The 144,179-nt window shown below is 42.5% G+C and overlaps 4 protein-coding genes and 1 long non-coding RNA gene across 5 annotated transcripts in view; 3 read left to right on the top strand and 2 right to left on the bottom strand.

Moving 5' to 3' along the window:
- Positions 1 to 5,377, top strand: part of LOC141424758 (uncharacterized) — an 11,181-nt gene extending 5,804 nt beyond the window's left edge. The window contains exons 2-3 of the long non-coding RNA XR_012449655.1: positions 1,344 to 1,488; positions 5,142 to 5,377. This is a non-coding gene — a long non-coding RNA (uncharacterized lncRNA). The remainder of the gene's footprint in view (positions 1 to 1,343; positions 1,489 to 5,141) is intronic.
- A 26,682-nt stretch (positions 5,378 to 32,059) lies between these two features.
- Wnt8b (Wnt family member 8B) lies at positions 32,060 to 38,667 on the top strand. Its single transcript, XM_020182151.2, has 6 exons — positions 32,060 to 32,076; positions 34,667 to 34,700; positions 35,685 to 35,823; positions 36,865 to 36,990; positions 37,761 to 37,903; positions 38,064 to 38,667. Exons 1-6 carry the CDS (start codon positions 32,060 to 32,062, stop codon positions 38,607 to 38,609), a joined length of 1,005 nt encoding a protein of 334 aa, XP_020037740.2. The 3' UTR covers positions 38,610 to 38,667.
- A 3,769-nt stretch (positions 38,668 to 42,436) lies between these two features.
- Positions 42,437 to 85,863, bottom strand: Sec31b (SEC31 homolog B, COPII coat complex component). The gene is given in 30 exon segments (XM_074078521.1): positions 42,437 to 43,481; positions 43,697 to 43,768; positions 44,199 to 44,318; positions 44,594 to 44,740; positions 45,017 to 45,075; positions 45,340 to 45,654; positions 46,257 to 46,431; positions 58,562 to 58,723; positions 59,221 to 59,394; positions 60,107 to 60,252; positions 60,614 to 60,740; positions 60,977 to 61,155; positions 61,666 to 61,765; positions 62,113 to 62,211; positions 62,395 to 62,469; positions 64,324 to 64,446; positions 64,448 to 64,555; positions 67,637 to 67,671; positions 67,674 to 67,770; positions 68,299 to 68,460; positions 68,599 to 68,698; positions 69,900 to 70,042; positions 70,408 to 70,551; positions 71,467 to 71,502; positions 71,504 to 71,563; positions 71,777 to 71,972; positions 78,813 to 78,936; positions 79,369 to 79,455; positions 80,498 to 80,580; positions 81,208 to 85,863. Coding segments are annotated over 28 exon segments (3,678 nt in total). The 5' UTR covers positions 79,448 to 79,455; positions 80,498 to 80,580; positions 81,208 to 85,863; the 3' UTR covers positions 42,437 to 43,160.
- A 138-nt stretch (positions 85,864 to 86,001) lies between these two features.
- On the bottom strand, positions 86,002 to 91,045 carry Ndufb8 (NADH:ubiquinone oxidoreductase subunit B8). Its single transcript, XM_020163040.2, has 5 exons — positions 90,895 to 91,045; positions 90,556 to 90,682; positions 89,237 to 89,336; positions 88,798 to 88,953; positions 86,002 to 86,191 (listed from the first exon to the last, which is right to left on the bottom strand). The coding sequence occupies exons 1-5, from the start codon at positions 90,977 to 90,979 to the stop codon at positions 86,099 to 86,101; spliced, it is 561 nt and encodes a 186-aa protein (XP_020018629.1). The 5' UTR covers positions 90,980 to 91,045; the 3' UTR covers positions 86,002 to 86,098.
- On the top strand, positions 91,034 to 113,601 carry Hif1an (hypoxia inducible factor 1 subunit alpha inhibitor). Its single transcript, XM_020163051.2, has 9 exons — positions 91,034 to 91,160; positions 95,999 to 96,226; positions 96,503 to 96,753; positions 99,680 to 99,828; positions 101,947 to 102,092; positions 103,081 to 103,187; positions 103,587 to 103,650; positions 103,897 to 104,007; positions 104,739 to 113,601. The coding sequence occupies exons 1-9, from the start codon at positions 91,122 to 91,124 to the stop codon at positions 104,781 to 104,783; spliced, it is 1,140 nt and encodes a 379-aa protein (XP_020018640.2). The 5' UTR covers positions 91,034 to 91,121; the 3' UTR covers positions 104,784 to 113,601.
- Positions 113,602 to 144,179: the final 30,578 nt, after the last annotated feature.

Here is a 144,179-nt window from a genome sequence, read left to right as displayed (position 1 = left end):
AGCCCTCATCTTGTTGGACAAGCCCTAACCAAGACTTATTAGATTGGCACTACCCAGAGGCCACCTTTTTTCAATATGTTGATGACTTTCTTCTGTGCAGAGCCATGGAGCCCCTCATCTGCAAGGTGACTGAGTCCCTTTTAAACTTTCTGGCCTTCCAGGGATACAGAATCTCTAAGGAAAAAGCTCAACTATGCCTCTTGAGTCATCTACCTAGGTGTGGTCTTAAAGGGAAAAGCTCACTCCCTGAGTCATGAGTGAATCCACCCAATCCTCCATTCCCACTCCCCCATACCATAAAGCAGCTTAGAGCTTTCTTGGGAGTTATAGGATTTTGCAGAATCTGGATCTCTAGATATGCAGCCCTTGCCAGACCATTTTTTATGCTCCTGCTAATACTCCTATTTGGGCCTTGTATAATAAATGATCTCTCCAGATTCATATCTCAACAGGTCCAATGAATCAAACTCCAGCTCTTGGTCAAGAAATACCTCTGCCTACACATAAGCCCTCCATCCCATTCTATTGGGGGCCCCTGGAGACTACACAGGTCAACCCCTGAGACAAGTACCCCGTCCCCTATCCCCTCGTTGCCCCATTGTCAGCACAAAGCAGCTAGATGAGTCATTGCCCCTCTCCCCAACAGCAATTGGGTGCTTGTCTCAGAGGGGGGATTTGTTGGGTCTGGAGACCTAAGGCAGATGAATGGGTATCCCATCCCCCCGGAGAGCCATATCATTCCTGAATCCTGAGGAGTTATAGCCCTGCATTCCTGCACCCTGAGAGGGAGTTATAAACTGCATTTCTGCGTCCTAAAGGTAGAGGGTTTGATAGATCTGCCACAGGGCTGATGAGCAAAGTGCCCTCTAGATTGTTTCCCCTCCCCCAATAAAGGTACAAACCAAACTAGTTCACCTAAGACAACCCATGAATCCACAGTCAATGAGAAAAACCCACCTAACTCAGAGCTGGGACGTCCATAAAAACCCCAATCTTCACCTAAGCAGGGAGCTACCAATTTCAAGGCTCCACTACTCTTTCCTAGCTGTAGCCTTTCCTTTCTCTCTTATAAATCCTACTTCATTTACAAAAAAAAAAACAAAAAACAAAAAACAGGCATCATTAAGGTGTCAAGCATCTTTCCAATGGATATGCATTACCTCTAAACCTTACAATGATTCTCTATCCAAAATAGCAAACTGCCCATATCCACCCAGGGGAAGTAGCAAATAGAATGCTGGGTACATTACAAGGATTTAATCCCTTTAACATTTTAAGACACTCTTTCTGGATATTGATGGGGATCTTTATTTGTTTACTCATTGTATTCTGTTTGTTCCCAGTCTTCTGCAGGTTTGGAATTCCCAGATCTTCCAGCTCAGAGTGGAGTTCCACCAGGTCCTCTTAAAATATAAGAAAGAGGGAGATGTTGGGAGCCATGAGCCTCAATCTGACAAGGTCATTACAGCTTAGCAGGATCCTGACAAGGTCAGAGACTGCAAGTGCACCTTGTCTCTCACTGAGGTTTTGAGGGGACATGGAGTGGCTCCCTTTGTCTGGAGAAAAGAAACATTAACCTGAAGGTATTTGTTTATGAAAGGTTAGGAACAGGTGACATGTCCTTAGCAACCAGGCCCGGTTTTTGTGTATGTGAAACTAGGCAAAACTAGGTGAAAACAGGGAGGTCTGGATTTCGTTAGTGAAACTAGGAGGGTCCAGGTTTCATTTATGAAACCTAGGAGACTGGAGCAAGAATATTGTTTTTCAAGTAGAGGGCATTGTTTCCCAGGCATAGAAACTCCCCTTGCATTGTATAACTTCTTACTTTGTACTGCTTATAAGCCTGATGCAAAAATAAAAAATTTGCCAGTTTAGTCATCAGCCTTCTGGCCCTCTCAATATGTGTCTTTTCTGTTTATTCCTTCCCTGAGCCCTTTCGGGTCAAGGACCTCTGCAATCCCGGCAAACATTTGCATAGAAATTTAGTAAATATGGCCAGGCATGGTGAGGCACACATGTAATCCCAGTTAGAGAGTGGCAGGATCATGGTTCAAGGCCAGCCCTGGCAAAAAAAAAGTTAGCTCAAGACCCCATAGCAACAAAAAACAAGCCAGGAATGGTGGTATACAACTGTAGTCTCAACTCCACAAGAAATCATAGGTAGGACAATCACTGTCTGAGGCTGGCCCTGAGAAAAAACAAGAGACTCTAACTGAAAAAAATAACTAAAAGCAAAAAAGTTCTGGCGGCATGGCTCAAGTGGTAGAGCACCTGCTTAGCAAGCGCATGGCCCCAAGTTTAATCCCTGGTGTGCCAAAAAGAAAAAGAAAACTAAATAAATACGAATAACCTGTGGAACTTTGTTAATAATAATGTATTGTTATTGGTTAGTTTATTGTAATAAATGTATCATGTTAACATCAAATGATAGCAGGTAATAATGAACGTAGGGTATATGAGTGCTCTCTAAACAATCTTCCCATTTTTTGTATAAATCTAAAACTGTTCTAAGAATAAAATCTATTTTAAAAAGAAAAGGAATAATCAAAATTTACACATAATACATATAAGAACAAAAAGTTAATAATACATTTAAGATGCTTGATCCAGAACCTTCGTTTCTAGTAGTACAGAAGACTATCAACTTAAGCAACTCTCATTGAAAGCATCTAAAAGGCTGGTGGAGTGGCCCAAGTGGTAGAGTGCCTGCCTAGCAAGTATGAGGCCCTAGTAAGTGTGAGTTCAGACCCCAGTGCTGCCAAAACAGAGCAAAACAAAAAAGAAAACATCTCAAATTCTGGATGAAATATTCATAAACATTTCTACAATGAATTCAATGAATTAAGAATATTCTGGGGTCAAATAAATAATTAAATAAGTGAAAGCAGTAATCTGAAGAAGGTAAGTTGAATATACAACCAACTTTTGGCCTAAAGTCATTTGCTAAACTTAGAAAAACCTGAGTTGTTTTTTTGTCAGGACTTAATGGTTATTGAGAAAGGTTTTAAAGCCAAGGCCTTCCTAAGGTGGAAGGTCTAGTAAGGGAGCTCTCCTTCCTTTCTAAAGCCAGGGCTACCAAAGGATTACACCCTAAGTGTAAAAGTAAACTAGAAACAAAAATTAATCCCCCTCTTCACACTGAAAGAAAAGTTTCCTGTCTGAAATCACACAAATGGATGTTTTTCCCGGACAAGTCCATGGATTTATTGTCTGAATTCGCACTCTTCAGCTAGTCCAACAAACCCAAAGTCAAAAAATTTAAAGTATCTCTGAGTTGAAACTGATCTATCTCAGGTGCCTGGGAGAAACAAGTCATTTTATGGAAGACTCACTTTTAATAAGGCCTCAAAGAATTCTCTTATTTTTCCAAGAAAAATAAGCTGTTACAGTTAGACTGTGAAATCTCCCCAAAAGCTCATTTGTTCAAGGCTTGATTCCCAATGCCACAGTGTTCAGAGGTAGGACCTTGAGAGCTCCTAACTGGATCACGAGGGCTCTGACCTCCTCAATGGATTAATCCGCTGACAACTTCATAGCTGAATGGGTCTAGTTGAGGAGGTGGGGCCTAGTTGGAGGAAGCACACCAGTGGGGTGGGCCCTTGAAGAGTAGTTTGTCCCCAAATCCTGCCTCTTCTTCCAAGTCACCATGAGCTGAGCAGCTCTGCTCCAGGATGAATTCTCCACCTCAGGCCAACAGTGATGGGACCAAGTGACCATGGACTGAAATCTCTGAAACCATGAGCCAAATATCTTTTCATCCATTAAGTTGATTTTTCTTAGAAAGCTAACACATAGCTCACATAAAAAACTCACAAACACATAAGAAAATAAAGTGTCAAGAGTGAGAACTAGAAAGAAAAAAACAGAATGAGAAACTGACTTATAAAGAGTTTAGGTATTTGAATTATCTGATACAGAATTTGAAATAAACAAAAAATCAAAGAGAAAGTTGCTACTTTCAAAGGAAAGATTATTATACTTACAGCTAACATTTTTTAGGCTTAGGGTTTTTGTTTTTTGTTTTGGTGGGCATGGGGTTTGAATTCAGGGCCTTACACTTGCTAGGCCAGGCATCCTCTACCACTTGGGCCACTCACCAGCCCTTACAGCTAACATTTTAATAGGAATGATGAAAATCATTAAACAGTAGCATAATAGCTCTAAAATGCTCAAATAGAACAACTACAAATCTACAGTTGTAAATTCAGTGAAACTATCTTTCAAAAACAGGAATGAAATGAAAACATTTTCAAAGAAAACTGTCACCAATGTTTGCTACAGAAATTCTAAAGGATGTCCTTCAGGTAGAAGGAAAATGATCTTTTTAGAGAAAAAATAAAATAATTAATACAGTAAGTGGTAAATATGTGGGTGGACCTAAAAAAAGCAATGAAACAATGATATAGTGTTGTTCAGCTTAAATAAAACAGGATAGAACTAAAGTGCCTACTAATAAAACCATATAAACTGGGCAGCAGATTAATGGAATTAAAAGTTTTCTACATTCTTATTGTCAGGAGTGTAGTAAAGATGATAATTAATTTTGGACTTTGAAAACTTGAATATGGATAATAATTTCAGCAATAAACACTAAAAGAATAGAGTATATAACTTCCAAATTACTAGAGGGAAATCAGAAATGAAAAAATAATCAATTCAAAATAAGGTAAAATAAGAAAATACATGGGCCAGGGAAGACAGCACTAATAAAAATTACACACACAAAAAGTTGGGCAGAAATCCAATATGTCTGTGATCACAACAGATATAAAGGATTAAGTAGTCCCACTTAAAGCAAAAATAGAGTGATTAGCTTTGCGCGCGCAGAGCCAGGGAGAAAATACTGCTGGTTTAAATGCCAAGTTCACGAACTTGCCAAAATGGCTGGCTTCCTTTTTAATGATGAAGAAATGGAAACACAGATGGGTTAAATAATTTACTCAGGATAATACAACCAGAGCTGAGACTTGAACCCAGGGAGCCTGGTTCTAGTATCATGCCCTAAGTTATATTTTATCATCATCATTCTGCTAGATGTGAGACCAGAGCTTGCTCTTTGCCAGCAACTTCTGCTCCTCAAACAACCTAAGAAAGCTCTTCACTATGGAGTTCTTTATTAATGACTTCTTTTCCTCACTCAGGTTTCAGTCATGGAAAACCATCCGAGAAGTGGCTGGAGATGAACATTTGAGGAGGAACTAAGGTTTTCTACTGACTGAGACATCTTGTAAGCTAACCCTTGAGCATCCTTCCAAGGATGACATTTGACTGACATTCTGTCTACAAACTCGAGAGAGACCCTTGACTAGAATCACCTGTTCACTGTTCAGATGCTTCTGAATTTCTGACTCACAGAAGTGATCATCTCCCCAGAGGCCCACAGAAATTGTGAAATAATAAAAGTGTTGTTTGAAGTAAAAAAAAAAAATAGAGTGATTAAAAGTCAGTCTACCTTTGGAGGTTTACAATAAAGACATAAGAACACAGAAAGTTCGGAAGTAAAAGAATGAGAAAAGATATACCAGCTCAATACCAATAACAAAAACTGGGCTTGGTAAAATAGACTTTAAGTTCAAAAGCCTTACCAGAGATAGAAAGATCAATTCATTAAGAGGGTTTAACAACTCTAAACATAATTTTCAACATGGTATAATGGAAATATCTAGAAAATACTCAGTTGCAAAGTGTGCATTCTCTTAGAATTAAAAAGTACTTAGAACTGAATAACACAACTATACCACATATGTGATGGAGCTAAAGCAGTTCTATAAAAACATTTTTAACCACAAGTGCTTTTCTATCAAGAGAAGATGGTCATGACAGTGTGCTGGAGCCTCCTTCCAAAATGGCAGTTGGCTTCCCCTGGAGCAAGGGGTCCAAGAGGGAGGAGAAAATGCTGTATAACTTAAGAAGTTAGAAAGGAAAAGCTAACAAAGCCACAGAGGTTAACTAAAAAGAAGGAAATAATGAAGACAAAAATCAGAAAATGACACTTTACATAACTTTCTGTGTGTCACACAATGTTCTAAATTCTTAACATTTATTAACCTAAGAGAATCATGCCACAGACAAAATCAACACAACCAAAGTTTTATTTTTAGGAAAAAATCTGTTAAAATTTACAAATCTATGGCACTATTGATCAAGAGTAATAGGTACAAAAATGAGGAAAGTATGGCTATGGCAGAGATGAAATAAAAAATATAAGTTGTGAATAACTGTATGCCAACAAATTTGAAAACTTGCATCAAATGAACCACTTTCCAAGAAAAAAAAAATAACACACTAAGACTGAGTCAAGAAGAAATTAAAACTCTGATGAACCCTACAACCATTGAGGCATTAAAACAAGAGTTAAAACTCTGCCTACAAATAGCCTATGTCTAGGTGGTTTCAGCAGTAATTTCTGACATACATTTAAAGGAAAACGATATAAACATACATTCACAAATGGATAAATCACCCTCCCCCACAACTAATTTTCTGAAGCTAGAAAGTTCTGGTAACCAAAACTTGACAAGGCCTTTGACAAAGGAAAATACAGGTCATTCTCACTCAATAGATAAATAATACTAATAAAAGTGTTAGAAAACTGAATCCAATAGTTTGTAAAATAATAATATCATGCTAAGAGTGTTATAAGATGACATCTAAAATCTCTAGGAAAGATTTCCCCACCGACCTAAGGCCCCACTAACGAATTGATTTTTTACTTTCTTTATTCTTTGACTATAAAAGTTGGTGTCACTTCTTCCACTGCAGCATATCTCATTCTGTGAAATGCTCTTGAATCTATGTTCCCAGACCTTGGTCACTTGTATTTGGTTCAGAATAAACTATTCTTATTTCCTTTTTAAAAATGACAATACTTAGGTGGACATGGTGGTACATGCCTGCAATCCCAGTACTTGGAGGCTGAAGAAGGAGGATCACAATTCAAGGCCAGCCTGGGCTACATAGTGAGACTCTGTCTCATAACAAAATAAAACATAAATAACAATACCTTATGATCAAGTTGAATGTATCCTAGGAATGCAAGCTTGGTTTAACATCAAGAAAATCAACTCATCTTTGCATATTAAAGAAAAATTACATGCTTATCCACTACATGGATAAACTGCGCATGACAAAATTTAACATCAATTCATTAAAGATCTCTTATAAAACTAGGCATAAATGTGAACTTTCTTACTTTGAAAAACTCTACAAAAACTCTTACATTAGTTATCCATTTATGCAAAACAAATTACCTCAAATCTTAATAGTTTAACCCAATAATAACATATATGTTTGCCCCCAGTTCTGTGGCTAGGAATTAGGGCAGCTAAGCTGGGTGGTTTCTGGCTCAGGGTTTCTCACGAGATGATAATTTTTTTTTTTTTTTTAGAGGTCAGAAAGATTTTATTTGTAGGGAAGAGAAGAGAAAGACTGCATAGTAGGGAATGCAGAGGGACCCGGAAACCAGTGATCCATGAGATGATAATTAAGAATCTGAGCAAAGGGCACCAATGGTTCAAGCTACTTGGAAGGCTGAGATCAGGAGGATCAAGGCCAACCTGGGCAAATAGTTCATGAGACTCCATCTCCAAAATAACCAGAGGAATATGGACCAGAGGGATGGCTCAAGTGGTAGGGTGTCTGCTTTGCAAGTGTGAACCCCTAAGTTCAAATCCCAGACCCACTAAAAATCAATCAGTAAATAAAAAAAATATGCTGGCCAGTACTGCAGTCAGTTGAAGGCTTGACAGGGCTGGAAGATCCTTTTCAAGGTGGCTCACTCACAGTGCTGGTACATTAATGCTGGCTGCTGGCAAGAGGCCTCCTTGCTGTACTGACATTTCCATGGGGCTGTCTGAGTATCCTCCTGAGACAGGAGTTGACCTCCCTCAGAGTAAGAATCCAAGAAAGGACAAGGTGGACACAGCAATATCTTTTATAACCTACCCTCAGAAGTCACAGGCCGTCATTTCCATAATATCCCATCACACAGGTTAGCCTTATTCTGGTTTAGGTGTGAGTATCATTAAGCAAAGACCATCTGGAGCCACTTTGGAGGCTGGGGATCATAGTGTTGGATCAAATGTCCTATTTCATGGTGAAATATTAAATTCTAACCTTTAACTTTGTGAACAAAACCGAAGTACCACTATTACTACTTCTATCCAACACAGAACTAGAGGTCTTAACTGACACACCGAAACATGAAAAACGCAATAAGGAACAAATAACCAGTATTTTCTGACCACATGTATAAATACAGAAAATGCAAAAGAAGATACCACAAATATGAGAATTGAGGTGAATAATATTTCTGGATGCAAAACCAATATCAAAACCTTGCCCCAACAACAGTTACAAACCACAATTTAAAAAATGCCGTAATTTACAGTACCATAAAATATGAAGAACATAGGAGTATAAACCTAACACAATACATCTAAGGCCTTGATAGAGAATATTATAATGTTTTTCAGTTTTATAATGATCTCTATCAAGGTCTTAGATGCTAACATTTCCTTGTTCTTATAGGAAAGTGTCAAAAGGATATTTTCACACAGTAATCAAGACTTACTGCCCTTTGTCACAGAGTCCTTAAATAATTTGTTGTTTGAAGTGCCAAGGGATCTCCATTGTCCAGTAATGAGATGAGGAGTAACAATCAAGTTCCTCTTTGTACAGGTAATAACAACGACATCATGACATATTACCTGGCTGGCAGGGACTGTAAGGCCATCAATTATAAGAAATGCTATGTTGGATTCCTATGGCTGCAGTAACAAATAATCACGAACATGGTGGCTTAAAACAACACGTATTTATTCTTTTACAGTTCTGGAGCTCAGTTTCAATGAACCAAATTAAAGCATTAGCAGAGCCGCAATCCCCACCCCCCTTCAGGTTCTAGGGGAGAATGTTTCCTTGCCTTGCCAGTTTCTACAGCTGTAATCCCTGGCACACAGTCCTGTCCCCCATCTTCAAATTCAGTGGTATTACATCTCCAGATTTCTCTCTGCTTCCATTGTCACATCACTTTCTGCCTCTGCAGTCAAACTTGCCTTTGTTTCTAAGGACAATTTCACATTTGATAGGTTGAAAAAGAGTTAAATGTAAATGAAGATGTAGAGGAAAGTTGGAAGTGGTGGCTCATGCCTGTAATTCTAGCACTCAGGAGGCAGAAGCAGGAGGACGGCAAGTTTGAGGCCAGAATGGGTTACATATTAAGACCCTGTCTCAAAAAACAAAACAAAAAACCAAGAAAACAAAAAGTGAAGGAACAAGAACTCTCATATAACCTGTGGGAAAATTAACTGGTGTGAACACTTTGGAAAAAAATTCAGCTGAATCTGGTAAAGTTCAGCACATTTTGGGGTCCAAGAATTCCATTTCTAGTTGTGTTTTCTATAGGAATTCTGATGCATGAGTTCCAGAGACAAGACTAGTTGGGTAAAAGAAAACCAAAATAGTCACCAAAAGACATATACATAAGTTCACAGAAGGAATGTGAACTACTGTGCATGTGAATGTGAGCTACTGTGCAGCATGCACAGCAGGAAGAAGCTAAGGTATAGGTAATATATGAGTAAGTGTCTAAAGAAGAAAGAAAGGAAGATGCAGCACTATATAAGACAAAGGTTGCATTTGTATACATTTTGCAAACATGCAAAACTGTGCTCTATATTGGCTATAAATACATTGGCTATATATGTAAAGTATAATACGTGTGAGAATTTAAGCACCAAATTCAGGATAGTGACACAGTAGTATGGGGAAATAATGACAAAAATAAAATTGGGAGTTAGAATTCCAGGAACTTCAAATATATCTGGAATGTTTTATTTATTTATGTTCTTTTTTTTGGTGATGCTAGTGTTTGAACTCAGGGCTTTGTATTTGCAAAGCAGTGCTCTACCTCTTGAGCCACACTTCCAGTTCATTTTACTCTGATTATTTTGAAGATGGGGAGGGGAGTCTCTTGATCTTTTTGCCAGGACTGGCCTCCAGCCGTGATCCTCTCAATCTCAGCCTCCCAAGTATCTAGGATTACAGGCCTGAGCCACAGGCACCTGGCTTTTATTCCTTTTTTTTTTTTTTTTTTAAAGTTAATCAATGAGCCAGGTGTGGTGGTACACACCAGTAATGCCAGCACTTGGGAGGCAGAGGCAGGAGGATTTTGAATTTGAAACCAGCCTGGGCTACATAATGAGACATTGTCTCAAAAAAAAGAAGACAACAGCACAACAAATTAAGTAAGTACCACAAAATGTTGTATTTGATAGAACTGGGTAATGGGTACAGATGATTGTCTTAGTTCTGAATGATAAATTATATAATATTTTACAATGCTTTTAAATTACCTAAGAATATGTAAAAACCCTGAAAAGACTGATATTTACAGAGGTAATGGGCTGGGTAGCCAAAGCCCTCCCATCCAAACAATGGCACCTGCCTCAGTTAATTTTAGGTGTAAGTCCTTACGAATCTTGAAAGAGATGATAATTTCTAAGTTATATAATGTGTATCAAGGTTCAGAAAAAGATGAAGTACTCTAGTTTATTCCAAGAAGTCTAGCACAGTCCTGCTACCAACACAAAACAGGACATTTTTAAAGCTTACACCAACTCTACTTGTGCTTATAGATAAAACAGCTGAGATTACATGTTAGCAAATCCACCCAGAAATGTAGTAAAACAGTGATAATCATAACTGAGAAAATTTCACGATTTATCCCTGAATAGCTTTAAATTAGGTACCATATTAATTTAACTCATTAAATTAACATAAGACCCATTATCATCTCAATAGATACTCCAAAATAATTTAATAAGATTTAAAAATGTTTTTTTTAAACTCAGCAGAAATATTAAGAAACTTTATCAGCCTCATAAAGGATATTGATTCACAATAAACTTTTCATTTAATACTGCAATACTAGAAACATTTCCACTAAAACAGGATAAGATTAGGGGGCTCACTGTAACTGCTAACATTATATTCAAGCTTAGCCAATGCAACAAAAGCAAAAAAACCTGAGAAATACAAATATTGAAAAGAAAAGGCAATTTGGTGATATTTTAAAATTTGTAAGTTTATATATTCACAAGTTTTAGATGGCTAATTGAACACATGCAGTTTTCCCCTCCTGCTGTAGAAACCTTTTAAGTTGGTGTAGCAGGGAGGAAGATCAGAAGAAAACAGACTAGGCCTGAGTCCTGAGAAAGTAGCGGGGAGGTAGGGATGGCATAGCAAAGAGATAAAACCTGAGAAATCTGAACATGAGGAAGGTCACGTAGCACTGAGGAGGGGAAAAGTCATATAGCACTAGGGTAAAGTAGCCAATAAAATTAAATATAACCATATATGGATTAGACCTTGCATTTTGCTTCTGTAACCTGCTTGCAAGGGTGTATAAGGTGAGACCCCTTTGTTCTTGGGGCTCAGCCTTTGAACACCAGTCTGCTGCATCTGTGCTGGCACAATAAATGTTGCTTCCTGCTAATTGCCTCAAGAGTCAGCTAGCAAACTCCCGCAACAGTGGTAACAAATAAGTAACATACAAATAAATAAAACTTACAGTGGTGAAAATAATAAGGGAGCCCATCAGCAAATTTCAACTGACCTTTTGAACTTAGAGTATAGATAAAGAAAGAGTAATTAATGAAGCCAGGAAAAGAAAGAGACTCTAAATTACAGGTGGACAGTGATACAGCCAAGGGCACTGGTCAGTCAGATAGGCTCCAAGAGAAGCTTCTAACAGGGAAATATCAGGTTGAACAGAGGGGTGAGTGAGAGTGAAGCACACACTTATTATTTTAAAGTCTGTACACAGAACAGCTGATGCATCAGTTTCACTCTTCCTTCTTCTGTCAATCATTGGCAAATTTTCAAAGAGTTCTCCAAATAAACTAAATGGCTCAATGAGAAAAGATCAAGATTCAAATCACAGAACTTTCTATCATCTGACGTCTAAGATTTGACTACCCACGTGACAGGGTCTAAAAAGGGGTAAAATCCAAAATTATGCATCTGAATAAGAGAACAAGGGTTGTTGGCATTAAATGTTTAAACTTATATATGCCATATGTTATGGGTTGAATTGTGCCTCTCCTTCCCCCAAAAAGATGTATGAAAGTCCTAACCTCTGGTATCTCATGTGACTTTACCTGGAGCTAGAGTTGTTGTGATTGTAATTAACCAAGTTAAGATGAAGTCATGCTAAAGTAGAGTAGGCTCTTATTCAAAATAACTAGTGTTCTTATTTTGTTTTATTCAGCCTTATTTTATTCCATCCTATTCTATTTCTATTTTTGAATCAGGGTCTCACTATGTAGCCTAGGTTGGCCTTGATCCTCTTGCCTCAGCCTCCTGAGTGCTAAGATTATGGGCATGAACTACCATACCTGGCTGACTGATGTCCTTATAAGACAGAAATAGCTGCTGGGTATGGTGGCACAGTAACCCTAGCTACTTGGTAGGTGGAGATAGGAGGATCAAAGAGAGAGGCTGACCTGGACAAAAGTTGGCAAGACCCCTGTCTCAAAAACAGGCCAGGTGTGGTAGCACACACCTGTGGTCCCAGCTACTTAGGAGGAGGTAGGACAGCTGCAGTCAAAGCCCAGCCAGGGCAAAGTTAGTCCAAGATCCTATCTGAAAAATAAACTATAAGGTTTGGAGCATGACTCAAGTGGTAAAAAGCATTTGCCAGCAAGCATGAGACCCTGGGTTCAATCCCAAAAAAAGGAAAAAAAGCAAAGAATGAAGGGAAAGAGGGAGGAAAGGAGGAAGGGAGGGAGGGAGAGAGGGAGGAAGGAGGAAAAAAGAAAAAAGAAAAGAAACAGACACACAGAAGGGAATGCCATGTGATAGCAGTGGCAGAGACCAGGGCAATCTGTCTACAAGGCACAGAATGCCATGGATTACTAGCAACAGCAGAAGCTAGAGAAAGGTTTGGGACAGATTCTTCTGAGCCCCAAGGAGGACCCAGTCTTGCCAATACTTAGTTTTGGACTTCTGCCTCCTAAACTGTGAGAGAATACATTCTGACATTTTAAGTTTCCCAGGTTGTGGCTATAACAGCCCTAGGAAACTAACAGACCACACAAATTAGTTGTCTATAACCATTTTTCTTCTTCAGTCTTGGCATCTTTCTTCCAATCTTAGCATCCTTGAAATGCCAATGGGAATGGAACAGCAAAGTTTAAAAGAATGGGTCACCAGGATCCTTTAGCCACGGATTAGTCCTTGTCCAGACTTTCCTTACAGAGAGAGGGAATTCTGAATAGAAGTCATTCAGTGGGAAAGAAGATCCTGTTATTCAATAGTAACCTGTCTCAGGCAGGTGCCACTTATTGAAGTTGATGCTTTCCTTTTTGGTTGACTTATGCTCAGCTTTAACCCTTTGCGCCTACTATCATAAGGCTTCTAGATGCTCTAAGTCTTTCTCTCCTTTGTTTCTATTTAAGAAAGCATTTTTGCCATCTCATACATCTCATTTCTACTCTTAGCACTCTTCTCCTTTGGAAGAGAAATTTGGAATATTTGGGAGACACTGATAAAACACATCTCAGGAGAGATACTATTATTCACTCTGCCATTCTCTCTCATCCAAATTCTCAGGGAAGGAAACTGATTGGCTTAGCTGTAGTGAGTCCCCATTTAGTTATAACCTTTTGTGGAGGAAGAGGGAGGCTGTCGTGTGGAGGAAAATCACTGCTGGAGACTCCCTACTAGAGGTAGGACAGCCCCTAAAGGGGGTCATAATGATTAGGGTAGATACTCCAAAAGTGCTCTCCTAACGTTATTACTTATAATGATTCAGTGGATAACCTTGTATGTACATTGATAAACATTATTCCTAACAGTGGAATCAGGCCAGGCCAGGGATCAAATTCAGGGCCTCCTGCATGCTAGACAAGTGCTTTACCACTGAACTCTACCCAGCCCATAATTTAGTATCTCATACAGGACCAGACACATCATAGGGCATTAAGTTTTCACCAATTAAATATACACACAAATTAATATTTCCCTGTTTTGTCAGGAAAAAGTACAAAAAAACCCAAAACTATAAAAGTTATAAATAAAGAATAAACTATCCAGCTCAGTGTCAGGGAATTGATAAAAATTTAGAAGTGTTACCACTAGGGGTACTTGGTATATTGCTTTTTTTAAGCCTCTGCCTTAATTTCCACATTTTGGGGTTTAAAAAAATATTTTAAAGCAAATACCTTCAGAAGATAAACTAGGATGAAAGATTAAGAAATTTGGAGTAGGGTATGGTTGCTCATGTCTATAATCTCTGGAGGCAGAGATGAAAGGATCATAGTTCAAAGGCAGCCTGGGCAAAAAGTTCACAAGACCCCCATATCAGTCAATAAAAAATGTAGACATAGTGGTACACACCTGCCATCCTAGCTATGTGGAAAGTCTAAATAGGAGGATCACGGTGCAGGCTGACTCAGGCATAGACACAAGACCCTATTTGAACAATTAGAACAAAAGCACTGGAGACACGGTTCAAGTGGTAAAGTATCTGCTGAGTTCCACCAAAAAAGAAAAGAAAAGGAATTTAGTTGTAAAATGTTTCAATATATCAGTTGCTAGTATAAAACCCTAAGAGATCTGTAACTGACTCATTTTGAAGTGTGTATAATTCTAACTTATTTAATAATAGAATGTAGCTCATTTTTAGAGGAATAATGCAAGTGGTTCATTGCTACATGGAACCTCTAATTTGAGGGCTCAAAGAAGAAATTCCTCACTCGGAATTTGGAGGTGATTAGAAGATACTAAGAGGGTTACAAAATTGGGAACAAAGACAAAGTGTGGTAGAACTCATAAATTCACTTATAATTCTAGATAGAACTTCTATCTCAGTGAGTCTATTTTTTATTTTCCAGTCTCAAACTGATTGAAGTAGCAATACTTAAATCAAAATTGAAATAAATTTAAAAGTTTCCAATTCCTTTGTTAGACTGAAAATGACCCAAATATTCACCAAAATATGATTATTCACACACTTGAAAATTTATACTGTCCCAATCTTCAAAACAAACAAAAGACACAGATCTTTAGGCCATAATATGGAAAGCTACATAGTATATAATTAAATAATAAAAACAATTGGAAAAATATACTGCTTAATCTCATTTTTGTGAAAAATGCTATATACATATTTATATTTATATGTGCATATTAAAAAAAAACCCTGAAAGACCCCCCCAAACCTAACAGTTGCTGTTCTGTTGGGGAGAAAGGATGGTCATCAAAGGGAATTAGTGTGCTTTATATATTTCTGTCATGTTTAAGATTTTGTAATGAGAATTATTAATTTTGTACAAAACAATAAAATAATTTTTTTCTTTTGTTAGGAAATTCCAAGGGGCTAGGACAGTGCATCAAGGAACTTGTTTTAAATTAGCTCCCTCCTAACTGTCCACTCTGCTCTGCCTCCTACAAGCTTGTCCACCCTCTTGGAAATTTCTGGTCAAGTAAATGGCAAGAATCTGCCCCCTGTAGAAGTCAGGGGGGAATTCACTGCTCCTTCCCTTCCTAGTACTTGACTCTTGGATGAAGAGAGAAAGACCTAAAGTTGTTAGTGTGGGTATCAAAACTGGCCAAGCTCATCTCACACTAAGATTTGGAATCCCAAATGAAGACCTAGTCTGGAAGATTCCAAGTGGACAACAAACTTATCCAAGCGAAATATTGAGGGCAAAACACTTAAATCATCTGACCTAAAAACAATTCTAGGTAATGAATAAGTTCAACGATTCTTTGTTTCCCACTTTAGTTTGCCAGGGTAGATATGAACAGAGAGTTCTGAAGCAGGAAGAAGAAGGACAAAGGAAGAGAACCAAGATGGACTGCCATCTCTATAGAGACACTGAAAAGGATGATGTGATCTGGGTGTGGCAGTGCTGCCTGCACAATCCCAGCTACTTGGGAGGCATAGGGAGAAGGATCACAATCTGAGGCCAGCCCCTGGGCAAAAACATGAGACCCCACCTAAAAAATAACTAAAGCAAAAAAAAAAAAAAGAACTGGAGGTGTGGCTCAAGTGCCTAGCAAGCACAAGACCCTAAGTTCAAACCCCATTACCACCAAAAAAAAAAATGTTTTTTTAAAAAGGTTATGTGGATGCTAAAATAGAAGATGTGGACAATGGAAGTGACCTTGGAACTCTCAGAAAAGCACCTGCTTGTGGCTGAGGTGACCCTTCCTCTCTTGGGCAAACACAAGAGATGGTCACTCAGAGAGGAAGGGGCTTGGGTACCCTCCTGGCTCCACCACTTGAATTTAAGAGGGCTGGGATTTTGAAGTCACTTTTGTCTGCCTCTTGAAATCTCTTCTGTTCTTTGAAACCCAAATTTTACCTTCTTCAGAAAACTTTCCCTACAAAAGCCTATATGATTTGTAAGCAGTTTGTAGCAATTTAATACCTTATTAAATCACATCATTTTATTGTCACCTTACTAGACTATAAATGTCTTTAGGACAGAAAACATGGTTTGTTTTGTTTTGTTTTGTTTTGTTTTAAATCTACAATGCTTAGTGTTGGGCTGCACATGTAACAGGTGTTCAATAAGTAATTGTTTGATGGAAAAGCTGAAAGGAAGAAACCATCAGGCTTCCTGAACTTCCCAAACTTTCTTTTCAACTTAGAGGACACATACTTGCATTCTCAAACCAGAGAGCCTTAGGCTCACCCAGACATGGTATATTTTTTTTCTTAGGAAAGCTATCCTGAATGCAAATTCAGTCTGAAAGCGCTACAAAGAGCAACCAGGAGACTCAGTTCCCTCTAAATCCCTTCTGGAGACCTGTCTCTCACTGTGTGGATACGTCTGTGTGGATGTGTGCGTGGGTACAGGGACCATTGTAGTGTGTCGTGGTGGGCGGAGAAAAGCAAGAGGGAGGAAAGAGACTCCACGCAGTGATTATGTGGAGGGGATTTGCCATGTCTCTCTTCTCCCCCCTCCCCTTCTTTGTCCTCTTTCTCCTCGTCCCCTTCTGCATTTGTCTGGGAGGATCCTGGAGTGTTCTTTTGATCGACTCAATCTTTCTCTGGCACTTGAGTTCTGATTGGCTGAAGGACTTAGAGGGGGAAAAACTTTAATTAAGTAGATAATCTCTTCTTTGGACGTTTGGCAGCTCCATTTCACCTCCCCTTAACTCTGTTTGGGATCGCTTACACACCAAGGAAGTTGGACTTTGAGGAGAATTCCATCCCACTCCACTGAGGAGAATACTTCCCCATTTTACATCTCTGTCTCCAAAAACTTCTCTCTCTGCTCCTCGGACGATTATGTTTCTCACGAAGCCTCCTGTATGCATCCTTCTTTTCACCTGTGTTCTCCAACTCAGTCACACCTGGTAAGTAACCAGGACTCCAACCTGGAATTGGGAATATGTAAGTGTGTGTGAGATACTGGAGTAAGCTCATGTTCATTTCCAGAAATGCAGGAGGCCTTGAGATCTCTCCTGGAAAACCCATTCTATGGAGTAGAGCTCCTCCTAAATTTATGGCTGATTTCAGTAACTCTTTAGAACCCCTACTAATAAAGAAATGAATTAAAAGATGGGAGTGTTCCTATTTTTATAAATTGCTATGCCACAAAATATTTCAAACGATTGGGGGAGAAATGGACAGTAGCCTGGTGTACTAAATCTTGATGTCAGCATTGTGGACAAGAGGAAGTGCTTCAAAGCAAGTTCTCCTGTGTTCAAGCTGATCTTGAGGTGAAGGCTGAAGATACAATTCAACAGGATCTGAATTTGTGCTTTCTGACTTAACTTCAGTTTCTTCAGAATATTCTAAATAACTGCTCATATTGTTATTTCCCAGACATAAAAGTTTATTTGAACTATTGAATTGGTATTGGTGGAACAAACATGTTAGAAATCAAATAGTTTAGAAATCTAAACTTCTCTACAAATGTATTTAATTTACTCAATTTACAAAATTCCTAAGGTGCTCAGAAAAAAAGGTAATGTATGTGAAAGTGCTTTGCAAACTCTAAATCACTGCACAAATGATAAATAATATTATCCTCTTTCTCATTCGGCTCTTGGGAACAACACAAGGTATTTATTAATAGCAAGTATACAATAACATACAGAAGAAACCCAGCCTGGGGAGTACATGTTGCTAAGGTGTTTGGAGTTTCTCCCCAATTTATATAATTTATATATAATCTCCTCTCTCTCTCTCTCTCTCTCTCTCTCTATTTCTCCATCAATTCTCATTTTGACCATCTATTTAACCAACATACAAATACATTTGCTACATAAACTTTCCAGGAAGCTAGAATAGAAATGTTTTTGCGGAGCTAAGCTTCCTGTGTTCATTGGGAGTGAGTTCTTATCATAAAATGAGTCCAGCCATCTTTATTAGAGTACTGATTTCAAAATATGCCAACTTAGTACAACTATTTGTAAGTAAATGTGACAGTTTGCAACATTTCTGACTACAGAACCACCAAATAATTGGTCAATTTTAATTGGCATTTTAATTGAATATTTTAACATTCCAAAACACATCTCTCTTCTCTTTGCCTCATAAGAACAAAAAGACAAAAGGGAGAGGAGCCTATTTCAGAGTGTTTTTACTGGTGTTCATGGTATTCTTCAGCTGATTCAGTATCAGCAAAAGAGAAACACGAGATTCCTTTCCCTAGACACCAGGGCAGTGTGAAGAATTGTTCTATAAAAAATACCTTTACTGTGTGTTCCCTTCCCTGCTGGAGGGGGTCATGTTCATTTCATTCCGATACTGACACAGCCCCACTGAAAGGTGGCTGGGTTGCTTGTCTGTCCAAATTCAAGTGTCTGGATTCAAAAAGAAAAAAGAAAAAAAGAGATGTGAAAGAAAGTTCTAATTTAAAAACAGGATTTAAGAACCCCTTCTTGCCTTGCCCAACTTGGAGGAGGAAATGTACAAATATCCTCTGTCAGGCAATTAGATTTGAATTGCTTTTTCCTGTAAGTCTCTATTTGAATTAAATATTTTTACTTTGCCAAGATTCTGGGTTTGGGTAGCATTTGAAAAGTGTTTTTTAAATTTAACATTGAATCTCGATTATTCTTATAATGAAAAGATCAGGGTCATCATCCCTTTTGTGCCAGGCAGAGAAATTTAACCAACCACAGCCTTTGAGATGTTTCTCTTAATACTTCATTATCAACCTTTTATGTAAGGACCTCAAAAGCATTTAACAAATAGACAACCACAATTTCTGCTTGGCTGTTCAATTGTAGGGCTGCCTGAAATTACTGTCTAAAAGAGTCCCGCAACAGAAATTCCTAGGCTTGAAAAGGGGAGAATAATGATGGCATTTACCTACAATCTGCAGTTTCATTGATAAATCAGTGTAAGCTAATGTTTTTAAAAATAATTTGCTACAGTTTCTTAATGGCGAGACATTTCTGAGGAGAATTATCCTTTAGAAACTTGAGGAAAATCTTTTCATTTGTTTTTCTTATTCCTTATGGCTCCTATAAAAGGAGAATGGGAATGCATGAAATAGCCAAACAGATGGTGACGATTATAACGGTGGCCAGAGATAAGCCAATGTCATTTTTCTCTTCCAATACACTTACTCATCGGAAAGTCCTTTAAGAGTTTTTTCCTTAACCGTGGAGGCCATTTTTGTCCAAAGAAGAATGGGTCTTATAATATCTCCCCTCACCCCTCTAAAACTTGATCACCAAATAGGACAGATGCACTGGGACACACAGAATCTGTGGCTCACTCTCATTCCTCAACTCCTTTCTGAAGATCTTCAGTATGGATTTAAACAGGGTCAGTTTATCTTCTGCAATAGGGCAAGACTTTATCTGCAATCTTTGGATTTTAATGCAACATTTGAAAAACATCACCCCTTGGTTCTTCACATTTAGGTTTTTAGAGTAACCTTTCTATGGCTATTGAAATTTCATCTAATAATAACATGCAAGCACCCTGATTAGGGAAGGAATCAATTTTTGGTTTTGTTTGTTTTGTGGCTCTGCAGATTGAATTCAAGGCCTTGTGCATGCTCAGAAAGCACTCTTCCACTGAGCTATATCCTCAGTCTAGGAATCCAGTTATTATGGAGGGTTGATATAGCCATAGTCTCAACAAACATTGTATATAGCTAAAAGTATTGTTCTCTATATACATCTGCTACTGTTTTCAAATGTATATTATGAACAATAGAAAACAAATTCATTTAAAATTATCAAATTCATGATAGTTTTTGTTATACTAAGTTATTATCAAGTTAAGCTTTTCCCACTAACATACAAAAAGAGCAAGTTCAATCAAGGGAGGGTCTGCTAACTGGTCACAGTAGAAAGATATGCTTCTCCTCAGAGAGGGTGAGGAGCTCTGAAGTTAGAGAAGTGAAAAGATGTGAGCAGCTGCTTTGGAACCTGGGAAAGAACATGCAATGTAAAGATGCTGTCACCCAAGAGCTTCCCTGGCCCATTCAAAAAGTATATGATCCAAGCAACAGCAAAACAAAAAAGCCTGGGAATGGTGGAGTAGCTCTGAGGTGGCCCAGGAGAGCAACTGCAATGCTGCAGCCTAGGGCCCGAGACAGGACCAGAGTTTTCAGCTCCAAGTTTATTCTTGGTTTCCTCAACAACTGGAGCCATGTTTGTGTTCACAGTCTCTATTTCTATGTCATGAGAGACAATAATGGCTTACTATTATAATTATTAACAACAAAACTTAGAGGTTCTGGGAAGAGGCACTTCATTGCAGCTTTCTTATGATACCAGATGATGTAGTGATGAGGACACTCAGTGTGTCCATGTGTGTGTGTGTGTGTGTGTGTGTGTGTGTGTGTGTGTGTGTAGGACAATATTACACAAAGAGAGATCTCCATTTTGAGATATTACATAGAAATAAAGAGGACATAAGAGGGGGCAAAGGAAAGGAGTTTTCATCCAAACCCTCTCTCTTCCATGGCATGAGATTTTTTTTCTTTTTTCCCAACTGGACAATTGATTTGATGCTGCTCTATATTGGGTAATGCTATTATCTCTTAGGATTATTAATAAAAGTCATTTTTTCCTGGTCTCCAAGGACTCATCTCTATTTCCATCATATGACTTACAGAGTGAGGTCAGGACAATTTTTCTTAGGCTAAGTCCTTATTTTTCTGAAAGCAGGTTTTCTTAGTAAGTAAAGGATCAAGCCAGTTAAACAGTTGAGGGAAACTTTGAACTTGGTTCACCTCAATAACATTCCCCATTGCCTCACATTTGAAATATATCTGGACTCTGAGGCCCTTTCCAAAGATATGACCATCCACTGTGGACAGACTCTGCAGTCTCATTATGAGCCAAACTTTTATGGTTTGTTTTTCTCAATCTTTATGGTAAGCCTGTTATTGATCATACCATTTCTCCTTGTGCTTCTTAGGTTAGAGTTTTCTCCTGACCAAGAGAAAGTCAGACCATAAGGGGGTCATTTAAATTCCCCATTATCTGACCACACCAAGTTCATTGTTTTGAATAGGTTGTGTTCCCAATTTCAGCATCCGCTATCCCAATAAGACCCCATCAGAAGGTTAGTAGCTCAGTCTTTCTTTTGTCCAACTCCATTTACTAAATTCATGTCTTCCCCTAGCCAAACTTAAACTATCCTGCATAAGGGGGAATTTCCCCTTTATTCAAAATGAAGATTACCCTTTACTCTCCTAAATCTCAGTCCTTTTCCTACATTCATCCTCCTCATATTCATCCTATCAGACTCTGAAGGCTCCATTCCATACCAACATCCGTGATAACAGACTGCAAACACATTATCTTGCTTGGCATCTCTTCACCTTTATCCAAGGTGTCTGAGGAGCTCAGATTTCATAGGTTTTCATTTTAGAACATTCCATTTAGTTTTAAAATTTATATTATGGAAATTTTCATTTTTTACATAGGGAGAGTGAGCAGACATACAATGGACCCCATGATTCAACTTCACTGTTATCAACTCCTGGCCAGTCATGCTGCAGTACAGGTTTCATGTACACTTTCTGTATGTAACATTTTTATTTGCACATATTTCTCTTATTCTAAATCTTCCAAATGGTTCAAAATGAGAAGAAGAGGGAAAGGAAGTAGAATCTCCCCTCCTGTGTCTGAGACCTAAAGCCAGTAAGTAGAATGAATCTTGGGGAACAGTATACAGATATAATTGCTTTTATGAGACAATCCAGAATACAAATTAGCAAAAGGAGGTAAATCATTCAAACACAAGTTTAGCTGTATTTCTGTTTAAGCAGTGATTGGTTATCAAAGGCAACAGATATTGATGGTTGCAGCAGAATAAGAGACAATTTTTTTACTAACCACTTGAATTTAGTTCATTAGTACTGAAAAGCCTATTGATTTTGCTGCCTTGAATGGCTCACTGGTTTTACCAGATAATTCCTAGGGTTACCATGTAACACACTTTCTTGATATGGAAATAACTGGTTTTGCATCAACCACTATAATGGAGAACATGAACATTTGCAAAAGTCTAAACCACAGGGACCAAGGTGACTAGATCAGAAAACAAAACAAAACTCTCTGCCTCCACAGTGACTGTGCAAGAAGCTCCTGTGACACCAGGCTTCTGGGGACAGTGGCCAGTGGCCTGGGCTGCTCCTCAGCAGCTCTCACTTAGAGACCAGAGAGAGAGCAGTGAGCAGCCCTGGTTCCCTCAGTGTCCTCATTTAAATGCCAAGTGCCTAGGGCTTTTCTGTGGTTCAGTGTTTCTCAGCAGAGCTTGTTGCAATACAAAGAAGGACGAAATGGGGACAAGGAAGGACAGCCTGTGGCTCTATAAAATATCCTGGATTACAGATGACATGAAATTTCCCATTTCCTGGGGAAGCAATCTGCCTCAGGTTACTTTGCAGACTTGCAGAGCTCCACGGTACACTGTTGTCCTGGGGGCTAGTCCTTGGCCTTTGCCAATAATTATTTGGCAAGTGTGGGATTTGAGATAATGTGGAATTTTAGTACACATTTCATGTACAGATTTAATGTAAGTTGTATTACTAAAATGAAGAAGCTTTTTGTTCCTGAGTTTTCCTGCTTTACCCATCTTGAAAAACCTTCCCTCTTTCCCAGTCTCCACTGGAGTCATGTCTCCCTTCTCTTGTCCCTATCAGTGCCACACCTCTCCTATGTGGGGGAGAGAAAAAGTTAATCCTCTAGCTGTTTAGTTAGTGAGCCTAACTCTTCAGCCTCTGAAATCAAGCTTTCCATTCTTGGCCTCCTGAAAGTGATGTCTCTACTGATATTGGCTAGCTCTCTCTTGAAACATTTAGAAGTAGAAGGAAATTGGTCTTTGAAATTCTGGATATTTCTTTTTCCCTTCAGTATCTCAGATGTCTGTGTCTTCTACTTCTTAGTCCTTTTCTTCCAGCTATAGTGGGGTCAGTTTTAATTATTTATACTTTACAATGAATAAGAATCATCTCCCTTGGAAAAAAAATCGTCTTTAAATAACTTAGCTCCCTCAGCAAATCGTTCCTAGTTTAAATACCTCTGGGTATTATCAAGGGGTAGTAAAGAAGACTTTTGGACTCTTGGGGTTCTATTTCACAGTTATTAGTCAACTTGCCATCTGAGTAGTTGTGTGTGTACATATCTGTCTGGGCTTCTGCATGTGTGCTCATGTGTGTGAAGGGCAGAAAGTTTCAAGGAACAATTCACAGGCACTAACTCTGGGCTGTCCCCAGCCCAAGGAAGTCTGTGAATTCTTGGAGTAAAAAGCTGCTATTGGAGATTCAGTCTGAGAGAAAGTTGCTGTGAAAGCCCCTTCTAGTTGGAACCCTGGCAGCTTCCTACACTGTTCCCCCAGGCCTTTCTGCCTCCTCATCCCCTGACTCTGTCAATCTTCAGACATGCAACCTGAACTCAGTCACCACCACATCTCCTCTCCCTGGGCCATCATCACCCAATTATAGTAGCCCTGTGGTCTTACCTGAGGGAGGCCAGTGGAGCCTCATGACCCTCAGACTTTTGTGGACATTGAGAGATGTGATTAAAGGCTAGAGAGACACCAAAAATGTCAAAGACTTGTGGGAAAGGTGAAGAGAGGTAGAATGAAAGGAGAGCGTGTGTGAGGGAGTAAGGGGGTATTTGGCATCTGGGTGTTGAGAAGAAAGCATCAAATTCTGGATATTCGTACTAAAAACCTTTGCTTTAAGAAAGTAGGAGTAGGGCAGAGATAAAAGTGGGTCCTAATCCCAGTCTAAGCTGCACCAACCATAGGATTCAAAGGCATCCAGGCTCACCAACTTGCCTCTCCACTTGGGAGGCTGGCCTGCAGTGAGCTTGCTGTGTGAATGAGACCGAGTGGCCTCCTGGGAAGGAGCCCGGCACCCCAAATTGGCCCAGTAAAAAAGACTCTCATCATGCACAGAGACAAGTGTGAACAGAGAACGTGCTTGGAGTTCCTGGTCCAGCGCCATCTGGACACCAGTGCCAGAGTGAGACACTATCCTCATCGCAGCCAATAATCTGCTGACCACAAACTAATGTGGTGCAAACCATCTCGTGTAATTTGCAAGTCTGGAGAAGTAGCCAAAAAATAGGGAGAAATGATTGAAACTAATTGGATAGTGACTTAAACCCCTGTCCACTATTAGCTATCACTGCTAGAGAATAGGAAATTGTGATCATCTGTGAACTCCCAAGGTAGTAAAGTGTGTGAAGTGTGTATGTGTGTGTGTGTGTATCTGGGTAATGAATGTTAGGAAAAAATAAAGCATACGAATAAAAGAAACTTAGAAGATGTTCCAAGTGGTGAAAGAGAAGCAGTAGCATTTATACTTGTCCCAGTATACTTGTTTCATAGTCCCTCTCCTATTGTCCCAGCTCCCTGGGAAAAATGTTTCCTGGGAATCAGGCTGATTGTTGAATAGAGATTCCAGAAGGTGACACAGCCCACGAGAAAGGCCACATGATGCTAGAGACATGAGTGTCTGAGTTGCTGCAATGCCCCCTTTGGCGAAACTCTGACAAGATTACAGCCACTGAGTTGTTATCAGGTGAGAAGGTCCTGGAGCAGAGTAGCAATGGGAAATGAGGTAAAGTCCACAGGGCTCTGCTGTGGGGATCACCTGCAGCCTCAAACTACTAGTGCATCTGGGTCCTGGATGGTCCTTTAATAGCAGTTGAAAAGATACTTAGCAAGGGAGAACATGATCAAAGTGAGGTCTCACACACACACATTAAACGGGAGAACTTCCTTTTTGCAAAGAACTTCCATGCAGACTGGAGGTGTGTGCTCAAGTGATAGAGTGCCTGCTTTGCAAGCACAAACCCCTGAGTTCAAACGCCAGACCCACCAAAAACAAACAAAAGAAAAACAAAAAATTCCTTGCAAGTGTTGATGTTAGAGGAGCTGTGGCTGAAGGTGGTGAAGTCAAGAACAAGAAGACAGAGTTTAAGCAGCCTGAATAGTTAGCAGGTGACAACAGAACTAGTTATAGGAATCATCATTGTGAGAGCTTAGCTCAGCATAAATATGGAGAGAGAGAGACAAGAGTGATTGCTCTCCCAAATTCTCACTTTTGGTGAATTAACTTGGGTAAGAACAAGGTGACATTAGAAGCTTATAGGAAAACATAGACCAAATTATGAGTTGAAGACTCACTCCAGGATTTATGACAAGATGGGCATAAATCAGCCATAATTGCTAGGAAACTACTTTGTGCAACAAAGGAGAACTGCAAGGAAAGAGTGAGATCCCAACTTTGGATGTGAATGAAGGCAGAGACACGCCCCACAGGGCAGCTGCCTAACCAGGAGTTGCTCCCTCATTACAAAAGAAAAGAACAACTCCCAGTTTGTTGCTGTTGCAATGGAGAAGCTTTTCCAGAAGCCTGAAGAAATAATTAGAATCTCCCAGGCCCTCAAATGATTTCTTAGATATCAGCTGCTTGTAGGCCCCTCCCTGTCTCCTTCAGGTCCTGTGCTTACCAAATGGAGTCTGAAGGTGGCTTGTAATGCAGTCACCTCAAGAAAGTGTAATGCAGATTCCTGTCACACACTTCCTCTACTCCCTGTCTCCACCACTGACCAAGAGTCTCTAGGGGTGAGGCCTAGGAAACTTCATGATGAGATCTGTCCCCAGGCAAGTCTCATGAACTCTACAGGGTGCACTGCTCTGTCCTAGATTAAGAAACACCTCTCAAAACTCCTGAAAGCAAGAGACTCCAGGATCAGAACAGGACAGTAAAAGGGTCCAGTCTGATCCTGGCCACACACCACAGCCACCTGCCAGCTCATATCCTCCCCAGCAGGGACTCAGGAGCATGTCTTGGGAGAGATGCTGTCACCAAAGCTACTTTCCCAGGCACCTGAGAACAGCAGCAGGGCTGGAGCTTCAGAGTCTGCCTGAGGAATTATCCTGCTGTCTGGAACACCTGAGTGCTCATGGGTTTGCTTTGGAGTCAGTGGAAATTACCAGCTCCCAAGGTAATAATGAGTTTTACAGTCTTCCCTAAAATCAGTAAGTGCTCTGAAGCTTCTCAAGAGAGTCAGTCAGTGTAGGATTGGAATAGGCCTGGGGCAAGCAAGTCAATAATAGCTGATGTGCACTGCCCATGGGGGAGCAGACACACTTAGTGAAGTCCTGAAGACTGAGCTCCAAAGGGCTGCAATAGAACACTCCATTTCTAATCCCCTTTTCTTGGCAAGAATGACTGTTTTTGAAAGGATCACACTTTGCAGGCACTCTGAGGTGGGCCACCACTTGAATTTAGAAGATCTGGGCATATCAGAATTGACTGGACTGCAGGCAGCAGGAGGTTATCAAAACAAGTGACTGTGGAATCTTCCCTAGCATGTATTTGCTCTAAAGGAAGAGAATTGAGAAGATCCAGTCATGAAACTGGTCACTTAGCTTTGTTAGCAGTCCCTAAGGCAATAGAGAGGTTGGAGGATTACTAGAAGGAAGTGTTGAAAACCATGTTAGCAAAACTCTATAAAACCCTTGCACACAAATGACAGTTTTGATGGAAAATAAAACTCTAAGGACGAAGAGAAATTTGTCCTTACTTTTTAAAAAAACCAATAGACTTATTTTTAGAGCAGTTCTAGACTTATAGAAAAGTTGCACAAAATGTAGAGTTCCCATATATCCCCTCCCTGACTCCTGCACACAGTGTCCCCTATATTTGTTTATCCCAACTTGATATATACAAAAGACATCAGTCCCCAGAAAACATGCCCAGGGATGTGGTGGTTCCCAGATAAAGCAGAGCCTTTTCTGGGCAGATGTAGTTGTCCTGTGGAAATGGAATCTTCTAGAAGGGGAGAGCTGGAGTAGCAAAAGAATAAAAATACAGTAGATATGATGTGATCATTACCTGGACTTCCTTATGAATGTGGGCAATCTCCTGGCAGTACTCGTCACAACTTTTTCAGGAGTCCTGGATCAGCAGAGGGAAACAGGGTAGCAGAAAAGCATAGCTGTGGGTGAGTACATGTTCTAGAATCTGACAGCTTAGGTTCCAGTACTGGTAGGACCACTTACCCAGTGTGTGATGCTGGCTTGCCATTCCATGCTCCAGTTTCTCTATCTACGAAATGGAAGAATCTTTTCTACCTCAGACAGCTGTGATAATTACAGGAGCTTCAACATGTGAAACAGTTAAAATATATTTGCTGTGCACAGAATAAATACTCAATAAAAAGTATAGTACCTACCACACTGAAAATTTTCATTATGAAAATTTTAAAACATGGTACAGGTAAAGCACTACAAGAATCCCTGACATACGCGGCTATAATTATGTGACTTGAATTACGTGGCATTAGTCTTATATAAACATATATTTGTCATATATAAGACGAACATGCCCAGGTGCATGCCTTTGATCCCAGCTACTCAGGAGGTGGAGGTAGAAAGATCAGGATTGGAGGTCAGCCAGGCAAAAGTGTGAGACCCTATCCAAAAAACAAACTAATAAAAGCAAAAGGGCTGGAGGCATGGTGCAAGTGGTAGAGCCCAGAATGAAAAAACGAAATAAACAAACAAGAAAACCAAATCAAGTGGTAGAGCCCTTGCTTAGCAAGTTCAGTTCCACCCCCCAAGTACCAAAATAAATAAATAAATAAAAATAAAAACAAGAACAAAAAAGAAGAAACAATAATAACATCTTTACTTGACAGTATAAAAGCAAGTGTAACATCAGTTATTTATTGCCTACCATGCATATCCATACTGCGAAGCACAATGACAATTACAGATGGTATGATGTGGGTCAGACTGACTTTGTTGAAGGAATGATTATAGCACTAACCTTTGTGTGCCTATGCTCAGTGCTCATTGCTGCTACCCTTCTACCCTTACAGTACCCATCTGCCAACTCAGCCCAGTCATCTGCTCACGCCATTAACAAATTAGCGTGAGCTCTGCTTGCCCCGGACTTCCTTCTCAGGTCTGCCGAAATCTTTTCCTTTTTCTGTAAAACATTCCTTTATTAAAAGAACAAATGCTGTTTACAAACTGCCCTTTGTACAAAATAGCATTCATTATACAAAGATACAAGGTCCAGGTTATGTATAATTTTAGGCTTGGAGGTAGCTGGGAAGCATTGTCTTTGGTTTGAGGTTAGGAAAGAATGAAAAGGAGCCTCTGGGTTTGCAATTTCTGGTTTCCCCTCCCTGCCCTCCTAGGAAGGGTCTGGTCTGCTACATGGCAACAGGCTGGGATGTAGGGGATGGGGAGCCAGGGTTTTCCCCTAAAATCTTTTTGCAGTTCTTTTTCTCCTCAAATTTTCTGTTGGATCTGATAGTCCTTTCATTCTTTTTTTCTAAAAAAAACCCAAAAAACCTTTATTCAATTCAATTGTGTAGAGCACTTCCTATGTTCAAGATAGTATATTAGGAGTTTGAGGGTAAACAAAGATTCAGGCAACCCATACTTACAGTCAGGGATAAAGGAGTAAAGAGAAACCTTAGAAAAAAAAAAAAGGAAAAAGTTGCTGTGAAGCCAGTCATGGTGGTGTTCCTGTAATCTTGGCACTTAGGAGGCTAAGGCAGGAGGCTCACAAGTTCAAAGCTAGCCTGGGGTTACATAGCAAGACCATGTCTAAAAAAAAAAACAAAACAAAAACCTCAAGGCCTGGGTGATAGAGCACTTGCCTTGTCTAATAAGCAAAAGACCCTGGGTTCAATCCCCAGCACCACAAGAAAAAAAATTGCTATGAGAAATCAAGAAATACTGGTTATGGCTTTTGAACTAGATATTTACTCCAGCATAAATAAGATTTTAAATAACAGCCTTTTTGAGAAATAATCCACATACTCTTAAAAAAAGAGTGTAAGTCAGTGGTTTTAGGTTTCTGCAATCCTCACCACAATCAATTTTAGACATTTTCATCACCCTCAAAATAAGCTTCTTATCCACTTGTAGTCACTCCCATTCCCCCTCCCCTCAGCCCTGACAACTGCTAATCTTCACTTTCTGTGCAATTGCCTATTCCGGACATTTTACATGGCAGAGAAATCATACAACCGTATGGCCTTTTGTGTCTGGATTCTTTCACTTACAGAGATATTCTAGCATGTGTCAGTACACTTATTTTTATGCCCAAATAATAGCCCATTATTAATGTACCATATTTTATCGATTCATTCATCAATTGACAAACATTTGGGTTGTTTTGCTTTTGAGTTTATATATATTTCTACCAAAGTAAGCACATGCTTTTGAGCTATTATAAATCCTGCCGCTGCTGCTCTGAACACTAACATCCATTTTTATTGGGATATGATTATTGAGGGGCAGAACTGGTGGGTCATATGGTACCACGATATTTACCCTATTGAGGACTTGCCAGACTATTATGGAAAGTGTCTGCAGCATTTTATAATCTCACCATCAATGTCTGAGGATCCTGATTTCTCCACATTTTCATCAGCACTTGTCTTTTTTGTCTATCTTAGAGGGTACGAATTATTGTGTTTTTCTGATGGCTAAAGATGTGCTTATTGTTCACGTGTATATCTTCTTTGGAGATATGTCTACTCAGGTCCTTTGCCTATTTTTTAATTGCATTGTTTGTTAAATTTTAGGACTTTTCTCCTTATTTCAGATAGTAATTCCTTATCAGATATATGCTTTGAAAATATTTTCTCCATTTCTGCATATTTTCTTCACTTTCTTGATGGTATCTTTTGAAGTGCAAAAGTTTTTAATTTGAAGGAGGTCCAATTTATCTGTGCTTTCTTTGGTCACTTGTGCTTTTGGTATCCTATCTATAAAACCATTGCCTAACCTCAGGTCACAAAAGCTTAGATCTATGATTCATTTTGAGGTGATTTTTATGTAAAGTGTGAGGTAAGGATCCAACTTCATTACTTTTGCATGTGAATATCCAGTTGTCACAGCACTATTGGTTGGAAATACTAAGAATAGTTAAGATTTCATAGAACAGCATGTGCAAAGGCATGGAGGCATGAATGCATGAATGCCCAGGAATAGTGACTACTTCGTCTTGACTGTAGGATTGGACAAGTAGGGTTATTTCATAATGAGTGAGACTGGAAAGGCAAATAAGGTTAGATTATAAAGGGCCTTGAGTGCCACAAGGTGGAGAGCTATGGAAACTTCTTAGACAGAAGGATATCATCAGAATCAGTCTTTCAGAAGATTGATCCAGCTGCAGACTATATACTGGATGAATTCGGGGAACGGCTGTAAGAAGAGAAGTCAGGTAGTGGAGTTTCTATAGTGATCTACATCAGAGGCTGTAAGTAAGGATGTGCTAGTGAATGAAAAAGGAGAACTGGTGTGTGAAAATATAATAGAGGTTTCACACACACAGGTCTTGGTAACTGATTGGATGATGGGAACAGATTGGCAGAGACCTGGGAAAATAGTTCCATTCCCAAAATACAGTACAGTCAGGAGTGAATTCACACACTGGAGCAACCAGTGTGGCTAGAGTGACAGGGATGATAGGTTAGCTTTTAGACATACTCTCTTGACAATTTGAAATATTCTTAGTAGTGCATTCTAGAAATCATTTGGAAATGCACCTCTGAGGTAGAAGTCCAAGTTCAAGGGAAAGATTTGGGAAACATAACTTCTGAATGGCACTCAAGCTGAGTAGCAGGGTTAGGAGCTATACATTCTTGTGAGGAATGGGAAGCTTGTACTTCCGTCTAAGAGTATGCAGGATGTATAATGTTTTGTCTGTAGAAGAGTCATCATTTAAACAAAGTTTATACATCCCATATTTGCTAGTATATTTCCTTCAATCGTGTGATTATCTGTAGGAGGCACCCATGCAAACACTTAAATTCTTTTCTTTTTGGTTCTCTTTGTGTCTTCTCACAACACACATTTTACTATGCTTTCTGAAATCTGTATTTTACCACCCCCAAAAAAATATCATGTCATTTTCTCATTAATCAAGAACAAGATTGGGTAGGATGGTATGTACCTGTGATCCCAGCACTCAGGAGGCTGAGGCAGAAGTTTTGTGAGTTCAAGGCCAGCCTGGGCTACATAGGGAGATGGAGGCCAGCTTCAATCTACACAACAAGACCCTGTCTCAAAAAACCAAGGATAGGCGGTATAGGTCAGTGGTAGAATACTTGCATATGCAGGGCCCTGGGTTCAATCCACATGTGCATGCGAGTATACACACACACACACACACACACACATGCACAAACACACAAAGTTATTAACAGAACCCTCTTCCTTTGGTACTCACCATAAAGACACATAGTCTGTTTTGTTTTGTTTTGTTTTGCAGTACTGGGGCTTGAACTCAAAGCCTTCACCTTGAGCCACTCCACCAGTCCTATTTTTATGATGGGCTTTTTTGAGATAGGGTCTCATGGAACTATTTGCCTGGGCTGGCTTCAAGCCGTGATCCTCCTGATCTCTGCCTCCTGAGTAGCTGGGATACAGACATGAGCCACCAGTGTCCGCATCTTTTCTTAATGGTCAATATTTTGGATATAAGTAAGCCAGTCATATGGTTTAAATAAGTCTGCAAATAACACAGGAGTTAACAACACAAGTTGTGGGAATGCTGTCCAAATAAGGCCTATAATGTTGACCTACGACAGGTACTCAATTAAATTTGATTCATTAAATGACTTGGCTAGACCAGTATATCCTACAAATCTTTACATATTGTAGGCAAGGAGAATTCTCTAGAACCACTGCTCCTCACTCCCTGTGTGCCAACATAGAATCCTCTCATAAGAGAATCTTCACCCAGGCTTATGACAAACCTTTGTCCTTTGACACTCAACTTTTGTTTTGTTGTTCTGTTTTCTTTCCCAATAATGCCTGTTCTGTGGAATAGGAACCAGTCTCTGTCTGGCCTTGTAATGTCCAAAAAGTTATTTCTAATACAGAGCTGGAGGTGTGGCTCAAGTGGTAGAAGAATGCCTGCCTAGGAAGTGCAAAGCCCTGAGTTCAAACCACAGTACCACCAAAAAAAAAGTTAATAAAGTTATTCATAAAAAAAAGATTATCCATCTGACTTCTTAGAGCTATTCAGAATCAATCATTTTTACCTGCACTTCTAGGAACATGTATTTGTGTCTCTGTGTTTGTATGTAGCTTGATGCATCAATCTTTAAGGATCAGAAATTTATCTCCAAATCTATTATGGCTTTGGCAATTGTGAGTTCATTTTAATCATCTTGAATTTCTTTTTGTCATTTGCCAGTACTACCACCCCCAACACAATAGTGCTTCTTTTCAGTTGACTTGGTTCTACCTGCCAAGCTTTAAAAGGTAGGCCTTAGTTTTGTTGGATTTTATAGTCTTCTATTATTTTCTATGGATTTTCTCTTTCAAAATATTTTCTGAATTCTTATATGGAAGCCTCCCAGTTTGCTAATACCGTTTTTTAAAAACTACCCACATTTTAGGTGTTGTGTGTATTTTATATAAAAAGAGAGTTGGCCAAGCCCTTTTGGCTTCCACCAAGAGAACCAACAGACTTTTTCAGTCTATTTCATTTCCAGTCCCCTTTCTGGTGATGTGTCCAGCATCTTATCAGGTTTCAGAATTGCAAGGGTATAATAGGTAATGACTTCCTTGTTACTTTCTTATATTATAATAGAAAAAAGAATGATAATAGGTAATATATATTTAGATTAATTTGAAATGCCTATTCTGAAACCATTTTCCAAATGTCTATCACTGCAGATCATGTATGCACATAACTATGTATTTAACTTTTCATTGTTATAACAATAAATTTGCAAAAGTTGCAAAGTCCCATACACCCTTCCACAACCTCCCCTGGTGTCAGCATCTTCCAGTTGTTACACAATATCCTTATAGCTTATTCAGACTTCATCATTTTTACCTGTATTTCTAGGTAGGTGTATTTGTGTGTGTGTGTGTGTGTGTGTGTGTGTGTGTGTGTGTATCTTGATGCAATCTTGCCACATGTGTAGTCTTATGTAGTCACTATCACAGTGAAAACACTTAACCTTACCATCACTCCAGGACTCATTCAGTTACTTTTAATAGCCACACTCATCTCCCCATCTCTGGTTGCATTATTTCACTATTATTACATTCTATGTAATATACTATTAGTATATGTAATGTATGATTATACTATTAAAATCATGTAGTATGCATCCTTTTGAGATTGACTTTAGTCACTTATTCTAACTTCCTTGAGGCTCATTCAAGTTGTGTTTCTTAATAGTTAATTCCTTTTCATTGCAGTATAGTACTTCTCTGGTAGGGATGTGCCACAGGTGTGGAGTTTTGTTGTTGTTTTATAGTTGGCAATTTGCTTTTGTTGTTACTATTGTTGAGGTTTGGAGGGTTGCTATTAGGTTTTTTTTTTTTCAGAGCTGGTAATTAAACACAGGGTCCTTGTGCATGGTAAGCAGAGCCACAGTTTTTAAAACTATTCCCCCTTAGAAGGACATTTGGAAAGCTTATAGTTTGGAACTTTAAGAAATAAAGCAGTTAGGTGCACTGGAATACAAAGTCCTGAGTAAAAATAAGTCTTATCTTGGGATAAGTACCCAAGAATATGACTGATGGGTCATATGGCAAATCCATTTTTAGTTTGAAAAGGAAAAACCAAACTATTTTCCAGAGTTAGGTTTTTTATTTTTGGAATTTAATTATGACTCAACCCCTAGATAGATATTCTACTGTTTACCTGTTCCTGATGAGAGAAGTATCCTAAAGTCCATGGAGTCAGATGAACCTGGATTCAAATCCTGATTCACTCACTTGTTAGCTGGGTGAACTTGAACATATATCTAACTTTTCTGAGTCTCAGATTCCCAATTTGCAAAATAGAGACAATAATGCTTGAGACAGGAAGGACTTAACCACATCAACATCTAAAATGCTGAGATTAGAGTGTTTGGTGCACAGTCATGAGTTAGTGCTAGCTCTTTCTTCTCCCCATGGCAAAATAATAATCAAACATTACTTTTAGTTTTTACGGTATTAGAAATTACAACTAACTTTAAAAATCCAAAGATATTATACTACTTTTACTCATATTCCTTTTTACCAAATAAATTATCTTGAGTAGGTTTATTATGCATATTTCCTTGGTAAAACTAGTTTCCCTTTCTTCCTATCAGTGATACTTCCTGCAATTTTTGGAAGCAAAAACTAGTTGGTGTCTCTCCATTGTACTCTGTCTTTTCTTTTTTCTAGGTCAGTGAACAATTTCCTGATGACTGGCCCAAAGGTAAGAAAACATTTCTTTGATTCGGATGTCACTAATCTTAACTTTCTGACTAAAGATGATCCATGGCAGTTTCTTTTCACCAAATCCACATCTTTCACTATGTTATAATATGTACTACAAATAGAAAAACTGAGGCACAGAGAGTACCTCAGTTTGGGACATACCCAAAACCACATGGCAAACTAATGTCAGATCCCAGATAAGAGCTGAAGAGTACTGATTCTGAACCAGGCACTGTGGCTCACGCCTGAAATCCTAGCTACTTGGGAGTCTGAGATCAGGATGATGGAGGTCTGAGGCCAGCCAAGGCAAATAGTTCACAAGACCCCATCTCCAAAAGAACCAGAGCAAAATGGCCTAGAGGTGTGGCTCAATTAGTAGAGCACCTGCTTTGCAAGCACAAAGTCCTGAATTCAAATTCTAGTCCCACCAAAAAAAAAAAAAAAGAGTACTGATTCTGACTACGGCCAGAATTTCCAGAACCAGAAAAGTGGCCAGGTGTCAGGATGCAAAGTCACACATACTTCTCCCGCAGAGGTGGGATCAGGTCCTATGTAGTGCTGGAATTACACTACATGATCACTTCGTGGAAAGGCATTCCTAGATCCAAAAACAGCATTTTCCAAGAAAGTAATGGGATGAGATCTGCTGAAAATTCATGAATTATGTAATTGGAGTTCATTTTGGAGAGACAGCTTAATATATTGAATAAAAGCTAGTGAGAACTAGAGTCTGATAAAACTGACTTTCAGTCCTAGTTCTGCCATTTGCAAAGTACTTTATTTCCCCTCTCTTAGCCTCACTTTCCTAATCTATAAAATGGTCCCCGTTTCACAAGGTTACTTGCAATACTAAATGAGACAGCGTAGTAAAGTACTTATTCAGTCATTATTTTGGAGGGATGGACAGGAACAGAGGTGCATGGCCAGTTTGGGGCAAATGCCTCCTAAGCTTGGACTAAATTTTGACCCCATATTTCTGTAGGCTTACCTGATCTACTCCAGCAGTGTGGCAGCTGGTGCCCAGAGTGGTATTGAAGAATGCAAATACCAGTTTGCCTGGGACCGCTGGAATTGCCCTGAGAGAGCCTTGCAGCTGTCCAGCCATGGTGGACTCCGCAGCGGTAAGGAAAATCTTGGCTACAGCAATCTGGACCCCCAGGTCACAGATTTGGAGCCCTGGGCATGATCCCCTTCCTCTTCTACACACTTGATTTTCATCTGGTCTCTTCTCTCAGGACATCTTCCTCTTCTGAGATCTCTCTCTCCTTCTCCACCTCCTTTTTCCTATTTATAGTTTTGTTCTTCCTTCCAAAACACCCTCACCACTCAATTAATGAACCTTACCTCCCTCCAATACTATAGCATGCTCAGTCACCCATTGGCTAAAGGTTTCTTCACAATATAAGTTACATCAGGAGATAGGTCAGGAACCGAATTCCTCATGTCTGTTGGCTCCTGTCTTTAGCAGGCCCTGCAGAGAGGACTGGGCAAGAGGAAACTTGGAGAATGGATTCCTATACAGAAGCTAAATAGTGATCATGCCACTAAATAAAAGAACTGCAAATCTGAGTTTCTTTTCTTTTCTTTTGCAGTACTGGAGATTGAACTCAGGGCCTTCACCTTGACCCACTCCACCAGCCCTTTTTTGTGATGGGTTTTTTTTTTTTTTTTTAGATAGGGTCTCACAAATCCAGGCTGGCTTTGAACAGTGATCTTCCTGATCTCTGGCTCCTGAGTAGCTAGGATTACAGGTGTGAGACACCAACACCCGGCAGAGGTTCTTTAAAAGTCTAATGGTGCATGCCTCTTAGATGCCAATGTTCCAGGAGGAACATTTTACAACCTGCCCTTTACATTCATATCCATCCCCATTTCTTCCTCAGGCTCTTTCCCACCTAAATCCTTTAAAATCAATATGTCAATAATGGTCTAGCCACCTATCATCAAATGTATGATCTGAAAAGATGGGAGAGAAGAGAAGGGCTGAGGCCAGGGATGGAACAGACCATGGAAGAAAGCAAGCTCTATTATGAAGAAAGGGAAATAGGACAGAGTTGGGGAAAGGCGAGTATAAGCATAGCATTAAAGGAAAATAGTATGACTGGCATGTCTTTGGATGGCAACCTCTCACTCTCACTCTTGGGATCTTTGATTTCTGCCAGCTAATCGGGAGACTGCGTTTGTTCATGCCATCAGTTCTGCTGGAGTCATGTACACCCTGACTAGAAACTGCAGCCTTGGAGATTTTGACAACTGTGGCTGTGATGACTCCCGCAATGGGCAACTGGGTGAGTAGAGGTGTGGGAATGAGGAACACAGGCCAGGTAAGTTCACTTACAAGAAAGAAAAACTTGGTGAGATAAAGTTGTGTTCTAAATATGAGGAAAATCATGTTGAAGTTGGGTGAACCAGTCTGAGCCCAAACTCTATAGTGACAATTCAGGCTAAATGTAATTTGGTGCCCTCTTCTCTCATTGAGTGATTTCCTTAAACATCATTATGACCATCATTATAATAATAACTGAACAACATGTCTTGCCGGCTCAATCATCTGTTCTTCCTCTCAAACACAGCATCTTTTCTAGCTATCCCCTTGTACTCCCACTCTTTACCTCCACTGAGTTCTCTGTGCCCTCCCGCTCAATTTCCAACTTCTTTATTCCACATTGTCTCAGTTGCGCCCCTCTTCCTCTTTCCACGCTTGGGTTAGCCTTCTTTTTTGCACCACGTGGCCGCTTCTGGACCTCAATCACCCCCAGGACACGTGCAGCTCTTTTACCACTAAGCCGAAGCGCTGGCCGAGAACCCACTCAGCAACTAAATACGTCATGAAACCTTGAGCAGGGGATTGGCTGAAGCTGGATCTCAGCTGGTCCCAGCCTCAAAGGCGGCAAAAACAAATCTTCTAGACTGAAACTAATCCGGAAACAGGGCACTCGCCCAACCTAATCCTTTCCTATTCCAGACCACCACCACCCCCAACCCAATTAGAAACAGCAGCCCAGGAAGCTCCGTGCCCGCCTGCTTAATGACCTTTCCCGCCCCTGCACTTTTCCAGGGGGGCAAGGCTGGCTGTGGGGAGGCTGCAGTGACAATGTGGGCTTCGGAGAGGCAATTTCCAAACAGTTTGTCGATGCCCTGGAGACAGGACAGGATGCCCGGGCAGCCATGAATCTGCACAACAACGAGGCCGGCCGCAAGGTGAGTCCCTGAGATTAGTCAGCGGGCTGCTCCATCAACTACCACCAGCTCGAGGTGCGGGCAACTCTTGGGTTCATTTAACAGACTGCCAACGGGCTGGCCACGCAGACTAGCCATGCGCCTCGGGAGGCAGGCCTCTTACTCCTAGCTCTCTCCCCAGGCGGTGAAGGGCACCATGAAACGCACGTGTAAGTGCCACGGCGTGTCCGGCAGCTGCACCACACAGACCTGTTGGCTGCAGCTGCCCGAGTTCCGCGAGGTGGGCGCGCACCTGAAGGAGAAGTATCACGCAGCTCTCAAGGTGGACCTGCTGCAGGGTGCGGGCAACAGCGCGGCCGGCCGCGGCGCCATCGCCGACACCTTCCGCTCCATCTCCACCCGGGAGCTGGTGCACCTGGAGGACTCCCCGGACTACTGCCTGGAGAACAAGACTCTAGGGCTGCTGGGCACCGAAGGCCGAGAGTGCCTGCGGCGCGGGCGGGCCCTGGGCCGCTGGGAGCGCCGCAGCTGCCGCCGGTTGTGCGGGGACTGCGGCCTAGCTGTGGAGGAACGCCGCGCAGAGACCGTGTCCAGCTGCAACTGCAAGTTCCACTGGTGCTGCGCTGTCCGCTGTGAGCAGTGCCGCCGGCGCGTCACCAAGTATTTTTGCAGCCGCGCGGAGCGGCCGCGGGGAGGCGCAGTGCACAAGCCAGGGAAGAAAGCCTAAGAGTCGCCTCTCCTGCCTCCTTCCCCCATCTGTCCTTGACTTCTTTTAGAGACCCCAGTAATAGAGGAACCTAGGGAATGGGGACCCCACATTCCCAAGCCCAGAGATCCTGAGAGAAAGAGACTGCAATCTCTCCAGAGCTTGCCATTTTCCAGATTTCTCTGCTCTCTCCTAGAGCTGGCTCAGCATGGTATTTGCAGTCCACACTTAGGTCTGAGAACTGTTCTAAGATCCAGTACTGTTGATGGGCCTTGGACTAGAATGAAAATAGGCGTTCTTCTCCCTTCCCGCTTCCCCGCCCCCAGCTGCCCTAATGCCTGACCTAGTCTACCAAGCCCTAGGAACTGAAGGACCTTCTCAGATCACAGAGGCCAGGGATGGCCTTTCTCTTTTACCCACTGTCTGCTACCAGCTCTCTACCACAGCTACATGTCCCTTTTGCAGAGCCCCTCCTGTACTTCTGATTTCCTGCTGTTGACACAGACTCTTCAGGAATCTCTAACACTTTCTCTTCTTTTCCCCTTCCCCTTTCCCTGAAAAGACACAGTGAGAAAACTAACCTGGGAACTTGCATGAGGTGGGTTCCTAGAGGCAGAGGTTGAATATGGGGGAAGAAGGAACCCTAGAACCCTGACTTGCTGAACACCAAGTCTGCTACTCTTCTTTATGCCACACCATGGTGTCATTACCAGTGGGACAATGACCTTCCTAAACAATCACCTAGAGTACTCCCGAGAGGTCTAGGAACTATGTGGCAGATTACCATTAATTTCCTATTCTTCAAAGTTACCTTCCCCCTGCTCCTGGCAATTTCTACTTCCCTAAAGGAGCTTTGTTCCTCTGAGCCAAGACTGAGGTAAACAAAGCCATCTTCCCACTCAGATCCTGATCAGCACCTCTAAAGGCAAGCCATAGGAAAAGAGAAGGTGGGTCCTTTTCTTTCACTCACCTGATTCTCAAACAGGCAGGAATCAGGGCATTGGATGCCTTCCTTCAATAAGTAAACTTCCTTCAATGAAAGTGTTGCTAATAGGAAATTGAGCACCTTGAACTTTAATTTATTGAGGTCATTGTGATATGTGCCGCTTTTTCCAGGCACTGAACTTATTCCTGGGGATGTAGGGGTAGGCTGAGGTAGAAGATATAACTTCTAGACTCTCTTCTTCCTCATACCTTGGCAGGATACCTTCGTCCCTAAGTAGTTAGTCATCAGGCTAACTACTTCCCTGGTGACCTAAGTAGTTAGCCTGACTTGACTGAAGCTAATCTGCTAAGGGTTAGTAAAGCAACCACATAAATCTTTCACTAATACAGTCACTTGGAAGCCAAGAGCTTGCTGCTTATAGTGTTTCAATTTCTGGTTCCATTCTCAGAGAGAAGCAGTTTTGCAGGGACTTCTTTATGAAAAGGGCCCTGGGGCAGGGAGGACCAAACCCTGACAGACCCTCTGCAGTTTCCCAGCCTATTTTCTTGCCACAGGCCAGTCCTGGGTACAGACAAGAGCTGCTAGACCCCTCATCTCTCTGCTCCCCAAGTAAGAGGAAGTACAGAGATCACTGGGGGCCAACCTGAGTATTGGGACGCTCCAATTGTCCCAATTGCTCCAAACAAAGACAATGGCCAAGTCAGACCCCAGACCCCTGGCCTCACTTCTACACATCTTCTGGTCCTACTAACACTCTCCCAAGAGAAGTCCCCCTTCCTTACCAGAGGATACACTTCCCTTTAGAATCTCTTAAAGCTTCACTTCCAGGTCTGTCAGCAAAAGGCCCTTGCTGTTGCCCTCAGCTCTTATCTATGCCTCCTGAGTCTACCATGTCTAATCAGTTAGCCAGCTGTCCCACTTGGCAGAGTTTACTTGACAGTGTACAGGAAGAAAATCTAGTAAGCGACCTACAAAATATGTATGTATAATGTTGGAAAGTAAAGCTGCATTCTCCAGGTAGTCTCTCAGCACAAAGGAGAGCTACTCTGCTTCAAATGAAAACTCTAAAAAATAAGTCAGGGGCTCACAGAGTGGCTCAAGAGTGCCTGCCTAGAAAGCATGAGGCCCTGAGTTCAAACTCTAGTGCCACCAAAAAAAAAAATTATGAAAACCCCAAGTCAGTACTTTAAACAGGTCATGCTGCTGGGAAGCTCTTTCATAGGTTACATTTTTGGATAATGATTGACACCAGATTTATTCAAGATTGATAAAGAAAATAATGCTGAGCTACCTTGGATCTGTATTGCTTTTTTGCATTACCCATTCATTCATTCATTCATTTGTTCACTCAGTGAACACTAGAGTGAACAACACACTAACATCCCTGCATTCATGGGTTCTCACTTTATACTCAGTCACCAGGGCTGTTTTCCTTCATAGACACGGACAACTCCAAAGCTGTTAACTGGGAAGGCACCTTTGAGGTCAGCTAGTCAAACGTTTTGTTTTACAGATTTGAACTGATGCTGAGAAAGATGACTGGCTAGCAGTTACCTCGGGGTGAGTACTGGAACCCAGGCCCCTTCCCTCTTGTGTGCTCTTTAGGAGCCCATCTGTCTCAGCCTGAGGATACAAATAGAGGGAGGTCCTGAGAAGTGACAAGAACACTGGGTGGGATGGGCAAAACACTGTCTCCTTCCTGTCCCTGGCCTGTGAGCCTACACACAGGCAGGGCTTTCTTTTTTCTGAAAAGAATCCCAGCCTCAACTGGCCTTAGCAGCAGGTCAGGGCAAAGACAGAGGCAGGGTCGTCCTGGGTGCACCGGTGGTGCGGATGGTGGTGGGAGGGGAGGGCAAGCCAGGGCACTCGCCTATTGTGGGTCTGGATTGGATGCTTCCACTCATTCATTTCCTTTTAATTAACCTGCATTCCTCAAGGAGAAATATTTATGTTGGCTCCCATAGAGGCAGTCCTCAGACTGCAAAAAAGGGGGAAGAAAGCCTGTCTTAGCAAAACAATATCTCTAAAGAGCTCAAGAAGAGAAAATAGGGGAACAAAATGCCATTAAAATAGCCTTCTACCCCCACCGGAGTCAATGAAAACTTCATTTCACATGTTAATCCGCCACTCCGCCTCCTTCTCTTCTCACAACACCTTTTCCGAAAGTGTTTGGGAAAAGTCTTTGCAGTCAGTACACAGCTCCCTGCAGCTCAGACTTCTCCTTGTGTTAGTTCAGGGCCCCAAGTGGGGCCCTCGCTCCAGCAGAGGCTTTTTTCAACCCCCCTTTAATTTAAACAAAGACTTCAGAGTTCATCAACCTCCCACTGAAATTCACAGCTGCTGAACAAACTAATCCCCTCTCCCTGCCTTTCTTCCCTTCAATGGGCTCTTGGCTTCAAAGACACTTTGGGAAAGGACTTTGCTGGGGCTCATACTGCTTCATCAATAGAAGTTAGTGCAAGTATTATCTGAAGAGCAAGTGGCTTTACAAACAAATACTGCCTAACAATTCCTCCCTCCCAAACACACACATCTAGCCTGCAGACATGATGGGATCGACAACAGGATTAGGGCTTGTACCCCTGGCTTCACACCCAAGCCCTTTGTGCAGCTGAGCTCAGCCCTGAAGTGGTGTGGGGAAAACCCTGGAGGCTCAACGTCAGGCATGGGTGGACACACACACACACACATACACACACATACCAAGCAGTGTGCCCACAAATGCTGCAAAGAGAGAGTTTTGTAGCCTAAATTCATGGAGCTGGACTTGAAAAAGTTCCTTTCTTCAATTCTCCTGACTTCTGGTCTTTTCTCCCTGCCTTCCTAGAGTATAGGGAACAAGAACAGAGAGGACTCAAAAAAATAGGACCCAGAGGAGAGGAGACAATGATTAGGAGATGACTGAGGAAACCAAATCAAAGCAGCTTTATTGCACCATTAAGTACATCAGTGCATCAGTTGTAGAGTTCAGCCATAAAATACAACCAGAGAAGACAGCCCTGAGACTTGTGGCAGCTGAGGGGAGCTCCTTTGAAGAGCAGTGCCGAAAGTCAGTCTTATATTAAAGTGGCTCCTGTTCCAGAATGGGACTTAGAAGTTACAGAATGGATAGCCTAAGGCCTTGGGCTGGGCTCAAGTCTAGGCAGTCAAAGGAAGTTCCCTAAAGGCTGTGGTCCCTCTGCTGCTATCTCATAGCCTAAGACACCTTCCACCTGCCCCCTAACCTAGCCCACCCTGAATAATGTTCCTCCTTCTGTTCTGCTTAGCACCCATCATCCCATTTCTCCCCCAGCCCCTAGGGTTACAGAGGAATATGGCCCTGGAAATATGAAGTTAGAAGCAGGAAGAAGGTAAGGCCAGGATCATAAGCCCCAGAAGGGAAAATCAAAAGACCCACAAGATGGGCCACAGCAGAGGTAGACTCGGACACAATGACCCTGTTCACCCTCTCTGAAATCAAGAGAACAGAATATCCCTTGGGGAGAAGACACCCTGGTGCGGTCCTGTCAGAGTTCTGCAGTAGGGAAAGTAAGACATGGCTGTATGCCCTGACTTCCTGGCTGAGGGTCAGCCTCAGACAGCCAGGCATAAAGAGGTAAAAAGCAGGCCCTCAGCTGGTTTGAAGCCTAGCCCACAGCATCACATACCTGGCAGCAAGGGGAAGAGGGCTGGGAGAAAGAAACACAATCTATTGCAAAACTCCCCTTTTCTGCAGGGAGGAGTTGAGTAACAGCAGAAGAGGCCTCTTGGTGGGAGAGCTGCCTGGCTTTGCCCTGCAGTTTATGAGCAATGGTGAGAACACCCTTTAGGACAGGCATGAAGCTGGATACTTCGCTGAAGTTGCTGCTGCCCACCATCTGGGCATGCACTGTGAGACCCTGCTCAAAGCTTCCTGCATCCACACATCGGGCAACCTCGTGGAGCCCAGCCAGGACATGGGGCAAGAGCTGTGGAGGGATTAACCCTTAGGTTAGCAAACCCAATCCAGTCCTCTACACTGGCAGCATGGAAGGGATAGGAGGACTCAAGTTCCAGAGTCCAGTCCAGGAGGAGAGGAGGGGAGGTTTGTGAGACCTATGGGAAGAAAAGACACTGGGCTTCCTTTGGTCATGGGGTGGTACTGGAACGGCATGAGGCAGAGAGAGCACAACTAGGTACTTACTGTCCCCTCAGAGAGCTTCTCATATAGACATTCTAGACGTTGGGCTGCCTCGTCCAGCTTCCTTTTTGTCTTCTGCAGGGAGAGAAATGGATTCTGATCCCACCCCCAAGTCTAATATTATACAGGGCTATAAATAATCACAGTATATTAAAACTAGAATGGTTCAGTGCTACTCCTTCATTTCACAGAGGAGGAAATAGAGGTCCAAAGATGGTAAGGGACTTGCTCAGATTGACACACCTAGCGAATAAATGGCAGCTTTCCTTATTGCTGGCTTCACCTCCTTCCAATACTCCCTGCTGCCTCTAAGTCTCCATGCTCTATGGTCCTCCCACTGAGGAGCTGGACTTCAGACCAGACTCCAAGTCCCTCTCTTACTCTGCATGGACATCAAAGAAGTACAAGATATAGTTAACAACAACAGGGATGGTGAGGGAACTGGTCAACACCTGTGGTGTCCTGGAACTAGAAAGGGTTGAGGGCATAATGGGAAGGTTCAGACTTACTAAGTCAGTTGCAGACAGCAGCGCTGGAGAAGAGCCTCAAAACTGGTCTTCAAGGGCTGATGCTCCGGGGGCAGCTCCTTCCTTTCCATTTTCTTAGGAGACAGTTGCCAAAGTTGCTAGTGAAGGAGCAGGGAGAAAGGACAGGCAGGCAAATTGTCTGCACAGCTTCCCTCAGGTCTAGTCCTCAGTGACTCAGAGTCACACTGTTCTCATTAGAACACAGCAGAGTTGGAGAGAAGGGCCCCCTCCCCTTTTCTGCAGTAAAGACACCTTCACCTCAAGGATTGACTCAACCTTAAGGAATGAGCCCTGCTACCATATTCCCCATGTTTCTATACCCAAGTAGGGCTGGAAGGTTTCCCAGGGGAGGGGAACACATTGTCTCTGTCACCTGCAGGCTGAGTTCTCCTGGAGCTCCAGGGGGAGTGTGACTCACACTGGAGACAGAGGACTGTGATGGCAGGACCCACTTGGGCTCAAGGCCAAGGCTCATAAATGGAGCAGTAATTGGTGCTGGAGGCATAAATGTCTCTGGCAGCTAAAGAGAGTTAAAAAAAAGGACGGGGGGGCACATGAGTCTAAACTGAGAGATGCTATAGGCTCTGTTTGGAAGAAATTACAGTGAACAAAGAAACAGGATAGTAAGTGGGGAACTGGAAAATGGAAAGACTGGTGAACGTATGTAGGAGGGAAAGAGGGCAATGCTGATGAAGACTGATTAGAAGAACAGAAAGGCTGGAGCCAAATCCTGTAAGAAACTAGAAAGTGAGTCACTGGTGAATGTGAGAGGTTGGGTGGGGAAAGATGCACTAACCTTTTTTGTCTGAAGGTTTCCCCTGGGGGCTGGAGTAACTTTCCAGGAAACTTGATGTCCTGTAGAATAAAAAGACAAGAGATTTTTAGGATATGGCCAGGAACTTTGGAAATGTTTGGTCTGAAAGCTTGAAAAAGTTGTTTTAATTGGAGTCTGCCATACATCCCTCTAAAGATCAGCCACACCCCTACTTGACATTCTCTAACACAAAGAACCCCAGTTTACTAACTTGAAGAAAAGGGTTCCCAAGGTAGTGGTGGGGAAGGGAGAAGAGAGAGAGATGCATTAACCCACAAGAAGGAAACCTTGGAAGGAACACTGACCTGGATGAGGAGTCAAGATACCAGTGGTTGGGAGGGCACTAGAACATGAAACACCTGGCCCTCCAGGAGGGTAAGTCACAGGGAAGCTGGTAGGAGGGACTAGGGTCTGGGATGTCAGAGGGATGGGACATGGTGCTCCTATAGGAGGCAAAGGGAATAGCCTAGGAGTCTCAGGCAGGTAGAAAGAGCCAGGCTACATGATGTTTGGGGGTGCCATGGGTGAAGAGAGACCAGGAAGAGGCCATGTTCCAGGAAATTCCACAGGGTTGGGAGCTTGCATCCTTTGTCCTCCTAACAGCTGCAGCTGAGATAAATCTGAAGCAGAAAAGAAATAGGCCATGCCACTATACTTCACTTTGAGAGAGCACACACACAAGGGAGAAATAAGTCAGCAATTTAAAAAAAAAAAAAAAAGAAAGCTAAGCCAGATATGCTGACATACACCTATATCCTAGCTACTTGGGAAGCTGAGGCAGGAGGGATCCTTGAGCCCAGACTAGCCTGGGCAACATAACCAGACCTAGTCTCAAAAAAAAAAAAAAAATCCACAACTGATGATAATAATGAACAGTTAGTACATATGTATAGAGATCTATAATTACAAAGAACTTTTACCTATATTCCTTATTTGACCCTCAAATTAATCCTATAGGATTGAAATAACTAACGTAACTACTTTGGTATGTTGCCAAAAGGTAAAAAGCCTTCCACCTAAGAGACAGCATTAGGAATTCAGCAAGGTTTAGTATTATGAATTTAGACTTCAACTTCCAAGCTCTTTCCTCAAAAGAAATTTTTAAAAATTGAATTTTAAAAAAATACTAAGCTCTTATCTCTATGCACAACCAGCATGGATTTGTGTGTCTTTCCTGAGATCTCTGTACTCTGCCCAGATAGATTTTCACTCACTCACTCACCAGGCCTTACCCCAGGGCCCAAAGGCAAAACCTGGGCTGTCTGGGGCCCAGGAGCCCTGTAGTCACTTAAAGTCTGTGTCCTCAAGCCCTGAAAAGGAGTAGGATGGGAGGGTATCAAGGGCATCACTAGTGATGACTGAGTTGTGGCCCTTGGCCTTGAAGATAGAGTTGGGATCTGTTAAAAAAAAAAAAAAAGTGTCATCTCTTAGAAAGAAAAGAAGGTAAACAATTGAGTTCAGAAAGAATACAGAAAATTAATGAAATAAAAACTAGTTCTTTGAAAAAGTCAATAAAGTTGATAGTCCTTTGTAAAGACTGATAAAGATAAAAAAAAAAAGGAAGGCTGAGATATAGCTCAGTGGTAAAGCACTTGTCTAGCACGTGCAAAGCTGTGGGTTTGATTCTCAGCACTGCCAAAAAAATAAAAAAAGAAAGAGAAGCTGGGCACAGGTGGCTCACACTTGTAATCCTAGCGACTTGGGAGACTGAAATCAGGAAGACTGCAGTTTGAGACCAGCCCTGGCAAATAGTTTGGGAAACCCTAACTCCAAAATAACCAGAGAAAAATGCACTAGAGGTGTGTCTTAAGCAGTAGAGCACCCTGAGTCCAAACCCAGTCCTACCAAAATGAAACAAAAAGAGAAAAGACATAACTCTTCAATACCAGAGTTTCAATAGGAAATATTACAATAGACCTCAAAACCATTAAAATTATAACAAAGGGATACACAAGAAAAAAAGGAATACTTAAATAACTTTAAGTTAACCTAATCAACCACTTAGAAGAAATGAACCAATTCTTCAAGAAACTAAAGCTTCCAAAACTCAGAAAGATAAACTAAATAGTCCTACAACCATTTAAGAAATTGAGTTTGTAATTAAAAAGTTCACATACGAATGGCAAGATGGCGGCTAGAGGGAGGAAGCAGAAAGCGAGCCTCCTATAGTGAAATCTTGGAGAGACGCTGGAGACACATTTTGCAGGCATAATCACTGAGAAAAGGCATAACTTTGACCCCTCCACATCTCCAGCCGGCGCAGAGAATCTCCACTTCACGTTAAACGGAGAAACGAGGAGGGCCCCCAGGCCGCCAGTGGCCGGCACCCACTGGGAAGACGCGGACCAGCTTACTGTCAATTAGTACACTAACACTCCCTGTTTATACCTTTGAAACTCTCTTGTCTGATACCTTGTTCTGCTTTCTCCCTCTTGTCTGTATATTTGTTTTCCCCTTTTCTTTAACTTCTTGCTTTCCAACTCAGCTCACCCTTCCATTCTAAATATTACCATTGTTATTATTACAAGCTAGAAAATACTTAATTGCACACAGTACACAGACAGTAACAACACCAACGACAATGACGGGAAGACAGAAAAAACAGGGAAACCAGTTTCCCCACAGCAAAAAATTAGTACAGGAACCAGAGGGGAATGAAGAGAACAGAAACTCAGAGCCAGACTCCAACAAAATGAAGATAAACTATGCCAAAGGACCCAATGAAGCCCACAAGAATAGTTTAAAAGAAGACATACTACAAGTACTCAATGAGAATTTTATAGAGATGATACTGGATAGGGTCAACCAAAATGAACAGGAGACACTCAAGAAATTCCAAGACAACAAAAATAGAGAATTTGAAAAAGCAAAAGAAGAAATAAAGGAAACCATAGAAGCACTGTATAAACACCAAAGTGAAAGAGAGAACACAATGAATAAATGGATAAATGAACTCAGGACAAAAATAGACAACATTAAAGAGGAAAACTGCCAGGATATGGAAAACCTCAGAAAAAAGAATGAAACAGAACTGCAAAACAAAACGGAAGGCCAATCCAGCAGAACAGAACAAACAGAAGACAGAATCTCAGAACTTGAAGATGAAATGGTAATTAAAGGAAAAACTGAAGAACTATTAATTAAACAACTCAAGACCTGTGAAAAGAAAATGCAAGAACTCACTGACTCCATCAAAAGACCAAACTTGAGAATCATGGGCATCGAAGAAGGAGAAGAGGTGCAAGCGAAGGGAATGCGTAATATATTCAACAAAATAATAACGGAAAATTTCCCAAATCTAGAGAAAGATATTCCCATACAGATGCAAGAGGCCTCCAGGACACCAAACAGACCAGATCAAAATAGAACTACTCCACGACATATCATCATTAAAACAACAAGTTCAGAAACTAAGGAAAGAATATTGAAGGCTGCAAGAGAGAAAAAACAAGTAACATACAAAGGTAAACCCATCAAAATCACAGCAGACTTCTCAACAGAAACATTAAAAGCAAGAAGAGCGTGGGGTGAGATCTTCCGGGCACTGAATGAAAATAACTTCAACCCCAGGATACTCTACCCAGCAAAGCTATCATTCAAAATAGATGGAGCAATAAAAGTCTTCCATGATAAGCAGAAACTAAAACAATATGTGACCACAAAGCCACCATTACAAAAGATTCTGCAAGGGATCCTGCACACAGAAAGTGACACCCAACTTAACCATGAAAAGGCAGGCAGCACCAAACCACAGGATAAGAAAAAGCAAGACAGTACAGAGTAACATCAAGTTAGGTACACACAATCAAACCTTCAAACAACTAAGATAACTAAATGGCAGGAATCACCACATACCTATCAGTACTAACACTTAATGTTAATGGACTTAATTCACCCATCAAAAGACACCATTTGACAAAATGGATTAAAAAAGAAGATCCAACAATTTGTTGCTTACAGGAGACTCATCTCACCGACAGAAATAAGCATATGCTTAGGATGAAAGGCTGGAAGAAGATTTACCAAGCCAATGGCCCCCGAAAACAAGCAGGAGTAGCAATACTTATCTCTGACAAAGTAGACTTCAAACCTACATTGATCAAACGAGATAAAGAAGGACATTCCATACTAATAAAAGGGGAAATAGACCAAAAGGAAATAATAATCATCAATCTGTACGCACCCAATGTCAACGCACCCAATTTCATCAAACATACCCTGAAAGACCTAAAAGCATATATAAACGCCAACACAGTGGTTGTGGGAGACTTTAACACTCCATTATCATCAATAGATAGGTCATCCAAACAAAAACTCAATAAAGAAATCCAAGATCTAAAATATGCAATAGATCAAGTGGACCTAGTAGATGTCTACAGAACATTTCATCCAACCTCTACACAATATATATTCTTCTCAGCAGCCCATGGAACCTTCTCCAAAATAGATCATATCCTAGGGCACAAAGCAAGCCTCAGCAAATATAAGAAAATAGAAATAATACCATGCATACTATCTGACCACAATGCAGTAAAAGTAGAACTCAACAACAAAAGTAAAGACAAAAAACATGCAAACAGCTGGAAACTAAATAACTCATTACTTAATGAAGAATGGATCATCGATGCAATAAAAGAGGAAATTAAAAAGTTCCTAGAAGTCAATGAAAATGAAAACACAACCTACCAGAACCTATGGGACACAGCTAAGGCAGTCTTGAGAGGAAAGTTTATAGCCATGAGTGCATATATTAAAAAGATTGAAAGATCCCAAATCAATGACCTAATGATACATCTCAAACTCCTAGAAAAACAAGAACAAGCAAATCCCAAAACAAATAGAAGGAGAGAAATAATAAAAATAAGAGCTGAAATCAACGAAATAGAAACCAAAAAAACCATACAAAGAATTAATGAAACAAAAAGTTGGTTCTTTGAAAAAATAAACAAGATCGATAGACCCCTGGCAAACCTGACTAAAATGAGGAGAGAAAAAACCCAAATTAGTAGAATCAGGAATGCAAAAGGGGAGATAACAACAAACACCATGGAAGTCCAGGAAATCATCAGAGACTACTTCGAGAACCTATATTCAAATAAATTTGAAAATCTAAAAGAAATGGACAGATTTATAGATACATATGATCATCCAAAACTGAACCAAGAGGAAATTAATCACCTGAATAGACCTATAACACAAAATGAAATTGAAGCAGCAATCAAGAGTCTCCCCAAAAAGAAAAGTCCAGGACCTGATGGATTCTCTGCTGAATTCTATCAGACCTTTAAAGAAGAACTGATACCAACCCTCCTTAAACTGTTCCATGAAATAGAAAGGGAAGGAAAACTGCCAAACACATTTTATGAAGCCAGTATTACACTTATCCCAAAACCAGGCAAAGACACCTCCAAAAAGGAGAACTATAGGCCAATCTCCTTAATGAACATTGATGCAAAAATCCTCAACAAAATAATGGCAAACCGAATTCAGCAACACATCAAAAAGATTATTCACCACGACCAGGTAGGCTTCATCCCAGGGATGCAGGGGTGGTTCAACATACGAAAATCAATAAACGTAATAAACCACATTAACAGAAGCAAAGACAAAAACCACTTGATCATCTCAATAGATGCAGAAAAAGCCTTTGATAAGATCCAACATCATTTCATGATAAAAGCTCTAAGAAAACTAGGAATAGAAGGAAAGTTCCTCAACATTATAAAAGCTATATATGACAAACCTACAGCCAGCATTATACTTAACGGAGAAAAATTAAAACCATTCCCTCTAAAATCAGGAACCAGACAAGGATGCCCACTATCTCCACTCCTATTCAACATAGTACTGGAATTCCTAGCCAGAGCAATTAGGCAAGAAGAAGGAATAAAAGGAATACAAATAGGTAAAGAAACTGTCAAAATATCCCTATTTGCAGACGACATGATCCTATACCTTAAAGACCCAAACAACTCTACTCAGAAGCTTCTAGACATCATCAATAGCTATAGCAAGGTAGCAGGATATAAAATCAACATAGAAAAATCATTAGCATTTCTATACACTAACAATGAGCAAACGGAAAAAGAATGTATGAAAACAATTCCATTTACAATAGCCTCAAACAAAATCAAATACCTAGGTGTAAACCTAACAAAAGATGTGAAAGACCTCTACAAGGAAAACTATACACTTCTGAAGAAAGAGATTGAGGAAGACTATAGAAAGTGGAGAGATCTCCCATGCTCATGGATTGGTAGAATCAACATAGTAAAAATGTCTATACTCCCAAAAGTAATCTACATGTTTAATGCAATTCCCATCAAAATTCCAATGACATTCATCAAAGAGATTGAAAAATCTACTGTGAAATTTATATGGAAACACAAGAGGCCACGAATAGCCAAGGCAATGCTCAGTCAAAAGAACAATGCAGGAGGTATCACAATACCTGACTTCAAACTATATTACAAAGCAATAATAATAAAAACAGCATGGTACTGGCACAAAAACAGACATGAAGACCAGTGGAACAGAATAGAGGATCCAGATATGAAGCCACACAACTATAAGCAACTTATCTTTGACAAAGGAGCTAAAAATATACGATGGAGAAATAGCAGCCTCTTCAACAAAAACTGCTGGGAAAACTGGTTAGCAGTCTGCAAAAAACTGAAACTAGATCCATGTATATCACCCTATACCAAGATTAACTCAAAATGGATCAAGGATCTTAATATCAGACCCCAAACTCTTAAGTTGATACAAGAAAGAGTAGGAAATACTCTGGAGTTAGTAGGTATAGGTAAGAACTTTCTCAATGAAACCCCAGCAGCACAGCAACTAAGAGATAGCATAGATAAATGGGACCTCATAAAACTAAAAAGCTTCTGTTCATCAAAAGAAATGGTCTCTAAACTGAAGAGAACACCCACAGAGTGGGAGAAAATATTTGCCAATTATACATCAGACAAAGGACTGATAACCAGAATATACAGGGAACTTAAAAAACTAAATTCTCCCAAAACTAATGAACCAATAAAGAAATGGGCATGTGAACTAACCAGAACTTTCTCAAAAGAAGAAATTCAAATGGCCAGAAAACACATGAAAAAATGCTCACCATCTCTAGCAATAAAGGAAATGCAAATTAAAACCACACTAAGATTCCACCTCACCCCTGTTAGAATAGCCATCATCAGCAACACCACCAACAACAGGTGTTGGCGAGGATGTGGGGAAAAAGGAACCCTCTTACACTGTTGGTGGGAATGTAGACTAGTACAACCACTCTGGAAAAAAATTTGGAGGCTACTTAAAAAGCTGGACATTGATCTACCATTTGATCCAGCAATACCACTCTTGGGGATATACCCAAAAGACTGTTACTCCAGAGGCACCTGCACGTCCATGTTTATTGCGGCACTATTCACAATAGCCAAGTTATGGAAACAGCCAAGATGCCCCAGCACTGACGAATGGATTAAGAAAATGTGGTATCTATACACAATGGAATTTTATGCAGCCATGAAGAAGAACGAAATGTTATCATTCGCTGGTAAATGGATGGAATTGGAGAACATCATTCTGAGTGAGGTTAGCCTGGCTCAAAAGACCAAAAATCGTATGTTCTCCCTCATATGTGGACATTAGATCAAGGGCAAACACAACAATGGGATTGGACTATGAGCACATGATAAAAGCGAGAGCACACAAGGGAGGGGTGAGGATAGGTAAGACACCTAAAAAACTAGCTAGCATTTGTTGCCCTTAATGCAGAGAAACTAAAGCAGATACCTTAAAGCAACTGAGGCCAATAGGAAAAGGGGACCAGGAACTAGAAAAAAGGTTAGATTAAAAAGAATTAACCTAGAAGGTAACACCCATGCACAGGAAATCAATGTGAGTCAATGCCCTGTATAGCTATCCTTATCTCAACCAGCAAAACCCCTTGTTCCTTCCTATTATTGCTTATACTCTCTCTACAACAAAATTAGAGATAAGGGCAAAATAGTTTCTGCTGGGTATTGAGGGGGGGAGCGGGAGGGGGTGGAGTGGGTGGTAAGGGAGGGGGTGGGGGCAGGGGGGAGAAATAAACCAAGCCTTGTATGCACATATGAATAATAAAAGAAAAATGAAAAAAAAAAAAAAGAAGAAGAAGAATTAACCTAGAAGGTAACACACACGCACAGGAAATCAATGTGAGTCAATGCCCTGTATAGCTATCCTTATCTCAACCAGCAAAAACCCTTGTTCCTTCCTATTATTGCTTATACTCTCTCTACAACAAAATTAGAAATAAGGGCAAAATAGTTGCTGCTGGGTATTGAGAGGGGAGGGAGAGGGAAGGGGCGGAGTGGGTGTTAAGGGAGGGGGTGGGGGCAAGGGGGAGAAATGAACCAAGCCTTGTATGCACATATGAATAATAAAAGAAAAAGGGAAAAAATGTTAATTAATTAATTAAAAAGTTCACATACACACACTCACTCACTCTCTCAAAATAAAAAAGCATCCCAGGCCTAAATGGCTTCACTGGAGAATTTACCAAACATTCAAAGAACTGACACAAAGCTTATACAATCTCTTTCACAAAATAGAAGGAATACTTCCTAACTCATTTTATGAGGCCTGATACTAACAATGCACAAAGAGAGCACAAAATAAAACCACAGCCAATATTTTAAACTTAGATACAAAAATTAATAAAAATTTTAGCAAATCAAATCCAAAAATAATATCCTACAACCAAGTGGGATTTATTCCAGGTCATGGAAGGCTGGTCTAATATATCTAAAAATAAATTAGTATAATCAACCACATCAACAAGCTGAAGAAAAATCATATGACAATATAAAATCATGCAGAAAAATATTTGACAAAATTCAATATTCAGTTATGATCCAGTACAAGAAGGTGCTATGGATCTCAAGAGCCCCACGAAATTCATGTTGGAAACCTAATTCCAAGTGCAACAGTGTTGGGAGGTGGAGCCTTCTGGGAAGTGGTTAGTTCATGAGGACTCTGCCCTCATGAATGGATGAATGTCATTACAAAAGGGCTTTCAGCAGTGGGGACACTCTCTTGCCATTCCTCCTCCTGCCATGTGAGGACACAGTATTCCTCATCTCTGGAGGATGCAACGAGGTACCCTCTTACAACCAAAGACCAAATCTGGCAGTGTCTTGTTCTTGGACTTTCCAGCTTGCAGAACTATAAGAAATAAATTTCTGGGCTGGGATGTAGCTCGGTGGTACAGCGCTTGCCTAGCATGCATGAGGCCCTGGGTTCGATCCCAGCACCAAAAAAGAAAAGACAAAAGAAATAAATTTCTATTCTTTATAAATTATCCATTCAGTGGTGTTCTGATGTAGCAGCACAAAACAGGCTAAGACATGAAGAAATGAGGGAAACTTTCTTAGCCTCATAAAGAGCATTTGTCAAAAAAGAAACCCCCTACAGATAATATCACACTTCATGGCGAAATGCTGAATGTCTTCCTCTAAGAATGGAAACATGGCAAGGGTATTCTCTGACTTAACATAGTACTGGAAGACCTAGTCTCTACCATAAGGCAAGAGGAGGAAAGTAAAGCATGTAGATTGGAAAGAAAGAAAGAAAACTGCCCTTATTTGTCCCCCTCTGCAAACATGACTGTCTATATAGAAAATCACTAGGAATTCAGAGAAAATACCTAGAACTAGTGAGTTCAGAAAAGTCACAGGATATGATAAACACACAAAAATAAATTGCATCCAGGCACAGTAATTCATGCCTATAATCCCAGCTATTCAGGAGGCAGAGATGGGGAGGATCATGATTTAAGGCCAGCCCAAGCAAAAAGTTAGTGAGATCCCATCTCAACAAACAAGTCAGGTGTGGTGATACATTGCTGTGATCCCAGCTGAGTGGGAGGTACAGCTAGGAAGTTCACAATCTGAGACTACCCTAACAAAAACTCAAGACCCTATCTGATAAATAAATAAAGCAAAAAGGGCTGGGGGCATGGCTCAAGTGGCACAGAGCCCCTGAGTTCAACCCCCAGTCCCACAAAAACAGCAACTGCATTTCTAAATACTAACAATGAACACATGGAAACCAAAATAAAAAATATAATATTTGATTTAAAATTGCTCAAAAGAAAATTAAATATGGACTTAAATATAAAACATAAAACTACAAAACTTCTAAACACAGCATAGGAAAAAAACTGGGGGGACCTAGGATTAGGCAAAGTGTTCTTAGACTTGACAACAAAGTATGATCTGTAGGTGAGAAAATTTATAAATTGGACTCCATAAAATTAAAAATTTATGCTCTGTGAAAAATTCTATTAAAAAGATGAAAAGAAATTACAGATTGGAATAAACTATTTTCAAATCGCATACCCAACAAAGGTCCTGTATCTAGAATATGTAAAGAATTCTCGAAAGTCAGTATTAAAAAACCAAATAATTCAATTATGAGTTCGGCAAGAGACATACATACTCATTTCACTGAAGAGGTAACACAGATGGCAAATGCATGAAAGGATATGCAGCAACATTAGCCACTAGAGAAATTAAAATTAAAGTCACAATGAGTTATAACCACACATATATCAGAATGGCTAAGCTGAAAAACCGTGATAACTTCAAATGCTGGTGAGGATGTGGAAAAACTGGAACATTCTTACATGGTGGCAATGTAAAATGGTAAAACTACTCTGGAAAACAGGTTGTAGTTTTTAACCTTTAAAAAGGCTGTTCCTTTTAAAACTAAAAATGCACTGGTAATATAACTCAGCAATTGTATTCTTATATTCCCAGGCATTTATCCCAGTGAAATCAAGTCTTATTTAGGAACTACCCAAATGTTCTTCAAAGGGCAAATGATAAAAACAAAAACAAACAAAAAAATACCTTGTGGTACATGCATAACATGGAATACCACTCAACAATAAAAATGAATGAACTATCAGTATGTGCAACTTGGATAAAAATCAAGGAAATACTGCTAAGTGAGAAAATTCAGTCTCAAAAATGTATGCATTCATGATTCTACTTATGTGACAATAATGAAATAACATATTTATAAAGCTGGAGTACATGTTAGTTAGTGATGCTAAGATAAGGATGGGAAATGGGTATGGCTATAAAGTGGTAACATGAGAGTCTTTTTTTTTTTTGGTGGCACTGAGGTTTGAACTCAGGGTCTCACGCTTGCTAGGCAGCCACTCACTTGAGCCACTTGTCCAGCCCCGCATGAGAGTCTTGTGATGGTATAATTGAGTGTCTTGATTGTGATGGTGGTTATGTGAGACAACCCTTCAATGTGACAAAACTGCATAGTTATACACATGCACACACAAATTAATAAGTGAAAACTGGTGAATCTGAATGTATGAATTGTACTAATGTCAACTTCTTTGTTTTAATATTGTACTGTGATTGTGTGACAAGATATTGATATGAGGTAGGGTGGGTAAGAATGAGACTTCCCAATATATTCTTTGCAACCTCTTGTGAATCTATAATAATTTCAAGATAGAAAAGAGAGAGAAAGAGAAAGGGAGAAAAGACAGGAAGAGAGGGGAGGAAAAAAAAGAAATGAAATTAGGATGTAGTTAAAGGTGGGGCCAGATGAATCATTGGAGCCCTGCCCAATACTCTAGCCTCAGATCTCTCTGAATTTTTCCCCCACCCCTCTAGTAAACTCCCAGTCTCACATGTTCACAGTACCTAGTCTACCTGGGTACTTCGACCAGAACCTAGGAATTATTCCCAACTCCTTCCTCTCTCTCAGTCCCCCATCACCCAAACCTCTAAACTATCATCATTTTCTTTCAATTCCACCCACTAAATATCTTGAATCTAACCTCACTGTCCAGCACTAGCTTTTTTTCATGTCCTCATCATCTCTTGCTATAGCCTCCTAAAACAGCTTCTAGCCTTGCCAGTCCTAAATACACAGCTCAATATACAATTACAGAACTATTCAGCAGCTCCTCCCTGCTCTCAGAGCCAAATCTAAGTTCTTTAGCACAGAATGTCAGATCCTTAGTGACCTAACTCCTATCTGTCGCTCCACTTTCATTTAGTCTTGCTCTATGACCAACAAACCTTTTTTGCAGCCTCATTAGAATTAGTAGTTCCTTAGCCAGGTGCCAGTGGTTCACACTTGTAATCCTAGCTATCTGAGAGGCTAAGATTGGAGGGATCATTGTTCAAGGCCAGTCTGGGCAAACAGTTCTCAAGACTCCATCTCTAAAATAACCAAGGAAAAATGGACTGGACATGTGCCTCAAGCAGTAGAACATCCTGAGTGAAGCCCTGAGTTTAAACATAGTCCCACTGAAATAAAAGAAAAGAGAAAAGATATAACTCTTCAATACCAGATTTTCAATAGGAAATAGCACAATAGACCTTGAAGCCATTAAAACTATAGCAAAGGAATACTCAAGGAAAAAAATAAGAAAAAGAAGGAATACTTAAATAACTTAAAATTAACCTAGTCAACCACATAGTAGTTACTCAAAAGGCCTCTGCTTATTCTTCCCTCAATGCATTTGTACTTGCTCTGCCCTGTGTCTGAAACAGGCTTTTCCTACTCATTCCCTTTCCTAAATAACTTAATCTTTGAGACTCAGAGCAAATATCATACTCATTCTGAAACATGCCCTGAGCTGCCCCACCCAACATACAAAGGAAACTGTTTTCTCCTGTGGGATCCCAAAGCCCCTTGATACTTGAATCATGGCAATTCTGAATTTTACTGTATTTTTAATAAATCTATCTTTTCTTAAGACTATGAGCTAGTTGAGGGAAAGGATCATGGTTTATGCACCTTTGTGTTCTAATATCCTAGTAGTTGTTTAATAAATAGTTACTGGAGCCAGGCGCTGATGGCTCACAACTATAATCCTAGCTACTCAGGAGGCAGAGATCAGGAGGATTGCAGCCTGGGCAAATAGTTCACGAGACCCTATCTGAAAAAAACCCTTCCCAAAAATAGGGCTGGCGGAGTGGCTCAAGGTGAAGGTCTTGAGTACAAACCCTAGTACTGCAAAAAAAGAAAAAAAGGTACTGGAAAAATAACTGTCAGAGCACGGTGGTACATACTTGTAATCCCAACTACTCAAGAGACAGAGATGGGAAAATTGAGAGTTCAAGATCAGGCTGGTGAAGTGGCTCAAGTGGTAGAGCAAGCTTGAGGCCAAGTTCAAACCCCAGTACCACCAAAAAAGAAAGAAAGTTCAAGGCCAGCCTGGGCAAAGTTAACAAGACTGCATCTCAAAAGTAAAATAAAAAAAAAAAGGTCTGGGCATGTGGCTAAATAGTAAAGTGTACAAGTGTGAGGCCCTGGATCCAGTCCCCAGTATGGGCAGGGGATGGAGGGGGGAAAAAGAAAAAGAACTGAATTTAGGAAGTGTCTAAGAAGTTAGGAATTCTCATGTTTTGTTTACTAATATATTCCAAGTGCCTAGAACCATGCCTGACTCGTAAATATTTTTGAATGAGTAAACAAATGAATTAATAAATAAGGTCTTACCTGGTGAGAAGGTTGGGGTCCCAGTGTGTAAGATGATGTCTCTTTAGAGTGGAGGGTAGGTCCCACAATAACTCGGGGGAAGGGAAAAGGGGGAGCCTGTTGGCCCAAGACAACAGAACCTTGAGCATGAAAAAGCCAATCTCTTAGCTGTTGAACTGGTGGCTATAAGAGTTGTAGTAAGAAAGAACTGTGTTAAGCAAATTAAAATAAGAAAATATTCTTCTAGAAGCCTGTCCTCTTTTAGCAGTCAAATTTCAGTTGACCCTCTACATTTTAGCCACCCTAAATGTCTGTAAATCCTCTAATCCCTACTCAACACTTGCACACCTTACCCCTGGCTATTCTTTTTGTCTAGAATACCTTACATGTGCTGGTAAGCTACTTATCTTTGAAGGTCCAGCTCAACTGTTTTAACCACTGGAAAGCCTTCTTTGAGTTCTCCAGACAAAATCAGGCCCTTCCCTGAAGTCCCACAGTGCTCAGTGTGAGTTCGCGTAAGGTTCTGACATCTGATCTCCCTCAATAGACTGTGAGCTACTTGAGGGACAAGATCTTGTTTACCCTATGAGTCAGTATTAGCACAGTATCTGAGACAGAAGTGCTCACCAGTGTTAGATGATTAAATGAAATGGTTTGCTCTCTCACATGGCCCAACTCACCTGAGCACAGTCATTGGGTAGGAAACTCATGGCAGTTGCCAGGCTTCCCTGGGCTGCCAGAAGGTTGGCATATTGGGTGATTCTATAGGTTGTAATAGGGCCTGGGCTGACCTGACCAGGACCCTGCAGTAGCTCCAAGCTTCTGCTAAGGACCATCACTTTCTCCATCAGGTCCTGTAGGGACAAGGAAGAGGGTGGTCAACTTCTTCAAAATATACTTTGCTCTCTCAGTCCAGGTGGCTCACCAAGAAACATCCCACCATGAGTAGAGAGGAGGGCACCTGGCTGCCCACCAGGTGAAGGCAATAGGCGATAAAATTTAATTGATGTGACAAAGAAAGGCCACTTGGCCTCATCCCTCCCCAAGCTGTTAGGATTGGGCTGAACTGGACCCATCTAGATCTTGGATTCTTGGACATCCTCTTTCCTCTTTTTGCCTTCTTTACCTTTTCTGCTAGCACATCGCTAACCACAGACTCATACTAATTATTTCATTTGTCTCCTCACGAGTCTGTGACTTCCACCTTTTTTGGTAACCTATAAAGTACCTGTACAGTTTAAATCCATAGAACATTTCACAGAAACTAATAGAAAATTCAGGCTCACAACAAATCAAATACTGAATAAACCTGTATAATCAAACTTGAAATGGGAAAAAAAATTTATGAAGACTCATACCCAAACAGCTGCTGCTCAGTCTCCCTTGATGGAAGGAGGTGATATTTCACCCTTGGGAGAAGACCCTAGACACTGAACGCCTTTGCTCCTCCCAACACCTTGGCTCTAGCCTTCCACAGAAGACTCACCTCTGTTCTCTGCACATTCCCACCACTAGCCTCTCCTAACATCCTGGCATGAATCAGCCAGAACCCTGTAGAGAGGGTACCTGCAGAGTCATGGGGGATGAGAGTTGGTGGCACTTTGCCAGGCACTCTACCAGTCGCTCCACACTTCCTGAGCATACATAACAGAGTCTGGCTTCGGAGGTTAGTGCCCTGCCACCCTCCTGCTCCATACGAGTTCCCAGCATGTCTGTGGAAGAATACAAACCTCATTAATGGCACAGCTTCCCTTCACCTGTTTGGAAACAAGTGGAAGACCCATGAACTATGAGACAAGAAGCTACAATGGCTTTAAGATAACACTGAGGCTAACACTGCTCTACAGTGAAGGGAAAAGCTCTTGCATCAAAAAGTGACATCAAAAAGTGAAATAGAATAAATGACCCTTATTGAAAGCAGGGACATGAACTACAGTTCCTGTCTCCTGGTTGAGCCTGACCCAGTCCTGACAGCAGGTCTAGCCTCCCAGAGACTAGGCTGTCCTTTGCCTCCTCCTCACATGTGTCTGTTGACTCATGCTGGAGACACCCAAAGATGAGGGCCACACATACCACAGAGTTCAGGGAATTTCTCTTGCCCTGAGTATGTCAGTAGCAAGGCCAATGCCTCTCTCCAGTTCTTCAGGCTACAGGCACAAACCAGGTTCTTCCAATTCTTCTGCACAACACAGGCTAGAAGCTGTAATAGGCAGAGAGAAGGAGGCCCTCAGCCATTTATCCAGCATAGATATCAGGAGCCACACACAGGGATGTGCTAAAAAAGCCACTCATGAGCAGGCCTCCTGTTATACTACTAAGTAGGGCTGTCAGTGAAGTAGGGGTGGTTAGACCAGAATGAGAGAAAGAGAGGCAGATACTCTAAACACCCATCCCAAAGCAATCACTTCCCCTCTTCCCTCACTGATGGGAAGTTACCGAAGAGATTTTGGTTCTCTTCTTGGCCAAATAGCGCTCCTGTGTCCTCTTCAGCAGATCTGCACCCCCAGCCTGAGCCAGGATGATAGCATCAGCAAAGCGCTCTTCCTTAAGACACAGTTCCACAGCAAGGCCCAGTTTCCCAAGCAGCAGTGCTTGGCTCAGGAGTCCATCGGTGTCTGCAGACAAAGGCAACCCCTCCAAATTAGCCTGTCTCAGGCCCTCATTTCCTGTCCCCTGTAGGGCCCACAGCATTCCCCCACTATTTCTATATCACTCAGTCTGCCTTGCTCCAAAACTCTCAAGTTTCATTCCTGGGCAATAAAATGTAGTGAAGTGTCCCAGAGGTGACCAGATCCAGTAGTAACTCTCTAAAGTCAGGACTCAAAACAAGAGAGGACCTCATGTGGTGGTATCAGGTATGATGTATGCTTGCTCAGAATGTGCAGACCTGTTGTTCTTTTAGCAAGAAGACATAAGAATTGGAAAAAAGACCTTGGTATAAGGCCTTCATGAAAAGGACCATCCATGAAGATCTAAAACCAGAAACAGCTTTAACTGGTAAGAGACCCATTAGTATTTGAGATAGTGGGAGAGAGGCAGAACACAAAAAGAACCTGGGTCAAAACCAAGAAGTCTGCACCCACCTGCTCCCAAGCAGAGAGTCTCTCTCCCTCAAGCCCAGGTACCTTCTGTGATGGGGATCTCCCATGGAGTCATATTCTGAGGGACCAGCTCATCAAAGAAGTCTGAGGATGCAGAAACTTCCTTTGTGGTGTGTTTAAAGGCCTGTATAAAAAAGGACAGAAGCTATGTAAGAAGTGAATCCAGAACAGGGAGCATACTTATCTGTCTTTGAGAATTTTACTATTTGGTCCTTAGTGGTAAAACTAAAAGAATAACCAAGTAAGCTTTAGGAAGAATCCTAGTTCACAGTTTAGACATAGCTCTACTCCCAGATCTAATACTTATGAGCCTCTGTATCCTACTCTAGATCCAAAAGAGTGAGGAGTTTGAAGACTTCTGTAAAAGCTGAGCACTTACTGAAAGCACAGCAAAGGGCTAGCAAGCAGAAGATGCCTAAAAACAGGTCTCCTGCGTTACCCTAGGCCAGCCTCCCTGGGCTCCTACTACACCTGATTGCTGAAAGCCTGTTGTTTATTACTGTTAAGGTCATCTCCCTCAGGTTGAGGGTTCTCCCCTAACCCCAAGTCACTCTTCAACTGTGTGGCCACCTGCAAGGAGAGACCCATGAGTACCACTCTTCCCAGCACAAAGTCAAGCAAGCCTTATGCTATCTTCCCACCTCCATGCCCCAGTGGATACTTCATCCACTCTCCTGAGAAAAAGCCTAACTCTAGGAGTGAAAATGTTCATTTAAGCATTAAGTCCATGTTTGGGATGTGAAAGTAGCTTACCTTCTTGTGAAGCTCATCTTTATTGTATCCTAACAGCTTTAGGAATTTCATTCTAGAGTCATGCTCTAAGGTCACCTAAGAAACCAGAAAATACAGAAAAGTCTCTATTAAATGAATGTGAATGACCCTTGACCTACATCACCCTGTGTACCTCAAGTATAGTTCTGTGTATTATCAAAAGTACCCTCAGCAAGATAATGTCACTTCTCCCTTTTCCTCCCCAGGTTTGATTTATTTCTGGGGTATGGGCAGTCTTGACTAACCATCTACTCCTTCTGCATGAGAATTTGACCTTCCATAGACTTCCTAGCTCTGTTACCCTGGTAACCTGATAAGAATAAAATGTCAGCTGTTTTGAGGCAACATTGCTTGTGACTGGTAAATTGCATCTGGCCTAGAACTATATAAACTACAAGTAACTGATGTGGATACCATGCTCAGGACTTCCCTGGTTGTCATGACTCTTGTTACTAGACAGATACCTTGCAAGGACTTGGGAAGTAATGCTTTTGGAGCAGGTACAAAAATATTGGCTCTTGTGGGCAACAGCAGCTCATCGCCTTGCAACTGAATGTCTTCTGGGGAATTGAGGAAGAGCACTGAATTGCTGCCAGGATGACTGTAATGACTCCTGCAGGAGATGATAGCCTGGTGCTACCCCACTGACAAGCTGTGGTCCCTATCTCATAGGGATATATATTATTTCTGAAGAGACTAATGCTAAGTGTAGCCTATAGTAGTCTTGTAAGTCTAAATGTGCAGATTAGAGACCCCTGATAAACGTTTCACAGATACAGTAAACAAAGTCAGCTTCTCACTCAGTGTTCCAAACACTAAGGACCAAGATTTCCTAAAGCTTTCCTAATCTTGGTGAGCTGGCCTGGGACCTTCACATATTCCACAATGAACCATGAATTCTAACCACAATCTTTCTCGGTCTCTCTGGGATACCTTCTTCTTTAGTGCTCTTCCCTTGGAAATGCTCCTCCACACTCTGTTTCAGAAGCCATCATGATGGACAGTTCCTTGAGTACCTTTATAAACCAGATTCTCCTCTGTCCTGTAGACATCTCAGCTTCCTTCCTTCAGTGGAGCAAAGGCTAACCTCCTGATCACTCCTTTACCGCCCCTGAGCTTGTATCCTATATATATCAAAGACATCATTTCTTAAAAGTTCTTGCCTCATCATTCTCAGATCCTTTTATCTCCCAGTTCCTGAGGTGTACTTTTATAAAGCTTTACTACGTCTGAAGTACAGACCCCGAGTCCCTCTCAGAGCCCCTGGGGCAGGTCCTGTTCTTCTTTTTGAATCTTCCTCTACAACCCCAAAGTCATATAATCCTCCCACCACCTGACCATCAGTACCATCAGTACTTCTTTTTCTTCCTTCAGATCTATTATTTTCTTAATTCCTATGACAAGTGTAGTACTCCTCCTGTGTAGCAAGCAACTTGACATTAAATTAGAAATGGAACTGAATTCCTACCTCCAAAGTAGAGTGGCATCTGAACTCTGGGACCTACCATAAGGATTTGTCTTGTGTTAGCTGAAACAACTCAAAGCCTTCTTATGATCATGTACCCTTCCAACTAATCTTTCTCTCTTTCCTTCATCTCTTCTTTATTTCTATCACCATATCTGCTCTTTGGCATGATTCTGTAAAATCTTTTGCCTTGGTTCTGGTAAAGTAATCAGAAGATCAGCAATAGCATCAATGAAAGAAAATTTCTCTTGAATTTCCCTTCTACACAAGTGGCTTCTGAGCTTCTGGTAAAGACTTAAGATTCTGTGTCCAGAGGACATAGGAAAAACCCAATGGGGATTATGGCTTCTGTAATCTGGGTCACAGTGTGGTGGTCCAGCTGACAGAGGCTGGAGTTTTGGACTTTATGGAAACATTTCTGAGCAGCCAGGCTTCGAGCTTCCTACCTTTAGGAACTGCCAGAGCATCTTTTCACTTGGCAGTGAAGTTTTCAGGCTCCTGTTCTGACAATAATTCAGGAGATCTTCAGATCCCAAGGCCTCCTGTAGCTCAGCTGACCTCATCAGGAAATTCAGATTCTGTGGTTACTTGACTGATGAAGACAAGGTGAGGACAAGCCTGTGGCACCTGCTGGACAGGGGTGCTGGGAAGACCAAAGGTAACCAGCTTTCCCCCAAACTGGTGAGAAAAGGTAAGAAGGATAAAGATTATACCTTCGAGCCAAAAGCTACTATCAAGTCAGCATTATAGGGAAGGCTATTTATTGATTAAGTCTAGAACAGGAACTTAATAAAAGAAGAGCTCCAGGAGGTGGAATAGAATCGGGAATTGCATACTCAATGTGTCCTATATCCAAACCACTTCTGCATTCTTAATATCACCAGATTAAAATGTCACCACATGGTACTCTTGTCCTCCTCTCCTGTCCTGGTACCACCATTCTCCCAGGCACCTGGACTAAAAGGTACTTTATCACAGTCTAAACCCAGTATAGACAAGCAGCAACAAAGACTTTCCTCTCCTTGTTCAAAGTCTCTCATGCAGGGTCCCTCCATCCCACTCCCTGTACTAGCACACCTGGATTACTAGAAACATTTCCTAGTCTTCATTCTTTCCCCTCCTCCATTCTCTTAGATCCAACCCTATTCCTTCATAGGACATAGTAGGGTACTTACACTCTTCTGCCTGATGTGCACAAAACTCCACAAAGTCAGAGCCAAATATGTTTCCTCAGCATCTCTTTCTCCTTGCTCATTTATATGACCATTCCACATTCCCAAAATCTATTCTCAACTAGGGTTCATGTCAACTTCCCTAACTTAAGCAGGGCAAGTATTCCTATACCCGATTTATGGATAAGAACATTGAAGTCCTGAGAGTTTAGGGACTTGCTCAAGGTTACCCAGCTAGTAAATGATGCAGTTATAATAAGAATTCAGGCATCTTAACTTCAAGATTCTTTACTATACCCTCCTCTTATTTTATAACCTCACTACCTTTTGAGTGTGCTAATTTTCCCTTCCTAATAAAACCACTGGCTCCAAAGACAAGAACTTCTACTTTTATACATCTGTTTCAATTCGAGCCCAGTATTTTTTTCAATTTTTTATTATCATATTATTGTCATACTTGAGGTACATTGTGACATTTATAAAAGTACTTACAATATGCCTTTGCTAAATTTACTCCCTCCATCATTCTCTTTTATCCCCCCTCCTCCCATTCTTAGAATAGTTTCAACAGGTCTCATTTTTCTGTTTTCATACATGAGTATATAATATTTCTACCATATCTACCCTCCTACACCCTTTCCTTGTATTCTCCCCCTCCCACTGGTACCAACCCCCAGACAGGACCTGTTTTACCTTCCTGTTCTTCATTTTTGAAAAAGAGACATTTTTTTTTTGTTTAAGATAACTATGTAGGGAGTTTCATTATGACATTTCCATGTATATATGTATATATATATATATATATTATCCTGAATTGGTTCATCCCCCTCCATTTTTCTCCTTTTATTTATTTATTTATTTGCAGTACCTGGGTTTGAACTCAGAACCTTCACCTTGAGCCACTCCACCAGCCCTTTTTTGTTATTTTTTTTTAATGGGTTTTTTTGAGAAAAGGTCTCACGAACTATTTCCCTGGGCTGGCTTCAAACTGCAATCCTCCTGATCTCTGCTCCTGAGTAGCTAGGATTACAGATATGAGCCACCAGTGCCCAGCTCAATTTTTCTCCTTTCTACCTTAGTCCCCTTCTTATGGTGGTTTCAACACAAACCTGATATTTAAAGCATTGTGCTAGATGTTTCAGAGCTTTGCTATTCAAAGTGCTGGTCCTTACCAAGTATGGTGGCTCAAACCTATAATTCTAGCTATTTGAGAGGCAGAGATCAGTAAGATCATATTTTGAGGCCAGCCCAGGCAAAAAGTTCTTGAGACCCCCATCTCCACTAATGGCTGGGCTGGGTGGCATGCACCTGTCATTCTAGCTACACGAGGAAGCATAAATAGGAGGACTATGATCCAGGTTGGTCCAGGCATAAAGCAAGACCCTATCTCAAAAACAACCACAGCAAAAAGGGCAGGCAACATGGTGCAAGTAGTAGAGCACCTGCATAGAAAACACAAGGTCCTGTCAAAAAAAAATATTGGTCTTCAGACCAGCAACAAGGGTATCATCTAGAACTTGCTAGATGATTAGAATCTTGGGCCCTACCCCATATCAAACCAACAAACCAGAATATGACTTAATAAGATCATCAGGTGATTTGTATGAACATTATAGTTTGAGAAGCATGCTGGGCACAGTGGCTCACACCTGTAATCCTAACTATTTGGGAGAATTCTCTACCAGGAGAATCACAGTTCCAGGCCAGCATGGGCAAATAGTTCATGAGACTCCCATCTCCAAGCACATGGACTGAAGGTATGGCTCAAGCAATACAGCATGAAACCAGTCCCACAAAAAAAAAAGTTTAAGAAGTACTGCCCTGGAGATGTAAAAATGAACAAACATGGTCCCTATCCTTATGGATTCTATTACTTAATAGGGTTTCCAGACACGTATAAAAATAACTTCAGTACAGCTAGAACATACTATTGCAGGAGCATAAATCTGGGAATTGCAGAAGGGAGGTCAATTTTGATTAGAATTAAAGAGAGGCACCATCAAGGAGACAGTATTTAAGTGGGAGGCCTTGGAAGACAACAATGACATTCAATGAGCCCAACAGAGGAGCTGAAGGGTAGCATATGAACAGAGGCAAGAGAGTCAAGGAGTTATTCATGGAACAGAAAGGAGTCTCATTTAACTGGAATATGGGAAACATACAAGAATGAGCTGGTAATACAAACTGGAAAGATAAATGGAGTTCTTTATATTTACCCTCAAGTCTACAAAGCAATGGCAGCTCAAAGGATTTCAGCAGAGGAATGACAAGATAATATCAACATTTCTTTTTTTCTTTCTGTGTATTCTTTGCCACCAGTCTAGACATGTAAGGGTTAGAGAAATCCCAGGTAGACTGCCAGGCTGTTCTCCATATCCAAGAGGTCTAAAGCAATCAGTTCCTTTTCGACATAACTGGCACAGTAAGCAGGGTGAAAAATGGGTAACGGGGTAGACAGAGAAGCTGGTGTAACTGTCTGCTTAAGAGGTAGAATAGGACATGATCTGAGACAGAAGCAGTGGAATAAATCTTCTGAACTTCTCTCATGGGCACATAAGGAGGCTTCCCACACACCCACAACACTTACAGCAAATGAAACACCTGCTGGCCTTCTAATCCATTGGGGGGCTTTTTGAGGGGAGGTATCAGTGATGCTTGGGCTACTTGCTCTGGCACCTGAAGTGGTGGGAGAGGCTGGCCTTTGCTGAAGGAAGAGGAGATCTGAAGGAAAAAGAAACCTGCATCACCAGCCTGAAGCAGCAACTCAGCCAGGAACTACACTACAAATTCCATTTCAGGAGGAATCCTTGAGACATCCAATTTAACCTAGAAAGACCACACTCCCATAATCCAGGGGATGGGGATGGTAATGGGACTCGAGGGGGCTCTCCCAAGAGCCTACTACATTTGAAGTCTACAGTGGAGTGCACAAAATGAATCTACAGCAGAGAGGGAGATAAAATAGTCCATACCCCAGAGATAATGGTCCCAGCATAGAGGTTCAAGGTCCCTGTAATCCTATAGGAAGCATCTAATAACAAGAGTTGAAGTGAAGTTCTCCTTTATATTGTGGCAGAAACTGACATCCTCCCAGGAAGATGGGCACTGGGAATAAAGTACAGACCTCCAAAACCTAGGGCTGGTCTCCCCATCTTCAATAGCTCTCCCTTCTTCCAAGGCCATGTGACCTCTCTCCCCCAAAACATAAATAGCCCCCTCCCTCAGCACTCTTCACCAAGCCCTTCAAACCTTGTCAGCCTGTCCCATGTGCTGGACTTCCCAGCTCATATCCATCACAGAGTACAAACTGATCCAGTCATCGAAAGAGGCAGCAGAGAACAATGGAGGGTTCCGAGGGCACCACTGCACATCGAAGCACCAGCTGCTCTGTGTGGGTAGCTTATATACCACCTATCATGAGGAACATAACTCTTAAGGACCACTCAGTCAAGAAAACCCTGACTTAGATAAGGCAACCCAAAACACATAGCTGGGATTCCAATACCATCTCACCTCCATCCCAACATGCCCACAGAAGGGCCAGCCTACCTCACTGCTGTCCAGGTTCCAGCAGAAGATCTGGCTGTCCTTGGCACTGCCGAGCAGCAGCTCAGCATCATCCTGGCTCCATGACATTGACATGATCCCCCTCAATAGGAAAAGAAAGAGGAAGTAGCATTTGTTGAATGCCTACTTGAATAAGGTCTCACATACATACATATATAGATAGATAGATAGATAGATAGATAGATAGATAGATAGATATATGTACACATACATATATATATGTATGTATATCTTAGATAAATCTCAGCCCTAATAAAACATGTGGCCTCATTCCATTTTATAAATTTATAAATGAAGAAAATGAGGCTTTGAAAAATTAAGTAACTTTCAGATAGTTGAACAGCTACAACCCAAGTCAAATTCTTGACTGATCACTGTGGTACACAGCCTGATCACTGTGCACTGCACCACTCTGCCTCCATGGGTCACTACTGAATTTCCTACTTTTTGCCACTTAGAGTAGGATCACACAAACACCCATCCCAATGGTGTTTTTGGTCTAGCAGAATAGAGGAGACCTAACCCTCAAAGTCCCCAAGGAGGTATAAAGGCATGGCCCTTTTGTTAGAAAGAACAGATTATGGAGCAACTTCCTCAACTATGTGCCCAAGAACTACAGCTTCAGGGACAGGCCTGTTTATGGGTAGATGGGAGCCAAGCTGCTTCTATTAAGGAGAAGTCTTGGAGGGGGCTACCTTATGGTATAGAGAAATGAACATTATCCTCAGGTCACAGCCAAGGGATTCTTCCAGGGGGGGTGATGTACTTTGTATCTTAAGTGTCCTCCAAAAGTCAATGTGTTAAAGGCTTGGTCTCCAGAGAGGTGTTATTGGGAAGTAGTGAAACCCTGAGGAGATAGGACCTAGTAGTAGGTCCTTGGTCACTGAGGGCATGCTCTGAAAGGGATTATAGGATCCCAAGCAACCTCCAAAGCTGTAAGACAAAATAAGTGTTTTTCTCATTATAGGTTGATTTTGTCAGGTATAAATTGATTATGTCAGTGATGGAAAACTGATTAACAGAGGGACTAAAGACTGGCTCAAATGTTTCTCACTCCCATTGTTGGAAGTCAGATGGACTTGCAAGTTCTTCTCCATAACCTCAGGGTCAAAAGGAACTGATCTCAGTTGGGACTGTAGCTCAGGTTGGCTATGTTCACTGCAATAGTTTTCAAGTCAGGGAGGATGTTTGTTAGCTAAAGCAAGGCCCTCACTGCCTCCTATCCAGGTCAGTCATGCCCCTTCTCAGTCCCCTAAAGATGTGGATGAGGTTTTAGATGCTACCTGCTGTGGCTCTCCAGCACCTTCATAGGTGAGGAAGCAAAACGCAAGTCCCACAACTGAATCACCGGGAGATGGTCATCTTCTGAACAGAGCACTAATTGGGTGGTTATATCTGGGTGCCAGGCCAGGCCAGAGCAGTGCATCTGTGAACAAAGCAGATCTCAATGGGTGATGTAATCTAACTCTTCCGGTTATGAACTTTTTTCTTCCCAATGGGAATGTGATCACTCTGAGGGCACTCTTTGTGTTCTCTTCTATGTGACTGGAAACACCAAAGCCATGAGGAAATAAGTGATGATTGTGAATAAGTAAAAGACAGCAGAAGCTTCCAGATCAGCTCTGTTTAGCTTCCCTAAGCTTTCACTCTTAATAGGAAATCTGCTAAGGGATAGAATCCCACACATCCAACATTTGAAAACAGATCCCTGACTTGGAGCACAGCAGCTCCAACTTCTTGGTAAGAGAGAGAAGCCAAGCCCAGGCCTGTGTTGTGACTTTCACCACTTACCCTGTTGCTGTGATCACTGACTTTGATGATAGGCTCATTTTTCCTGAGATCCCACACGACTGCCTTGCCACTGGGGTGAGCAGAGGACAGAATGTGCTGGACTTGCCGGTTCCAAGAGAGTGCCTTGATGTCTTCTGGGGGCTGCTGAGGAAGGATTGTAGGGAGGGGGACAACTTTTCACCCCTTGGACCAAGAAACACCTACTCTTACATTGCTCCCAGCCACCCACTGCAAGCCCAAGTGTAGACATGGGGCTATTCAGGGTAATGGGAGTTGAATTTTCCCAGGAAGCTCCTTTAGGGTAGTGGTGTAGAAATGAGGGGTAAAAAGTGGCACACTCTTGGGTTTTAGTTCTATTCCAAAGTTCTCCTAAAAAGGATAGGGTCAAGATTTAAAAACAGACTTCTTATCTAAGACAAAGAGAGATGGAGAGGAGGACAACATGGAGGGAGGAGAACATAGATACCCAAGGATCCCAGAGACAGTGAGGCAGAAAAAAACCCAGTGCTACTTTCAGGGCACAAAGAGCTATATCATATTCATACTAACTTACCTCCCAATACTGTAAGCATAATACAGAGAAAAGCCAAGAAGTAAAAAGATGGGCCCAGTTATAGAATGACAGAGAAGCACACTCAGAGATAAGACACAATAACTGACCCTCCCCCAAAAAAGGACAATGCTGTGTCGGAGGCCTACTCTTGCTCCCTCTCTTCTGAGCCCTGGTCCTATCCGGCCCTGCCCAACCTATACAATAATAAATAGCACTCCTACTCCTTTCTTAGTGTCTTTTTGCCCCCCACCCCACCCCCCGCCCTTCATCTTCCTTCCAGAAACTCTTTGAACAGCTAATGATCACAAACCAACCACTCCCCATACAGCCCCGTCCCACCTTCCATGACAGCTTTTCTCTGGCCGTAGTCTGTGGGGTTTTATTGCCCTCCAGTGGTAAAGACTGAAATCTCTTGTGCTCTGGCTAGCTCCAGAATTCAAGACTTTACTGGAAAAACCAGATGCACGCCCTAAGCAGCAGCCCCAGGTCAGAGGGAGCCACCTCACCTGTGACTTGGATCCTGGGGTCATTGGAACACTCAAGATTATTTAAATCCCAAATGAAGATTTCAGAATCACTGGCTCCTGAGGCGAGGAGGTTTCCCTGTGTGAATAAAAGTCATTTGGAGATATACTATCTCAGAAAGAGATGACAGCAGGAAAGGGAGAAGGAGGCCCACACTTGGGATATCCAAAGTCTCCCCTGCTGCAACCTGGGAAGGGTTCAGAGCTACTGCTGGGAGGCCACCAATGAATGCTTCCATTCAGAACTGTTGCTCCATGGCTTGACCATATTTGATCAACTGAAATGTAGTACCTGTAAAGGATTAAAGTCGAGGGCTCTGACAGCCCCTGTGTGCTTCTGTCTCTGGGCAATCACAGGCTCCTTTCCCGAAGACAGGACATGGGTCACATTGTAAAGAGTAAGCATGCCATTGTCCCCGCCGCCTGCAATAACCCCGGAGCTTTCCAGAAGCCCATTGCCAAAGCTTCCCCAGATCAGCTTGTGAAACCTACAAAGAGGAGGAACTGGTATCAGCACCAACTTAGGTCCATGTCAGTATGCAGAATGCCAGCATCTTTGCCAGCCTTCGACATTATGCAGGCATCCTTACCCTAAGCCAGGAGGCCTATCTCCCTCATTTCCCAGAAAAGGAAAATCTCCTATACTTGGTCCCACCCTTTTTCTGAAAAAAGATTCCATCTATGTTACACCAGAAGCCAGGAAGCCACTGCCTCTGACTTGTGTGGGAGTGTTTTGTTTTGTTTTGTTTTAAAGTTACATTGTGGAATATGGGCCCTGTGATAACCACATCAAATAGATCACTTAATCCTCACAATTCAAGTAGTCAGGTAATACTTACTGCGTAATCATTATGTACCAGGCCCTGTTTTAAGTGCTTTACATGTATTAGCTGGCTTAATATTTAGCAATTCCACGAGTTATTACTATTATCCCCATTTTCAACTAAGGAAACTGAAGTACAGACAAGTTATAACTCCTGAATATAGAGCTTATAAATTCACTCTCATTTTATAGTAGCTAGGAAGTGGCAGAGTCCAGGTTCGAAGTCAGACCCATCTTATTCCTGAGCCTGATTCTTAACATCATAAAATACTGTCTCTTACTGATTTTGGAAGACCCAAACTCTCCTGAAATCAATTAGGTTCCCTGTATCAACGATTGATGCCCCTTCCTCCCTCAAACTGGAAGTGAGAACAAAACCTGAGACCTCCCTGTGCCATGCCTTCCCCATGTGTATGGCTCACTGGAACAACCATGTGGCTGCAAAGGCCAGCCCTAGAGGCATGGAAGCATGAAACACTAAACGCCCCAGTTAGGAAACACTTTCTGGCTCTCTAAGGATATTTCTAACAAGACATGCCAATGTTTTACACAAAAGAAAAAGGCCCTGAATCCCCTGCAGACAAGTTTGGGCCTCCTGCACTGCCCCTTGGGAAGGTGGGTGAAGTCTGTGAAGCCTGAGAAGGGGGGTCTGTCTTCTGCTTCACAGCAGCTAGCCAAGAACATTTCCACAGCCCTTCAGAGAAGCTAGATTTCACACCAATGATGTCACAAGAACTCTAATTGCAATGAAACATTCCTACACTCTGGGAACAGTCAATAAAGAAATTGAGTGGGGTGATAGGGCAGGAACTTGTTTGCCAGGCATTCAAGAAGAGCCAATCTGGCAAGAGTGCAAAGCTGAGCACCAGTTCAGACCAGGCCAGCATCTGAAGCAGAATGGCAGAGTTGATGCAACAGAAGCTCTGAGGCTACCATCGAGCAGATGTTTAAGCAGCAGGCAGTTTTCTAAGATTGGACTGATCTTCGTGTGACAGAAGAAGATATTCATATTGGCTTAAAAGGCTGCCATGTCACCCAGGGACTAGAGCTCCAGGGGGCAGAGGATAAACCATCAGAGCAGTCAGAGAAGTCCATTAGCAGGTCACACAGGCATAAAAGAGGGTATGGCCGTGAAAACACACAGGACAGACAGGTTGAAGTGACTTCAATACATGAGAACCAGTAAAAGGACCTGAGCCTTCACCAAATGACTGGAGAACGGAGTTACTTCAGAGGACCAAACTTCAGAACATGGGGTGTGACAACACAGTTTTCTTTCTGTTGGCTATGCAGAAAGTTCATTTCTGTTGTTCATTGCCTTGCTAGTAAGGGTAAAGCTAGCACCTGGAGAGGTTGCCCCCAGAGATCACCTGGGACACTGGGATCACCTAGGTCAAATTAAGCAAGGAAGCAGACTTGATCATTCAGTGAGCTCACGTAGTGTCAACCATCTCTGCCCTGAAAATGAACAAGGAAGAGATAGCCATGGGGGCAGTGAGCAAATATGACAAAATACTAACAACTGATGTATCTAAATGAAGCCACGATTATTCATTGTTCTCTTATGTAATTTCCCTATAAATTTGAATTTTTTCAAATAAAGTCAAAAAACAAAAATGATGGACTTTATCCTGAAAATAGGAAATGAGAGGATTAAGGAAAAGGTATAAGAAGAAGAGTCTGTATAGGAAGGCAGGAACTTTTTATTTTGTTTTTGAGACAGCATCTTGCTATGGTCACCTAGGCTGGCCTGGAACTCACTGTGTAGCCTAGACTGGCCTCAAACCTCTTACCTCAGCCTCCTGAGTTCTGGGATTACAGGCATGCACCACCATAAGGTGAGAGAGAATTTAATTCAGGTAGAATTCTCTGCAAGGGGGTTTCCAAGATAATGATGGCAATAATGGAGATCATGTGGCATCACAGAATGGTGTTTGGTACTTAAAGAATATACAGGTTTATTGATTTCTATCAGACCTCATGAAGTAGAATGTCCAGCGATAGGCTATCAGAATCTACATTTTTAACAGAAGCCTTCAAGTTATTCCAACAAGCAAACATGGCTGAGAACCACCATACTGATACACCAGACTGCACACCATTTAAGAATAAGATGGGAAGACATGAAATTTCATAAAGATAGAGCCAGCCCTAGCAACCAGCTCATGGCCATATTTCTGGCAAAATGAAAGAAAAAAAGATGAAAAGAATAAACTGAGAGCGTAAGGTCAGGATGCTGTACCAGCTAAACTCATCAAAGACCAAGATTTAGCACCTTATGGTTAGAAATATTTGCTGTAAAAATTCTTGCTTGCATGACTTATTCACTTCTTCCTTCTGATTTTGCTTTCATTTGGTTAGTAAGGTTTCTTTTTTTCTTTTTCTTTTGGCAGCACTAGAGTAAGGCTCCTTTTGAGAAATCCCAATCTCAGGCCAGGTGCAGTGGCTCAAGCCTGCAATCCCAGCTACTCAGGAGGCAGCCATCAGGAGGATCACAGTTTGAGGCCAACCCTGGAAAAAAGCTTGAGAAACTATCTGAAAAATAACTAAAGCAAAAAGGGCTAGGGGCAAACCTCAAATAGCAGAGTACTTGCCTAGCAAGAGTGAGGTCCTGAGTTCAAATCCCAGTGCTGAAAATAAAAAGGTAGGGGGAATCTCAGCCTCATGTTAGTGAACTAAAGTAAAAAAGAGTTTGTGCACATGCAGGCCAAATTAGCTGGGGAAGTCCAAATCTCCTGAAAAATCAAATAGAGTGACAAAAGCGATGCTTTCACCATTCTCACAATGGTGAATGACAGTGCAGTGGGGCAATGGCTGTTGGAGAGAGAAGCTACTTTTCTGAATGCTGTGATGTACCAGACTACTTTGGATCTTGAATTTACGGTGGAGAAAATAGGGTCAGAGAAGCTGAATACCATGCCCAAGAGGACAGTAAAGAGCAGGACTGAGATCTGAATCCAGGTCTATTCAACAATATAGCCACCTCTCCCCATCCCCCCATGATCTTGATGCCTCTAGAAAGAAGGCAAGTGTTGAGAACAGAAAAACTAAGAGAAGTACAAAAAATGATTTTTTTCTACTTGGTGCTGTTCCTTACATAAACACCCAGAGAGAGAACACGGTGTTTTCCAAGTATCTAGAGTTGAGAAACAGATGGCCTCCATTCTCCGTGTTAGTATAAAATGGGTCCTACCGCAGTTTAGAGGCTACTCAGAGATCTAAAACCTCAGTGTAGACAGAAGGTGAAGAGATGCAGATCATACATTGGCCTCTGATCTCATTCAGCCACAGCCACTACATCCTCAGTCAATGACATAAAAAGATTATTCTCCCAGAAATCTTTCTTCTTGAGTGAAATTCATCTAACAAACCAGACACCACTTGCTTCAGTGCACATGCTAATCCATATTGATCTACTTGCAACAGGAGGCGGTTATCCATGCAGTCTCTTCAGTCTATTAATAGCTTTAGGCTGGCCCTTAACAATATCCACACAAGATTTCAGAACACTTCTTTTAGTCAGATATTTCTAGAGAGATAATATTTATCACATTTGCCATGGATTGAGAATAAGGGGATCCTTAGGACCCAAATTTGGTTGAGGCATGGATTTGATGCAAAGGGCAGGCAATGAAAACACACAAAAAAGGTTTTTTTCTAAAAAAAAGAAAAGAAAAAGGAGACTACCAAAGAAAAACAAAGGGACAAGAGACTGAATGTAGGACCTGAGTTCAGGTCTCAGAAGGTTCTTAGACATCATCTCATACAAGCTCTTCTTTATATGTAAATGAAGCAACATAAGACAATTGGCTTAACTTACCCAAAGTCATACACATTATAGACTACAACCCAAGATAACTGTGCTTTCCACAACACTGGGCAGAAGATGTTACATGAGAGAAGACAGAATATAGCAAAGGATGGGTAGCCCTCATCTGTCCTGATCATCTTGGTCAATAGTTTGTGATATTGACTTTTAAGTCAAGGCTGGAATAGAAAGAAGTGGGAGTCTTAGATCCTGTGGTGTTCAAGATGGTTTCTTCAGAAAGGCCCAAACATGACTGGTAATTCCTCAGGTCTTTGGGAATGAGAAGCCATTTTCAGACACAGATTTACAGGTGGGAAAAGAAAGCAGAAATGAAATACATCAAAAAAACTTTAAAATTAAATATACTAACTGGGCCTGGGGAAGTAGCTCTGTAGTACAGCACTTGCCTAGCATGTACAAGGCCCTAGGTTTAATTCACAGCACTGCAAAAACAAGTGAACTATATTATTAATTTTGGTTACTGGCCCCAAATCCATGCAGTACACAGCAGGAACATGAGGTGAAATTCAGTACTTATATTTAAAAAAGGGTCCCTTCAATGTTGGTGGCTAAAAAACTAATAGTCACCTTCAAAAGCTTTTATGGCACTAAGATAATTGAAAATTAACTGAAGTGTCAAATATAAATATACAGTTTGGTAACCCAGAAGTTTCTAATATCCCTTATTCACTGAACAAATACAAGCTGCTCACTATTCACAATAGCCAAGTTATGGAACAGCCAATATGCCCCACTACTGACTAATGGATCAAGAAAATGTGATATCTATACACAATGGAATTTTATGCAGCCATGAAGAAGAACGAAATGTTATCATTCGCTGGTACATGGATGGAACTGGAGAACATCATTCTGAGTGAGGTTAGCCTGGCCCAAAAGACCAAAAATCGTATGTTCTCCCTCATATGCGGACATTAGATCAAGGGCAAACACAACAAGGGGATTGGACTTTGATCACAAGATAAAAGCGAGTGCACACACGGGAGATAGGAGGATATGTTAGACACCTAAAAAATTAGTTAGCATTTGTTGCCCTCAACACAGAGAAACTAAAGCAGATACCTTAAAAGCAACTAAGGCCAACAGGAGAAGGGGACCAGGAACTAGAGAAAAGGTTAGATCAAAAAGAATTAACCTAGAAGGTAAATGCACAGGAAATTAATGTGAGTCAACTCCCTGTATAGCTATCCTTATCTCAACTAGCAAAAACCCTTGTTCCTTCCTATTATTGCTTATACTCTCTCTACAACAAAATTAGAAATAAGGGCAAAATAGTTTCTGCTGGGTATTGAGAGGGTTGGGGGGAGAGGGAGGGGGTGGGGGCAGGGGGGGAAAAATGACCCAAACATTGTATGCATGTATGAATAATAAAAAAATTTTAAAAAAACAAATACAAGCTGCTACTGTGCTTATGCTGTTGCTTACTTGTTGAAGATAACAGCCCTTGTTCACTGCCCCCTTTTCTTATCTCCAGGAGTATAAACATTCTTAAATTAGCTCACCTCTTTCAGGAGCTCTTTCTGAAATGCTTGCGTGGGGTCTAAGAATATCTCATTATTGGCAGATCCTCAAGGTACAACTACTGGAAGTATGAAGAGACGTATAATACTGCAAAACTATGGATGGTGTCATAAAGAGATATATGAGCTCAAGAATGGGTGAACACTAACTGACCTTTCATTATTAGGTTAAACCATGCAAAGAAAGAAGAGGTCTCTTCTGCCTAAATCTTTAACTAGTTTCTAGAAGGACCAAGAAATTCACAAGGGGTTCATCAATGATCAGATGGAAGACTACCTGGGCTGCATAAAAAGATTTATATATTTAATCTAAAAAATATAGAATGTGTTTTATTAAGTACAGTAATACATGTATGTTATTTATATAGAATATGTAACAAGTATAATGAATATTCACATTTTTCCTGATAGTATAAGAACTTACAAAGCATTGCTTCAGATTGTAAGCCCTACCTTTACAAAACCTTTTAAAAAAAAAAAAAGCAACAGACAGCTGGGTGTGGTGGCACACACCTGTAATACCAACTATTCAGGAGGTCACAGTGGGAAGATTGTGAATTTAAGAACAGCCCAGGCAACTTAGCGAGACCCAGTTCAAAAAAAAAAAAAGGAGTGGAATGATAGTGCCTTGCCTACCAAGCCCTATGAGGCCTCCCTCCTTGTCTCTTCTGCCAACAAGGAAGAGAATGAATGATCTGAATGATCCTTTCCTCACTGCTATTACACAATATGGCCCATGAAATCCATGAGCACCCAATCAGCACCTAATAGCAATGAGGAGAGGATCATTCGTCCTTCTCCTGTTGGCAGAAAAGTGTGATATTGTGCAAGTTTGTTATATACAAAAGAGCCAAGGAAGGAAGGAGCCAAGATCTCTGGGTTCAAAGAAAGAGCAGGTACACGTGGGTCCAGGCTTGTATGAGGCGTTTCTGTCACATGCAGTCCGACTGCTGCTACTGACCAGAAAGGTGAGGGTGATTGTTTTTAAACCTTTTTTGCAAAATAAGCCAAGAATTAACTTTTTTCCAACTTGGGACAGCTCCTTCTCCCTCACTTGTTTCCTCATGATCCCTGAGATGTATGTATTGCTCCCATGAGTCCTCATCAGCATCTTCAACAGGATCTCCCCTACATACCCATCCTTAGTCCAGAGTACCTGCTCGAGGCAGAAAGGATTCCCTTGTGTTTCAAGTCCAGTGAAGGGTCTCTGAAATCAACCTCAAAGATTTCCAATGTGCCATTTGTGCTAAAGGAGGCATCTAGCTGCTGGGCAGATGTTCCTAGGCAAAAGAAAAGTCAAGTCAAGGCAGCTTATGAGCAATAATATATGCATGGAGTTAAACTATAAATGGGTTAAGGGGTGTAGAGGAAAAGAAATGAGAGGGATGGATACACCCTTTTCTTTTCTTTCTTTTTATTATTCATTTATTCACATGTGCATACATTGTTTGGGTCATTTCTCCTCCCTGCCCCCCTCCCCCACCCCACCCTTTTCTTAAAGGGTAACTCCAAAGACAGCATGAGGTGCCTCACTTTCAGCCTGAGTCCAAGGCTTCTGTGACGCACCCCCAAACCACCTAATATCTCCTTGCTTATGCTGTGAGCCATCCCTCCTTTCTGTGATCCTAAAGCTTTCTCTAATGCTCATTAAAGAGTTCTAGAAGATAAGTTGCCCCTTGATCTATTTACTTCCAGTGGCTCCTAATCCATACCTGTAGCCAGATACACAGGGTACTGGCTGGATGGGCTCCACACTTGGACAGCTGGTCGCTCAAGTTCCTTTAACTTCATGGTCAATCCTGTAGGTGGCAGAAAACTAACATGGCCCTTGGCCTACTGAAAATAGAAACCAGTAAGCTTAAGGGCCAGATCAAGGGAGCGCCTGGGGACACCAGATCTTGTTTCTCTCCTCCACAAGATAGGACATTTCAGAGCAATACAGGGTGACAAATACAAGACCATCTGCAGATCTAAAGGACACAGTTCACTTACCCACTTACTGAAATCTAATTCCTTAAACCCCAAAAGTATTTAACTACACTAAGCCAAGGCCCAATGATGATAACCATCAAACCAGAAAATCTGTCAGTGTTTGTGTACATTTCCTTGGCTTTAAATATCATCTATATACTGATGATCCCCAAATTTCTATCACCAACACAAATCTTTCCTTTGAGCACCGAGTTCTAATATGCAATTGCTAATTAAATATTTCTACTTGGATATAGCAAAGATACATAACTTTGTCTAAATAGAATTCTCTATTCCACTGTCTTTCCCCCAACACTCTTTTGTTGTTCTTCATCTTAGAAAATGATCAAGCCAACTCCTTAGCCCAGAAACCTGAAAATCACCATTGATCCTTCCTTATCCTTTATTCTCTCTCTCTCTCTCTTTTTTTTTTAAGCAGTATTAGAGATTGAACTCAGGACTTTGTGCTTGCTAGCAAAAGCTCTACCATTTGAGGTATGTCTCTAATACTTTTGCTTTTAGTTTTTCAGATAGAGTCCCAGGCATTTGGCTAGATCAGCCTCAGACTGCTATCCTCCTATCTCTGCCTTCTGAGTAGCTAGGATTACAGGCATATGCCATGACACACTCCCAGCTTGTTTTCAAGATAAGGTCTCATTAACTTTTGTCCTGGCTGGCCTCAAACATTGATCCTCCTGTCTCCACCCCTCAAATAGCTGGGATTATAGGCATGTACCACCATGTCTGGCTTCCCACATTCTCTTCTAATCCATCACGTTGTCTTCCTGATTTTACCTCCAAAATATATTTGTATATATTTTTTCTATCTCTACTGCCATCAGCCTATTTGAAATTACCATCGCCTCTCACCTGGATTACTGCAACAGTCTCCAAATGGTTGCTACTCATGCCACCACCCAGTTCATTCTCTATATTTCAGTAGGAGCAAACTGCTAAAATAAAAAATAGGATTTGAGCATTCCATGCACAAAATCTTTCAATGATTTATCACACTAAGAATAAAATTCAAGTTCCAGCTTACCACTTCATTTTTTACTACTTGTCCCCTTAATCAATGATCCTCCAGCCACACTAGCCTTTTTTTCATTTCCTCGTGTTTTCCTATACTAGAGCCTTTGCAAATGTTGTTCTTTATAATCGCAATGCTCTTCCTTCACTCCCTACATGACTAGCTCTTTATCACTTCTGGGCTCAGAGTCTAACCTCTTCAGAGAGGTGAGCTGCCCAATCAAAAAGTCTCATTTTCTTCCTAGATATTTATATTTTATTACACTGTCAGTCTCACATAAGAGCCAGCACTGTGTCTGCTTTGTTTCTCCTTATCCTCTTGCCCAGACCAGTAATGGCTTGATAAATACTTGCTAAATGAATGCAAACAATCATTTTAACTTGGTGGTTTTCAATGTCATTGTAATGACTATTCAAGGTCCCATCCCAACAGTCTAGCAAAAAGGAAGAAAGGTTTAAAAAGTGACACTGAACTTGAAGGAGGACATTTAGGACCTACTGTAACCTGCTTGGGCAAGCCAGTCATGGCAATTTCACCTTAAAAAACATACCTGACACTCTTTAACAGGTACCCTCTGACCTGCTCTACACTATACTCAGTCACCAGTGCCACCTGCTGTTCACGGTCATTTTCACGTTTCTGGAGAAAACCCCTAATAAGGAAAGTAGGAGCTGCGATTAGCAATTGTGCATTTGACATGTCTCATTTATTTCTCTGAATGGTTCTATAAAGTAGGTTCTACTATCATCCCAATTTTACAGAGAAGACAACTGGCTAGGTCCACATGTGAACCCCAAGTCAGACTTAACAACCTGTATGTACTTTTAAGCATCATAGTAATCTATACTAAACTCCATAAAGTGTTTAAATCGCTGACACTCTAGGAACAGGAAAAAAGGGCTTTAAATCCACTTTGTTCAGAGGCATCTGTTCACAAGAGCGGGCCAGGCTGGGGTCAGAATGGCTGTGGTGGCGGTGGGGTGGAATGGGGCGGGGAGCTAGGACCATTCAACAGATTTTGCAGAGAAGGAGGAAGCCAGCTGCCCTGAGCAGCCCAATCCGAGGGAGAACGGTCAGCACAGCTTCTCTTCCGCCTTCTGCCAAGCGCGGCGCAGCAGGGTCAGTAATGACAAACCTTCCTTCCCGCCAGGCCAGGACGTAGGCTAGGTGCCGGCTCCCTGCCAGGCCGGGTCAGGACCAAGGTGGGTGGACAGGCGCTAGAGCAGCGCTTTAAATTAGACCCTGGTCAGGGACTGGGGATGTACAGCGTTGCTACCGTGCGCTTGGCCCTGGGTTCGATCCCCAGCACACAAGAGGGAAAAGAATGCAAAGACCTAAGTCCCTTGTCAGGAAGGTGGAACCCGGTCCACCCTGAAGGCTGCGTAGTGAGTGCTCCTGAAGAGGCGCAATGGCAGAGCCCGAGGACGGACTGGACTCGCAGGCGGGGCGGGCACGAGCCGGGCTTCCTTCCCGAGCTCTCCCGAGGAAGGAGTGGCAATCCAAATCCCCCCGCAAGGTCTCTGCTCTCTGGGGCCCCAGACCCGCAGGGGAAACCCACCTATACCCAGGTCAGAGGTCAAGCCCGGCGGCTGGAGCCCGTTCTTGCAGGGCACAGGGCTTTAAGGGCTCAGCCTGCGCAGCGGACGGCGCCTGCCGAGGGCCAAAAGCAGTCTGGCTCCGCGAGGGCCCGGGACCCGCACGCACCGCAACCAGACAGACCCGCGAACATTCCCAAATAGGAGCATAGGCTGCCGTCGCGCCTCCCTCTCTGCCCTGTGATTGCGTAGTTCCCAGACCAGTAAGTTCTGGTTTATTCAGTTTGAGTCAGGCTCCTGGTACAGCCTATGAAAGGGAAAATACTAATTTAATTCATTATTAAAGCGGAAGGAGACCCGGCCCTAAACTCCAGACTCTCAATGAAATCTACTGATTGAAAATGTAAAAAGCAGTCGAGGATGGAAGTAAACGGCAGTCGTGACGCACTACAGCCCAATAATAACGTGCTCACAAACTTGAATTAAGGATATAGGTGTGTGCGAGTATCCAGTGGTTCAGGGGCTTCCTGAAATATTTCAGACACATGAGATGAGTGTTACCCCCTTGTTACTGCAAGAACACAGATGCTATAGTAGCAAGAAGAGGCCAAACTGGGTAATGGGCACCCTGCCATTTCCTATACCGTGAGTGAAACAGACTGGCGGAGGTAGGTTGACCATACAGATTGTGGAATACTGATTCAATTCCGCAGGTAACTGGCAATTACTGAAAATTTGGGTATGGATGCAATACAACGACCATTGTATTTTACATTTAGCAGTATGTAAGCCCTGGAATAGGAGGAGAGCTGGAGGCAGAAACTCTAGGAGGAGACTAACAGAACAGTCCAGGTAGCAAGTGATGAAAACCTGGATTAATAGGGTGGTCATTGAAAAGGAAAGGAGTTCAAGATTGTTTTGGCTTCAGAGCCATGGTGACTAGAAAAGGTGGTGCTATTAATAGAGTTGTAGTGCTTGAGTAGGTGGAGAAAGGATGTGAAGGGATTATATATATATATACACATACATAATTTTCTTGTATATACACTTATGCTGAGAGAATTGTGGCATTTCCAAATAAAAATCTTCTGTAGGCTGCTGAAGGAAGACCTTGAACCTAAGTCAACTCTAAATTTCCATTTGAAGGAATTTTACTGTGCTCCTGCCAGACTCACCTCCAAAGTTGGGGTGCTGGTTATCTGGTGATGCAGCCCAACTCATTGTGATACAGCTCTGGAGTTCCTTTTCATGTGGACTTGGAGTTTTGAGGTCAGACAGAAGACAATTTATGGTATTATCTGTGCCTGAAACACACTTTCTACTAAGCACTCAACATGTATTTCTTGAACTTTTTAGCATTTTAGCACCTAAACAGTATATGAGACCTGAAGAAAAGTAAACAGGGTTAAAAACTGAACCTTGGCCAATACCTAGAATTAAGGAATGTGGCAGAAATGTCACTGCTGGAGTATTCCAAAAGAAATTTGAACCACAGACATAAGGTCAGTTTCAATAAAATGTGTTAAAACAAAAAGGTATACCTTTCTCAATTCACAAAATCTCTTTGGAATTCCTTTCACCTTGTTTTATAACTGCCAGGTTCTTCTTCTAGGTAACTCCTTGAAGGCAATTATTTTTGTCTTGTTCAATTTTATATCCCCAGGGCCTGTCAGTGTCTGATACCTATTAGACATGCAGATGTTTGCTTAATAAATGATTAAATGCTATAAAGGACAATGAAAACAGATTAAAAAGTCATGAGAACCTTCAAAGAGTGGCATTTCAAAGAGAAGCACCACTCCCCACTCCCTAATATCACAAAGTTCTCTTTAACTACCTAACAACTAAAGGACCCCACATCTAACTTGAATGGGCTTGTTTTCTTAGGTCACACTGAACATTTTCAGAGCGTATGATAATTTCAGAAAATGTTCCAAAAGGGACACATAGAACCTAAGTTGGTTCACTTAAAAACAGATGCACTGACAAAAAGGAGTCACTGGGAAAATTCCTGATGAGTGTTGTTTTCAGCTCATCTTTGGATAGCCATCCAATCACTACTACCAACAATCTTATAATAAAGTTCAGAAATGACCTTCCCTCTTATCCTCCTTGGAATTTAACATTTGCCTGTTTGGATTACCTTGAATTCCACACTTCCAAGACTCCCTACAGTCATTCCTTTGGATCACTTCTACTTAATATGCCTTACCCTTTAGTCCAGTAGGGTGCAGACGTAGTTAGCTTATAGGTTAGTCTAGGCTTTTCTGAGGCACGGTTTCACTAATATAGGCTGGCCTGGATCTCATGAGTCTCCTAATTCAGTCTCCTGAGTGCTAGGATTACAAGTATCTATCACCATGCCCAGCTTTCAGAGCAATCTTGGTTAACTGTTACTCTAGCTTTCTTATAATTCGATTTTTAATTCAATCTATACATTTTATATGTTTATTTTCGCAATACTGGGAATTGAACTCAGGGCCTCACATTTGCTAGACGAGTGATCTACCACTTAAGTCATGACTCCAGGTTCAGAGTTTTTAGAACCTTAGATTCTATGCTATCTCCTGAAAGGCCATCTACAAGTTAGAGTTGAGATGGTACCTAGTGCTCCATGTTCCTTTTAAGCAAAGTGGCTGTGGTGTCCTTGCATATTTTGTGATAAGATATCTGTATACAATTTTTATGAAGTTGACTTTACAAGTAAAATGAGCTTTAAAAGATAAAAAAATAGGCCAGGCACTAGTGGCTCATGCCTGTAATCCTAGCTACTCAGGAGGCAGAGATCAGGAGGATCGCAATTTGAAGCCAGCCCAGGCAAACCGTTCTCTAGAGTCTCAAAAAAAAAAACCCTTCACAAAAAAGGGCTGGTAGAGTGACTTAAAGTGTAGGCCCTGAGTTCAAACCCCAGCACTGCAAAAAATAGTAACAACAATGATTGGAACCATTGAGATAGTCTCAAAAACATGATTTTCTTCTTTCTAAGGCTGTTATAGGAGGTTGGATGAATCTTAAGGGTAATAAAAGCTATGCAAGGTTTGGTGGCTCAACTATCCCCTAATTCATACATATCAACTTATTAAGAAACTATGTTTCAGAAGTTGTTTTGGAATAAAGAATAAATATTTGTATAACAGAAAGAAGATCAAAGACAGTCATAAGCTTAGGCTGTCCCTGGAACACTTACCTATCCCATAATGTACTTGAAATGTTATAGTACATTTTTTAACTAACCATTAAAAGGGCTTGGATTTTTTTCTTTTTCTTTTGAGACAGGGCCTCGCTCTGTAGATCAAGCTGGCTTTGAACTTGCAATCCTGTCTCAGCCTCCCAGTGCTGGGATTATAGACATGTACCATAAAAAGATTTTTCATAGCTGGCAGAGTGGCTCAAGTGGTAGAGTGCCTGCCTAGCAAGCATGAGGCCCTGAGTTCAAATCCTAGTATCACCAAAAAAAAAAAAAAAAAAAGTGCAGCAAAAGTTGAAAAACTACAAAAAAAAGAATAAGAAAAAAAGGTTTTTTATGGGAAATAAATCTTGTTCTAATTTGGGAAGTCAGAGATGTTATCTTCCTTCTTCTTTGATCTTATAAATGGGAAAAAGAACAATCCTTACCACCTGCTGTGCAACTATAACTTTCTACCATCTTCATAGTCCCAGTGAAATGGACAAATTAACATCTTCCTATGCTTAACTTCCTCCCCCACCCCCTTCCAATTGCAGGGCAGAAAAACAGGGAGGAGGGCAGACAGTAGGCAGGGGAAAAAGAAAAAGAGGTTCTTCACAGCAGTGGGGAAATGAGGCACAGATACCACAGCACTGAGTTTTATTAGGGATTTCATTAAGATTAAATCTCTAGGAATGAGGGAGTCCTACTTTAAGGGCACAAAAGCTCATGAAGCCTCCTCAGATTTCATAGTGAATCACTGGCTCAGGTTCTTTGGAGGGATCGCCGCCCCGTTCCAGGTACAGATTATTATAAGGATACTGCTTCGGCCCCTAAGAAAAAACACAGGTCAACAAGAACAACATACATCCAGCCAATTCCTGGCTATACCCTACACTGAGCGATTGATCATGCACAGTAAATGGGTACATATAGCCTCTGGTCAGACCCAGCTGGGCTAAAATGGCAGGAGCTGGGTTTCTCTTCCTGCTCAGCCCACAGCAGAGAGAGAGCCTAAATTGTAAGTGAAGTGTTGCTTACCCTGTGAGTGAGAAAAGGGGGGAAAGGGAGAAGGGGGGTAGAGAATGTAAGAGTCAAAGCTTTCTAAATGACAACGATGCATCCATCCATCCCACTCTCTCTCGGGGTAGAGACAGACTCAATCTCTTTTAAGTCACTCAGCCTCTAATGGTTCCACCACTAAAGTGGCCTAGCAAATGAGGCGTGCAGGAACAGCGGTGGGGGAAAGCACAGAGGAGACACGGCTGGGACGTGCTTTAGGGGCTGCTGGCTTTACCAACAAACAGCTGTCAGAGAACACAGCTCAAGGGGAGGAAAAAAGGGTGATGTGTTTACAGAACTGAAAAATGGAAGAGCCACAGTTTTTTGCTCTCCTGAAGTGAAGTTAGTGCTCACTCCAGCCCCACGTGCACTCTCCAGCAAGGAGCCCCTGGGGCTTGGCAAGAAGGCTCGTGTCAGTGCACACAGACATACCAGCTACCTTGAGGACATTGATTATCTCTGCAGAGGTAGCACCAGGCAGCCAACTGCAAACACGGCAGCCTTCCTGCTTCCAGTTCCTCTCCTTCCAATCCATCCTAGAGACTACTCCCAGATTAATCTTCCTAAGAACCCAGCATCCATCATGTTACTCTTCTATTCCAAATCCAAAATGGCTCCCTGCTACTACAGGCAGACCATCATCCCTGCATCCCTAACCCCTGGCATAGTCTGCACCTGGTACATGGTAAGAGCTGCATAAATATTTACTGATTTAGTACATCACCACAACATCAAGTCCCAATCCCTTACCCATGCAATAAAAGCTGCCTGACCTAGCTGATCAACTCGCCTTACAATATTTTTTAACACAATGATTGTCAAGCCTAGATGTACATCAGAATCAATATTAAAACTATTGATTTTAGGATTAAGAAAATGTGTTATCTATATACAATGGAATTTTATGCAGCCATGAAGAAGAATGAAATGTTATCATTCGCTAGTAAATGGATGGAATTGGAGAACATCATTCTGAGTGAGGTTAGCCTGGCCCAAAAGACCAAAAATCGTATGTTCTCCCTCATATGTGGACTTTAGATCAAGGGCAAACACAACAAGAGGATTGGACTTGGAGCACATGATAAAAGCGAGAGCACACAAGGGAGGGGTGAGGATAGGTAAGACACCTAAAAAATTAGCTAGCATTTGTTGCCCTTAACGCAGAGAAACTAAAGCAGATACTTTAAAAGTAACTGAGGCCAATAGGAAAAGGGGACCAGGAACTAGAGAAAAGGTTAGATCAAAAAGAATTAACCTAGAAGGTAACACACACGCATAGGAAATTAATGTGAGTCAACTCCCTGTATAGCTATCCTTATCTCAACCAGCAAAAACACTTGTTCCTTACTATTATTGCTTATACTCTCTCTTCTACAAAATTAGAGATAAGGGCAAAATAGTTTCTGCTGGGTATTGAGGGGGTGGGAGGGAAAGGGAGGGGGCAGAGTGGGTGGTAAGGGAGGGGGTGGGGGCAGGGGGGAGAAATGACCCAAGCCTTGTATGCACATATGAATAATAAAAAATAAAATAAAAATAATAATTTGAAAAAAAGAAATTGATTCTAGAACCCCACTGTGGAGCTACTGAAATAGATCTCCAAGAAGACCCAGGAATCTGAATTGTTGGCAGCTCTCTAGGAAACCAATACAGCTGGTTATCTAGAAACTATTTTATTTACCTCTTCTACTTCACCCAACTCACCCTCCTTTTCTCTCCTTTCTTGCCCCAAATGTTTCCTCCAACTTCTCCCCACCACCCAAATCCTGTATTTTAGCATCTAGCTTTAACCGTACTAAGGACAGGGCTCATACAACTTTGCACAAAATTCACTATACACACCCATACACATAAACCATGCCAACCACCCACGTATCTGTTCAAATGCTGCTCAATGTGTCATTTATCTAAATTTTCTTAAACCTCCTTAAATCTAGAGAGTATATTTTCTATGTCCTTCACAGTCTCTGTATTATAACTGTTTATGCAGTAGATACTTCAGTATCCTACAGGAAGTGCCCTTCACATGTCCAACAAAGGATAAGGTTTCAGCTCTAGATTCCTCGATTCTTCCTTAAAAGATAACTTGCAGAAATAAAATTAGTGAAGTGCAATCCTCAAATGACAACTCTAGCTGGTTACACATTCTCATTCCTCACCTAGTGCTAAGGTGCATCTTCTCACTTGACTAGTCCAAAAAGCAGGGGTAGAGCAGTGCTCTGCTACTTGTGCCAGCCCTGGAGGTAAGGTTTTTTTGGCTCCCTATCTCCTAAGACTCTAAGAAGGTTGATATTGGTTGGCTCCCTAGTTCAGAGACTTCACTCCCTCAGGAAAGTAAGCTAAGCAAATGTGCCAAAGGAGGCACTTCTCAGATACTTACCACAGGCTGGTAGGAGGGGAAAGTCTCCCCAACCCAGAACATAAAAATCATGAAAGCCACGAAGCCGAAAAGCTGCTTACGCATGATATCCCAAGACACAGGTGTGGGAGATGTGTCCACTCGGTTCCTGATATACATGTCTAGGTCCCAGTGTATCTGAGGCAGAAAGGCAGGTAACTGTCACAAACTGCTCTTCCTGCAAAAGGCAGGCAGTCCAGAGTGATCGGAGCCTGATTCAAAGCTTAAGCATTCTATTGCCTGGGGCAATTTTTTGAGAGCCAGGTCTGACACACATGGAAATCCTCTTCCATGTGCCCCATGTAGAACCTCATATCTCAGAGCACTAGACCTTGCTTCCTTGAGCAGAATAGCTTAGTGCTATTTAAGCTAAAGACAAAGGGAAAAGGTGAGAAAGGTGAAATGGGCTAGGTTTTCTCACCGGTTCACCCCAGTTCAATCTCAGGTCCGAGTGGTCCCAGTCGTACCATGGATCCCTCTCATGCTGTGAGCGGTCAGGGAGCTTGGGGTAATCACCATACCTAAGAGATAGCAAGAATTTTTGGAAATGGCTGTGATGAGTCTCAAACAATTGAGTCCTCATCTCCGAGATGAGAAGAAAAAAAAAAAAAAAGCAACAGATATAATTACTTCGCCTAGAGACAAAGGAACTGACTCAAATCAAAACCACAAGTTCTAATCTCTAAGCACAGAACTAACCAAAAAAGTCCAAATTGTAACTAAAAGGTCATGTCAAACTCTAGAACATTATAATGTAAACGCTTTCCTTACCTTCTTTCAGAAAGGAAAAAGTCACACAATTCTATAATGTTAGAGCTAAAGAGAAATTTAGCAATTCATTATTCTGATTCCTTCATCACATAGAAAATGAAACTAAAATGTAAGGTCTGAATCCAAAGTTACCCAGCTAATTGGGGTAAAAACAAAAAAGTAAAGATTAAAAAAGCATGCTTTTCCATAAAAACTGTGTTTCTTAGCTATGAGTTGGCATACATCTCCATGCCTCAAACACCTCATGGGACTTCTTGCTTAGCTGGGTTTCTCCCAACAAATCCAGGTTCACTTTATACAGACTGCTAACAAGGCTGTTTCTGTCCACAAGACAATTAAAAAAAAAAAAAAAGGAAATGATGACAATTAGACATGCATCACGTAAATGAATGGAAAACAAGAATAGAAGGTACTGAAATCAAGATTGAAAGAGTGATGCTAGCACAAGAAGTGAAGGTGAAACTGGACAAAGGGGATTGGCTGTTAAATCTGCCTAACAGTTGCTGCGATTTCCACAGTCCAAACCAAAAAAAATTTTTTTTTCAAAGAGCAACATACACACAAATCTAAAGTACTCCATCCACAAATAAGACTGTCATGGCAGGAGTCCAGCTCCAGCCTGGTCACGTGCCTGGGTGACAACACCTGAGCCGAGCAGATGCTCAATCTAAATGAAACCCAGCACTGTGGATGGAGCCAAGGAAGGTTCCTGCTATTCGGGGGTCCTCGAGGGAGCCATTAAACCTCAGCTTCCTCATTTGAGGAAACAACCTGAGCCAAGGAGAAAATTGAAGTCCTCCCGGCTACAGCTGCTCTCCCACCCACTCTCACCTCCCTCCACCAAGAAAACCGCCCACAACGACTCAAGAAGGGTCACCCGACAGTTCAGGTGAAAGGGTCAGCGTCCTGCCACCCAACCCAGCGGTCTTCTCTCACCACTGCCCAGGCGTGAGCCGACCTGCACCTCACCCCATGCCATCATCCGGGTAAGGCTCGTAGTCTTCCACCCTCATGTTATACTTCTTGGCGGCGGCGGCCCGTTCCTTCGGGGTCTTCGGATAGGGCCCTGGCAGCATGTCTTTGGTCATGTGGAAGGCTGGAGCGCAGAAACAAGCAGGTCAGCCCGACCCCGCTCTCCAGCCGTCAGGAAGGCTCTGAGCCGCAGTTGCTACAGACGCCGAAACCCGGAATCCATCCCATGTCACCTCCGCCCCCCACACGGTGTCCACGATCCTCCCCCCCACCTCCAGACACCCCAAGATTCAGGCATCCCCTTCCCACGCCAAAGCCTCTCCCGTCTTCGCCGACCTGTCCGTGCCCCAAGTGGTAGCACGCTCCGGGCTGTCTTTTGCAGCCATCGCGCCCCCAGCACCCTCGCCCTAGCGGCCGCCATCTTCACCTTCCCACCTGGCTGGCTCCGCGCATGCGCATAGTCCAGATACGGCGGCCGAGTGGAGCCAGACGCCGCCGCCGATGCGTGCAGCGATGAAACGCCTTCAAGTTTTCACCCCTGTGCACTTTAAACATGGCGCCTGATGGAAGCCAAGGGGACTACCCGGAAGCAGAGAAAACAGGCAAGCCACTTCTATAATATTTGGATTGTTGGGTCCCTTTCCTCCCTGAGACCCATCCAGGGATAATGGGGACTCAAAGCCTGAGAATCGCAGGTGGACAGCTGGCCCTCCTGCCCCAACAGCAGTACAAGTAGAATGAGCCTTATTCTTTTCTCCAGCTGCTTGCCTTTTTCCTCTCCTTTGCTGCCCCTTCCACCTTCCATCCCCAAACGTGGTCATTCTTCAAATTTAGCCTAAATTTTGCTCGTTCTGTTCCCCAAATTGATCTTTCCTTTAGATGCTAAGTGCAACTCATAAATCGCCCTTGCCTTGGCTTTCAGTTTTGCCTTGGTTTTCAGTTTTACCTCAAATTTAGTGTTTACATCTAATTGTCCTGGTCACCTCAATCCAATAAATGTAAAACTAAACCTATTTCCACAAGCAGCTCTCCTGAAACAGCCTAAAGCCTCCAATCTATTATGACTTGGATGAATAGATTTCAAACCAGTCACAACAAACTAACTCAACAGAAGAATGGGAGGCATGTTTGCATCGGTTTTCATTTTGTTTACAGTAGTGGGGGTTGAATAATTTATACATTATGAATATGCTTGTATTTCCAGCAGCTCTTAGGATGATCACTGTTTTGGAGCAGAAGCCATTTCAAATATATGCCAGAGCAATAATACTATTCAGTATATAAATTTTGGGAAGGACTACTGCAGAGCAACTTGCCCTCTTGTAAATGAGTAGAAGTAGTTGGAAAACATCAGAAATAATTGCATAACATCTACATTCAACCAATAGCAAGCCCTGATCTTATTTGGGTTGAGAAACAAAGTTGGTCTAATTTATTTTTATTATGATATCATTTCCATTCCATGCAGTTCACCCATTTAACGTACACAATGAAGTGATTCTTAGAATACTTTCATTAGAGTTGTGGAAGCATCACTACTATCTAATTCTAAAACATTTCATCATCTCTGAAAGAAACCTCATACCCATTAGCACATTCTCCCCACTTCCACCCATTAAAAATCACTAATCTACTTTGTCTCAAAAGAGACATTTCATATAAATGGAATCATACAATATGTGGCCTTTTATGTCTGTCTTCCTTTACTTAGTGTAATGTATTCAAAGTTTGTCTATGTTGCACTATGTGTCAGTAGTTCATTCCTTTTTATGATTAAATGATATTCAGTTACATGGATATATGGCATTTTATTTATACATTTATCAGTTAATGGATGTTTTGGCTATTGCCACTTTTTGGCTATTATGAATAATGTCACTATGAACATTCTTGTACAAGTTTTTATGTGAATGTATGTTTTCAATATCCTAAGAGTAGAATTGCTGGGGTATAGCAATTCACTTTCAGAAACTCCTTCAGGTTGCTTTTATAAGCAACTACATGATTTCACATTCCCATTGGCAGTGTGTGAGGGTACTAATTTCTCTACATCCTTACCAACACTCACTATTGGCTATCTTTTATTATAGCCATCCTAGTAGGTATGAATGGTTAACTGTCTTAGTCCATTTTGAGACTGGGTAATTTTGAAAGAAACAAGATATATTCTTACTCTGGAGGCTGGGATATCCAAGGTTGAGGCCTTGGATAGGACCATCTTGCTGTGTCATTCTGTAACAGAAGCAAAAGGTGGAAGGGCAAGACATCATGTGTGCAAGCAGTGTCAAACTCACAGCCCCAAGTCTTTTTATAATGGGTATAATTCATGAAAGTGAAGCACGGGTGACCCATACACCTCCATTAGGTCATACTTCTCAACACTGTTGCATTGGGAGTTCGATTTCCAACACATGCTTCTGGAGAGACACAATCAAACCATAGTAGCATCTCATTGTCACTTTCACTTGCATTACCTTGGAGACCAATGATGTTGAGAATCCAGGAAGAAGGGATGGAGGGAGGGAGGGAAGGAGAAAGGATGGAAGGAAGGAAGGAAGGGTTTATTAGGAAGAGTAAGGGACTGTATGCTATCATAAACAGATAAGTTGTACAAGAAAGGACCTGAGAATTACCTTCCTGTTTTGTTTTGTTTTTGGCGGCACTGGGGTTTGAACTCAGGACCTCACAATTGCTAGACAGGCACTCGACCATTTGAGCCACTCCACCAGCCCATGGTTTGTTTTTTTTGAGACAGGGTTTCACTACGTGGTCTCAGCTAGCTTTGAACTCTCAATCCTCCAAGGAGTCTGAGCCTCCAGAGTGCTGTGATTAGAGGACTCTACCACCACACCTGGCTGAGAATTTCCTTTCTCATCTCCAAGACTTGGATTCCATTTATGTGTACCTTAGTCTTTCCTCAGATCTGGAAAAAATACACAACTTACATTTACACAGTGATGGATGATTCTTCCTTTTCCCATGTACAGAAATTTTTGTGATCCCTCCAAGACTTCCTTCTGGGATAAATTTTTCTCTTCTCCCTGAACATGTACATGTTGGCCACAATATAACTTCTTTGAGAAATGGCTATTCCAGTCCTTTGTCCATTCTACTCTACTTGGTCACATCTACTTCTTGAGCCACATCTCAATCCATTTTGCTCTGGTTATTTATTTATTTATTTTTGGCAGCACTGGGGTTTGAACTCAGGGTCTTACACTTGCTAGGCAGGTGCTCTTGCCACTTGAGTCATTCCACCAGCCCTACTCTGGTTATTTTGGAGATGGGGTCTTCCAAACTGTTTACCTGGGCTGGCCTCAAACTGTGATCCTTTTCATCTCAGCCTCCCAAGTAGCTAGGATTACAGGCATGAGCCACCTGCGCCTGGCCTTTTTTACTTTCTTGGTGGTGGCCTTTGGAACCTGTTTTCTTCTATTGATATGGTGCATTACATATATTGATTTTCAGATGTTAAACCAACCTTGTATTCCTGGAACAAATCCCACTTGGCAATGGTATATAATCCTTTTCATATGGTGCTGGATTTGGTTTGGTAGTTTTTGTGTTTGTTTTTGCGGTACTGGGGTTTGCACTCAGGGCCTGGTGCTTGCTAGAAAAACACTCTGCCACAAGAACGATGCCCCAACCCCTTTAACTTCATTTTACAGGTAGAGTCTTACTTTTGCCTGGGATGGGCCTTATACCATGATCCTCCTACTTCTGCCTTCCACATAGCTGAGATTGCAGGTGTGCCCACCACACCTTGCCTTGTTTGCTAGTATTTCATTGAGGATCTTTGCATCTATATCTGGGAGGGATATTGGTCTACAGATTTCTTGCGATGTCTTTCTCATTTTGATATCTGGATAGTACTGGCCTCATGGAATGAGTTGGGAAGTGTTCCCTCTTTTCCTACTTTTTGAAAGAGTTTGTGAAGTATTGGTAGTAATTCTTTTTTAAAATGTTAGGTAGTATTCATCAATGAATCTATTTTGTCTTGTGATTTTCTTTACAAAATGTCTTTTGATTCCTAATGCAATCTTATTATAGGTCTAGTCAGATTTTTTTATTTCTTCTTGAGTTAATTATGATAGTTTGTGCTTTTCTAAGAATTTTACCATTTAATCTAGGTCTAATTTTTGGCATACGATGCTCATAGTATGCCCTTATATGTGCCTTTATATTTTTGTGAAGTCAGTATCATGTCCCTTCTTTCATTTCTGATATTAATAATTTGAATCTTCTAAGTCTAATTCATTTTTAATTTCCATGGTTATAAATTAACATATTTTTGTAAACATCCAAACAGCACAGATAAAATTAAAGCCTTTCTTGTCATCTCCAGCCCCAAACCCTACCAGAGATAATCCTGTTATTAGATTGGTTGTTTTATAATTATTATGTAGCATAGTTACACAGGTAAGCTGCTGTATTAATTTCTCTTGCTGCATAATAAATTAAAATTTGTTTTAATGTACTTAAACCATAAATTTAGCAGCCCAAACACCAATTTATAATCTCACATTTTCCCTGACGTCTCTTGCCAGTTAGGTGGGTCCTCAGCTTAGGGTCCCACCAGTTTGAAATCAGGATGTTGGCTGGGTCATCTGAAGCTTTGTGTCCTTTTCTAAGTGTGGTTGTTGGCAGAATTCAGTTACTTGTACTCGTAAGACTAAGTTCCTCTCTTTCTTTCTGGCTGTCCAAGGGTCTTTCTCAGATTATAAAGCCCACCTATAATTCCTTGATTGATGGCACTTTGCTTCCTCAAGGAAAATAAGACAGCATGGCTTTGAATTTCCCAGACTTCTGTCTCGGACCACTCCGTCAAGATTTAAAGGACTGGAGTGATAAAGCCTACCCCACTCAGGATAATTCTTTTGCTTAGCTCAAAGTTAACTGATTAGGGGCCTTAATTGTCTTTGCCATATAATGTAACCTAAATGCAGGAATGATGTCCTATCATATTCATGAGTCCTGCTCTCCTTTAAGGGGGGAGATTTATATAAGTTATGCACACAATGGGGTGCAAGTCTTGGGATCCATCTTAGAATCAGGCCTCCTACAATCAAGCCATAAGAATTGCCTAAGCACGCAATATAGGTAATTGATAGGGCCTTTTATAACCTTTATGAATTGTTTGAAAATGTGGGGTGCCCATAGCTGGCCACTAATAATAACATTGGTCTCATGGCAAAATATATTCAAGTAGAAGAGATGGTGACAAAGGCAGAAAAATCAAATGATGCTAAGCCAAAAAAAAAAACAAAAACAACCTTATTTTTTAAGAAAGTGTAGCTCCAGTTCTCCAGGAGTGGAGCATGGGATGCAGAGCTGTAGGTTACCATTAGGAGGCGCTGCTCCAGGACAGGGCCTCGCCTTCTTAATGTGTCCGGACCGCTCTCTCATGCAGTTAATCTCTATGTTTTCCGTTGTGGTTTAGTCCGGAAAAGGCGGAGCTTCCGCTTCCGGTGGGGTCGTCCCCAGCGCGGAGATGGCGGCGACGGCTGCGGAGGCTGCGGCCTCGGGCTCTGGCGAGCCCCGGGAAGAAACTGAGGCCCCGGGCCCCGTCTGGGATGAATCCCAGCTGCGCAGTTACAGCTTCCCGACCCGGCCCATCCCGCGTCTGAGTCAGAGCGACCCCCGGGCGGAGGAGCTCATCGAGAACGAGGTGGGGGGCGGGGCCGGCTCTAAGGGGAGGAGGAAGGGACCAGTTGGGAGGAGAAGGCAGAGGTGAATGGTGGGAGAGGTAGGGGGGCTGGCTGCTTCGTGGACTGAGACTCAAGGGGACATGGAGAGAGAGGCGAGGAGAAATGGTACATGAGTTTGTGCGGCGTAAAGGGAGCGATTGTTCTGAAGTTGGAAAGTAGTTGGAATCCGGAGAGGAGAACCCACCAGCTTCTTGGGATAACTGCATTTGCTTTTTTCACCTGGTGTTTTCGTTTAGGAGCCTGTGGTGCTGACCGACACAAATCTTGTATATCCTGCCCTGAAGTGGGACCTGGAATACCTGCAAGAGAATATCGGCAATGGAGACTTCTCTGTGTACAGTGCCAGCACACACAAGTTCTTATACTATGATGAGAAGAAGATGACTAATTTCCAGAACTTTAAGCCTAGGTCCAACAGGGAGGAAATGAAATTTCATGAGTTTGTTGAGAAACTGCAGGATATACAGCAGCGAGGAGGTGAAGACAGGTAAATTCACTGACCTTGGTTTTCCAGTGAATTTAGGGCATCCACTTGCCTTTCCTGTATTTGTTTGAAGGTGTGGCAGAATTGGATGAGTAGAGATTGGCGTTCAGGAGTTGGGTTCCTCCTGAATGAATATTCTGCTCTTCTGTCCTGTAAGGGGGTTGAATTGTTCTTAGTGGTTTTGGAGGCTACAAACAGTTTTCTGCAGCTCGAGGGGTGAGAAAATTCAATTAGACTTGAACTTTTAATATCTAGTGTCTCATTTTCCTCAAACAGTGAGAGTCAAAGTTGCCTTGAAGGGTCAGGAAGGTGAACGAAATAAGTGAACTTGTCTGGATATAAACTAATGTAGCTGAAGACAACCTTTTCAAAGCGAGAAGTCATTACTTTGCTTGTTTCCATTTGGAGGGTTGTTCCAGGGTTACTAGATATTCCAGTTTTTCAAAACAAGCTTAAAATGAGGATCCCAAGTGTGGGCAGCTAATTAAATAAATAAAAAAAAAAAGCTATAGAAGAGCAAACAAAACTGTTTGTCTTGGATTTAGTTCTGAGATCACCAGTTTGCAGCCTAAAAAATTGTGCTGGTTGGGAACAGCTCAAGCTGAAAAGTTGAGTAGTTTGTTGTGGTTTTGGATTTAAGAATGTCAGAGTCCTCTAGGGGAAGATCAGATTAGATTGGTTGTTGATACTCCATGTTGTACCAGTGATAACAAACGCTTTTTTTTTTTTTTTTTTGGCAGTACTGTGGTTTGAACTCAGGACTTTGCACTTGCTAGGCAGGCACTATGCCACTTGAGCCACACCTGCAGCCCAAGATACACTTGAGAATGATTTTTTTTTCCCCTTTGTTTTTATCCCTACTTCTGAGAGCCCTTGTGTAGGTCCCAGCCAGCACTCAGTCCCACACTATGAAATTGCCTCTGGGAAGTTGCTTTCACTGAGTACTTTGTAGGGAATGACAGCCCCACATTTGGTGTCACACCTGGGCTTCTCTGTATTCTCTTGCCTTGGTTCCCTTGCTGGCTCCTTGTGATCAGTATGTGAATTGATTAGAAATACCTGGTTTTCTTCTTCATGACACTTTGCAGTTGTCATATTGAGCCTTGGACCAAAAGAGTTTCTAAAATCTGCAGTGTGATTGATCTGTCCTTTATGTCTTATTAAGACTGGTTCATTTGAATCACCTTTTGTGTTGACTTTCTCAAATTTAACATGGCATGTATGCACATGCTTGCATATTCACACACCCAACATTGAGAGAGAAATTGATTTAAGTGGTGCTGTTGGGGTGTGCAATGCCCTTGAATGAACATGTGCCCTAGAATAAGTATGAGATAAGACGTGAATCTTCTGATTGTGGAAATATCTTCCTGTCTATAGTGAAAGCATTTGCCTCACTAAGTATGAAATATGAGGGTAATGTGTATCTTACTGGTGATTCAAGGGAAATTTTCTGCTTTTTTGCAAGTTTTGCCTTGTCAGCTGACTTTAGTACCAACCAACTCCACTATATAATTGTACAGGTTGTTCTGATTGGGTAAAAGGGTTACAAATCCTCCTGCTATTTTGAGCATTCATTATTCAAGAGTAATAGGAATATTGTTTAGATTAATGTCTGGGAAGGGCTTCTTACTCTTTAAAGTTACTTGTAAAATTTGTTCGTTAGTGTGCATATTATAACCTCTAGAGAGAGTCCAAAGATTCTATTTGAGTCTAGTATTTTCTCCTTACTAAGATTTCTAATTAATAATGCCTTAATCATTATGATTTTAGGTATGAGATGCCTTTGAACCTTTTGAATTAATGTTCTTAAGGCCAGGAGAAGGCTGCTCTGTCTCTTCAAGTCTGCCCACTTATAAATGCCTCTTGTGGGGCTTGAGCAAGTGTGGGTTTTCATATCCCTTGAGTAACTCATGACTTTCCTCAGGTATGTTAGGAGCCTAGGGCATATACCTGATGAAGTGTCCTCCTTATTTTGGCTGTAGAAGGCTGTTCCTGATATCTGGCTCAATCAGTTAAGATAAACTAGGCTTCAAGCTAGAGCTCAAGCTGGAAACAACAAAGATCTCTTTTCACATGTTCTTCATGGGTGACATCATCTTGCTGACTCTGGTACCCAAATTGGCCCATTAGCTACTATCTGAAGTTTTGCCGTTGCTGTGGCAGAAGGAATATGATGGGCTAGTGTGAAGCAACACAAATCACTTCTGTTGACATTTCATTGGTCAGAGAAAAGTTAAATAAGCAAGATTGGCTTAAGCAGGTATGGAAAAATAACTGTCCCATTGGAAGGGACCACCTCCTGGTGGCCGTCAAGGGCCAAAGCTGATGTGTCAGACCTTGAGAGTCTCCAGCAAGATGGACTCACCATTCTAGGCTTTGTGATGGGCTTCCAGGAAATTATGAAATTGTGTGTATGTACATTTTTATGAGGAACCTTGGATTCTTAAAAGGACTCATGCAGAAGGTAAAAAATTACTTTATAAAAGCTTGGTGTTGCTGGGTGCCTGTGGCTCATGCTTGTAATTCTAGTTACTGGGGCGACTTGAGATGGGAAGGATCCAGATCTGAGGCCAGCCCAAGGAAATAGTTTGTAAGACCTCCCCCCCGCCATCTCCAAAATAACCAGAGCAAAATGAACTGGAGGTATGGCTAATGGTAGAGTGCCTGCTTTGCAAGCACAAATCCCTAACTTCAAACCCCAGTCCCACCAAAACAAAACAAAAAAAATGCTGTAGTGTTAAGCAGAGCTCAGAGGAAAGATAAAAATTCAGTTCTATAAGAATCTACATTGGTCAAGATTTTCATGATCGTAGCTGTTCTCCGTTAGAGATGCTAGTGTGAATTTGGGTTTGTATTCCAGGTGTAGGGAGGTCATGCCAAGGATTGTGTTCATGCACTGATAGAATTTTCTCCTTGGGGAATGTAGGTTGTATCTGCAGCAAACTCTGAATGACACTGTGGGCAGGAAGATTGTCATGGACTTCTTGGGTTTTAACTGGAACTGGATTAATAAACAACAGGGAAAGCGTGGCTGGGGGCAGCTGACCTCTAACCTGCTGCTCATCGGCATGGAAGGTAAGAAGTTTTTTAGACTGGCAATGTGGGTCAAGTAATAGTGCCTGCTTTGCAAGCATAAAACCCTGAGTTCAAACCCCAGTTGCACCCCAAAAAAAAAAAAAAATCTTTCAGAAAGTAGGATTGGGGATGTAACGCAAGTGGTAGGGTGCCAACTCAAGTGGAAGTGTGAGGTCCTGAGTTCAAATCCCAGAACTTCCAGGGATGGGGGAGAGGTAGGGTGGGTAGGTAGGTGTGGCTAGGAATCATATAAACCTGATTTCTAATCTTGTCTCCACCACTTATTAGCTACATGTCATTTAACAAGTCACTGAACTTTTTTTAAGCCTCAGCTTAAAAGAAACATGATAATACCTTATGAATAGGTATGATGTTTAAAGCTAGTTTCATGTACTTTTAAATAAATAAGCTCCCTTTTTCCCTTTCTCAGTGCTTGTGTGAGTATACTGACTGAGCTATTAGGACCTCTGAATTGCTGCTGTCTGTATTGGATCTATCTGTATTGAAAAGATTTTTAGCCCAATAAAAAAGGAAAACTTATTTTTCCAACATAGATTCAACCTTATCTTTTGCACACATAAGTAAATATGTGATTGTCATCTTCTGTTTGCTTTTTTTTTTTTTTTTTTAAATAAAAAGCAGTGTTTAAACTCCATTTATTAGAAGGAATGCTACTTATGGGGCATGCTCATTGTCTGTCTTTGGGGGATGGGGTTGTACTGGAGATTAAACTCAGGGCCTTGCACTTGCTAAGCAAGCTGTCTTCCATGAGCCATGTCCCCAGTCCTCATTGTCTCATTTTTATTTCCAGCACTAGCTTAGTGCTAGGCTGTCAGTAGGTACTTAGTAAATGGTGAATAAACTTTGTTGAACAAAGCATTGACCTGATTGAGCTCTGAAGTCTCTTCTGTGATTGTCCTTTCTTTAGATTTGGATCCTTTGCTGCCAGTATTAATAAAGATTTCCAGCAATGTAGCTTATGAATTGACAGCTGCCCCATGAAACAAGCTCTTGGTTGGTCTCCCATGAAGGAGCCAGTTCTGGTTCCCATGATTGAGTTTTTCCATTCTTGTGATAGGTAAGGTACAGGAAAGTGAATCCCTCAGGTAGAGATGAGAGAACAGCTCTTCTTTGAAGATGCACATGGACTCTCAGCAGTTGAGAAGGCAGCTGCCTTGGCATAACCAGGCTGGGCTGGGAGATCTTTTCTAAACTCAAGAATTATGCAAAGAATACAGATGTGATCCAGTTATACAGGGGTAGATGGAATATACAGGTGGCTTTTTTTTTTTTTTTTTTAAGTGGGACTGTGGTTTGAACTTCAGGTGCTCTGCTGCTTGAGCCAGATCTCCAGTCCATTTTGGTGATCTTTCTTGTTTTGGAGATGAGGTGTCACAAACTGTTTGCCCGGACTGACCTCAAACCTTGACCATATCAGCCTCTCAAGTAGCTAGGATTGTAGGCATGAGCCACCAGTGCCTGGCACAAGGTGGCATTTTAAATAATATGGCTTACTTAAATTATACAGCAGTCTGTTCAGTAATCTGATAATCCTCCGCCTAATGAAAGTCAGCAGCCCAAGTGTTGTTCTGAGGAGTGTTGACTCCTACAGTTGTGAAGAGGGAGCAAATGTTGAGATTCATTAGGCTACAGAAGAGTTGCCCAAAGCAAGGACATATTCATGTAACTTAATAGGACTGGTTAACTCCTCAGAGTAGGTCATGCATGCGTGGTTGGCACCAGTCATTTCTGTTTTGCTTCCCTTGAATTCTTGACACAGTCAAGAAGAGTGCAAATGTTCTTAGTATATTACCCTTCCAGACTTCTGAGTCATTTTAATGTGTTTTTCATTAAGGGCAGCAGCCATCATTTAGGAAAGTCTACTTTTGCTAGATGACGTTGGACTCTTACCCAGTGATGGTTGCTGGACTTACTACCTATAAAATGTAACTTAATTTGCTAAGAGTTGTCATTGCAGTTTCCCTCATTCTACCTGAAATGTGATTGGAAACCTTTAGCTGGGAATGCAGGCTGGATTTCTCTCCAGCACTGTTCTCTGAGTTTAACTTGTGCAGTAGGGTTACAATTCTGGATAAGAAAATGTCTTTCTTCTTGCAGGAAATGTGACACCTGCTCACTATGATGAACAACAGAACTTCTTTGCTCAAATAAAAGGCCATAAGCGATGCATCTTATTCCCTCCGGATCAATTTGAGTGCCTCTATCCATATCCTGTCCATCACCCATGTGACAGACAGAGCCAGGTGAGCTTGTGTCGTCTGAGGAGGATGAAGAACTCTAGATTCTTGGAGTACATTTGAGAGCAAAGGCTGGAATGTTTTTCCCTTTTCCCATGGTAGTATTCTAGCTCTGGAATATGGGCTGGTCTTACCTTACAGACAAACCCAGAGGATAATTTCATAGTGTAACACACGTTCTGGGCCCCTGTGGTGGTCCCCAGATGAGCCCATAGAGCTAGTTCTTGGGGACAGACCCCATCATTAATGCTGGTGGACTCAGGTAACTGATTGGCTTATAAGTTCATGGAACAAAATGAGTTTGCTTCCATTGGACTTAATCACTGTTTTCTTTTTTAATCACTGTTTTTCTTTTTTTTGTTTATACTCAGGTCTTTTGTTTTTATTAGGATATATTCATTATAAGGAGGGATTCATTGTTACAATTCCAATTAGATTTATATTGTACATTAGTTACATTGCCCCCATAGTCTCTCCCCTTCAATCCCCTCCCCACCCCAGTCATTGTTTTCTTTTGTCATGTATGCTGTTTCTTTCTGATACAGAGAAGGGTGAATAAAAGTCAGATATTTACTGGATATTAGTGAGGCATATGGTTGACTTTGTGGCCAGCCATAGACATCCTTTTTTCTTTTTTTTGGGCAGTCTTCTGGTTAGAATTTGGTTTGGGGAGAAAGTTTCTGAAGGTGATAAATGAATCCTAATTCCTCAGATCCTCAGGCTATCAAGGAGGGTTTGAACCTCCAGGAACATTGAAGCCTGGAGGATTCTTTATAATGTAACACTTAAGCATGTACTGCTTTATGTCTTTCTCTGATGGTGGGGGGAAAAGGAGTGGATAATATGCATTGTGTCTTCTGCTGGGTATAAATTCTTAAGACGTTTTTAAGGCATCTTTTTTTTTTTTTTTTAAACTGCCAAAGTAACAAGCACATGGTCACTGGTAAAGTGTTGATGATTGACTTATCTTTTTTCTTTTTCTTAACCTTCTTAGGTGGACTTTGACAATCCTGACTACGAGAGGTTCCCCAATTTCCAAAATGTGGTTGGTTATGAAACAGTGGTTGGCCCTGGTGATGTTCTTTACATCCCAATGTACTGGTGAGGAGGAAGCTAGGGATGGGGACCTCTTGGAATTTCTTTTCCATTCCCTGGAAAACTTTTATCTGTGTTCTTTTTGAGTTGTGGCAGGATTGGTCTTATGTGGTCTACTGGAAGGTTGACATGTCCAGATGTTAGCATACTTAACCACTAGGGATAAGGCAACCCTCTCTGTAGGAAATGAGGACAGTTGCTCAAACCCAGAGAAATCACAGAGGCTTGCAGCTGAAAAAACTGTTCTTGCCTCTTTGGTATTTAGAGACTGAACACCACCACCTCTAGCCTAGTGTGTGTTTTGCAGGATGAGAGTAAAGATACTATCTTTGTTGTTTCCCTTAACTTGGCTCTACCTAGTTTTCCATCCTCTCCAAAAAATAAAGCCTGATTTTGTTCTTGCAGGTGGCATCACATAGAGTCATTACTAAATGGGGGAATTACCATCACTGTGAACTTCTGGTATAAGGTGAATATGGTTGATTTTTTTTTTTGTCTAGATATAACTGGGGCTGAGGTGAAATAGGTGTAATAGTTGGTTTTGACTGGGACACAGTGATTGACCATCCCTTGAAGTGACTCCCAGCTCTCTTGGGGAGATGAAGAAGGATAGGATAGAATTCGTTTCTTAAAAGGGAGGATGATACTAGGAGCACTGGGGTGACACTGAAGTCTGCTGTGAAAGTCATTTCCTGAGCTGCTGCATCCTTTGTAGGGGGCTCCCACTCCTAAGAGGATTGAATATCCTCTTAAAGCTCATCAGAAAGTGGCCATCATGAGGAATATTGAGAAGATGCTTGGAGAGGCTTTGGGGAACCCACAAGAGGTAAGTTAGTGTTGATGTGACATTCCTCATAACTTCTCTGTCTCAGTATCTGATGTCCTCTTTCCATAGAGGTTATGGGTATGTTTATTAGGAAAGCCTTGTTTTCTAGTGAGAGCTGGGCATGACTGGTGGATCAATTATAATCTGTTCCATGCTAGTAGTAATGTCCCCCATGGGGCTTATATGCCAGCTGGGGACCCCTGAGGGGATTCTTCTGAAACAGAAAGTATGTAATAAAGCATCTCCTTGGCGCTCTCCCAGCTGGGCCAAGACTGCTCTAGGTAGTGTTAAGAGACCTGCTTTCCATGCAGGTACACTGCTGGCCCATTGGGTAAATGAGGGAGGTTTGTATTTATAATACTCTTCCCTTTTTGTGGGTACCCTCAGCATTAAGAGCTGCCTTTGGGATTGGGAGGCATCAGTTGCAGGTGATCTTTTTTTGAGGCTAGCAAGGAATTTAACGTTCTTCTCGCATACTGGAGAAATGTGCAGATGCACTCTCAGGTGTTTGGGGATAATTAGCTCCTTCAACCTTATCTGTTTGGTGCTGCTTACACATACAGGGTGTTGTGAGAGGGAAGGTAAAAACATGCCCCAGAATACTGGGTTGACTTTCAGGAAGAAGTATGATTATAGAGGGTGCACAAGTTGGCTGGACATTAGTATCTCTAGACCCAACTCCAGGACCAGGGGATAGGAGGTTCTGATGGGCTCCTCATGTCTCTTTACAGGTGGGGCCCTTGTTGAATACGATGATCAAGGGCCGATACAACTAGCCTGCCAGAGGTCAAGGCCTTCTGCCAGGTGACTGCTATCCCGTCCACACTGCTTCGTTGATGAGGACAGGAGACTCCAAGCACTAGTATTGCACGCTGCACTTAATGGACTGGACTCTTGCCATGGCCCTTGAGGCAGGTGTTTGGGGTGAGGCAGGATGGTTGGCACTCCACTCCCATTTGGAGGGACTTCTCATCCTTGCCTCTTGTGCCCCAACATCTTCCCTCTCTGCCCCCCTAAAGTCCTGCATTCAGTGTGTGGAGTCCCAGCTTCTGATTGTCATCATGTCTGTGTGTTTCTCAACCTTGGGATCTGTGAGTGTGTGTGTGCACACATACACACACATATGTATCTGCTCCTTGTTTTCTTCTGGGTCAGGATGTCACTTCTGGTTCTCAGCCCTATCTCCTGCACTGAGCCTCAGTGCCTCAGCCTGAGAGAAGAGATGCTTCTGGACTCCCACAGCATCTGGGCTGCAGGGCCAAAGTGAGTGACCATTAGATCAATCTGCCTCCTGCCTGTTTTTGCAGAGTTGGGCTCCAGGCGGGATAGGAATGGCTACTGGGACCCTAATGAGGAATTTGAGAGGGAGGCTTGCCTTTAGGAGCCTAGATAGCTGCATAATGAAAGAGGACTAGACAGGGTTCCTGCTGAGACCTACAAGCTCAAGCCATACATAGAGAGGAACCTCGGAACATAAGAACCAAGGATTGTGCACACGTTCCAAATTACAGACACAGTTTTCTCTTTCAGCACCAGCTCTTGCCCCTGTGCTAGGTACCAAGGGAGTTCTAGCTGTGGCTTTTCTAGACCCTAAGGGTGCAAACCTCTGTGCGTGTGTGTACGCATGCATGTGTGTACTTGTTTGCACACTTGTATGTGTGTGTGTCCACACTGGCCAGCCTCCTTACTTACCAAGGTTCTCTACTGCTTGCCTTGTCCAATGTGACAGTACAGTGTGAGACCCTGGATACTGGCTGATTTAGCCTTCAGCTTTTTAACTTGGATTTAGCCATTCTGTATTGGTCAGGTCAACCTGCAACCTGCCTGCAGCTGACTGGCTATAGCCTCCAGGTCCTATGTCCTTTCCTGTCCAGGCTGTGTCCCCTACTGCTGAGCTTCCTGGCTGAGTAGATGACATGGGGTCAAGCTTAGGCAGCTAACTCACTACCTTTCATCCACCTCAGAGCAAGGGCAAAAATGTACCCTTGCCTCTTAAAGCCAGCGCCTCTGACAGACCCCAATGTAATGTTATACAACACCTTCAATAGGGCAACTGGTAGAGCATGGAAGTAGAATTTCCTTTTCTTTTATTAGCTACTCATGGGAACCCTTTTCAGGGCTGCAGCTTACAGCTGGGCAGCTGGGTATTGCACAACTCAGAGGGCCATTATTCACATCTATTCAGTGGGACTGGGGCCCCTGGAATTGGGCAGAGTGATGACCCAGTGCCCACTCACTTCCAGTCTGTTCTCCATCATCCTTTTCTCTAAGGAAGAGAAGAGGAAGTTGGAAGTCTGGTTGTATTCCCTCCCACCTTCTTTTTGGCCAAAGGTTTACTTCCAGTGTCTGAGCTATGGCTCCTACCCCTGAAGCTCAGTTTACAGTGCCCTGATGGCCTGAGAAGATAAGATGCATGAATATGCGTGTGAGCACCTGTGTGTGTATCTGGGGGAGGGGGTGTTTATTTTAGTGCCCCATTCTGGGGTTCTCTGATGCAGTGTGGGTGTGCAGACATGGTACCTTCTCAAGTATAGCTCTTTCAAATACAGCCAATGCTGGGAAATGTGATTACAGTGAACTCCATGCCTCTTATCTCTTTGGGGAAAGAGGAGCACAGCAAAGAGAGCAACACAGATGGACGATAAACTTGGCCACAGTCACACTTGGAAAAATAGCAGATTATTTTTGTTCTCCTCAGCAGGTCTGCTGCATTCCTGGCTCAGCCCTTAAAGATGTGGGTGATAAACAGCAGGGAGTGGGTACCACTTGGTTGGTCCTTACAGGGTGCTGTGCTGACACAGGTTTGGCCTAAGATGGCTAAGGGGAAGAGGGAGAGAGAGAGAGAAGACTAACTTCGGGACCTTCACAGGATTGGTCCTGATTCTTGGTGATTTAATAATAGCCACTCCTTATTTTTAGACACTTAATATGTGCCTAGTGCTTATGTTCCTCATTATCCTGCAAGATAGGTTTTCTCACTTTATAGATGAAGAAATGGGCTCAGTGAGATTAAGTGATTAGTGGCAAGCAAGTGCTGTTTGGCTGCAACCCCCATGCTCCTTCCTTTCCACCAGATTATGTTGATTTTCTACCTTCCCTTGGACCGCAAACCCTGTCTTCAGGCTTCACCCACTAGGGAGTGTCTATAGGTGAGCTCACCCCAAGACAGGGCAGAAGATCCAGCTCAGAGTGAAAGCCCTTACGGGGCTAGAGACATCTGGAGAAACTGCCTGGGAAACCATATTAAAAGCTAACAGTCCTGGGAGCAGCTGTGGGAAATCAAGCTCTAGATTTTCATGCTTTACTGTGTGACCTTGAACTGGTTCCATAGTTCCCCCTCAGCATATCTCTTATCATAGAGTTGATGCTCTAGCTCTACATTCTGACTTGATTCACTTTCTGTTGTGCCACTTCCCCCAGGGAAGAGATGGGGGCTCTTTTCCTTCACTTACCTAAGGTTGGGCTGTTCAGGCTTAAATTCTGCTTGCAGCAGAGAAAACATTGCTGCTATAAGTGCTCACCTCATCCTAGTTGGCAGTGTGGCAGGCAGACATGCCAAGGGAAGTGGGGACTTGGGTCTGTCTAGAAGCTAGCCATGTTGCAGGCTCCCATTTTCATATTAGCAGGTACAGTGGAAACTACTGTTGTAAAATCAAATATTTGTTGGGGGGTTGGAGTTCTGGGGTGGAGGAGGGGCTGTGTTGGGCATCCATTGAGCAGATGCCCAAGATGCCTGGGGGAGACCAGCTTCCCCTACAAATCAGAGCTCTAAATTACAAGGTTTTTACCAATGCGAACAGTTGGGGGAAGTCGTCTGCTCTCATTTGCGTAATGGTTTCTGTCACTGGTGATTAGACACAGGATGAAGGAAAAGAAATTTGACAATTAGGAATGAGCGATCATTAATCTGAATCTGTTAGAAGACAGAGGGGAAGGATCCTTCCATTGAACCAGCCCAGTGTGGGGAGACTCCCTCCCTTTGCCTCCCAGAGACTCCTGAGCTAAATATCCTGAGTTTCCACAAGTGGGTAGTGCCTGTTTTTCTTAACAGAGTAGGAGCCCAGTCCCCAGCCTGAGGTGGAAATAGAAACATACATCTTTGGGCATGAGCCAACAAAGATAGAGATGGATGAGTGTCAAGTATAAGCCTTAGGGCAAAGATAACGATAGGATAGTTTTTACATGTGTTTACTGTTTGAGAAATGTTTCTGTACTAGTCAGCACTGTTGATCCCCCACCTGGAACAAGTATTTGTCACATTCCAGCACTGCAAGGTGTGAAGGAAAACTGGTCTCTGCCAAAAGGCAGGAGCTGCTGTTTAGTTGAAGAGAGAACCATGTGAGAGACAGAGGTTGTCATCTGTGTATGTTGTATACCCTATGCAGACAAGGTTAGGAACTGTTGAAAGAGCAGGAGGATGGCAGAGAGCTTAGTTCACTCCCCAGGGAAGGACTCATCCTCCAGACCTTCCAGCAATGTTGATTTCCCCTACATCAATACAGCCTTTGCTGTGAGGGCACTGAGTCCTCTGGCTGTGAGCTAGCAATGGGGTTAACTAACAGGCTTAGTCTTAAGGTATAGGCAACCCAACTTAGATTTTCCCTTGTCTCAGAGTTACCTTATTTGATCCCTTTGTCCATCAAGTTTCAGGGACAATATTTGCACCATTTGGTATTTGTTCTTCAGTTTTGTGATTTGTATGTAGTATGTTCCTTAGCTCACAGACGCCCTCAAGAATGAGGATGGGGGTTGTCTGTCTTGGTAAGTTTCCTATTTCTGGATCTTTTACACATCAAAATCTGGTGCATAATTTAGCAAGGGCTACAGGCAGTGATCTTGTGTAACCAGTTTTACCTAGATAGGATGGATGTGGGATGTGCATGGAAGGTAGCTCAGGGGGTCCCATAGGGCACATCATTCTCTTTAGGAACTCCAGGGATGTTCTAGCTTCCCTTTTCAGAGTTTTCCCCCAATTTCTACTCAGCTCCTCTCTGCCCAGTCTCTCCAGTAGTACCTTCACCAAAGCCCCTTTTCCCCTCAAACTCTGGCTGCAGTATATGGGTAGACTGACATTAGAATCCATCTCTTTGGGGTTATCCCTGTTCTCCCATCTTCCATTTCTAAACTCAAGTAGCTCTGGTTAGTGCCTGTGTTCTGTCTTGCAATTTTTTTGTTCATTCTGTACATCCTGGATCAGCTTATCTCACACTGGTGTCCCTTTTTACTTGTCCTACAACTTCATGGGGTCATGGAATCCTGAATGGAGCCCTTCTGAGCACTTTTGGGGGGCATTTCTGGGGAACAGAGGTTAGGAAATTGGCTGTCTTATGGGCCATTGATCAGGGAGGCCTCAAAGATGAGTTAGGAGAGGGACCTAGAGAATGGAGATGGAGGAGCAGTTGTTAGGAAACTCCAAGAATGGGGCTGGGCTTGGTAAACCAGGGTGGAAGAACTGAAATTTGTATTTTCGTCTAAATGTATGTGTGTGCATTAGAGTCCAGCAGTTCAGGGATAAGGGGCATTTTGTGAATATCTTAATTTCTCAGGTCTTTGGCTCAGTGTCACTAAGTTTGATCTCTGCATTCCAGTAGTTGCTGGAAGGGACACAGTATTTTGAGTAATCAGATACTGGGAATGGAGGTCTCAGATTAGAAAGGCCCTGGAAGGTAGGGGAAGAGGAGAAAGGGACCCAGTGGTCAGCTTATCCCTAGATACTCCATTCCTTTAAGAGTTTAAGAGCTGATACAAGAAGTTAAAAAAAAACAAAAAAGCTGTCCCCTTCCCACCTAAAATCTGATCTCACATTTTAGGAAGGAGCATGTGCCCTTTAACTTTCAAGGGAAACAAACTAGCATAGTGTTTAAAAACATGGGTTTTAGAGTTCAGTATCTTAAATTCAGATTTCTAGTTTTGCTTTTTACCAGCTGGGTTTGACCTTGGTTGATTTACTTAACCTCTCTGAGCCTCAGTTTCCTTAACTATAATGATATGTGGGGATGGAACGGGGATTTTGAAAATATCTACCTCAGGGTTGTTGGATTAACTGAAACACTGTAAAGCTTTAGCACAGTGCCTGGCAAACACTTAATAAATGGCTGTGGTGGTGGTGGTTATATTTATTATGTGACTTACTCAAAAGCTTGGTTTCAGTAATTAAACAGATTCCCAGTGATTCTTTCCCTCAAGAAAAGTCTAGGGAAGAAAAGGAGAAATACCCCCAAGGGCTCTTCATATTGAATTGAAGGCAGACTGAAGAATCTTGGTATCTAAAACCATTCTAGAGAAGTTGCTGTCATCTTTTCTGTCTGGTCAGCCAACCACCTGCTGCACACAGCAACCTGGGTTCTGGCAAAGAGCTGTCAGGTCTGACCTCTTCTCACTGAGTGGCAAGCTATAGGAATTGAGTGGTTCACCATTCCACCTGGAGAAGCTGTTGCCCCCTCACACCATGAGACATTTGCTCAGCCCCTATCCCTTCTCAATGTCCTTAGATAAGGACCCTATTGTCACTGCCATTGCTGGGAAATGAGTTTCCAAAATTCATTTGGAAGAGTCTGGCAGTCTGATCAGGCCCTCTGGTTCTCTTTTATGCCTTTTAGTGTGTCAAAATTACAAGTGTTAAGATTGTTATAGGGCAGAGGCGCATTAGAATTCAGAAAAATATGAGTGGGACATTAGTACTTACCATTTGTTGGGTGCTTCTGTTCAGGCACTGTGCTAGTTGTTCCCCCTGGGTGTTCCCAGTTCAGTTATGGAGTCAGCAGACAATTGCAGTTAAGGTACATGGAAAAAGTGCACCTGACCTAGATCAGGTGTTTGCAGTAGGAATAGGCCTTTTGGTGGAAGTAACACAGGTGGACACCTGGAAGACAAGTAGCTACCCAGGGATTAGGTAGCTACCTTGTCCAAAGACAAAGACTTCCGCTATGTTTAAGGGGTTTGCTGTAGTACATGCCAAAAAGAAGTCACAGAAATCTGGAAAACCACATTTGTCTTGGAGTACAGATAGATTGGATTTTGCTAACTTAAAGCTGTTTCATTGTCATCTCATCCGAATCCCAACCTCTAGATGGACCCTATTTGGAATCAAGTTACTCAGACTTCAGCCTGAGATATATTCTGCCTTGCTGGGATTCTTAGCACCTTCCATAGCACAATCGCCCTCACTTCTTAGGCCTGGCCTCCCAACTTCCCTTCATTTCCACTGTGAGCCAAGCCTCTGTGGGTCACCTCTGTAGACATTCAGATCCTCTTGCCTTAGAGCCTGGCACTGACCCCATGGGTGAAGACACCTTGTATCAAGCCATCCCTCTGAGCTGCAGGCCATTCAGAGTCACCTTACAGTCATAGTCACCTTTTTCTAAATAACTCTGGCTCTGGGACTTGGCTGCCTTTTCTTTGGCCCTAGCTAGTTTTGCAGTTTTATTCCCTTTGCTTAAAACCTACTCACTTGGTCATTGAGGTCAGTCTTTGTCTTTCAGTAAAGTTCTGGGGTTTTGTTTGTGGGTTTTTTTTTTTGCAGCACTGGGATGTGAACTCAGGGCTTACACCTTGAGTTACTCCCACCAGCCCTTTTTTTGTGATGGGTTTTCTCAAGATAGGGTCGAAAAGTATTCCGAAGTTGGTGCTGGCTTTGAACTGTGATCCTCCTGATCTCTGCCTCCTGAGTAGTTAGGATTGCAGGTGTGAGCCACCAGCGCTGGGCCAAAGTTCTGCTTCTTAACTCAAAATCTAAAGTACATAAGGGCCAGTTTTTTATCCCCTCTTGAATATGTAGTGTATAGTGCAGTGTAGGAGAGTATTGAAAATGAAGACTTTCTGTACCTTGGCAGAATGACAGACTACTAAAACTCAGCTGCTTCAAATGTGTGGTGATAACTACATTATCAGGGTTAAGTGAAGTAAGGTAGGTAAATAGCAAGAACTCAGCTGTCCTTAACTGCCAGAGGCCCCAGCCTTTGTATTTACCTCTTCCTCATCTGGCTTTCTAGCTAGTCTTGTGCCTTGTCTCAGCAAATGTCTAGTTGTCAGCTCGTGAGCAGGGCACAGGTAGGAACATCCACTCCTGTTCATGATATCCATCACAAGGACCTTATCACCACTGCCATTACTGGGGAATGAGATTCTGCAATTCATTTTCTACAATATTAAAAATACCTGAAATGTTCAGTGAAAATAAAAGACATCAGACCTGCTGCCCCCAGGGGAAGATAAAAGAATAGTTCCGTAAAGAGGCACTAAAGGTCTGTGGGAGCTGGTAGTCAAAAATCAAGAGGGCAGTAGGAGATGGGAGGTATGCAGGGTGCAGTGGGCAGGCACACTGGAAACAGATGAGCACAGGCAGCCATGCCAGCATAGAAACAGCACCATTGGCTTGAGAATGTTGTCTCCACACAAACTCACTTTGGACTCTATTTGAGAAAAACCCATCCACTTTTCAGTTGACATGGCCATTGTTCTCACAAGGATTTATGTGATGCCCTGAAAAGAATGGAGCCTTTGGAGATGACTCTTGCATTTGGATTCCCACTTAACCACTTTCTAACTCTGTAACGTTAGGTTATTTATCTCCAGGCCTCAGCCTCTTCCACTGTGAGGTGTGTGAAGTCACAGGCAGCTTGCAACATAATTAGGGCTTGTGAAAATGTTTTTAAACCCCTCAGAATGGGCACTTGGGAAATAGGTTTATTATGAAAACTGAGTTTTGTTGGTGCCTGAAGAGAAACTGCTGAAAGGAGGGTTTTTCTGACCCTACTCTGATTGTCCTGAGGGTGTTTGAAGTGGAAAACAGAGTGACTTGGGATAGTGAAAGCAAAAAAGGAAAAGAAGGAAGGGATTGGAAGTCATGAGGAGTAGAACTGAGGATAAAGATGGTTGTACTTGAGGAACAGGAATGGAGACCCAGGCTCTGGGTTGCCATCTCACCCTAGAGCAAAGGAAATGGGGTGGGAGGCTCTGTGTGCAGGACACAACTGCTGAGTGGAAAGAACACAAGGTTCGGGGCAGTGAACCTAAGTGTGGAACATAGATGTACTTTGTGCAGCTGGGCGACTCCGGGCATGGCAGTCCCGCTATGCCTCAGTCCCCTCATCTTTAAAGTTAGTAATACTACTTCCTTCCACGGTTGATGGGCAATATGTGTGAAAGTGCTACATAGATTGAATAGTGTATAAATATCAGTTGTTGGGATGTTATTGGGAGTAGGATTTAGAAACAGAGAGGTGGGCCATGGAGGTTCAGAAGTTTCCAGATTAGAGCCTGTTACAGTGCTAATCAGAAATCAGTAAAGCAGCATTTCTATAAAATCACTGTCACTCACCAGTATATGAGTAGTAAGAATTTTGATTTAAGAAGAAAAAGCAATGTGGTGAGCAAGAGAGTAAGTTTCAAAGTGACATGGACTAGGTTTGAATCTTCATTTCACCTTTTCCCAACAGGAAGACTGTCAAATTACTTGCTGTCTCTTAAGCTTGGATTTCTTAACAGGTTCCTTCATATGGTTGTTGGAAATGAATGAGACAACTCAATTGAAACAGTTAATTCAGTTCCTGATGTCCATTAAGTGTTTAATAAATGTTAGTTACCTTTCTTCCATTTCTTTTCTCCTTAGGAAGCATTCAGTTTATCCAGCATAAAAAGGAGTTTGTCCATGTCTTAGTGTGAACAATACCGAATTCCCTTCTTTTTAGTGGTCCCTAGGGATCAGTGGTTCCCAAGGAGTATGTGAATGGAGAAGAATCATGGGATGATTGAGCACAGAGTCGGTCTCTGGTCATCTAGTCAGGAAAGGAGGTGGGTGCCACTGGGTGCTGGAGGGAAAAGCCAGACAAGGACAAATACTGAGGGTGAGGAGTCCAAAGTTCTATCAGCAGAAACTTAGGAACTGACCACAGGTCAAATTTGTAAAAGAAGTCCTGCATTCAGCTAGGGGTCATCTGAAAACCCGTAAGAGTGGTGGTGGTCCTAGAACAGAGGAAAGTAAAAAGAAAGCAGGAATAAGCAAGGTTGGGAGGATATCTTAATTATTTTCAAAACCAAGGAAATGTACTACCCAACCAAGATATATCACAGTCATTTAATTAAACTCTAGACTTTTGTAGAAGTTAGTGCACAGGGAAGTTTTGATGCAGTTAGGTGCTAAAGAGCACCAACCCAGAATATGAACTAATGGACCACCTTGATAGGTAATGGAAGCCCTATGATAGAGCTTTACAATGCCATACACACAGGTTTCTGGGTCCCTCCAGAATCTGGCCAGTGGCCCAACCAATGTTTCTTGTTATTTTGCAACACACACATCTGAGAAGGTAGCCCTTCAGTTGAGGGTTGGCCCTAATTGCTTCCTTGGTAGATAAGTATCTTTTAATGTTAGAAGCCTTAAAACAAAGGATAGGCATGTTTAAGAGCATTAAACCCACATGATTACTATTTGCTTTAAGGAATCTATGCACCTGGGGGGTGGGGCAGGGCATCATTGTATAGCCCAAGCTGGCCTCAAACTCTCAATCCTCCTGCCTCAGCCGCTCCAGTTCTGAGATTATGGTTGTGCCCCACCACACCTGATTGTAATTTGTGTTGAAGGCCTTGATATATGGAAGAAAATTTATTAGAGTAACAAGCTTGTTTTGTAACACCAACTAAAAAGTGTTGAGTATTTAAGGATAGAGGCTCAGGAAAAGCATCGGTCCTGCCCACTCTGCTGTCAGTATCCACATCTAGGTTGTCTTCTTGTCTGACCTGGCTTCAGGATTGCTCCCAGCCCCTATAGGAAACATGGGAGGTTTCCAGGTTCGGACCGCTCAATGTTTGCTACTGCTTTCTGTGACCAGATACTTTGCTTATACCCTGATCTCAAGTCTCAGTTCCTGTGAACTTCCTGATCACCTGCTTAGTTTGACCACAGCCTGACTTTAATCTGAGGAGTCCCAGGTTCTCCCTTTATAAAGCTTCTGTATCTGGTATTTCTGCCTCCACCATCACTGCTCATAACCAGACTGCTGAAAGTTTAGGAGACATAGGAAGTGGTTTTGAAGTGTTTGGATTCCCAAGAGAAGGTGGAAGCAGAAGCGTCTACAGTTTAAGGGGCTGCTGGTAGAACTTTTTTTGGCAAGGGAGGCCACTGCACAATTGTAAGTAGAGAAATCTGCAGGAGAGATTTTAAGAGAGAATATGGTCCCAGAGGAGGCACAAGATGATATGAAATAATTTAGCAAAGATACACCCAGGGAGATCCTGAAGCTCAGAAACGTTTACCTCAAGTCATGCGGGAGGGGGCACCACTGGAAGTCTACAATCTCGTGAAGTCATGTTTGAACAAATGATGCTGGAGGTTTGGAGGGCAGAGAGAAGGCCTAGGTATCCTGGGGCCACAGCCAGGTGCAGGGAAAGTTTCTGCCAAAGCAGTTCACAGAGCCTCTCATATCTGTAGACATGGCATGGCAGATATGTCTGAACCAAATGGCCCTGACACTTGGTGAAGAGCCAGACCCTAGTGAAGGCTGATTAATGGGCCCTCATCAGCCTAGGCTATAGGGAAGGCTCCAGTAGTATGCCTTAAGGCTCAGTCTGGGCCTGTGTTCTGTCTGATATTTTTATTGACAAGTGATTGAGGCAGCAGGCTTCTCAAGTTTGCAGGTGCTAGAGCTAGGAGGGGCAGTTAATACTTTGCATGAAGGACTCAGGATTCAAAGCGATTTCAACAGGCTGGAACACTGGGCTGGAACCAACAAGATTAAATTTAACAGGGATAAATGTAGAGTCCTGCACTTGGGTTAAAACAAAATCAATGACATAAGTACCGGGTGAGGGGTGGGCCCGGCTTGACAGCAGTTCATGGAGAAAAGACCTGGGGGTGGTTAGTTGACTGCAAGCTCAATATGAGTCAACTGTGTGATGTGACTGCTAAAACCCTGGTACAGTCATGTGGTATATTAACCAAAACAGAGCGGTAGGATTGAGGGAGGTGTGCATCCCACTGCTTGCCAAGATGGCCAGGCCACCTCTGGAATACTGGGTCCAATTTTGAGGGGTTTTGTTTTCTTCTTGCACTGGAGTTTGAATTCTGGGCCTCATGTTTGCTAGGCAGGTGCTCTTACCACTTGAGCCACTCTGACAGGCCTTTTTTGTGGTAGGGGCTGGCTCTGAGCTGGCTTGGAACCACAGTCCTGATCTCTACCTCCTGAGTAGCTAGGATTACAGACATGAGTCACTGGCATCGGCTTGTTTGTTGTTGCAGTGGTTTTAAAGGTCAGTGGCAAATGAGAATATTCCATAGGCAGCTACAGGATAATGAGTGTGAATACTGTCAGAAACTTGCCGGATGTTCTAGGGTGTTGAGATTTTTGGAATGAAGGACAGAGTCTATAATCTGATCCCAGGTAAAGACGATTCTATCAGAAGCACTTTTCTGGGACTTAAGGGAAATGGAGCCTGCATTCCCTCACTTCCTGTGGGTGCCCAGTAGCCCTAGCTCATGCATTTCATTCCTGCCTTCCTGCTGTCGAAGGATTAGGGATTAGTTAGAAGGGGTCTAGGTGGAGATCAGTATGGAGGTGGACATTTAGACCTCAAGCACCGTCTTTCTAACTCGCTCCCCTGGGACTTGCCGCCCCTGCTGCGGCCACAGCGTGGCGCCGTCGCTCCACGCAGGGATCCCGAGCCAATGACGGGCCGCGACTGCACTTCCCGCACTCCCCACTGCGGGGAGCCCGCGGGCCCGCTCGCAGGTCGGCCGGAGACTCTTACGTGGCCAAACTACCGTGCGGGGAAGCTCGCCGCTGCCCATCGCGCGAGCTACGGCCTCCGCGCCGCGCCCACGATGCCAAGGGCCAGTCTGTGTCAGGAGGCACCCAGTGACCTTGAGCTCCATCCCATGGAGTCATGGAAGAACTGAATTCCAGTCCTACCTCACTGGCCACTGCCTGGCCATGTGACTGTCACCAGTTGACCTAAGCGCTGTGTGTCTTGGGTTCCTTGACTGTCGGCAGCAGAAGCTTAGGAGCGAGGAGTCAGAGGCGTAGGGCAATCACAAGAGCCGGCCGGAAGTGCACATTTCCAGCCTCATGTTCTCCATGGGGGCCAGGAATCTCTTTTTAACCAGATTCCCAGGTGATTCTGGTGTGACTTCTGATCAGTTTTGAAGCTGGCCTAGGACACAGAAGGCTACCCGGCTTGTGCTAGTTCTGGCCTCAGAACTGACCCTGGGCTCCCAGTGGCTGGTGGGAGTCCACAAACTTTCTGTCAGGTGACTAACAAGATTGGGGGCGGGGTGAGAAGGATGGACACAATCTCCCCATGGATGGTTGTGCCTTGGGGGATGGCATGTGCCGAGGGTCAAAGAGAGGCCTGAGTGTTGGAACAGGAGTAATGGGAGGTGACAGTTCTAGTGCTGAGTGTGAGGAGTTGTTGGGAGGGAATGGGGTCAGAGTGCACTACATAGAGAGGAAAGGGGAGGGAGCTGGAAGGAGGTAGGGAGTACACTGGAGTTTTCTTAGAGGGCTGGAGATAGATTTGTTACATCCTGATGGGGCCATGGGAGGGGAGAGAGACTGCAATGCTCCATGAAGCCCTGTGGTGGCAGCCATTCCTTGTGGTTTGAAGTGAGGCACTGAGCACCAGGATACTGGTTATTTTCTGTTCTGGATTAGGAAGGTGTTCCTTACCAGCTTCTAGGAAAGCTGGGTGCAGTGGCTCATACCTAAATCTCAGCTACTTGGGAAGCAAAGATCAGGAGGATTATAGTTCAAGGACAGCTTGGGCAAAAAGTAAGCAAGATGCCATCTCAATCAATAAGCTGGGCATGGTGGCTCATGTCTATAATCCCAGCTAGTGGGAGGCATAGGTAGGAGTATCGTGGTCCAAGGCTGGCCTGAGCATGAACTCAATACCCTTCCTGAAAAATATCTAAAGCAAAAAGGACTGGGGCATGGCTTAAGTAGTTGAGTGCCTGCCTAGCAAGCACAAGGCCCAGATTTCAAACCTTAATTACCATCCCTTGCAAAAATGAGCTTATAGGGGAACTTTCCTGGTTCAGTCAGGGAGTATAAGTGAAGTTGAGGAGTGTACAGGAAGGCTAGTTTATGTAAGGAGATCTTCAAAAGTCTCTTCCTAGATTTCAGGAACTCCAGGTTGAGGGAGCTGGTCTCCAGGACATTCCTCTCATCCTCTCACCTCTGCTTCCACACACAAAAGATCACTTAACTTTCCTGGTTTTCCACTGGGCTCAGATCCCCAAAGAGGAGGCACTCCTGTGAGCAGCTCATGTACACGTGGCTATCTGCTAATTGAAGACACCTCCAAGAAACTCTGAAGACCTTCCCAGAGAAACATTCTGGAAAGAATCCCCAAACTCCAAATCCTTGAACAACAGAGCTGGAAGAGAGCTTCCATCCCATTGGATACAATCTCTCTCAGCTTAGTCCTGGGCAGAACACACGTCCATGTGAAGGCCCAGCCTTGTCGGCCTCTTAGGATCCCAGAGTCTGGTGTGAGAGGCAAGGTTTATACATTACTCAGAGAAAAAGGAGACGCAGTCATGTCAGTAGAGTAAAGTACAGTTAAAGGTTATGATCTGGGAGTTCAGACATGGCTAAGAGTCTATAGAAGAAGGTTCCCTGGAGGGGGTCAGTTACAGTTACACCTTAAAATGTAGAATTCATTTTTTTAATGTTTCTTTTTTCTGATTGCAATTTTACAAAAAATGAAAAAGAAAACAAAAGTATTGGGATGGGAGAATGTGGCATGTTGGACGACAGGAGAGCAAAGCTGCAGAAGCCCAGACTGAGAGCAGTGAAGAGGCAAGCCTGATCGAGGGCAGGGCCACTGTGGAGCAGAGTGGGGGAGACGGCCAAGAGGTCTGGCTCCCGGAGGAGCTATGGGACTGGGGCCAGAGAAAAGAAACTCAGGGTTGGGCTTGACTGTGAGGATTGGGCCAGGTGATAGCACCTAAAGAGAAAAGACGTGAGTGGTAGGTGTGACCGTGCCCAACAGGTAAGCAGGAGTGGAGTCATGAGAGTGGAGGTCCCTGATGAGCTTGGGGTAGAGAGCTCAGTAGTAGAATGTTTGCCTAGTATGCTCAAGGTCGTAGGATCATCCCCAGCACTGGGGGGAAAAAGAATGAAGAGAGTGGAGGTCACTGAGATGGAGGGAGGGAGGAGACAGGACAACTGGTCACCAGGGTTAACTCTGAAGAGTTGGGTGCAAGAGATGTTGGGACCCAGCAAAGGTCATAAGAGTTGGGGAAGAAGTCAATAGGAGCTAGAGAATTGGTGGAGAGGACATGGGAACAGCAAGTGTAGGCAGCTGTGGATTATCCTTTGAGAAGTACACAGAGGATTGTGGACAAGTTGGTGTACTTGAAGCACAGTGAGGCTTTGTTAGCCAGAGGAAGAGGAAAATGAGCCATTGAGGGAGAGACTGAAGCATCCATACTTCAAGATCCAGAACGTGAAGGAAGAACAGAACCAGGCCTGGAGGAGTTCAAAGCCTCAGAGAAATGGGAAGAAAGGGGTAAAGTCATGGGACTCAGTTGGATCCAGGCTTTGATCTCCTAAAATAGGAGTCAAGGTGGACGTTCACTCCTTCAAGTCAGGTGGCCAAGGTGAGGCCGGGCTGGAGGGACACAGGAAGGGATGGAATTACTATTATGGGGAATTTGGTTGGGAGTCAAAGGAGAAATCAAAATGTCTGCCATGCTGCCCAAAGGGTTGGGAAGCAGTAGGGCTAGGCTGCCTCTGCACTGGAGAACAGGATGGAGCAAGCAAGCCACGGTCTGATTTGATTGTAACAGGCTCAGGGCCAGGTCACCATGAGAACAATGAGGGGCCTTCTGGGGGAAAGGAGGGACCAGTATGGATGACTATGTAGCATGGGGGTCAAGAGCTTAGACCCTGGAGTCAAGGGATGAGTTCAAATGTGAACTCATGTGAACATTGTCATTGCTGTTGTCTTTAAGTATCTGAGGCAGGCTGTGGTGGAGAATGTGAGGAAATAGAGGTTCAGAGTGAGGCAGTAACTTGGCCAAGATCACACAGAGGTGGTATTTGAAAGTTTTTTGTAATTCCTAAATCTGTGATTTGTGGGCAATGACCTTGGGTAAGTTACTTAATTTCTCCCTTTATTGCCTCAACTGAAAAGCAAGGCTAAGAGTACAACTATTTCATAGGGAGGACTGTGAGGATTAAGTGAATTAATACACTAGAGGACTCATTGTCTAGGGTGGAAAATGTGCCTTCAAGGGAATGCTACAGTTGTCATTGTTGTGATTCCTTACAGCCTCCAGCGAGAAACTAAGGACTTAGAGGTAGGTGGAAGAAGGTCCCAGGGCAGATTGGTAACTCAGAGAGGGTCACAGAGGTGAAGAACAGCATCCAATAGTGGTTCTTAGAGACATTTTTGTTGTCATGGTGGCATGGAGGAGCTTATGGGAGGTGGAAACCAGGAGTGTTAGCAGTGGTCAGTTGTATTCCAGTTGAGATGCACAGGAGAAACAGCTGGAAAAGTCTGTTTGAATTTAGCTCCCTGGAAAAGTAACAACCCCAGTGACTGAAGCAGCTTGAGCAAGTGCCAGCTTTGAAGTGAGTTTGGCAATCTGTGAGGGGCTGGGAAGAATGGCACTGTGTTGGAGACCAGGTTTCCTGGAGGGAAGGGCAGGACAGGGCTGGAAATGCAGGCAGGCCAGAGCCTGAAAGGACCAAAATGCCAGGCTGAAATGGAGAGTCCCAGAGGTCTAAGCAAAGGCATGACGCATATAGGAAGACCACTCAGGCGGCCAAGGAAGAGAGCTGGTTAGAGAGGTGACTCTGGGACCCACTCAGGGAGTGGGAGCAAGCCATGGCTTGCTCATGAGTTGGTCTGGGGTTGGGGTTGGAACTTGCCGATAGAGGCAACAATGAAGGACATTGGAAGGAAGGTGCCTGGTGTGAGAACGAATGAATGGAGAGTGGGCTGGGCTACACTTAGCAGGTGCATGATGGCGAGTGGGGTGTTCTGGGGGAGATAAGCTGATTTGGAACTCAAGGTGATCATAGTGAATTTAAGATAATGGTGGGGCATGGGAGTTGATGTCCAGTGAGGAGTGGGAGCTGCTGGTTGGAAGCCAGGACTGAAATACTGATTTTCACTGAGTGCCCTGATGCTCAATACACATATAAAATAGGTCCCTTTGAGGGTCACTCATATGGGGTTGCTAGTTGAGTTTGAAAACCTGCTCATAGATGAGTTCATCGTGGAAGAGACTGTGGAGGGTGGAGTGCTGAAAACCTCCAGACTTAGCCTGGGTCTTTCATGCACATAGAAGTTGGCTTTTCTGCTGGAAGAGCCAGTCAGAAAAGCTGGAGGACTAGGCAAGTGTGGCACTTCAGTTGCCAGCTCAGCTGCTGCAGGAGGGGGCCTACAGGCTGGACAAATATGGTGAGCAGGGCAGAACTGGAGTCCAGGAGGCAGGTTGAAGGGAATGTGCATGAGTGGTAGATGCGGAGGATTATGGTGGGGAAGGGAGCAGGAGAAGGGGTTCTGGGTTCTTCCCTCCGCTATGGGGCTCACAGGGAGCCTCCCCACTAGGTACAAAGTAGTGGATTTTCTCAGCTCTATTCTCTGACCTCCTCCCCCAACACACACACACGCACACGCACACACACACACACAAACCCCACTAACACACACACACACACAAACCCCACTAACACACACACACACAAACCCCACTAACACACACACACACAAACCCCACTAACACACACACACACAAACCCCACTAACACACACACACACAAACCCCACTAACACACACACACAAACCCCACTAACACACACACACACACACACACACACACACACACAATTTCCTCTGCCTCAAGGAACAAGAGAAAAACAGCCTGTGTCCTATGGCTGTCCTCATTTATCTGGCTCTGGCTCTCCTACCCTGGTCTTTGGACTCAAGGATTTCCAAAGCCTCCTTCTCTTTCCCAGGATAAAGTTCAACTCCTGAAAGTGGCTTGGTACTAGGTTTTGTCCTCATTGTGTGTGGGCTTTTCAAATAGCTCCTGGCCACTGCCCCCTCCCCATCATCTTCTGCCACTCCTATTCAGGCCTTTTTTGGCTATTACTTTGATCATTGTCTGTTCTGGGAAGTGGTGCCCTCCCTTTTTCCCTCCCCCACCAGGCCCCTCTTTTCTGTCATGGAGTTAGGAATCTGTACGGAATGTTGAAATCATTTCTCCTAGGTCTCCTCCTTCAATTGGGTTTATTCAGTTCTTATTATTCCTTTCCTGGGTGGAGTCTGCAGGTGGGGGTCCACTTAGATAATTTGCAGATAAAAGGCAGCTCTGGTATTTGACTGCTCTGGAACCATTCTTGCTTCTATTGCATTGTAATATCTCAGACGGGAACTAGAGATCACCTAGTCTAGTGGTTTCAAGAGATATTTTTTAACTTTAGAAACTTCTTTTCAATTCTGAACATATAAACACCCAGATACAGATAAAAATAAAAGTAAGTGACTAAAGCTTGCTCACCCTTATCCATAACAATCCTGGATACTTCTGAGAACCCCTAGAGCTCCACAGAGCATATACTGAAAATTCAGGTCCTTCATCAACAGGCAAGAAAGTTGAGGGGCCTTGCTCAAGGTCACTGTACAAGAGCAAAACTCAGGATTCCTCCACATCCTTCCAAGTTCTAGTATTGTAGGACTTACTAGCCTCTGGCCATGCACTACCTCTAGTATGTTTTTATATGCTTCGTGTTCATTGTTCATTCACACAGCAGATATTTATTGAGTGCCTACTACGTGTCAGGTACACACAGTCCCTTGGGACTATTAGGTGCCAGTCCTAGGAATCAGTGGGAAGCAGAAGCAGACACTGCCCTCGTAGGGCTTTCGGTCAGGGTACGGTACTGGGCAGCAGGACCCTTACACCCATGAGGATACCGTCAAGGGAGCTCAGAGCTGTGCTAAGGAGGCTTCATCAAGGGAGGACTTCACATACTTAAGGAGTGACTCAGAGCTGGAGCAAAAGGTAAAACAGAATAGAGATGGGGAGAGTGACTCTGGTGGCAGAAGCAACATATACATATATATTGCAAGTCCTTGTGGCATGAGGGAACAGGACAAGGTAAGAGAATGAGAGAAGGCCAGTGTGGCTGGAGCTTGAGAGTCATGGTGAATGGGCAGGCAGGGGCCATACACCAGACAGTGCTGTGCAGATTATTAAGCATTGATGGGGTTTTATTCTAGGATTAGATTTGTGTTTTTAAAAGATGTCTTTAGTTGCAAAGGGTGACTAAATGTCCTGTCCCCAACTCTGCCCAAGTTGGGTTCCTTTATTTCCATTTCCATTTTCAGTCATATACTGCTTGGGGTGTTCTTAGCTAGACTAGTTTCCACTTTTTGTGGTTTATATATTTTGGCTCTGAAGTGTATTTGTGTGTTTCATAGTGTGTAGTGTGTTGCCTGCGTATCATGTGTTCAGTAAATACTATGTTTTTAAGTGCCACTGAGCCAAGAATTGTTCCATTATCATTATGGTCAGCCAACATCACAGTGATTGTGTTCTGTGTGATGTTGGTGCATTGTGTCATCATGTGTATGAATGTTCAGCTCTGGGCTCTCGTGACTGGCCCTGTGGGTAGCTATGTCCTTGTGTGACTGTTGGTGTAAGTCTCCTCTAGGTGTCAAGATGTGTGACTGTCATTGTGGGTGTTGCCTGTAACACCGTGCGACATCAGGTGTGGCTGAGGTGGTGGGCTGTGTGTGTGGCTGTGCCATGTGAACACATAACTGTCAGCGTGTGCTCTGTGTGCCCTACTGGGTAAGGCTTTGCTGGTGTGATGTGTCTGTGTGTCTGCAGGGGCATGGGAGACCCCAGCTCCTGCTGTAAATCCAGAGGAGAATGAGCTTCCCAGGGACCAGTGGAAGTGCTCTCCACAGCCCCTGGGGTGACTGATGCAGGGAGTGGCGCCTCAACCTGGAGTGTTGGGGAACCAGAGCCTCCCTCACAGGCACTGGAGGGGAAGGGGGATGGGGCAATGGGGTAGCCAGGGTTGGCCAGACAGGGCCAGATTAATAAAGAGAGACCTGGGGGAGGGAAGGCCAGGGAGGGCGGCTGTGGCAGCCAAGATGAAAGTGGCCCGGCTGGCGTGCAGGCAGGTGGCCTCTCCCCTGCCCTGTCAGCACTTTTTAATGTCCCTTTGGTTAGAATGTGTGGGAGGAGTGGGGCGAGGGAAGCTGGAGCTCACCTTTCCCAGGCCCTAGAGGAGGTGGGGCTTTGTTGGGGTAGGAGGAATGCAACTCATAGGTGTAACTGAGAGGAAGAGCCTGGCCATGGCCCCCACTCCTCCTGGTGGAGACATTACCCTACTCAGTATGTCTGGAGGAGGCAGGGTAGGGAAGCATCTAGAGAAACAAAAGCAGAAATGGATGACTCTGTGGGGGACATGGGCACACAGGCACATGCACACACGCAGGTTACTGTGTGGGGTGCATATTTGAACCTGAGAAAATAAATGCCCATGAGGCCAAGTTCATGAGGTGTGAGCGAGACCGTGTGTGTGTTTGTGTTTGGCTCTCTGCGTGTGGGAATTTAAATTTTAAAACACGGGCTTAGGTCTGCTTCTCACATACGGCTTTGAGCAGGTCATTTAACTTCCATGAGTTTCATTGCTTCATCTCTGAAGTAGAGATGGGGGTGTCTGTTTCACAGGAGGGTGTGAGGCTTAAATCGATGGAAATGTCCAATTGGAAGTCACTCTATAAATGTGCAGTATCGCTGTGTGCGTGTGTGTGAGTTGGGGATGGCACCCTGGTCTTGGACAAGCTAGGCAAGTGCTCACCACTGAGGTACACCCCCAGACCCAGTATCACTGTTAGTAATTGCGCGCAGGGTAAGTTAGGTGGCTGTGTGTAATGGTTATACAGGGGCCTGAAGGTCTGTGTAGATCAGTCACATTGGGTGTCTAGCCAAGAGAGTAAGGATTCTTGTGATCGTGACATCTTTGTGACGAGTGTGGTGTGAGTATACGGGTGTATAGATGGGCACACGGTGGCTGCACTGAAGTATATGAACCTACCTGTGGGGAACCAAGGGTGGAGAGCGTTAAGTCTGTGCAACTGTGAATCCTGTCACTGTGAGTGCGTTTGTGCTAGATTCCTTTGTGTCTTTCCAGGTACCTCTGGAGTGCTTTGGAGCCCGAGGTAGACATGTACATCTCTGAGGGTGTGTTGGCCATGCAGGAGACATGTGGAGACAGGGTTTGTGTGTCTTCAGGTCCCGTGTATATGTGTATGAATGTGTGGCTGTTTGTCCCAGTGTGAGTCTGGGTGAATATGCCTTTGTCTTGGTGGTGTAAGTGTGATGGCGGTGTGTGGTGCCTTGGTGTGGCTCTGTGTGACTGTATGTGACAGTGTGTGTGTGTGCGTGTGTGCGTGTGCAGGCGCCAAGTGTGTGTTTGGTGAGCGGCTCTGCTGCCTTAAGCACCTTTCGAATACATTGGCCACAGCTCATTGAATCCTTTAACAATCTGACTCTGCTCTTCCTTCCCCGTTTTTTCTAATTCAGTTCCTCTTATTACAAAAATAAAAAATAAAGCACTGCCCCTTTCCAGTGGCTGGCCCTGCGGAGCCCCCGCCTCGGGACCAGCCTCGTTTCACTCCATTTTGGAGAAAACGGGAAGTCGGTAATTTTAAAAAATATTTTCTACTTTATTTGGGATTTAATGTTCTTACAGAATCCTGCTGCCTCCCTCTGTCCCCCCCATCCACCCCCAGCCCCGCTTGCAAGAGGCGTAATGGCCCGTTCAGCATATTAGGGGAGCCAAGCGGGCGTGTGTGGGAGTGTGTGTGTGTGTGTGTGTGTGTGTGTGTGTGTGCGCGCACTTGGATAAAAACACACAGGGACCCACAGCAGACAGACATAAAAATACACAGCAGCAGAAACATTCTCAGACATGACCTCAGGTACTCGACCCCAATACTAAAACACCACACAGTGACAAAGACCCATTTCCAGATCCACAGTCACACTCACGGGACACGAAATCTGGAATAGTCAAGAGAGACCTTCTGGGGCCATGGAGGAGTCAGCCAGAGAGAGAAAGGAGTGAGATGCTCACCGTGAGAGACAGATGGGAAGTGACTTCTATGCCATAAAGGAATTTGAGCAGAGTACTTCAAGAGAATGACATAGGGTGTGTGATCATCCCTGGACCAGGTGTTGCCCCATGTTGTACCAGGAAACACTGCAGGGCCAGGAACCAGTTACTCAAGGTCATGCAAAGAGTCAAGGCTAGATGCCAGAACAGGAATAAAGAATCCTGGGTCATTTACTTCCCTGTGCCCTGCTTTTGGGGCCCAAGCGCAATGAACTTCGTGTGTGTGTGTGTGTGTGTGTGTGTGATGTGATTTAAGTGCCACACATATATTAGGCCCAACAAATGTATGCAGAGGCTGGCAGAGCCTGAGAGTGACTGTATGTCTCTAAGCGTATATTTGAAAAGTTACATATACACACATGCATGAGGGTATTCATTAGGAATACTGTGTTAGAGCTGGGCGTAGTGGTGTACACCTCTCCCAGCACATAAGAAGCTGAGGCAAGAGGATCTCAAGTTCAATGCCAACCTGGGCTACATAGCCAAACCCTGTCTCAAAAAAACCTAATAATAGTGATGCTGTGTAGTGTGGCTATGTCCAGCCATGTCTAGCATAGTCTGTAAGGCCCATGGAGGCAGGAATCGTGTCTGTCTTTTTTTTATTATTATCGTGTTATTGTTGTACTGGGAGTACATTGTGACAATTACACAAGTTCTTACAATGTATCATGGTTGAATTCATCTTCTCCATCATTCTCTTCTTTTCCCTCCTTCCCATTCCTGGAATAATTTCAACAGGTCTCAATTTTCTATTTTCATACATGAGTACATAACATTTCCACTACATTCACCCTCCTACACCCTCCTTTCATTATCCATGTCTGTCTTATTCACCTCTGTATTCTAATCACCTAACAAAGGACCTGGCACATAGTGGGACCTCAGTAAATATTTGTTTAAGAATGAATTGAATGATCAGAATCACTCTGGGAGCCCAGCTGTGAAAGTTCTTTCTCAGGAGGGCCTGACCACCACTGGTAGAGACCACGAGCAGCCCAGCTTCTGGACAAGACCAGAAAAGGCAGATGGTACACCTGGGGTGGAAGAGTCACATGGTAACCTTGCCCTGCTGCCACCCTTCTTGCTGTAGACCCTGTGGTCTGTGCTTTGTCTAGAGTAATGAGCTTCACAAGTTATTTCAACTCTTCTGTAGGGAAAAGAGAAAAGAAAAGAGCTGTCCGTTTGTTAAATATGGGACAGGAACAGGAGAAAGGTGCAATAGTGGACAGAAACTCAAGTTGGCTAGAGAGGCTATAGAGAGGCATACAGACTAACCACACACACACACACACACACACACACACACACACAGATGAGTAAATTTGTTTCTAGACAGACAAAAAGACAAATAGAGACACGGATAAATAGCTGCACAGATAGACACACAGACTGACATGAATAGGCAGGCAAGTAGACAATCCTGAGGAGTGACTGACAGGCCAGCAGACAGACAGACTAATCAATAGATAGATAGATGGACAGCTGATTGCACAGAGAGGATGGATGTACAGCTCAGTACACAGAGTACAGCAGGCTCTATTGGTGGCCTACCTAGCAGTCATGCCCATGTTCCACCTTCTCCTTGCCAGTGGAACACATTTTTGTTTGATGTGTGGAGTCCAAGTGCTTTGGGGAAGGTCGAACCCTTCCCTTGCTCCAGAGGTGAATCCTAATTGATTTAGGAAAACCATAGTAATTCCATTTCTAATCTGGGGATTAAGAATGGACATGACTATTCAAACATGGGACGTGGTCTGTTTAAGGAGTCTTTTGAGAAAAATGTACCTAAATCTTAAAAAGCATCACATTGAAGGGATGTGACTTTTATCTTTTAGATTTGTACTTTAAAGTTGTAATGTGTTGAGCTACTGCAGCCTTTTTGACATCCTGAGGTTTGGCATGAGTTCAAAAGCTAACATGCCAAAGGATGGCAGAGGAGGTATGTGAAAAGAATCTAGGTGCTGATAATGCCACTGGGCCATATTAATCAATTTGGGAATTTTTCTGTCTCCAAATATCTTATTTTAGAGAACATTTTTCTTATTGCCTAAGTCCCTTTGGGTAGGGTCATCTGTTGCTTGTGCCCAAAACATCCTAATTGCTGCACAAATCAACTGACAATTTAGCAGATAAACAACAGAGAAAAAGAGAAATGGATGAGTGGAGGAATCGACCAATAAAGGTAAAGACATACAGATAGAAAGATGACCAGTAATAGACGATAAAGGGACAACAACAATAAATAGACAATAAACAGATCTTCAACTGACAGAGAGAGAGAGACATGTGGTAAATAAATGAATTCTAGCTAACTGGGAAGATCAGCCCTGGTAGATTATACCAATGGGAAGATGGATTAGAAAGTGGAGGTAAAGGGACAGGAGACACCATAGACACCGGGGCACTGACACCTCAGAAAACCTTCAGCCAGCTCTAGATTCTCCTCAGAGCTCTCATAACCACCCATACTGCTCACTGTCTCAGGGTTTCTTGTCACTTTTCTTTCTTTTCTTGGGAGGGGCTTGAACTCAGGACCTCATGCTTACTAGGCTTGCTATGCAGTTGCACTTGAGCCATCCACCAGCCCTGTTTTGTATTTTGTTTTTTCAAGATAGGATCTCACAAACTATTTGTCTTGGGTTGGCTTCAAACTGCAATCTTCCTGATCTCTGCCTCGAGAGTAGCGAGGATCACAGTCGTGAGCCACCAGTGCTCAGCTTGTCACTCTTCTTTATGATATGTCCCAGATCACACATTCCTGAGGACAGGAATCTCATTTCATCTACCTTTAATATCTTCAGACCAGTACAGAACTGAACACACTATAAGTGCTCAGTAAATATTTATTTTTTGAATGAATGACTGAATTAATGGCTATAGATGGAAGGAAGGAGAGACAGAGGAAAGAAGGAAGGGAGGGGGCACAAATAAAAGGAAAGTGACCAAAATGTTGTACAGATAGGTAAATGGACAGAGAATTTGGCAAGTAGGTTGACAGACTATCAGGCAGACAGATTGATAGTATGGTCATATATGTTCTAACAAGCCTATTTCATACAGAGAGACGAGGAGAGGAACAGGATGATCTGTATACAGAAAATCAACTCTGTGTGTATGTGTTGAAAGAGAGAGAGAGATGAAGGAGTGAGGGAGGTGGAGGAGGGAGAGAATGAAAATGAATATGGATGACTAGATCAGGGTGGATGGATGAACAGCCAGATGGTTACATAGATCAAAACCCTTGTAGAACAATAAATGGACAGGTGGACAAAGACAGACATGTAGTCAAACCTAGGTTTGTAGATATATGGCTAGTTAGACCAATTCAAAAGCAAAAGGAGAGAAATGGGTACATGAATGGATAGATACATAAATGGACAGAGAGAATCAGATAATTGGTTCTTTTGCCTTATACTCTGGTCTGGTTGGTCTGGGTTCCTTCAGGTTTGTGGAAGGCTCACCCCTGGACCCTTTTATATTCTGGATCCTACATTCTCCTGGGTCCAAGCCAGACCTGGTGTCTCCTTTAGATCACAGCCATGGTCTATTCTGTCAACCTTTCTCATTACCTGCCTTGACAATGGCATCTTTCTCTTTCTATGCCATCCCCCCATCCTTTTCTTCTTCTCCTCCTCCTCTCCCTCTTCCTCCTCCAGTATCAACCAGCTTCCTTGAGAGCCTCCTGAATGCAAATAACTCCTTCCCACACCCAGAGCTCAGATTCAGGAGCCAAACTGCTTGAATTCCAGTTGTGGGTCTACCTCTTCCAAGCTGTGTGACCTCAGAAAATGACTTAACTTTACTGTGTCCCACTTCCTTGTGTACAAGATGAGGTTAACAATAGTGGAGACTTCTCAGTATTGTTAGAGGATTGAATTAGTATAAGTAGGGTGCCTGGTACATGGTCCATACTATGAAAGTGAGAACTACTTTCTATTATTCTTCTGTCTCTGGAGAGCCAGGATTCTCAAGTTTAGAAGAAGGATCCTGTGTGCTGAGGGTCTTACTACCAGGTCTTAACCAAAACCAAACCAAACCAAACCAAACCCTTGAGAGGGAGCTGTCCTCACCTCTGTCCTCGGGCAGTTGGAGGGACTCATCTAAGGTCTCAGAGCCATAAATGGACAGACCAGGGGTTGAACTTGGATTCCTGTGACTCCAAAGCTGTCCTTTTCTGAGTGCTCTTTCTCTGATTGGAGTAACAGAGGCTGATAATGTAGAATCTGTAATTCAAGAATTTGAGGTCTTAGTGTGCTGTGCTTGGCAAACAGCAGTTTGAGTATGAGTAACTTGCTTTCCAAGTGGTCTTGGCATGTGACAGACAGGGTGTGGAAATGTCACTGCCACCTTCTGAAATCAATGCTGTGGCCTCATAGTCTGGTTTGGGAGTTCTAGGGGTGGAGGTCAGATGAGTACTGGCAGACAATAACAGTCACCAAATTAATGACTCACCTGGGGTCAGGAAGTCCGGGGCTACCTGGAGATGAATTATCTGGTTAAGAAGCCATGACCAGGTGGATCAATGGAGACAGGGGTTTGTGGTTTATTGCCACACTGTGCCCTGGGGGCCAGGGCTCATGTGGGACAGCTGCCTTTCTTAGTGGTGCTCCAGCCCTGGATTGCTGAGGCCTCAGGGAGCTCAGAGCCTAGGTTGAGATATGCAAGCACCAGGGAGGGCTCACCAGGGAGCAGATGCTGAGGTGGAGATTAGTGTGCTGGGAACTCTTAGGATAAAACCCTGTGGGAGGAAGAGGGAATCAGGATTGAATCAAGGTACAATGGAGCAGGAATGGCAGGTTTTTCCCAAGGTGGGGTTGGAGGACTCAGCTTTTTTTGAAAAGATCAGGGATTGAGACTTCCTAGAGTCTGGAGGAGTCTGACTCTGACAGCCTGGGGTAAAAGTCTTAAAATGCTCACACGGATGGGTCTTGGGATGTGGTAGCCCCAGGAAGTGGGTAAGGCATCTCTGGCTCCAGCTGAAGCTATTCTCTCACAAGAGCTGACTGCTCAGGACTGTTGGCCAGTGCTCCTAGCAACTGGGGATAAGTCCCTCCTGGTAGGGGGTCCACCACAGACACCTTCCCAAACTGGGAAGGACAGGGCAATCAAAGAAGGCTTAAGCCGGCTCAGGTGGCTCATGCTTTTAATCCTAGCTACTTAGGAGGCAGAGATCAGGAGGACTGCTGTTTGAAGCCAGCCCCAGGGCAATAGTTCCCAAGACTATAGGGTACTCTCAAAAATACCCTACAAAAACAGCTGGCAAAATGGTTCAAATGGTTCAGGAGATAAGAGTGCCTGCCTAGCAAGCTTGAGGCCCAGAGTATAAGCCAAGTACTATGAAAAAAAAAAAAGACTTAATATCTGAGACAACAGGTAGGCTAAGTTTAGAGAAAGAGGAGGGGTTACCCACCTTGTGAGCAAAGTCAGAAATGGGGCACACAAGGAATGGGTAGTTTCCCTCAGAAAGAATAGCATGTGCTAAAACCCAGATGCAGGCCAGGCCTGGTGGCTCACACCTGCAATCCCAGCTACTCAGGAGGCAGAGATCAGGAGGATCTCAGTTTGAGACCAACCTGGGCAAAAAAGTTAGCACGACTCCCATCTCAACAAATAAACTGTGCATGGTGGTTTACATCTGTAACCTCAGCTGCAAAGAGGGAATAGGTAGGAGGACAATGAACTGAGGCCTGCCCTTGCAAAAACACAGGATCTTATCTGAAAAATAACTAAAGAAAAAAGGGCTGGGGGTGTGGCTCAAGTGGTAGAGTGCCTGGCCTAGTAAGTGCAAGGGCCTGACTTTAAACCCCAGTACCACCAGAAAGATAGATAAATACAAAGAAAAAGATGGCATTCACATTGACCTGTTTCTGGTTTGGGTGACTACCTCTGGGAAAGCACAAATGAATTCCAGGCAGGGCAGTAGTAAAGTACAATATGCATGAGCAGAATCTTAGATCCTTGAGTTGCTTCCACAGGGTCAGTTGTTCACTGCTGAGCTGTGAGAGAAGTCTGAATGAAAAGACAAAGTGTGAGGAGGGGTGCCATGGGCCTGGACGCCACACCTGGAACAGCGCAGAAAGAGAAGAGTTGTGGGCTGCATTGTGGCCAACACCATCATTACAGGGAGCAGGTAAGGGAGATAGAAGAGGAAAAAGGATAAAATGGGGAGATACTGCTGTCATTAATAGCAAAGGGAGAAGGAGACCCAAACAGGTACCAACCAGCAAGCTTAGTGCCACAGAGAGCAAGAAAGCCAGAAGTCATTAAAACGGGCAAGAGGTTTCAGGTGGTTGATCTTGAGGAGCACACTTCAACAAAAGTGGTTGGGCAGCAAGTCATGATGGTCTGAAGAATGAAGATAAGACTGAAGGTTGCCTATCGCTAAATGATCAAACATGGATAGTTTCCAGGGGTCAATGCTAAGAACAATCCCAATCTTTCCCAGTAACCTTTACTTGCGTTCCTTCTCTCCTGTCTCTGGTCACAGGCTACTTGTATCTGTGGAGGTTATGTCTATGCCCTTGCCCTATGTCCTCACCAGACTAGAAGCTCCTCCACATTTGGGTCCATTCCCATGCCAGGTATGGTGTTCACTGGACTTGTAGGTGACCAGTGAATTAAAGAATGAATGAAAGACCCAAATGGGACCATTGTTTCCTGGTGTATAGACTGGTCAGTCAGCAAGAGAGGCAGTGAAACTATGTTTGGGAAGAAGATGTGTGATGGGAAGAGGGATGGATGAGAATATCTAGACTCCTTGAGGATGCCAATGTATATAATAGATGCTTGCTCCAGGAAAAAACTACATTCTTACCCAGTCTGATATGATTTCAGGAGTTTTATAGAACCCAGAAGCCCATCCATGGACCTGCCTAGTGGCCCATGGAATCTACACCAAGAATGTGCCTGCAAAAATGGAGTATTTACCAGTTCTGTGACATTGGGTACATCACTTATCCCTTGGGCCTTAGTTTCTTTATCTATAAGATGAGGAATCATGAGGTGCCTGTGGAAAGCCAAAGAGAAACTAACAGCTTTTCAAGTCAACTGGCACAGGGATATTATGTATGTATCATAAAGATTCTGCCTTGTTAAGTGGGTAGAATTTATCCTTATTCTAAAAATAGGATAACGGAGACTTAGTTCCAGAACCTTGACCAATGGTACACTTGGGTAAGTGAAGGAGCAAGATTCCATCCAAACCCTGGGCTTTCCTGTAGGCTGTTCTTCCTAGGAAGGACATTGTCATTGTCTGTCTGCCCATCCTGGCATGGTTAGTGCACTAGTGGACAGAAAAACTGGTTGGAAACTGGACAGCACTTATGCAAATAAAAGATACCACGTTGGCATCCTCATTACTGGTCACTCTCATCTTGTAGTTCCTTCTTTGGCATCTGTTATGTCCTTTTCCTGCACCTCATGCTGCTTCCTCTTTTCCTTCCATCCTGAGGGCAGGAGGTTTTCGCTAAGGACTCACCTCTTTGTGTTCTTTGCTCTCTAAATCTCTTCTCACAGCATCAATTTCCTACAACTTTAACCTACAAGCTCCAAGCAGGAGGCCTTTCAAATCTGCACTCCAGTCCAGACCAATCTTTCAAACATCAGCAGGTTTCAGTGGGCCTTATTGTGCATCAGAATCTCCTAGAACGTTTGCCAAATACAGATTCCAGGCCCCAGTTTCAGGTTCAGGCAATAGCTCTGGGTTGGGACAAAGAATATGTATTTTTAAACAATATGTTTGATATACAATAAATCGCACGCATTTAAAGTGAGCAATTTGATAAGTTTTGAGACACGAACGCATCTGTGAAACCAACACCTCAACCAAGATAACGACCATTTCCGTCCCTGTCCCCCACTCTCCAACCCCACCCTCATGCAACCATGAACCTGTTTCTACCACTATAAATTGGTTTGCATTTTCCGAACTTTATGTAAATGGAACCATATGAAACATATATGTACTATATTGTTTCTGGATTATTTTACTTATAATTATTTTGAGATTCATCCACATTGTTGCATGAATCCATAGCTCATTCCTTTTTATTACTGAGTTGCAGTTCATTGTATGATTATCCAACAATTTGTTTTCCCATTCACCTGTTGATAGATGTTTGGGTTATTTCCAGTTTGGGACTATTTACAAGTAAACCTGCTAAAATCTGTATGCTTTTCTTTCTCGTATATGTGGAATGGCTGGTTCAAATAGTAAGTGTATGTTTAAATGTGTAGGAAATTGCCAGACTATTTTCTAAATTGATTGTACCATTTTATACACCCACCAGCAGTGTGTGCAATTCCAGTTGCTCCACATTCTTGCCAACACCTGGTGTGTTCAGTCTGTCTAATTTTAGCCATTGCGGTAGAAGTTCAGTGGTATATCATTGTGGTTTAACTTGGCACTTTCTTTATGACTCATTATATGAGAAGCTTTTCAGGGGTTATTTGCCATCCATTTATCTTCTTGGCTTAAGTGTCTGTTCAATTTTTTGTTGTTTTGTTTTCAAAATTGTATTCTTAGGGCCAGGCATGGAGGTATACACCTGAAAGTCCAGCTACTTAGGAAGTGGAGACAGGAGCGTCTCAGTTTAAGGCCAGCCCAGGCAAAAAAACCAAAAAGTGATACTCCATCTCAACCAATAAGCAGGACTTGTTGTCATGCATCTATAATACCAGCTATGCAGGAGGTATATGTAGGAGGATTGTGGTCAAAAGCCAGCCACAGGGCAAAAATGTGAGAACTGATCCAAAAAAATAAGTAGAGCATAAGAGAACTGAGGGCATGGCTCAAGTAGTGAAGTATCTGCCTAACTAGTGCAAGGCCCTGAGTTCAAATCCCAGTACTGTCCCCAAATCCCCCCAGAAAACCACAACTGGATTGTTGGCTTCTTACTATCCTACCATGTTCTTTATGTAGTCTCAACACAAGTGTTTTGTTGGATAAATGTTTTGTACATAATTTCTCCCTGTGGGTGGCTTGCCCTTTCATTTTTAAAAATATCTTTTGAAGAACATTTTTAATTTGGTAAAGTCTAATTTTTGTGGGTTTTTTTTTTTTCTGTTCTTTTGGTTTTGTTTAGAAAATCTTTCTCTTATGTTTTTTATAGGAATTTATGGTTTTACCTCTTATATAGGCCTATGATCTTTTTCAATATGTCTTTTCAAATGTAGTGTGAGGTAAAGATTCAGGGATTCAGCAGCTACTTCTTCCTCTTCCGCTTCCTTCTTCTTCTGACATGTGGCTATCCAATTATTCCAACAGCATTTGCTGAAAAGATTATCCTTCCCCTCCCCCCATTAAATTGCCTTGGTACTTTTGTCAAGAATCAGTTGGCCAGATGGGCGCCAGTGGTTCACACCTCTAATCCTAGCTACTTGGAAGGCTGAAATCAGGAGAATCGCGGTTTGAGGCCAGCTCAGGCAAATAGAAAGCCCCGAATTCAAACCCCAGTCCCATCAAAAAAAAAAAAAAAAAGAATCAATTAACCATTTATATAGGATCTATTTCGGAACTCTATTGTGTTCCATTGATTTATCTTTCTTTATACCAGTATCATACCATATTACAAAACCCTTCTGAAATTTTGAGATAGCATTGAATCTGTACATCACTTTGTGGATTATTGATATCTCAGCAACATTAAGCCTTCCAGTGCATGGAATTATATTTCCCTGTTTACTTGGGTCTTCTTTCATTTTTCTCAGCAATGTTTTATTTATTTATTTTTTATTTTTTTTCACATTAAAAAGTTTTATTAGAAAATTTAAAATAACAGTATGTTAACTTGAACTGGTAGGTTATGTAAGGTCTGAAAATTCCCTTTTTGATATTATCCAATCTTCAAAACATGATTGATTGCATTTACGTGCTGGGGACTGAACTCAGGGCCTTGCACTTGCCAGGCAAGTGCTCTTCCACTGAGCTAAATCCCCAGCCCCCTCAGCAATGTTTTATGGTTTTTAAGAGTATACGTCTTATGACTCCTTGGTTGGATTAATAATAATATTTAATATTAATTTTTAGTGGTACTGAGATTTGAACTCAGGGCTTCACACACTTGCTAGGCAGGCCTCCAGCCCTTTTTGCTTTGGTTACTTTTGAAATAGGGTCTCATTTTTTGCCCCAGGCCAGCCTGAACAGTGATCCTCCTATTTTAAGCTTCCTGCCAGATCTGGGATGGCAGGAATGTACCACCATGCCCAGGTTTTTTCCTATTGAGATGGGGGTCTCATGAAATATTTGCCCAGGCTGGCCTTGAACTGAAATCCTCCAGATCTCAGCCTCCTAAGTAGCTAGGATTACAGACATGGGCCACTGGTGTCCAGCTTAATATTAAAATTTTTGACACTGTTGTAAGTGGGATGTTTTTAAAATCTGTTTCCTATGTTTTTAAAATCTCAGTCTCCTATTATTTAAGGTTAATATATAGAAACACACACACATATTGTAAAAACCTAGATTTTGGGCTGGAAACATAGCACAAGCTGTAGAGCACCTGCCTACCAAGAGCAAAGTCCTGAGTTCAAATCCCACCACCACCAAAAAACCACAGATTTCTGAATCCCGCCCCTAGTTTCTGATTCAGTACAGCTGGGATATGGTCTAAAAATTTGCATTTTAACAAGTTCCCAGGTGATGCTGATGCTGTTTGGGGAACACAGTTTGTGAACCATTGCATTTTTTGTTTGAACCTCTTATTCCAAGAATAAGCTTTCCCTCTGCTTTCACTCTTCCTAGACATGGCCCCACCATCCAATTCTACATCCATAAATCAACTGAAGTTTCCCAGTGAAAAAAGTCAATGTATGGTTTACTTTAATACCTTTACATCTAATCAACTGCCACCTGATAACCTACTCCTGAAATCCTTCTCCCAGTATCCTCCTCTCTTCACTTTCTATTGCCATATGTTCATCTTTTCCCTGGCCTCCTAACATATCTCTGCTTCTAATCTCTTCCTACTGGAGTCTATGCTCCAGACTCTCAGAGTTATCTTTTCTAGCCAAAAACTTGGATTGTGCCTGTCTCTTGCTAAAGCCACCTACACAATGGCTCTGGGGATGTGACTCAAGTGGTAGAATGCCTGCCTAGCAAGCAGAAGGTCCTGATTTCAAACTGAAGGAAGGGAGGAGAGGGAGGGAGAGGGAGTTAGGGAGGGAGGGAGGGAAAGGGAAGAGAGAAGGGAAGGAAGGAACAAAAAAAGAGGAGGGAAGAATGGAAGGAAGAGGGGGAGGAAAACAGGGAGGGAGGGAGAGAGGAGGAAAGGAAGGACGAAGGGAAGGAGGGAAAGGAGAGGAGAGGAGGAGAGGAGGGGAGGGGAGAAAGACCACAGGACTCGTGCCGCTTACTGAAGTCTACACTTCTTACTTGGACATTGCATAGACTTCCAGTTGCCTAATCAGTATCTATTCTCCTTCTGACCTCTGTTAGCAGAACTCGTATCTTATCCAGGGAGGAATATGCCCAGGTTTTCAACAACTGTATTTCTCAGTATGCCTTGCAGACAAGTACCCAATGTAATTAAGTTCTGGCTGATAAGATATAAATAGAAGTTGCTGAATGTCACTTCCTAGACGATTCCATAAGTTTCCAAAGAGAGGGCAGACAACTGGAAGGGTTGCCTGTCTTCCCTTTCTTTTTCCCCCATGTCCCATATGCTGGAGCTCCAGCAGCCATTTTGGACTGTGAGGCGACCTTGAAGATGGAAGCACATGGAGAGGATATAAGGAGCCTGGGTCCCTGGTAGCAGCAGAGTTGCCATACAAATCCCAGACTGTCAAAATCTGAAATTATTTTACTTAGTAATTTAGTAATTTGATTACTTAGAGCAGCTTTAATCCAGTCTAGTACACCTGACACTTAAAGCTGTCAGTATTAGCCCAGCATACTTTCTAGCTATGTCTCATTTTAGCCTCCTATAGAGACACTGTGCTCTAGCCAAGGTGCACTATTTTCTGTTTTCTAAGGGTCAGCCATACCTTCCTGTCTGTATTTCTTTGCTTCTCTCATGATCTTTTTCCATGTCTAACAATTGAAGTCAGACTTAGATGACCTCTCCTTCATGAATCCTTTTCTGATTCTGCAATCCAGATGTGCTCTCTTCCTCTTTGGAACTCAGAATTTTTTTTTTGGCAGTACCAGGGTTTGGACTCAGGGCCTTGCACTTGCCCAGCAGGTGCTCTGTCACTTGAGCCACACCTCCAGTCCTTGTTTGCTTTCATTTTTTTTCCAAATAGGATCTCACTTTATGTCTGGGGCAGCCTGGTCCACGATCCTCCTGCTGGAATGACAACTGGGTGCCACCATACCCATCTTTTATTGGTTGAGATGGGGTCTCACTAACTTTGCCTGGGTTGGCCTCAAGCCATAATTATCCCTATCTCTGCCTCCTGAGTAGCTAGGATTACAGGCATAACCCGCCATGCTGGCAGAATATTTTGATTGTATCCTATTTGACACTTGGAATGAATCTGCATCAGGTTATCATTATACCTTATCTTGCTAGATGGTATGCTCTTCTCATGGTGCCAAGCTCAAGATTAGTGTTCCACAAGGATCTGCTGAAGTGATGCACGAATAATTGAAACAAAGAAGGAATGAAAACAAATAGTGAACATTCCATCACCCTTCATCCCGTGCACACATCCATCTCGACCCCTCAAAGAGACCGCAGGTTAAGAAGGCTTGCACAATTGATCATGGAGAAGAGAGAGGCAGTAGGCACAAAGACAAAAGGCTGCCTCTGGAAAGGATGGGGCTAAGGGAGAATTATTACACTTGGCTCAGTCTGCCTTGTAAGAACAACAACAACTAATATTTACTAAACACTTGCTGTGTGCTGACACCATGCAAAGTGATTTACATACACTACTTCATTTAATCCACCAGCAGCCTATGGGATGGATACTAATCTCCTCCCTATTTTACAAATGAGAAGACTGCGATTCAGAAAGGGTTAACTAACTTAACCAGGGTCACAGAGCTTGAAAGAGTCAGAGCTGGAATCAGGAATCAGTCCTGTCTAGTTCCAAGCCATGTTCTTAATCATGTGCCAGGCTATGTAAGACAAGGCTGTCTGTCCCACAAAGTGATGAGCTCCTGGCTGGCACAGGGGAACAATGATCTGTTTTTCTCTACTCACCCTACACAGGGCCCACTGTATCCTGAAGGCTCTGCAGAATGTTTAGCAACAGAATGATCAAAAAGAGGTTTTCCATCCTGGCAAGACAGAGTAGATATAATTTTCTCTAATCTTTCCACAAATTACAACTAAAACATCTGGACATTATATATAAAGCAAACGTAAGAATCTGAAATATGGAGAGAAGGCAAACTAACCAGAGATCTCAGAACCCAAGGAATAACTTGGTGGAGAGTTTTCCTGGGTTTACTTTTTGTTTCACTTCAATATTCCAGATTTGGAACTAAAGAAGCCAGCAACTTGGAAATGCCAAATGCAGACAAAAAAAAAAAAAAGCTTCTCTTCCAATCTTTTCTCTATAGTCAAAAGGATTAGGAAATGAACAGCCTAAAAAGACAACTTTTAGACAAGAATCACTTTACTCCAGCAAACACCACAGGAAAAACTGCAGCCAACCCCTACCTCCCCAGGCCAGAAAAGACCGGAAGATGAGCCTGCATTTTGACCCTTGCTGGACTGTAATAAGTTATCCCAGCACTCTACACAGTAGTCAGGGAAGGCCAAGTAGGGACCTTGGATGGTCAGCCCTGCAACAGTTAGGAATTTTGTCCTCCACCATGATGCCAGTAGAAATCATGCCAGTAGCAGAAACCAGGCCCTCATAACCCCCACAACTAGAGAGGTGTCATTGGGTACCTAGTGTGGAGCTAGAACCCCACTAGGTATCAGCAGTAACTGGGGGGAGCCAAATAGGAAATCTGAATTTCTACCTCACTTTGAAGTAGTGATCTACCCCTCTATCAGTTAGCTCAAGTAAAAACAAAAAGTTTAAATAAGACCAAGAGTCTCATAATATCCAAAATGTCTCAATTGAAAATCACTTGTCACACAAAGGACCAGGAAGATCTCAAATCGAATGAAAAAAAGACAATAGGTGCCAACACTGAGATGCAAAGATGTTAGGATTATCTGGCAAAGATTTTAAAGAAGCCGTCACAAACATGCTTTAGGTATAGCAGGGATGTAGCTCAGTGGCAGAGCACTTGCCTTATGTACTGGGTTGGAGCCATAGCACTGGGAACAGAAAAAGTGTGGACTGGGACTTGTAGCTCAGTGGTGGAGTGCTTGCCTAGCATGTGTGAGATCCTGGGTTCAATTCCCAGAACAAAAGAGAAGAAAAGAGAAAATCCCTCAAAAAAAATTATGAACACACTTGAAACATGAAAAATGGAGAGTCTCAGCAAAGAAACAAAAGATACAAAGAAGAATCAAATGAGAATTTTTGTTGTTGCAGTACTAGGGTTTGAACTCGGGCCTTCACCTTGAGCTACTCCACCAGCCCTTTTTTAAGAAGGTTTTTTTTTTTTTTTTTGAGATAGGGTCTCTTGGGCTATTTGCCCAGGCTGGCTTCAAACCGCCATCCTCCTGATTTCTGCCTCCTGAGTAACTAGAGGGCATGAGCCACCAGCGCCCAGTTTCAATGAGAATTTTTAATTAGTGAAATACAATAACATAAGTAAAAATTTCAATGGATGGTCAAAGAAGAATGGAGAGGAAAAAACATTAAATTGGAAGATAAAACAATATAAATTATCTGGACAACAGAGCGAAAATTGACTGTGGGGCTATAATAAAAGAGCTAATATTTGTGTCATTGGAATTTCAGAAGGAAAGGAGGAAGAGAAGGGGGCTGGGAAAGTACTCAAAGAAATAATGACAAAAACTCCTCAAATTTGGCAAAAGATATAAAGCTACAGATTCAAGAAGTTGAGTAAATCCCCAAAAACACAGTCAACTCAAAGAAATCCACATCAAAAAATCATAGTCAAACTTCTGAATAATGAAGATAAAGAAAAACCTTTGAAAATAGCAATAGAGAAATGACAACTTAGTTGCAGGGGGAAAATAATTTGATTGGCAAGGATTTCTCATCAGAAACTGCAGCAGCACAGCAACTAAGAGATAGCATAGATAAATGGGATTTCATAAAACTAAAAAGCTTCTGCTCGTCAAAAGAAATGGTCTCTAAACTGAAGAGAACACCCACAGAGTGGGAGAAAATATTTGCCAGCTACACATCAGACAAAGGACCGATAACCAGAATATACAGGGAACTTAAAAAACTAAATTCTCCCAAAACTAATGAACCAATAAAGAAATGGGCAAGTGAACTAAACAGAACTTTCTCAAAAGAAGAAATTCAAATGGCCAAAAAACATGAAAAAATGCTCACCATCCCTAGCATTAAAGGAAATGCAAATTAAAACCACGCTAAGATTCCACCTCACCCCTGTTAGAATAGCCATCATCAGCAACACCACCAACAACAGGTGTTGGCGAGGATGTGGGGAAAAAGGAACCCTCATACACTGTTGGTGGGAATGTAGACTAGTACAACCACTCTGGAAAAAAATTTGGAGGCTACTTAAAAAGCTAAACATTGATCTACCATTTGATCCAGCAATACCACTCTTGGGGATATACCCAAAAGACTGTGACACAGGTTACTCCAGAGGCACCTGCACACCCATGTTTATTGCGGCACTATTCACAATAGCCAAGTTATGGAAACAGCCAAGATGCCCCACCACTGACGAGTAGATTAAGAAAATGTGGTATCTATACACAATGGAATTTTATGCAGCCATGAAGAAGAATGAAATGTTATCATTCGCTGGTAAATGGATGGAATTGGAGAACATCATTCTGAGTGAGGTTAGCCTGGCCCAAAAGACCAAAAATCATATGTTCTCCCTCATATGTGGACATTAGATCAAGGGCAAACACAACAAGGGGATTGGACTATGAGCACATGATAAAAGCGAGAGCACACAAGGGAGGGGTGAGGATAGGTAAGACACCTAAAAAATTAGCTAGCATTTGTTGCCCTTAACGCACAGAAACTAAAGCAGATACCTTAAAAGCAACTGAGGCCAATAGGAAAAGGGGACCAGGAACTAGAGAAAAGGTTGGATCAAAAAGAATTAACCTAGAAGGTAACACACACGCACAGGAAATTAATGTGAGTCAACTCCCTGTATAGCTATCCTTATCTCAACCAGGAACACTTGTTCCTTCCTATTATTGCTTACACTCTCTCTTCAACAAAATTAGAGATAAGGGCAAAATAGTTTCTGCCGGGTATTGAGGGGGTGGAGGGGAAGGAAGGGGACAGGGTGGATGGTAAGGGAGGGGGTGGGGGCAGGGGAGAAAAATGACCTAACCACTGTATGCACATATGAATAATAAAAAAATTAAAATTAAAAAAAACTTAGACAAAGAAAAAAAAAAAAGAAACTGTACAATCCAGAAAGAAATGGCACAACATTTTTCTGAAAAAGAGAACTGTCAACCAGAATCTCTGGTGACAATATCTTTAAGAAATGAAGAGGACAGAAACACTTGGGAAAAGTTTGGCAGTTTCTTACCAAACTGAATACACTGTTATCATATACCCAATGATCACATTCCTTTCTGTGAGAAATTATGGCCACACAAAAACCTACATCAAAGGCTTATAGTAGCTTAATTCATAATGGCCAAAACTTGGAAATAAGACTGGGGTCCTGGCTCAAGTGGCAGAGTACCTGCCTAGTAATCACAAAGCCTTGAATTCAAACCTCAATACTGCCAAAAAACAAAAAACAAACAAACAAAAAAAAACCTTGAAATAACCAAATGTCCTTCAGTAAGTGAATGAATAAATAAACTGTGGTACATGTGAATTATGAAATATTATTCAACACTAAAAAGAAACGGAGGAAAAAGATATGGAGGAAACTTAGGTAACTCTTTCTAAATGAAAGACATTGATCTGAATATCCCAACTTTCATCCCTCCTCCCTGGCCTCCCTTTTTTTTTTTAAGTGGTACTGGGGTTTGAACTCAAGGACTAACACTTGTTAGGCAGGTGCTCTACCACTTGAGCCACTCCACCAGAATTTTTAAAAAAAATAGAACTGATGACAGAAAGACGATAATAGAAAAATTCTTAAACAGTTGAAAACAAGATAACACATTTGTAAATAACCCATGAGTCAAAGAGGAAGTCTCAAAGCAAATTTAAAAATATACTTGAATTAAGTAAAAATGATAGTGCAACATATCAAAATTGTGGGCCACAGCTAAAGCAACAGTGACAGGAAAATTTATAGCACTAAATCCATGCATGAGAAAAAAATCTCAAATTGATAATCTGAGTACTTATCTCAAGAATTAGGAAAAGAAAAGCAAAACAATTCCAAGCAAAGGAATTGACAAGAGCAAAAACCAATGAAACCAGAAACAAAAACAAAAGAGAAAATCAGTAAAACAGAGAACTGTTGCTTTGAAAGATCAATAAAATTCTCTGGAAAACTTACAAAAAACAAAGGAGAGTGGGCTGGTGGAGTGATTTAAGTGGTAGAAGTGCCTAGCAAGCATGAGGCCCTGGAGTTCAAACTCCAGTACTGCCCCCCCCCAAAAAAAAGCAAAAAGAAGATAATATGCAAATTACTACCATTAGAAATGAAATGGGATATTACTACAGACCCTGTGGATATCAAATGGAAAAAATAATACTATGCAAAACTCTACACACATAAATTTGACAATTTAATGAAGCGACAGATTCCTTGAAGAACACAAACTACCATGACTTACCCAATATGAAATCAATAATTTGAATAGCTCTCTAACTATTCAAAAAATTGAATTCATAATTTTAAAACTCCCATAAAGGAAATCTCCAGGACCATATGGTTTTACTGGAGAATCCTACCAAAAGTTAAGAGAAGAATGAAGTAAAGTACTAAGTAATCCCTTCTAGAAAGTAGAATAGGAGGGAACACTTGCCAATTAATTTTATGAAACTAATATAACCCAGATACCATCAGACAAAAA

The sequence above is a fragment of the Castor canadensis genome, chromosome 7, assembly GCF_047511655.1.
Source record: "Castor canadensis chromosome 7, mCasCan1.hap1v2, whole genome shotgun sequence".
Classification (NCBI taxonomy): Eukaryota; Metazoa; Chordata; class Mammalia; order Rodentia; family Castoridae; genus Castor; species Castor canadensis.
This window is presented reverse-complemented; position numbering and strand designations above follow the sequence as displayed.

What these genes read in the sequence shown, in the direction of transcription:
- Hif1an (XM_020163051.2), top strand. Translation starts at nt 91,122, where the DNA reads ATGGAAGCCAAGGGGACTACCCGGAAGCAGAGAAAACAG. An exon ending in AGGAGCTCATCGAGAACGAG is followed by an intron (nt 96,227 to 96,502) that starts GTGGGGGGCGGG and finishes GTTTTCGTTTAG; the next exon opens with GAGCCTGTGGTGCTGACCGA. An exon ending in CAGCGAGGAGGTGAAGACAG is followed by an intron (nt 96,754 to 99,679) that starts GTAAATTCACTG and finishes TGGGGAATGTAG; the next exon opens with GTTGTATCTGCAGCAAACTC.
- Ndufb8 (XM_020163040.2), bottom strand. Translation starts at nt 90,979, where the DNA reads ATGGCGGCCGCTAGGGCGAGGGTGCTGGGGGCGCGATGGCTGCAAAAG. An exon ending in ACCACTTGGGGCACGGACAG is followed by an intron (nt 90,683 to 90,894) that starts GTCGGCGAAGAC and finishes TCTGCGCTCCAG; the next exon opens with CCTTCCACATGACCAAAGAC. An exon ending in TACCCGGATGATGGCATGGG is followed by an intron (nt 89,337 to 90,555) that starts GTGAGGTGCAGG and finishes GCTATCTCTTAG; the next exon opens with GTATGGTGATTACCCCAAGC.
- Wnt8b (XM_020182151.2), top strand. An exon ending in TCCTGATGACTGGCCCAAAG is followed by an intron (nt 34,701 to 35,684) that starts GTAAGAAAACAT and finishes ATATTTCTGTAG; the next exon opens with GCTTACCTGATCTACTCCAG. An exon ending in CCATGGTGGACTCCGCAGCG is followed by an intron (nt 35,824 to 36,864) that starts GTAAGGAAAATC and finishes GATTTCTGCCAG; the next exon opens with CTAATCGGGAGACTGCGTTT.